The sequence below is a fragment of the Gorilla gorilla genome, chromosome 5, assembly GCF_029281585.2.
Source record: "Gorilla gorilla gorilla isolate KB3781 chromosome 5, NHGRI_mGorGor1-v2.1_pri, whole genome shotgun sequence".
Lineage (NCBI taxonomy): Eukaryota > Metazoa > Chordata > Mammalia > Primates > Hominidae > Gorilla > Gorilla gorilla.
In genome coordinates, this window is record NC_073229.2 from 73105903 (window position 1) to 73216931 (window position 111029).

The window sequence follows — 111029 nt, forward strand, 5'->3', positions numbered from 1 at the left end:
TGATGTTAGGGTATCAATTTTGGATCTTTCCTGCTTTCTCTTGTGGGCATTTAGTGCTATAAATTTCCCTCTACACACTGCTTTGAATGTGTCCCAGAGATTCTGGTATGTTGTGTCTTTGTTCTCGTTGGTTTCAAAGAACATCTTTATTTCTGCCTTCATTTCGTTATGTACCCAGCAGTCATTCAGGAGCGGGTTGTTCAGTTTCCATGTAGTTGAGCAGTTTTGAGTGAGTTTCTTAATCCTGAGTTCTAGTTTGATTGCACTGTGGACTGAGAGACAGTTTGTTATAATATCTGATCTTTTACATTTGCTGAGGAGAGCTTTACTTCCAACTATGTGGTCAGTTTTGGAATAGGTGTGGTGTGGTGCTGAAAAAAATGTATATTCTGTTGATTTGGGGTGGAGAGTTCTGTAGATGTCTATTAGGTCTGCTTGGTGCAGAGCTGAGTTCAATTCCTGGGTATCCTTGTTAACTTTCTGTCTCGTTGATCTGTCTAATGTTGACAGTGGGGTGTTAAAGTCTCCCATTATTATTGTGTGGTAGTCTAAGTCTCTTTGTAGGTCACTCAGGACTTGCTTTATGAATCTGGGTGCTCCTATATTGGGTGCATATATATTTAGGATAGTTAGCACTTCTTGTTGAATTGATCCCTTTACCATTATGTAATGGCCTTCTTTGTCTCTTTTGATCTTTGTTGGTTTAAAGTCTGTTTTATCAGAGACTAGGATTGCAACCCCGCCTTTTTTTGTTTTCCATTTGCTTGGTAGATCTTCCTCCATCCTTTTACTTTGAGCCTATGTGTGTCTCTGCACGTGAGATGGGTTTCCTGAATACAGCACACTGATGGGTCTTGACTCTTTATCCAATTAGCCAGTCTGTGTCTTTTAATTGGAGCATTTAGTCCATTTACATTTAAAGTTAATATTGTTATGTGTGAATTTGATCCTGTCATTACAATGTTAGCTGGTTATTTTGCTCGTTAGTTGATGCAGGGTCTTCCTAGCCTCGATGGTCTTTACAATTTGGCATGATCTTGCAGTGGCTGGTACCGGTTGTTCCTTTCCATGTTTAGTGCTTCCTTCAGGAGCTCTTTTAGGGCAGGCCTAGTGGTGACAAAATTTCTCAGCATTTGCTTGTCTGTAAAGTATTTTATTTCTCCTTCACTTATGAAGCTTAGTTTGGCTGGATATGAAATTCTGGGTTGAAAATTCTTTTCTTTAAGAATGTTGAATATTGACCCCCACTCTCTTCTGGCTAGTAGAGTTTCTGCCGAGAGATCCACTGTTAGTCTGATGGGCTTCCCTTTGTGGGTAACCCGACCTTTCTCTCTGGCTGCCCTTAACATTTTTTCCTTCATTTCAACTTTGGTGAATCTGACAATTATGTGTCTTGGAGTTCCTCTTCTCGAGGAGTATCTTTGTGGCGTTCTCTGTATTTCCTGAATCTGAATGTTGGCCTTCCTTGCTAGATTGGGGAAGTTCTCCTGGATAATATCCTGCAGAGTGTTTTCCAACTTGGTTCCATTCTCCCCGTCACTTTCAGATACACCAATCAGATGTAGATTTGGTCTTTTCACATAGTCCCATATTTCTTGGAGGCTTTGTTCGTTTCTTTTTATTCTTTTTTCTTTAAACTTCCCTTCTCGCTTCATTTCATTCATTTCATCTTCCATTACTGATACCCTTTCTTCCAGTTGATTGCATCGGCTCCTGAGGCTTCTGCATTCTTCACGTAGTTCTCCAGCCTTGGCTTTCAGCTCCATCAGCTCCTTTAAGCACTTCTCTGTATTGGTTATTCTAGTTTTACATTCGTCTAAATTTTTTTCAAAGTTTTCAACTTCTTTGCCTTTGGTTTGAATTTCCTCCTGTAGCTCGGAGTAGTTTGATCATCTGAAGCCTTCTTCTCTCAACTCGTCAAAGTCATTCTCCGTCCAGCTTTGTTTCGTTGCTGGTGAGGAGCTGCATTCCTTTGGAGGAGGAGAGGTGCTCTGCTTTTTAGAGTTTCCAGTTTTTCTGCTCTGTTTTTTCCCCATCTTTGTGGTTTTATCTACTTTTGGTCTTTGATGATGGTGATGTACAGATGGGTTTTTGGTGTGGATGTCCTTCCTGTTTGTTAGTTTTCCTTCTAATAGACAGGACCCTCAGCTGCAGGTCTGTTGGAGTTTGCTAGAGGTCCACTCCAGACCCTGTTTGCCTGGGTACCAGCAGCGGTGACTGCAGAACAGCGGATTTTCGTGAACCGTGAATGCTGCTGTCTGATCGTTCCGTTGGAAGTTTTGTCTCAGAGGAGTATCCCGCCGTGTGAGGTGTCAGTCTGCCCCTACTGGGGGGTGCCTCCCAGTTAGGCTGCCTGGGGGTCAGGGGTCAGGGACCCACTTGAGGAGGCAGTTTGCCCGTTCTCAGATCTCCAACTGCGTTCTGGGAGAACCATTGCTCTCTTCAAAGCTGTCAGACAGGGACATTTAAGTCTGCAGAGGTTACTGCTGTCTTTTTGTTTGTCTGTGCCCTGCCCCCAGAGGTAGAGCCCACAGAGGCAGGCAGGCCTCCTTGAGCTGTGGTGGGCTCCACCCAGTTCGAGCTTCCTGGCTGCTTTGTTTACCTAAGCAAGCCTGGGCAATGGCGGGCACCGCTCCCCCAGCCTTGCTGCCACCTTGCAGTTTGATCTCAGACTGCTGTGCTAGCAATCAGCAAGACTCCATGGGCATAGGACTCTCCAGCATATAAACAGAACCAAAGACAAAAACCACATGATTATCTCAATAGATGCAGAAAGGGCCTTTGACAAGATTCAACAATGCTTCATGCTAAAAACTCTCAATAAATTAGGTATTGATGGGATGTATCTCAAAATAATAAGAGCTATCTATGACAAACCCACAGCCAATAACATACTGAATGGGCAAAAACTGGAAGCATTCCCTTTGAAAACTGGCACAAGACAGGGATGCCCTCTCTCACCACTCCTATTCAACATAGTGTTGGAAGTTCTGGCCAGGGCAATTAGGCAGGAGAAGGAAATAAAGGGTATTCGATTAGGAAAAGAGGAAGTCAAATTGTCTCTTTTTGCAGATGACATGATTGTATATCTAGAAAACCCCATTGTCTCAGCCCAAAATCTCCTTAAGCTGATAAGCAAATTCAGCAAAGTCTCAGGATACAAAATCAATGTACAAAAATCACAATTCTTACACACCAATAACAGACAAATAGAGAGCCAAATCATGAGTGAACTCTCATTCACAATTGCTTCAAAGAGAATAAAATATCTAGGAATCCAACTTACAAGGGACATGAAGGACCTCTTCAAGGGAAACTACAAACCACTGCTCAGTGAAATAAAAGAGAATACAAACAAATGGGAGAACATTCCATGCTCATGGTTAGGAAGAATCAATATCGTGAAAATGGCCATACTGACCAAGGTAATTTATAGATTCTATGCCATCCCCACCAAGCTACCAATGACTTTCTTCACAGAATTGGAAAAAACTACTTTAAAGTTCATATGGCACCAAAAAAGAGCCCACATCACCTAGTCAATCCTAAGCCAAAAGAACAAAGCTGGAGTCATCACACTACCTGACTTCAAACTATACTACAAGGCTACAGTAACCAAAACAGCATGGTTCTGGTACCAAAACAGAGATATAGATCAATGGAACAGAACAGAGCCCTCAGAAATAACGCTGCATATCTACAACTATCTGATCTTTGACAAACCTAACAAAAACAAGCAATGGGGAAAGCATTCCCTATTTAATAAATGGTGCTGGGAAAACTGGCTAGCCATATGTAGAAAGCTGAAACTGAATCCCTTCCTTATACCTTATTCAAAAATTAATTCAAGATGGATTAAAGACTTAAATGTTAGACCTAAAGCCATAAAAACCCTAGAAGAAAACCTAGGCATTACCATTCAGGACATAGGCATGTGCAAGGACTTCATGTCTAAAACACCAAAAGCAATGGCAACAAAAGCCAAAATTGACAAATGGGATCTAATTAAACTAAAGAGCTTCTGCACAGCAAAAGAAACTCTCATCAGAGTGAGCAGACAACCTACAAAGTGGGAGAAAATTTTCGCAACCTACTCATCCGACAAAGGGCTAATATCCAGAATCTACAATGAACTCCAACAAATTTACAAGAAAAAAACAAACAACCCCATCAAAAAGTGGGTGAAGGATATAAACAGACACTTCTCAAAAGAAGACATTTATGCAGCCAAAAAACACATGAAAAAATGCTCACCATCACTGGCCATCAGAGATATGCAAATCAAAACCACAATGAGATACCATCTCACACCACTTAGAATGGCAATCATTAAAAAGTCAGGAAACAACAGGTGCTGGAGAAGACGTGGAGAAATAGGAACACTTTTACTCTGTTGGTGGGACTGTAAACTAGTTCAACCATTGTGGAAGTCAGTGTGGCGATTCCTCAGGGATCTAGAACTAGAAATACCATTTGACCCAGCCATCCCATTACCGGGTATATACCCAAAGGACTATAAATCATGCTGCTATAAAGACACATGCACACGTATGTTTATTGTGGCACTATTCACAATAGCAAAGACTTGGAACCAACCCAAATGTCCATCAATGATAGACTTGATTAAGAAAATGTGGCACATATACACCATGGAGTACTATGCAGCCATAAAAAAGGATGAGTTCATGTCCTTTGTAGGGACATGGATGAAATTGGAAATCATCATTCTCAGTAAACTATCGCAAGAACAAAAAACCAAACACTGCATATGCTCACTCATAGATGGGAATTGAACAATGAGAACACATGGACACAGGAAGGGGAACATCACACTCTGGGGACTGTTGTGGGGCGGAGGTAGGGGGGAGGGATAGCTTTAGGAGATATACCTAATTATAAATGACGAGTTAATGGGTGCAGCACAGCAGCATGACACATGTATACATATGTAACTAACCTGCACAATGTGCACGTGTACCCTAAAACTTAAAGTATAATAATAATAAAATATAAAAATAAAAAGTAGAATAAATAAAAATAAAAATAATTAAAAAAATTAAAAGAAATCTCTGCTCATATCCAGGCCATGATGGTTTCCCCCTGTGTTTTCTTCAGGTAGTTTTATAGCTTCAAGTCTTATGTTATATTAAATCTTTAATCCGTTTTGAGGTGATTCTTGTACAAAGGCTGAAATAAGGGTTCTTTTTGATTCTTCTGTGTGTGTATATCCTGTTTTCCCAGCACTATTTATTGAGAAGTCTGTCATTTCCCCATGGTGTGATCTTGTTACCTTTATGAAAATTTAATTGACCATAGGTGTATGGGTTTATTTCTGGGCTTTCTATCATATTCCGTTGATTGATATGTCTGGTTTTATGCCAGTACCATGCTGCTTTGATTACTGTGGATTTGTAATGTAATTTAATGTCTGAGAGTGTGATGCCTGTAGCATTATTTTTTCTCAAGGTTGTTATCTGTGGCTATTTGTGGTCTTTTGTGGTTTCATATATATTTTACAGTTTTTTATTTCTGTGAAAAATGCATTGGAATTTTCATATGGATTACATTGAATCCGCTTTGGGTAGTATGACCATTTTAACAATATTAATTGTTCTAATCCATGAACATGGGCTAGCTTTTCATTTATTTGTGTCATCTTCAGGTTTTTTCAACAATGTTTTATAGTTTTAGTATATGGACCTTTCACTTCCTTGGTTAAATTTAGTCCTAAGTGTGTGTGTGTGTGTGTGTTTGTGTGTATGTGTGTGTGTATAAACTAACCATAGTCATGTGGGTTTATTTCTGGGCTTTCTATCATATTCCATTGATTACTTCTAAGTGAATGAGTGTGTGTGTGTGTGTGTGTGTGTGTGTGTGTGTGTTTAAGATACTGTTGTAATTTTAAAATTTCTTTCTCAGGTTGTATGTTGTTAGTGTACAGAAATAATATTAATTTTGTAAGTTGATTTTGTATTCTGCAAATTCACTAAATTTGTTAATTTGTTTTAACAATTTTTTGGATGTAGTCTTACAGGGTTTTCTATATATAAGATCTTGTCATCAGCAAACAATTTCATTTCTTCTTTTCCTATTTGGATGCTTTTTTTTCTTACCTAGTTGTTTTGACTAGGACCTCCAGTACTATGTTGAACGTAATTGATGAAAGCAGACATCCTTGTCTTGCTCCTGATCCAAAAGCCTTTAACTTTTCACCACTGAGTATGATGTTCACTGTAGGCTTGTTATATATGGTCTTTGTTGTGATGAGAAACATTCCTTCTATAACTGATTTTCAAAAGTTTATCATGAAAGGATGTTAAATTATTTCAAATGTTTTTTCTTCATCTATTGAGGTGATTATATTGTTTTTATTCTTCATTCTGTTACTATGGTGAATCACATTTTTAATTGTTTTTTACTTGCATAAATTTATTTTGTGATAGGTAGAAAAGCACATCTGCAGACCTAGAAGCAGAGTGAATCTAAAAAATATTATTTATAATTATTATGAGTACACAATAGGTATATATTTTCATGGGGTACATTCAATGTTCTGATACAGGCATATGATGTGTAATAATCACATCAGGATATTTGGAGTATTTATTACCTCAAGCATTTATCATTTCTTTGTGTTAGGGAATTTCAGTTTCATTCTTCTAGTTATTTAAAATATACAATGAATTATTATTGACTGTAGTCACCCTGTTGTGCTATCAAATAGTAGGTCTTATTCATTTTATCTAACTATATTTTTGCACCCATTAACAATCCCCACTTGATTTGAATATGGTAAGCCATTCTTGCATCCCAGGAATAAATTCCATTTGACCATGGTGAATGATCCTTTTAATGTACTGTTGAATATAGTTTTTGGTATTTTGTTGAGGATTTTTGCATCCATGTTCATCAGTGATATTGGCCTGTAATTTTCTTTTCTGGTAGTTTCTTTCTTTTTTTTTTTATTATACTTTAAGTTTTAGGGTGCATGTGCACAACGTGCAGGTTAGTTACATATGTATACATGTGCCATGTTGGTGTGCTGCACCCATTAACTCATCATTTAACATTATGGAAAATCTCCTAATACTATCCCTCCCCGCTCCCCCAATCCCCATAACAGGCCCCGGTGTGTGATGTTCCCCTTCCTGTGCCCATGTGTTCTCATTGTTCAATTCCCACCTATGAGTGAGAACACACGGTGTTTCTCAGTCTGGCTTTGGTCTCAGGCTAATGTTGGCCTTACAAAATGGTTGTGGAAATATTTCCTTCTCTTCAATTTTTTGAAGAAGTTTGAAAATAATTATTACTAGTTCTTCTATAAATGTTGGGTAGAATTCATTTATGAAAATATCTTTTCCTGGGTTTTCCTTGATGGCAGACTTTTCATTACTGATTTAATTTCCTTGCTTATTACTGTTCCGTTTATATTCCTCATGATTTGATCTTGGAAGGTTATGTATCAAAGCCTTTATCTATTTCCTCTCCATCGTCCAATTTGTTTGCATGCAATTGTTCGTAGTGGTCTCATAAGATCCTTTGTATTTTTGTACTATCAATTGTGATATCTTTTTTCATTTCTGATTTAGTTTACTTGAACCACCTGTATTTTCTCGTGGTTAATTTAGCTAAAGATTGTCAATTTTGTTTGTCTTTTTGGAAAACCAACCCTTAGCTTTACTGATCTCTTGTATTGTTTTTCTAATATCTATTTCATTGATTTTTGCTCTGAAATGTTTCCTTTCTTCCACTAACTTTAGGCTTAGATTGTTCTTCTTTTACTAATTCATTGAGGAGTAACATTAGTTGCTTATTTAAGATCTCTCTCTCCTTCTCTCACTCTCTTTTGATGTAGGCATTTAGTGTTACAAACTTTCCTCTTAGAACTGCTTTTCCTGAATCCTGTAAGTTTTAATATGTTGTTTCCATTTTCATTTTTCTCTAAATATTTTTAAAATTAATTTTTGAATTTCCTCTTTGACTCAATAGATTTTCAGGAGCATGTTGTTTAATTTGCATATACTTGTTAATTTTTCTTGGTTTCTCCTGTTTTTGATCTATAGCTTTATATCATTGTGATTGAGAAAGATACTTGATATAATGTTGATCTTCTGACATTTGTTAAGATATTTTTGTGGTCTATCAATTGATTTATCCTAGTGAATGTTACATGTATACTTGAGAAAAATGTATATTTTGTTGCTGTTGGATGAAATGTTCTGTATATGTCTATTAACTCCATTGGTATAAGTATAGTTCAAGTCATATTTTGTTATTAATTTTTTGTCTAGATAATAGTTCTGTTGTTGGAAGTGGGATATTAAAATTATTTACTTTTATTGTGCTGCATTTATGTCTCTTTTCAGAACTCTTAATCTTTGATTTATATATTTAGGTGCTTCAGTGTTGGGTGCATATATATTTACAATTGTTACATTATCTTGATGCACTGATCTTTTTATTATAATATACTGACCTTCTTTATCTCTTTTTACAGTTTTTTTTAACCTAAAGTTTATTTGGTGTGACATAAGTATAGCCACCCCTGCTCTGTTTTATTTGCCTGGAATATCATTTTCCATCACTTCATTTTCAACCTGTAAGTTTCCTTTAAGGTAAGGTGAGTCTTCTGTAGGCCCATGTAGTTGGATCTTGTTTGGTATGTATCATGGTACTGTATGCCTTTTGACTACAGAATCTAATCCATTAACCTTTAAAGTAATTATCGATAGACGAGAGGTTGCTACTTCCATTTTATTGTTTTCAAGTTGTTTTCTAGATCCTACTTTTTTTTCTTATATCTTGCTTTCTTGTGATTTGATTGCTTTTTGTAGGGATATATTTTGAATTTTTCAAAATATTTTGTGTATCTATTATAGGCTCATGCTTTGTGGTTACATAAATCATCTTATACCTATAACAAGCTATGCCAAGTTGATAACAACTTAAGTTTGATCACTTACACAAAGGCTACACTTTTACTCTCCTCCTTCTAAATTTTATGTTTTTGATGTCATTCTTTACATCTTTTTATAATATGCATACTTAACAAACTACTGTAGCTGTAGTTGCTTTTAAGAATTTTGCCTTTTAACCCTTATACTAGAGAAATCCTTGATTTGTTCACCATCATTACAATATTAGAATGTTTTGGAATTGAAAAATGCCATTAATTTTACCAGTGCGTTTTATACTTTCATATGTTTTCATGTTTCTATTTTGAATCCTTTTCCTTCAGCTTGAAGAACTCCCTTTAGCATTTCTTATAACGCAGGTCTAATGGTGAGAAACTTAGCCTTTGTTACTCTGAGAAAGTCTTTAACACCCCTCATTATTTAAAGACAGGTTTGCTAGGTATACTATTCTTGATTGGCAGGTTTTTTTCTTTTAGAATTTTGAATATATTATCCCACTCCCTTGAGCTTTCAAGGTTAATGCTGAGAAATTTGCTGATAGTTTTATCAGGGTTCTCTTATATGTGACAATTCAATTCTCCCTTGCTGCTTTCCATACTCTATCTTTAAGTTTTGACAGTTTTGTTATGATGTGCCTTGGTGTGGGTTTCTTTTCCTTTTTTAAATTTTAGATTCAGAGGGTACATGTGCAGATTTGCTGCAAGGACATATTGTGTGGCGTTGGGCTTCTGTTGATCCCACCACTCAAGTGGTGAACATAGTATCTAGTAGGAAGTTTTTTTGTTTTTTTTTTTTTTTTTTTTTTTTAGCTCTTAGACCCTTCTTTTTCCCTTTTTGGAGCATGCAGTGTCAATTGTTTCTATATTTATGTCTGTGTGTACCCAATGTTTAGTTCCTACTTATGTGAAAGAACATGCAATATTTGGTTTTCTGTTTCTGTGTTAATTTGCATAGGATAATACTTTCCAGTAGCCTATCCATGTTGCTGAAAAAGACATGATTTTGTTCTTTTTTATGGCTTCACAGTATTTCATTATGTATATGTACTTGGTGTGGATTTATCCGGATTCATTTTATTTGGTATTCTTTGGGATTCCTGTATCTGGCTTTCTATTTTCTTCCCCAGTACTGGGAAATTTTCTGCCATTATTTTTTGAATATGTTCTGTGCTTGTCTCTCTCTCCTCCTTCTGAACACCTATGATGTGTATATTGCTCTGATTGAGGGTGTCAGTATGTCTCTTAAGATGTGTTCATTCTTTTTCATTCTTTTTCCTTTTTGCTGCTTAGAGTGGATGATTTCCAGTGACTTGCCTTTGAGTTCATTGATATTTTCTTCTGCTTAATCTCATTTGTGGGTGAACCTTTCTGTCAATTTTTTCAGCTTAGTTTAATATTCCTCAGCTCTAAGATTTGATTGATACTTTCATATACTTTCTCTTTGTTAAAGTTCTCAGTTTGTTTTTGCGTTTCTCTCTGGACCTTAGTGACAGTCTTTACAATCATTATTTTAAATTCTCTATTGGGTAAATTACATCTCTTCCATTCACTTGGGTCAATTTCTGAATATTTATTTTGCTCTTTATTTGGAATATATATTTCTTGTTTCTTTAGTTTCCTTGACTCTGTGTTGTTTATTGCACATTAGATAAGACAGCTGCCTTTCCCAGTCTTATCAAACAGGACCTGTGTAGAAGAAAAATATCACTAGTCCATTTGACAAAAAATTTTAATGTGCCTCTCAAAGCTTTGTTTGTCCAGGCCACTGTTTCTGTTATTGGTGGCTCCCAGGAGATTGGGATATGCCATGTCCTATCAACACTCTGTGAACTATAAGATAGAAGCCAGACATTCAAAATGTAGCCAGAAAAATGCCAAGTATTAGATGTGTGGTCCAGTTCCTTCTATCCTCATGTTGAAATTGGGTGCAGGTGTTATTTCTCCACTCTCTCTGCACGAAGCCAGGGAGAGGTACTATGGAAACTGCCTGTATTTGTGTTCAGGCCACACTTTTTGATTCTGGGAAGATAGCTTTTGGAAGTGGGGCCACTGTTTGTCTACATCTTTGTTATCTGTGATCTAGAGTAAGTTAGGAATGCAAAGCTCCACCACTCCCAAGCTTAGGCTGTTAAGAATTCAGTCCTTTGGGTGGGAGCTGTAGAAGTTGTGACACTTAATTGTGAACAAACTCTTTTCAAGAAGAATAGGTAGGCTATAAAATAATAGAAGAAATAAATAGAGCTATAGAAGTTGTGACACTTGGTGTGTGAACAAACTCCTTTTAGGAAAAATAGGCTGGGGACAAGCCAAGTTCTTCTTAGTCTACCTGAGAGCTACTATTAGTCTGTCTTGTTAGCTCCCTGATGCAAGCTGGAGGTTAAGCTATGTAGTTGTCACTGGATGAGTGTGCAGTAAGCTGCTAGAGAAAAAAAAAAAAAGGAGCTGTGCATTCTATCCCCTGTTCTATACTGCTCCCAAGAGATATAGTTCCTGGAAGAGTTTGCATGCCTGTTTAAAACCACCTCTTTGTTCTGTGATCTAGGGAGACTTGTATACGCCTAGTCTCTTCTGCTCTTAGAGCCAGGAGTTTTGGGATATAGTATTTCTGGTAAACGCTGTAAAAGAGCATTTTATGGGTGAACACACTCCTTCCAGGGAGAATTGGGAGAGCTGGGATTATTGCTGAGTTGAGCTGGAGGAAGTCTCAGGAAGTGTTAAGCTGCTGCTCAGGCTGTTAGAGAGCTACTTTTTGCTTGCCCCTTTAATTCTCAGATGCGTTAGTTAGAAACCAGACTGTCAAGTAGCCACTAGGGGAGTATGCTGTAAACCTCTTCCAGGGAGAAACAGGTAGTGGTATTTTTGAGTCCTGTCTCTGTACTAATTCACAGTGTTAAAGCACCTGAAAAAGTGCTTGCACACACATATAAAACTGCCACTGTTTTCCTGCGGTCTAAATAAACTTGTGTATGTCTAATTCTCTCTAACTCCCAGAGTTGGTGAATTAAGAGCCAAACTGTTGGGCATCTTATAATTGGGGTGCCATATGTAAGGTCCCAATCCTCTCCACAGGGAGAATCTGAGTGTTAGTGATTCCAGTTATATGGTGAAGTACCTGGAAGGGGTCCATGCTCAAGTATGCCTCAGATTTGTCTACCCATTTGAAGTGCATGTTTGGGTTTTTATTTTGCTTTTTGATGTGCTTTTTTTTTGTCTTTTTTTTGAGACAGAGTCTCATTCTGTTGTCCAGGCGAGAGTGCAGTGGCACAATCTTGGCTCACTGCAGCCTCTGCCTCCCTGGTTCAAGTGATTCTCCTGCCTCAGCCTCCCGAGTAGCTGTGACTACAGATGCGTACCACCATTCCCAGCTAATTTTTGTATTTTTGGTAGAGACAGGGTTTCATCACGTTATCCAGGCTGGTCTCAAACTCCTGGACTCAAATAATCCACCAACCTTGGCCTCCCAAAGTGCTGGGATTAAAGGCGTGAGCCACTGCGCCCAGCCATGCATGTTTTCTTTCTTGCCTGGTAGGCAGGAATCTCTCAACTTATTTCTGACTTTCTCTCACAGGGAATTAATTGAGATGTTCATTCTGTGCATTTGTGAGTATTGGGAGTGCCAGGAGCTTCCCATTCTGCCACGTTGCTGACATCAGTCTAAGGAAAACAGTTTAAAGAAAGTTCATCAAAAAGTAACAGTAGGTACATCTGGGTGTCTTAAACATGAATACATTTCCTTCTTTCTTTCTTTCTTTCCTTCTTTCTTTCTTTCTTTCTTTCTTTCTTTTCTTTCTTTCTCTTTCTTCCTTTCCTTCTCTTTCTTTATTTCTTTCCTTCTTTTTCTTTCTTTCTTTTTTTTTTTTTTTTTTTTGGAATTTCGCTCTTGTCGCCCAGGCTGGAGTGCAATGGCACGATCTCGGCTCACTGCGACCTCCACCTCCTGGGTTCAAGTGATTCTCCTGCCTCAGCCTCCCGAGTAGCTGGGGTTACAGGCATGTGCCACCATGCCCCGCTACCTGCTAATTTTTGTATTTTCAGTAGAGACAGGGTTTCACCATGTTGGCCAGGCTGGTCTCAAACTCCTGAGCTCAGGTGATCCACCTGCCTTGGCCTCCCAAAGTGCTGGGATTACAGGCGTGAGCCACTGCACCCAGCTACTTTTATTTCTTATATTTTTCAAATGCTATATATATAAGTACCAAAACTTTACAATGTAAAAACTATTTTGAAAAGGAAAAGATCATTATAACAGTTATAGATCTGTTTTCAGTAGCCTTAGCAACTTATTAACAATCCTTTTATGTTCCTGTCGGACTTCTCCCCCCATGGAATGTCCAAAGCGCCTTTCCAATGCATCATTGAGAGAACTGGCCTTACAAAATTGCCCTATCTGGAATTCAGCAGGACCATACACTACCCCCATTCAGTCGTCTCTCTGAAAGACAATGTTGGCAGTGTCTGGCCACAATTCAAAGGTTACTATCTCCTATTTTTAAAAAAAGGACTAGAACATATAAATTTGAATACAAATGTATAATGTTTTGAGGTGATCTGGTAAGATGTTGGTCTTCCTTCATTAGTAATAACCTCGCTGGATCAGCAGGTACATAACATCTTTTCACGGTGATAATTGGAATGTGCACTAGACTCTAACAGTTACATAAAATGTGAAACAGAGAGTAGCAAACGAGTTAAGATAAGGAATTTAAAGGAGTTAAGAATGCTTTTTAATAGTTGGTCTTAACTATGGTCTTAGAGATGTAATAAATTTCTGAAAATCAGACCCAACTAATAGAGTAACACAACCATCACCAAAACGCAACCACGGAGACTTGCTCAATTTTAGCTGAAAGGGGATAGCACTGTCTCAGCCAAATTGGACTGATATGATTGAGTATATTAATTTACCCAAAAAAGAAAGAAAATGACATATACCTCCTTATCATGAAGAGGGCTACATGGGGTTTATTCTAACCTGATGCCATTAAACATTCAGGTTATATAGAATGAATTATGGAACTAATCCTCTTTAAATATTTTTACCCGCCATTTTTATGTTAGCATACCTACATTAAGATACTGGCTAGCATTTGGCTTTTATTATAAGTAAATAAATTGGCAATATCATTAACATTTCCATTAATATCATTGTTTAAAGAATAAATACTAAATGAGTCCATTCTTTATTTCCTACTAGACTGAGGGCCAGAACTTAATAATAATCCTCTAAGGCAATCTTATTTTTGGAGCTGTTTTAGTTCTCTTGAAGACAGGCAGCCTATCTTCCCAAATGATGACATGAGCCAAAGGAATGGCTGTTTAATTAAAATTTTTAACTTCATCAATGGATTGAATGATTTTGTATATAGAGCATTGAACTGTGAATCTTGTGCCTTGATAAATGGTGACAACCAACACCAAGTAACGCAAAACAAAAGTAAGAATTCATTCCTCCTTCTCAACCCGCCCACCATCTCAAATGGTCGCCAGATCCCGTATATTTTAAATTCTGAAATTTCTTGGACCTACCATTTTCTCTGCATCATTACTACTTTTAGTTCAGCCCTTGTCATTCTCCCCTAAACTACTGACATAGCTTCGTGACAGGCAATTTGCCTTGTTTCCAAACCATCTTCCATAGCATTGCATAAGCAATTTTTCAAAACCCAACCAGGTTACTCCGTTCTGGAACTCACCAAAAGCCTCTCTTTCTTCTGTTAAACTCTAGTCTTCTTGGTAAAGCATAAAAGGCCACCCATAATTAGCACTTATCTTTTCCTCTTCATCCACTGAGTCTCAGTAATGTTAGTCCATCTGAACTCCGCAGAACAAACCTCAGAGTCTTGCCTCCCTCTGGTTTCTCAGCTTCTCCCAATTTTGGCGGCCTTGTCCCTCCATGCCAGGCCACATCTCATCAGGTTGTGAGTGAGGAGCTTGATGGGCAAGTTATGGTGAGGTGATTAAGTATACCTAATTATTATTATTTTTTTTTTGGTGAGGTCCTCCAATAAAAAAAAGCAAGAGTTTTTTTGTTGTTGTTGTTTAATTTCTCCAAAAAATACTGCTTCATGTCTGCTTTTATTACTTGGCATCTTAGAACTCTGTTTACAGGTCTTTTAGCCAAGAAACTCATGACCATATGTATGTGTTCTTTTCAGAATGTCAATTTTAGGTTGGCTAGAGCTGAACAGACTCCTCCAGACAGTAGCATGCTACAAAAGTTTTAAGTAGACAAATATAGTGGTAATGCAAAGGTGATTGGAGGAAGTCGAATGTCACTGAACAAAAGCTTTAAACAACTTTATGTTCCAAAAAGAAATGCCCTTTAATATGAAGTTTTTTCACTGATTTATCATAGAGTTTTATTTAACAATTTTTCTTTTTTCGCTTTTATATGTAGCTTAATTTGCATTCTAGTTTATCCAATTCATGCAACTAGTGTCTGTCCCTCATTTTTGTTTTTGTAGAGTCTTTGATACAAAAGTCTTTTAGTAAATATTACATGTCTTTTGCCAAGGTGTGAGGTCTAGTGCATTTAACTGTCATGAGAATGATACGTTAGCTAAAACAAAATTTATCAAAAAGCAATTACATAAATTTAGGGAATTTTGAATGGGAATTTCAGAGCCTTTGGATGCCTCAGTAGCAGCTATGGATGAGCTGGCAAAGCCCAATAAGTAGAGCTGAGGACTACTCATGAAAATTTCCACCAGAGCAGCTATACTTTCTTCCGTTTCATTTATATATTACAACATTTTACTTGAAGTGTAGAATACATTTTAAAATTAGGCATACATTATAATTAGAAACTATCAAAATTGATAATTCTATTTCTACGATGTTCTGATTCAATAGCAGCTTTCATTTAAATAATCGAGAGTATTATTTTCGTAGACATTAAATTGGGGTTTATGAATTTGAGGTGTCTATAATTTGCTTGGGGTAAAATTGTGTTATCTTTTTACTAAACTCATTGAAATTCAGTACTTCCTGTGCTATCTTTGTCACTAATAGAAGTTACAGATATTTTTATATAACATTTTATTAGTGGAAGTTCTCTCAAATTAGGATCTGTGATAATCACTACACTGAAACAACAATATTTTTAGACTCACTTAGATCTTGATATTTCCTTCTGCAATGAGGAAGCATATGTATTACTTTATCACAAATTTAAAACATATTTTGACAAGTATGTTTTAACATACTTAATTTCCTTTATGATCTTTAAAATTTTTTTTTGCCCTGAAAATATTATCCTGAGAAGGAGTCTATACACAAAGAGGACTGATGGCTCAATGAACAGGCATTCAGTGGTAACACAGCTGGTATTATTTTGTGTTGGATAAACAGCTATATGACCACAGGTGCTTTCTATACCTATGTTATAGACCTAACCAGCTGTACTTGTCTGGCAAAGATTAGCACCATTCACAGGGTCTTATATTCAGGTTCTGTGGATCACTGCACTCTAGAAAGTCATAACTATATCGCCTTCCTTGAACAGAAAATTATGTTATTCTCTTCCTTTGTTTCATAAGTTTATTTTCCTTGTGTTTGCTCTTCTTAAACTCAGCACTTAGATACATTACTAAGCATGTGGTTTTTGCTGCCCCAAGATCCCTTCAGCTGCTTCTTCTAATACCATAATTTTCCTTCGTGATGCACACCTTCTGCACCATCAGATTCTGTGCTTTGAAAAGGGCCAACTACACTGACAACCTGTATCTATGATACTGGACATGGGGTAAGTTCCTTTTGTAAAACTGATTGGCACTTGACACATCTAGAACTGATGTGACTTAATTCTGCAACTTTAATAGTAAAAGAATCACACTTTCTACCCTGCCTTCTAAGAGAGAAGGATGTTTGCCAAGGGCTTCACAGCCACCTTCCCACCAGAAGGAAAGAGCGTTTCTGGGAATAGAACTGGTAGAGAAGAATGCAGGTAAGAGACAGGAGGAAACAAACAACTTAGACCCAGAAAAAAACAGTTTAAAACACACCTGAAATTAATTCTTCCCACGGACTCTTCAACTATGGTAGTAACCAACTCTGTCCTAGTTTAAGTTCTTTTAAGCTGGCTTATATCTAAGCTTGTCTTGGTAGAAGTCATTAGGAAAGTTTAGTGACTCAATCCCTTGAAAAGAAGAAAAGATTGATTAATTTCATGATATTATAATCCTTCTATTATGTAATAATTAAGTCAGTGAATGTAATATAATCAATTTTTTTGTGATATAAGCCCCTCATATACATACCTTATATTACAGCAAGAATTAATACAATTGACACATTTTACAAAGGAGTGAATAACTTCCAATGCTAAGTCACTCATCTAGATCTATAGAGAAAAGCAGTATTATAATTTTTGTTTGTTAGACTCTAGAGTCTGTGTTTTTTCATTATGCCTGCTGAAAACAAAATATAGTATAACTTCTCTACTGGTATAAAATAAACATGAACAATATGCAATCAAAAACTCAACGGTGTAACTGCACAAATACTTCTCTCCCATCCCTATCTCTTCTTAATTTCTTGCCAAAGCAGCATTTTATTTTTTAAGCATTCATTCTAGAAAGGCCTCCAGGTGATTTAGAAATAGAAGTCTCATGACACCCCAAGAAAGATGATGTGCTGTAGGTTTGCATGAGGAAGGGCGTAGCCAAACTAAGACATAAGATAAATAAGTCTCTTCATTGAAACTAGGAAAAAAAAATAGTTGTCGAGTGATGCAAACAAATGTAGATGATTATCTTTCCAGTGGAACATAGAATTTCTGCATCACTGGGAAGAGTATGTTTTTTACACTGTAGCTGTACTTGGAGGGTATTAGATACTGTAGCTGAAGTGGCATAATTTTTAAGCATACTGGGGTTTGTGGCACATGTAATACAACATTCTTCGTTTGGGAAGCAGCTTCCCAGTATGTTTGAGGTATATCAGGCTAATTCTAGTAGAACTTGGATTTTGCATACATTTTCCAGGGCTATTATGTGTTTTTGGCTTTTCTATATCCTCAAATGACATGAAATTGCCTTAATGAGGCTAATTAAACAAGTGGAGACTGAGTATGCTCAAGTGTCTTTGAAAATTTTGGGTCATATTTGGGAGGCTTTTACGTAGTGTTGTATTTTAGTTAAGGAAAATAAACCTTTTTCATGAACGTGCAGATTATGTATCATTTCTCTTAGTATTTGGCTCATGGGCTTTCTTAGAGGCATAATATCCTAATATTCAAGACCAGCACCCTCAGGAGAATAATCGAATTTGAATATAATTAGAACAGTTCACAACTTAGGAAACACTGGGGAGGAAATGATGACATAGGAAGCTGACTTGAATTGGTAATGCCTTTAGGAAGCAAACACAGAGGCTGAAGCCTTATTCTGGACAGTTACTCTTAAGAAAGTTGTCAGAAGAAACGCATCTGCCTTTTTTTCCAGGTGAACTGCCGTGAGTTGTCCAGCATGATAGTGTTTATTTTCTTGGGTAAGTGAATGGTGCTTCTGGTTTATCTGAATTATTCATAATACTAATTCTTTGTAAACTGAATACCATCACACTTAAGCTTAACAGGGGCTTATAATATGAAGTACCAAGTAAATTACAAATTTATGCTTTAACATGGTTTATTCTTCTTGCAAAAATGTACACTCACTTTTACTCACTTATTTCTAACTCTATAGATAATGCAGAATGTGAAAATTGTATTAATCTCTCAGCTTGTTTCTGTTTTATTGTATAGAATGACCCAATGACTTTGAGTTACTTATTAGGATTAATGGAATTCACACATGTGTTAGAACCTTTTAGAAATAAAAATAAAACCTTCCAGTATCTATTTACAAGTTATAAGATGAAAAATTTCAAACTATTATCTATTTTATTTATTTTGCTTTGAAATTAAACAAAAATAAGATTAATTTAAAATATTCAATTTACCTACAGTGTTAATATTTGCTAACTATAAGTAATTTAGTGAAGTAAAACAACTTAACACCATATCAGAATGCTTCATATTTTGATTAATTTTTATGACCTAGAAATCAAGTGTGGACTTACTTTTCTTGTATTGGATCCGATGAATGTATTATAAGATGTTGATGAAAAATAATTTATTTTTATTTAATGTAGAATCCATGAAAATCTATTTGCTAGATGTGTGACTGGAGAATATTTTATATCTTCTTTAGCATTTGGTAGAATCTATAAACTGAATTCAGAAAAGGAATAATTGTAACTGTAGCTAGATTGTAATTTTAAAAATATGGCATTTTATGTTTAAGCTAATATATACTTGATGAATAAAGGCATAATTGTGGGCAAGAAAGCAAAGAAGTTTACTTTAAATTGTATTGAACATAAAAGGAGAGTCATATCAAGTCAAGGAAACAAGTTAAGAAGGAGAGAAATCCCTTATATTTTCAGTTTTTATTTGGTTTAAGTAATATTTTTCCATTGTTCCATAATTTTGCTTTTTGTAATTATTCCTAAAATATGTTCTTATTTTTATAAAGATTGTTAATATTTCTTTAGTTCTTTTTTTGTGGTAAAGAGAAATATAGGAAACTTTAATTTTTATGGATCAGGCAGCAATATAATGAAGCTCACAAAATACATTACAGACTCATTATGACCTCAGTTGAAAAGGCAATGGCCTCTTATTTTCATCTTTTACTTCTAAATTAACTTGACACCAGGTTGCATGAGGGAGGGAAATAACTTCTTAACATTGTTAGAACTAAAATTATACTATTTGATAGGTTGTACCAACATTTCCCATATTATATTTTTTAGAATGCTTGTTTGACATTATCTGAATAGGTCTTATAATGAGGAAAATGTCTGTTGGTAAAAAAATGTGGAAAACAATGAATTTCAAAATCTCAGAACATTTAATAGGATAATAAGCCCCATATATCTTTAAAACAGTGATATAATTTGCAGCATTATCCATCTTATTAATTTAAAAATAGAAGTTATTTTTCATTGAGTATTACAGGAAAATTCTTGAAAAATCCTAGGTTAAATACAAAACCACAAATCATAGTCAGGAATGAATAAGACAGATTTTGGAAAGGTAATATATTCTTGATTCTTGTGGACCAAATCATTGAGGTGGTTTTCTTAGTTGAGTCAATATTTTGTTGAGTAGAAAGTGTTGAAAATCCTATAAAATAATCTATTAAGAAGCTTGTTCAACCAAAAACTGAAAATGTGAAAGGAAGTAAAACATTAAAAACTGAAAATGTGAAAGGGAGTAAAACATATTTGGGGAAGATAACATGTAGTATTTCTAAGTGATTATTACTCTGAAGTACTGATGAAGTTTTGATGATATATCTGGGATATTATCACTTATAAGATTCTTGAGGGGGCTTTTCACAAGATATAATGATTAATAGCAAATAAAATACCATTTTCTTATAAGTTGAGTTTATGACTTCAAATTTCTATTTCTGGGTCTTTGGAAAACTGGATTTGACCAAGTAACTTTGTGCTAGGATCAAAAGAGTCCTCTTTTTCTTTCTTTGGGCTAGCCAACTAAGGAGTACAAGGGCTTGGCTAGATGAGGTTGTCCATGAACACATGAGAAAACAGAAAGCTGATATGTCCATTTCCACTCCAGCCCTCAGCAAGAAAAATGTTACCAAGCTACACCCATGGGCCTAATCTCCAAATGCAGTGACCCAGCAAGTAGTACACATGGTCCAATCAGTTGTCTTGGATTCTTCTTATAAGATGAGATTTGCAAAGAGGTAAGATTTGAAAAAAAAAAAAAGAGAGATTCCAAGGCCTTACTTGAAGCCTATCACTCTACATTGTCGCAGGTGATTCATAATTAACAACAGCATTTAAAAATTCAAATAATTTGGCTCTTATTTAGTTATAGCTTGACTCTCTTGATGACAGTTACTATAACTGTCTCTGTAACACAATTGCAATCCCTGTATTTTTTTCTATTAATTGATTTGGCTAGTGTCACTTCATATGTTTGCAGAATCAATCTGACTAACTTGTGTAACATATTAAATTAACATTGCTATGTTCTTGATTGTTTTTAGAAAACTTGCTGGATTTCTCCTCTAGCAAAAGTAACTTGTAAATATGTGGAAGGTATTATTTTTTAGATGTTATCAGTTATTTATATATCTTATATATAAACATCTAATAACTTGGGTATAAGTCCATATTCATTTATTGAATACCTATACTGCATCATTGTGTTTGGTGACAAAAATACAGTTATAAATTATCCTTAATGTCTGTGGGTAAAGCTGTACAATCCAGTGGTGGAGACAGGCACATGAATATATACACTACAGAACAGTAAAATCTGTAATTGCGGGATCCCTACAGTTCTAGTAAATGGATGGAAGATGTCAAATTCAATTTGAGTGTGGAAAAAGGGGAGTATAGAATTCAAGTAAAGTTTCCAGAAAATAGCTAATGATTGTGTTCAGTTTTAAACAACAAAAAGGGTTATTCCAGAAGAAAAAGAAAGAAAATACTTATCAGGGATCAGACAGTATGTATGCAGAGGTAGAAGACAGCATGGATCATTTGGGAAACGATAATGCTTTAGACCTTCCAGATTGCACATGGTGAGGAATATGAGAGCCCTGATATGAGAAATAGGTTAAAGGATATAAAACAGAAAAATGGCAAGACTAGAATAGTACATCAGGTAGATTAGGGGTTACAAAGAAGCCATCTGAATAAGGTTCTGAATAAGATTCAAACTGGAGGCAGACTGACTAATAAGTTAAACAAATGCTCAAAGTGAAAGTCAATAAATTTAGCAAGAATGAATATGGGAGAGTGAAGTTGAGGATGGAAAATAGTCTACCACAAAACCAAGATGTCTAGTTTGGGTTCTTATGTTAATTGTGGCATTGTGAATGAAGTAGTGGTCCACAGTGGAACAATGATGATGAAGATCCTGTGAAAGTGTTTCTGAAACATTCAAGTAGAGATAACAGTTACGTACCTATCACAGGAACACTGGAAATACTGAGATTAAATTACACATTTGAGAATCATCAGACTAACGATTTTAGTTCAAACCATAAGAGTACATGGAATTTTCTGCAGAGAAAGTATAAAATGAAAATAGAAAAGGTCTGAGAAGAGAACCTAAGCTAAAATTATACTTTACTAGAAGAATAAAATGATCCTGGGAAGAATTTTAGCTATGGTCAGAAAATACAAAGTGGATAAATATCAAGAGAACAGAAGGGAGGGCTGGCAAAGGAAGAGTTTCAAAAACAAAAAAGTCAACAAAATGCTCAATGGTGAGATAAAGTTTAAAACCATTAAGTTAGATTTTAAAGGGGTAATTAGAGACTTTTTTAAGAGCAGTTTTAATGGAATAATAGTAATAAAAATAAATTATAAGTTGAGGAATAAACAGATGATGAGAAGTCAAAATGAGCAAATTTAAAATATTCATTTAAGAATCTATAAAAAGAAATACAGATCTACAGCTAGAGAGGAGGTTAAGGTTATTCCCACCATCAATTATTTCACTACATGTTATTTTCCATAATTCTGCTCTTTATCATTAATAACTTAGATTTGAAGAAAATGGATGCCAAATTTATATTACAACCTTGTTTTTGTTGTTGTTATTCAAGCTATGGGGTTAAGCTTGGAAAATGAATACACTTCCCAAACCAATAATTGCACATATTTAAGAGAGCAATGCTTACGTGATGCAAATGGATGTAAACATGCTTGGAGAGTAATGGAAGATGCCTGCAATGATTCAGGTAAACAAGTTGCTAAGAATACACTCAAATGATTTATTTTTACTAAGATAAAAACAGGATTTGATATTTTGTCATTATCCTAAGAACTAAGTTTTTCTCTATGTATCTTATTTAATCTTGACCCCCAATCTATTCACTTTTAATCATGTATTAGAAAATTTAATTACAAAAGGATTGTCTTAATTACTAAGGAGCTTTAATTACTGAGGGCAGCATTATTCAAGATTTCAGATTATTTTCTTACCTCTCTCACCATGTATAATGCTACAATTTTATGCATTCTTCTCAGAACCATGGCAGTATTTTTTTTCAAATAAAAGGTTATTTTGATTACATATGTCAATGATAAAATGAAAAAATAAGATTTGTTATAATAATTGTTGTGTATTTGTCCATGTACAATGTACGATTTATATTCTTGAAACATATATACGGTATTTCCAATTCTATGTCAAGAATAAGTAAAGCTATAGTTTTGTTTTTAACTTGGCCTACCTTCCAAACATTTGTGGGGAGGTTCAGGAGTTGAGAATGTGAAGATTGGAGAGTGACTGGTATTTTCTTTCTTTTTTTTTTTTTTATTTTGAGACTGAATCTTGGTCTGTCGCCAGGCTGGAGTGTAGCTGCGTGATCTCGGCTCACTGCAACTCCGCCTCCCGGGTTCAAACGATTCCTTCTCCTGCCTCAGCCTCCAGAGTAGCTGGGACTACAGGCGCATGCCGCCATGCCCAGCTAATTTTTGTATTTTTAGTAGAGACGGGATTTCACCACGTTGGCCAGGATGGTCTCAATTTCTTGGCCTCGTGATCTGCCTGCCTCGGCCTCCCAAAGTGCTGGGATTGCAGGCGTGCACCACCGTGCCTGGCCTATATTTCCTTAAAAAGAAAAAATATATATATTTTGAATATTCAAGTAGCTAAATAAGCATTGAATGAGAACATTATAGTAAGACTCCTTTCATTAAAAGTAAATAGAATAGTATAAACTACAAATAGAATAAAGTAAATAGAATAAGTAAATAGAATAAACTGTCTATGTGGTAGAACATAGTCAATTTATACAGTAGAACATTGTTCTACAGAATAATCTATACAGATTACAGTATAATCTATCTACAGTATAATCTAAAAATAATCTATTTATTTTGATGATTAAACTTCTTGCTACATTTTATAAGGCAATTTAAAATATGTTGTTAAAATATTATATTTAGGTGTCACAAATTGTACCTTATTTAATTTCAGTATACAAATAGTCTTTTGCAGTAAATTGCAATAATATTTGCATAATTATTTTATGTATGAAGCTGAAATATGCGTATTCTCAAATGTACAAATGAAATAAACTAAGGTAGTTTTATTCAGAATAATAAATAAAAGAAAATGTTCAGGTCGAGGATTACATATTTTTAAATTAATGTAGAATAATGAAATATTGGTAATTATGAGACTTATTCAATAATATTTATTGAGTGCTATGTGCCAGGACCACATAATTTTTAATGATAAATTTAGAGCCACCTGCACATATCTTTCTATAGTCTGAGAATGACATGAAAATAAAAGATCAGAATATGACAAAATAGCTAATAAAATAGATAAGCTGACAAAATGCTAAGGTTAGAGAGCATTCTGGTCACCTCGTGTAAGAGTAGCCTTATTTTTACTGAAAAGCAAGAAATGATATTCTAAGTAGGAAAAAGCTATTTTGAAATGCAGAAAGTTTTAATATAGAAAGTACATTATGGAAAATATTCAATGAAAATACAGGTTTTTCATAAAATGTCACTTATATGGATATCCTGCAGCAACCCCAGATAATCTTACCATATTAATTAATTATTCAGGTTAATATGTTAAAAGTACTTTGGGGAGAAAGAATCCAAAATTATAATCAGATTAATATCTATAGTGTTATGTATTTGATTGTGAGATCCAGGTGACCCCTGCAAGACGAGGAATTCATCATACTGTAACCTGAGTATCCAGTACTTAGTGGAAAGCAATTTCCAATTTAAAGAGTGTCTTTGCACAGATGACTTCTATTGTACTGTGAACAAACTGCTTGGAAAAAAATGTATCAATAAATCAGGTAATATTTTGTTTTAAGAAATGTTTATAGTCATGAAAAAGAAAGCAACAATTTCAAAATTAACCACATCTATGTAATCTGATTAATGTTTTTTGTAATTTAATTCTTTTCAAAGCTTTATTATTTTAAAAATTTTGTTGGTATATAGTAGATGTATCTATTTGAGGGGTACATGAGGTGTTTTGATACAGTTCTTGATGTACCTTGGTGTTCTGTGAGCCATAGACCTCAGTAAGTGCATGACATACTTCTTTCATTGCTAACCACAATTCTAAGCTTCATTCGAGTCAGTGGAATTATAGATTCACTCATTCAATTCATATATTTGTGGAGTTTATTGTGGCCTTGCACAAAACCTAGATGATAGAAGGCAAATAAGATATTATCTTTGTTGTTAAGGAACTCAGTGTCTCCTGGGAGAAATCAAAATGTAACTAATTGCTAGAGTTATACTTGTCTTTGCATAGGGACATTTAATCAGGCTAATACACTGGAGTAGGGGTGATCAGTTAGCCTGCATGTACCCTTAACTGTACAACAAAGACATTCCAAGAGATGTGCAAGATCAAACAGTTCTAAAGTGAACAGTTTCCAGTCTTCAATGTCCCTATATACTCCGAAAAGTAATCAGCAGAGGAATGCACCTGTTATCACAGAGTGCTCAATTCTTCTTTCACAATCAACCTTCTCTCACTTTACAAGAGGTAGATTTACCTCTCATCTACACGGAATGGTCTCATCGTCCAACCCATTCAACCATCCGTTGTGGGCTCATTGGACAAATTTCTGTTCCATAATTTTGCCATTTCCAGAATATCAACAAATGAAGTTATGCAACATGTAGCCGTTTTAATTCAGTTTATTTTGTTTAACATAATACATTAGAGATTCATTAATTTTTCTCATGTGTAAGTTTATTTTTCTTGAAGAGTAGTATTTCATTGTGTGAGTATATCACAGATTGGTTATCCATTCATTATCGAAAGTAAATTGCATTATTTCCAGGTTTTCAGGGATTAAAAATAAGGCTGCTATAAATATTCACATACAAGATTCAGACAAACATAAGCTTTACTTCACTTATGAAATTGTGGGGTCACATGGTAAGTATATGCTTAATGTTACAAAAAGCTTCTAAACTGTAATTCAGATTTAATGTAATCATCAATGTATAAAAGTTCCTGTTGCTTCATATTCCCAGCAACACATTTTTTACCATTCTAATATATAGTGGTACTATATTGTAGTTTTAATTTGCACTTAATTATAATGTTAAGCATATTTTTATGTGCAGTGTGCCATCTATCTGTCTATCTTATTTGGTAAAGTATTTCTTCAAACTTTTGCCCATTTTTAAATTGGTGTTTGGTTATTGCATTGAGTTTTGAGAGCTGTTTCTGTAAGTTGAATAGATTTTTTTTAATCAGAGTATGTGTTTTGTATTTTTTTAGTCTGTATCATGTAAGAGTGTCTTAAAAAACAGAATTTTAAAAATTTTGGTGAAATTGAGTTTATCATCTTTTCTTTCATAGATCATACTTTTGATGTTGCATCTAATAAATATTTAATTCACATTAACAAAGATTTTCTCATAAGATCTAGAAATGATGTAGTTTTAGGTTATATATTTAGGCCTATGTTGCATTATGAATTAATTTTTGTATCCAGTACAAGATATAAGTCAGATTTTCTTCCCTGCAAATATCTAATTGTTCCACCCACATTTGTGGAAAATAATATAATTTTACTTTTCTCAAAAGTCATTTGGCCATATGTTGGTGGCTCTATTTCTAGACTTTCTATTCTGTTCCACTGAGTTAATTCTGTACTTTTGCAAATATTTTATAGTCTTACTATAGCTTCACAGAAAGTCTTGAAATCAAGTAGTATGATTCCATTAACTGTTATTTAAAAAATAATTTTGGCTATTCTATTTCTTTGTCTTTATTTTATTTTATTTTTGTTGTGGTTGCTGTAGTTGTTTTTGAAACAGGGTCTTATTCTGCCACCCAGGCTGGAGCATAGTGGCCCAATTTTCACTCAGTGCAGCCTCTACCTCCTGGGTTCAAGCGATTCTCATGCCAAAGCCTCCCAAGTAGTTGGGATTACAGGCATGTGCCACCACACCAGCTAAGTTTTGTATTTTTAGTAGAAACGGGTTTTCGCCGTCTTGGCCAGGCTGGTCTCCAGCTCCTGGGCTGAATTGATCTGCCCGCCTCAGCTTCCAAAAGTGCTGGGATTACAGGTGTGAGCCACCAGGCCGGGCCACTTCTTTGTCTTTCCATAAACATTTTAGAATCAGCTTGTCAATGTCTGCAAAGAATCCTGCTGACATTTTGACTGAACTTACCTTGAAATTATAAACCAATTTACTATGTCAAGTGTTCAGATTTATTAACATGATATATTTCTTCATTTATTTATAACTTCATTGATTTAGTTCATCAGTATTTGATAGTTTTCAGTATATAGTTCTTGCACAACTTTTTAGGCTTCTACAAATACACTTCAGGTTTTGGTGCTGTTACAAATGGTAATTTATTTTAGATCTTAACTTTCTATTGATTATAGTGATTATATAGAAATACTATTGATTTTTCTATATGGACTTTATAGCCTATGACTTGCTAAATGCAATTATTCTATTTTTTGTAGAATCTGCAGGAAATTCTACATAAATATTCTTGTCATCCATAATAGAGTTTCATTTTCCCCTTTCCAATCTGTAGTCTTTCATTTATTTTCCCTGCTTTATTACCCCAACTAGAGCTTTCAATATATTAAATAGAATTGTGGAAAGTGGACATCTTACCTTTTCACCTGTCTTAGGAGAAAGGCATTCAGTTTTGTACCATAAAGAGTGTGTGTGTGTGTGTTCTTTGCAGGTTATCTTTATCAAGTGGAGGGAATTCCTTTATATTTTTGGTTTTCTTCGTTTTTAAAATCATAAATGCATAAATAAATGCTGAATTCTGCAAATACTTTTTTTGTCTCTATTACTATTAATTACTTCAAACATGTATCTTTTCTTTTTGTTGGGAGTATTTCAATTTTTCTGGCCATTTTAAAATATATAGTAAATTAGTGTTAACTATAGTCTCCCTACTGTGCTATCAAGTACTAGAACTTATTCCTTCTATGTTAATGTATATTTGTACCCGTTAACCAGCTTCTCTCCATTTCTCCTCCCCCATGTCCTGCCAAGCTTGATCACATTTTTTCCTTTAGTTTTTTATATGGCGAAATTCATTATTTGATTTTTTACTGTTGTTCCAGCCCTTCATTTCAAGGCTAAATTCTGTTCAATCATGGTGTATTATTCTTTTTGTATTTCTGGATTCAACTGCTAATATTTTGTTTAAAAAACTATGTTCGTAAAGTATATTGGCATGTTGATTTGTTTTCTTATAATGTCTTTGGTTTGGTATCTAAGTTATGCTGGCCTGTAAAATCATCTGGGAAGTATTTCCTCCTCTTCAATATTCTGGAAAAGCACAAAAACAATTGGTGTCATTCCTTCCTTACATGATCTATTTCATTAACCAGCAAAGATATCTGGCCCATGCTTCATTAAAAAGGTTTGAAAATATAAATTCAATGTGTTAACTTGTTATAAGACTATTCTTGTTATCTATTTCTTCATGAGTGAGCTTTGGTAGTTTGTGTCTTCCGTTTGCTGAATTTATGTTGGATTTTTATCCTTAAAGTTTTCAGTTTACTGTTTCTTTTTGGTTTCTATCTCCCTACAAAATTGCTCCTAGTATTTCCTAATTGTCCTTCTTAATGTCTGTAGCAGTTGCAGTGATGTCCTTTTTGTGTTTACATATTGATAATTTGTATAATTTGTGTCCTTTCAATTTTACTATTCATTGTTTCTTTATGTGTGTGTCTGATTTGATTTTAATGTGTTCTCCATTTTCTTGCTTCCTAACATAAAACCTTGAACCACTGATTTGAGATTTTATTCTTTCCTCATATAAGCATTTAATACTATGAATTTCCTTCCAAGTACTGATTTAGCTATAGCCACACATTCTGATATGTAGTTTTAATTTATATTTATGTCAAAATATTTTCTCCTTTCCTTTGTGACTTCCTCTTTGTTATGATTTATTTTATTATTATTATTATATTTTGAGGCAGAGTCTCTCTCTGTCACCCAGGCTCGAGTGCAGTGGAGTGATCTCAGCTCACTGCAACCTCCTTTTCCTGGGTTCAAGCTATTCCTGTGCCTCAGCCCCTGAGTAGCTGGGATTACAGGTGCTTGCCACCACACCTGGCTGATTTTTGTATTTTTAGTAGAGACATGGTTTTGCCATGTTGTCCAGGCTGGTCTTGAACTTCTGACCTCAGGTGATCTGCCAGCATCGAACTTCCAAAGTGCTGGGATAACAGGCATGAGCCACCATGCCGAGCTAGAAGGTTATTTAATTTCCTAATATCTGAGATTTCTCAGATATCTTCATTATTGATTTCTAGTTTAATTTCAGTATCATAATATAACATATTTTGTATGATCTCAATTCTTAATTAAAATAATAATTGCCAAATATCACCTGCACAATGTGATACATGCTACACACATGATAAGGATACACACATACACACACACACAGACAAAGTACCAGAAGCCATAGAGTAAAAAATAATGGTGACTCAGAAGACTTCACAATTCTGTGAAGTTGGTAAGTTGGTTTCATTAGGTAGGCAAAACAAAATGGATATTTTAAGCAGAAGAAACAGAATGAAGTGGGGAGCATTTGGGGAGCAACAATTCCCTTGTTAAACTGGATACTGGAATGGAAAAGTATTTAACACTGGAAAGAAATCAGCTATTTATGAAAAGGAGGAAGGCTAAACTTACATATCTTTCTAAAGAGATTAGACTTTAAACCGTTGCTATGAGGAGCTATTACATATTTTAAATAGAGGAATGTATCATCAGTTTCTCAAAAGATATCACAGGCAATAATGTAGAGAGGATGGAATGGGGGGCAAAGAAAGATGCAGGTCAAGAATGTCAGTTAAAAAGCCATCAAAATAATTTAAGAGAGAGGTAATGCATGCCTGAACTAAGGCACTGGTCCTGAGAATTATAATAAAATATATACTTAAGGTATATTTATGAATAATAATCAATAGGAATTGGTGACCAGTTGGATATGAGGAATTTAAAATGTATTAAGCATAATCTCCAGGTGGCTGGCTTGGGACAAGGGGATTGCTATACATTGAGCCAAGAAATGAAAAATTGTACAGGACTGGGGACGAAAGTGATGAGTTGTATTCTGAAAACATTTCATCTGAGGCATGCTTTGGAATATTCGAGTTAGGAATGTTGGTTTTTTTTCTAAATTTGCAATGATAAAAAAATAGTCTAAAAATGTAAAGGAACATGCCTCATCAAGCTGGCATTGGGAAGCAGGGATCTTGAGGAGAGAAACCTAAAACAGAGATACAGAGGTTTATGAGTAGATAAAAAACATAAAGGAGAGTAAGACTGCCTGGGAAAAACACAAAGGGAGGAGAAAGATATTTTCAGAAGAATTTTATGACCTAGTTGAAGAAACCAAAAAGAAGTTTTTTAAATACAGGAAAAGAAACTACAGAGAGTAGAATTTTTGAAGCCAATGAAAGAGAGGACATGAAGAAAATTGTCAAAAATCTGAAAAGTCAAAAAAGATAGGGCCTGATAATGGCATTAATTTGCTACTTAATAGACATTACTAGTTTTAGATTAATTAGGCTGAAATGTTAGCATGCTGAAATGCTTATTAAAATATTTATTGAGTTTTTTCAAGATGGTAAGACATCTGAACTTAATAGCCTTGTCACTTTTAGCATATCAAATTTTGACAAAATATTCTATATCAACAGAACTATACATATTTAGAGCAGTTAAGTTGAAATCAGTTTACATACTAAAACTGTTTTTTCCACAATAGAAATTTATTAAATGCTGTTATGTGGAAATATTGATGAATCAGGCATACAAAAACCTTGCACTCAATGAGAGTTTCATATGGACAAGACCCAAAGGAGAAGGCCTAAATATTCCTGATGGACTTCGTAAAGGACCTGACCTGGTTTTTGTGTTTACAGAAAGCATTCAGCTGATTTATTATAATTCATGATAAAGAATTATAAAGAAAATGATAATTTAAATATGAGAAAGAACATGATAATTTAAATCTTACCATTCCTTCTATGTCAACTGCAGCATCCTCCACAAACCTTCTAATCATCACTTCAACAAAATGGTTTTCTCTCCGTGCTTTGCATTCCCAAAATATTCTCCAGAGTACACAGACATGCACTTTTCTATTCTCAAGAAAATCAGTTTTGTTATTTCTTTTCAAAAATATGCTAAAGCACCCAGCATAATACCTGACACTTAGCAAATGATTAGTGAATATATAATGTAAATATTTTTCATTAATTAAACATTGAGCATCTAAATCATGTATCCATTCATAAAATATTTATGTGTAAACCCTGGAGAATATAAAGAGTATCATCAAATGAAATGAGCAAACAAAAGTGGTTGACAGCAGTTCCAAGATGGCCGAATAGGAACAGCTCCAGTCTACAGCTCCCAGTGTGAGTGATGCAGAAGACGAGTGATTTCCACATTTCCAAATGAGGTACCGGGTTCATCTCACTGGGGCTTGTCAGACAGTGGGGGCAGGACAGTGGGTGCAGCCCACTGAGCATGAGCTGAAGCAGGGCGAGGCATTGCTTCACCCAGGAAGCACAAGGTGTCAGGGAATTCCCTTTTCTAGCCAAGGGAAGTGGTGACGGACAGCACCTGGAAAATCGGGTCACTCTCACCCTAATACTGCGCTTTTCCAGTGGTCTTAGCAAATGGCACACCAGGAGATTATATCCTGTGCATGGCTCGGAGGGTTCCACGCCCATGGAGCCTCGCTCATTCCTAGAGCAGCAGTCTGAGATCAGACTGCAAGGCAGCAGCGAGGCTGGGGGAGGGACACCTGTCATTGCTGAGGCTTGAGTAGGTAGACAAAGCAGCTGGGAAACTCAAACTGGGTGGAGCCCACTGCAGCTCAAGGAGGCCTGCTTGCCTCTGTAGACTCCACCTCTGGGGGCAGGGCATAGCCGAACAAAAGGCAGCAGAAGCCTCTGCGGACTTAAATGTCCCTGTTTGACAGTTTTGAAGAGAATAGTGGTTCTCCTAGCATGGACTTTGAAATCTAAGAATGAACATACTGCCTTGTCAAGTGGGTCCCTGACCCCCAAGTAGCCTAACTGGGAGGCACCCTCCAGTAGGGGCAGACTGACACCTCACACAGCTGGGTATCCCTCTGAGACAAAGATTCCAGAGGAACGATCAGACAACAACATTTGCTGTTCAGCAATATTTGCTGTTCTGCAACCTCCGCTGCTGCTATCCAGTCAAACAGGGTCTGGAGTGGACCTCCAGCAAACTCCAACAGACCTGCAGCTGAGGGTCCTGACTGTTAGAAGGAAAACTAACAAATAGAAAGGACATCCACACCAAAACCCCATCTATATGTCACCATTATCAAAGACCAAAGGTAGATAAAACCACAAAGATGGGGAAAAAACAGAGCAGAAAAGCTGAGAATTCTAAAAATCAGAGCACCTCTCCCCCTCCAAAGGAATGCAACTCCTCACCAGCAATGGAATAAAGCTGGATGGAGAATGACTTTGACGAGTCCAGAGAATAAGGTTTCAGATGATCAAACTTCTCTGAGCTAAAGGAGGAAGTTCGAACCCATCGAAAAGAAGCTAAAAACCTTGAAAAAAGATTCGACAAATGGTTAACTAGAATAAACAGTATAGAGAAGTCCTTAAATGAGCTGATGGAGCTGAAAACCATGGCACAAGAACTACGTAATGAATTCACAAGCTTCAGTAGCCGATTCGATCAACTGGGAGAAAGGGTATTAGTGATTGAAGATTAAACAAATGAAAGGAAGCAAGAAGAGAAGTTTAGAGAAAAAAAGAGTAAAAAGAAACGAACAAAGCCTCCAAGAAATATGGGACTATGTGAAAAGACCAAATCTACATCTGATTGGTGTACCTGAAAGTGATGGGGAGAATGGAACCAAGTTGGAAAACACTCTGCAGGATATTATCCAGGAGAACTTTCCCAATCTAGCAAGGCAGGCCAACATTCAAATTCAGGAAATACAGAGAATGCCACAAAGATATTCCTCAAGAAGAGCAACTCCAAGACACATAATTGTCAGATTCACCAAAGTTGAAATGAAGGAAAAAATGTTAAGGGCAGCCAGAGAGAAAGGTTGGGATACCCACAAAGGGAAGCCCAGCAGACTAACAGCGGATCTCTTGGCAGAAACTCTACAAGCCACAAGAGAGTGGGGGCCAATATTCAACATTCCTAAAGAAAAGAATTTTTAACCCAGAATTTCATGTCCAGCCAAACTAAGCTTCATAAGTGAAGGAGAAATAAAATACTTTACAGACAAGCAAATACTGAGAGATTTTGTCACCACCAGGCCTGCCCTAAAAGAGCTCCTGAAGGAAGCACTAAACATGGAAAGGGACAACCGGTACCAGCCACTGAAAAAACATACCAAATTGTAAAGACCATCCATGGCAGGAAGAAACTGCATCAACTAACGAGCAAAATAACCAGCTAACATCATAATGACAGGATCAAATTCACACATAACAATATTAACCTTAAATGTAAATGGACTAAATGCTCCAATTAAAAGACACAGACTGGCAAATTGGATAAAGAGTCAAGACGCATCAGTGTGCTGTATTCAGGAAACCCATCTCACGTGCAGAGACACACATAGGCTCAAAATAAAAGGATGGAGGAAGATCTACCAAGCAAATGGAAAACAAAAAAGGCAGGGGTTGCAATCCTAGTCTTGGATAAAACAGACTTTAAAATAACAAAGATCAAAAGAGAGAAAGAAGGCCATTACATAATGGTAAAGGGATCAATTCAAGAAGAAGAGATAACTATCCTAAATATATATGCACCCAATACAGGAGCACCCAGATTGATAAAGCAAGTCATTAGAGACCTACAAAGAGACTTAGACTCCCACTCAATAATAATGGGAGACTTTAACACCCCACTGTCAACATTAGACAGATCAACGAGACAGGAAGGTAACAAGGATATCCAGGAATTGAACTCAGCTCTGCACCAAGCAGACCTAATAGACATCTACAGAACTCTCCACCCCAAATCAACAGAATATATATTCTTCTAAGTACCACATCACACTTATTTGAAAATTGACCACATAGTTGGAAGTAAAGCACTCCTTGGCAAATGTAAAAGAACAGAAATTATAACAAACTGTCTCTCAGACCAAGGTGCAATCAAACTAGAACTCAGGATTAAGAAACTCACTCCAAACTGCTCAATTACATGGAAACTGAACAACCTGCTCATGAATGACTGCTGGGTACATAATTAAATGAAGGCAGAAATAAAGATATTCTTTGAAAACAATGAGAACAAAGTCACAACATACCAGAATCTCTGGGACACATTTAAAGCAGTGTGTAGAGGGAAATTTGTAGCACTAAATGCCCACAAGAGAAAGCAGGAAAGATCTAAAATTGACACCCTAACATCACAATTAAAAGAACTAGAAAAGCAAGAGTAAACACATTCAAAAGCTAGCAGAAGGCAAGAAATAACTAAAATCAGAGCAGAACTGAAGGAAATAGAGACACAAAAAACCCTTCAAAAAATCAATGAATCCAGGAGCTGGTTTTTTTGAAAAGATCAACAAAATTGACAGACTCCTAACAAGACTAATAAAGAAGAAAAGAGAGAAGAATCAAATAGAAGCAATAAAAAATGATAAAGGGGATATCACCATTCATCCCACAGAAATACAAGCTACAATCAGAGAATAAACACCTCTACACAAATAAACCAGAAAATCTACGAGAAATGGATAAATTCCTGGATGCATACACTCTACCAAGACTAAACCAGGAAAAAGTTGAATCCCTGAATAGACCAATAACAAGCTCTGAAATTAAGGCAGTAATTAATAGCCTAGCAACCAAAAAAAAAGTCCAGGACCAGACGGATTCACAGTTGAATTCTAGCAGAAATACAAAGAGGAGCTGGTACCATTCCTTCTGAAAGTATTCCAATCAATAGAAAAAGAGGGAATGCTCCCTAACTCATTTTATGAGACCAGCATCATCCTGATAACAAAGCCTGGCAAAGACACAACAAAAAAAGGAGAATTTTAGACCAATATCCCTGATGAACATTGATGCAAAAATCCTCAATAAAATACTGGCAAACCGAATCCAGCAGCACATCAAAAAGCTTATCCACCATGATCAAGTGGGCTTCATCCCTGGGATTCAAGGCTGGTTCAACATATGCAAATCAATAAACATAACCCAGCATATAAACAGAACCAAAGACAAAAACCACATGATCATCTCAATAGATGCAGAAAAGGCCTTTGACAAAATTCAACAGCGCTTCATGCTAAAAACTCTCAATAAATTAGGTATTGATGGTATGTATCTCAAAATAATAAGAGCTATTTATGACAAACCCACAGCCAATATCATACTGAATGGGCAAAAACTGGAAGCATTCCCTTTGAAAACCGGCACAAGACAGGGATGCCCTCTCTCACCACTCCTATTCAACACAGTGTTGGAAGTTCTGGCCAGCGCAATCAGGCAGGAGAAAGAAATAAAGGGTATTCAGTTAGGAAGAGAGGAAGTCAAATTGTCCCTGTTTGCAGATGACATGACTGTATATTTAGAAAATCCCATTGTCTCAGCTCAAAATCTCCTTAAGCTGATAAGCAACTTCAGCAAAGTCTCAGGATACAAAATCAATGTGCAAAAATCACAAGCATTCCTATACACCAATAATAGACAAACAGAGAGCCAAATCATGAGTGAACTCCCATTCACAATTGTTTCAAAGAGAATAAAATACCTAGGAATCCAACTTACAAGGGATGTGAAGGACCTCTTCAAGGAGGACTACAAACCACTGCTGAACAGAATAAAAGAGGACACAAACAAATAGAAGAGCATTCCATGTTCGTGGATAGGAAGAACCAATATCATGAAAATGGCCATACTGCCCAAGGTGATTTATAGATTCAATGCCATCCCCATCAAGCTGCCAATGACTTTCTTCACAGAATTGGAAAAAACTACTTTAGAAAGTTCATATGGAACCAAAAAAGGGCCTGCGTTGCCAAGAAAATCCTAAGCCAAAAGAACAAAGCTGGAGGCATCTCGCTACCTGACTTCAAACTATACTACAAGGCAATAGTAACCAAAACAGCATGGTACTGGTACCAAAACAGAGATATAGACTAATGGAACAGAACAGAGCCCTCAGAAATAATACCACACATCTACAACCATCTGATCTTTGACAAACCTGACAAAAACATGAAATGGGGAAAGGATTCCCTATTTAATAAATGGTGCTGGGAAAACTGGCTAGCCATATGTAGAAAGCTGAAACTGGATCTCTTCCTTACACCTTACACAAAAATTAACTCAAGATGGATTAAAGACTTACATGTTAGACCTAAAACCATAAAAACCCTAGAAGAAAACCTAGGCAATACCATTCAGGACATAGGCATGGGCAAGGACTTCATGTCTAAAACACCAAAAGCAATGGCAACAAAAGCCAAAATTGACAAATGGGATCTAATTAAACTAAAGAGCTTCTGCACAGCAAAAGAAACTACCATCAGAGTGAACAGGCAACCTACAAAATGGGAGAAAATTTTTGCAATCTACTCATCTGACAAAGGGCTACTACCCAGAATCTACAAAGAACTCAAACAAATTTACAAGAAAAAAACAACCCCATCAAAAAGTGAGTGAAGGATATGAACAGACACTTCTCAAAAGAAGACATTTATGCAGCCAACAGACACATGAAAAAATGCTCATCATCACTGGCCATCAGAGAAATGCAAATCAACACCACAATGAGATACCATCTCACACCAGTTAGAATGGCGATCATTAAAAAATCAGGAAACAACAGGTGCTGGAGAGGATGTGGAGAAATAGGAACACTTTTACACTGTTGGTGGGACTGTAAACTAGTTCAGCCATTGTGGAAGACAGTGTGGCGATTCCTCAGGGATCTAGAACTAGAAATACCATTTGACCCAGCCATCCCATTACTGGGTATATACCCAAAGGACTATAAATCATGCTGCTATAAAGACACATGCACACGTATGTTTACTGCAACACTATTCACAATAGCAAAGACTTGGAACCAACCCAAATGTCCATCAATGATAGACTTGATTAAGGAAATGTGGCACATATACACCATGGAATACTATGCAGCCATAAAAAAGAATGAGTTCATGTCCTTTGTAGGGATATGGATGAAGCTGGAAACCATCATTCTCAGCAAACTATCCCAAGGACAAAAAAACCAAACACCACATGTTGTCACTCATAGGTGGGAATTGAACAATGAGAACACTTGGACACAGGGAGGGGAACATCACACACCCGGCCTCTCATGGGGTGGTAGGAGGCGGGAGGGATAGCATTAGGAGATATACCTAATGTAAATGATGAGTTAATGGATGCAGCACACAAACATGGCATGTGTATACATATGTAACAAACCTGCATGTTGTGCACATGTACCCTAGAACTTAAAGTATAAAAGTAAAAGAAAAAAAAAGTTGACCATGTGTTGAGTCAAAGCAAATATCAACAAATTTCAAGACACTGAAATAATTAGAAATATGTAATTTTATCTTGGTGGAAATAACCTAGATATCAGTACAAAAAATAAACCAGAAAATCTTCCCCCCCCCAAAAAAGAAAAAACAAAGTGATGAAGAAAAATATCACCAAAAGAAATTGAACATTAACATTATGTGGTTCTATAACCTGTAATATTGGTGGTAATTATTTTTTTAATTTGTTGGGATGCTAGTTAAGTTGATAGTGTGACTTTTCTGTGAGAAAACAAAACAGTATAAATGAGCAGATAAACCACCCAGTAAAATTTTATAGGGTTGGAGTTTTATAGAGAATCACGGGAAAGTAAAAGAAGAAAGGACGAAAAGACAATAACAAGAAACTGTTCCTTTATCTGAATGGGTGAGTGATATAGGCTGGAAAGAGTCTATGAATCCAGGAGATGATGCTAAGATTGGGAGTGAATAAAAAGACGAAAGTTCTGGAGGTATATGTGCACGTGAAGTAATCAAGAATGTGAAGCTTTGGAAGCGAGTAAGATAATTAATATTTGCAATTGAAAGAGAGGGAACTTCATGTCAATGTCAGGTCTAGAAGTCAATCATTGGTGTGGCATAGTTGGAGTGTAGGTGAAGGTCATAAGAGCTATGGTTAAGGAATTCTGAATTAAGGGTGGAAGATGGTTTTTTCCCAAAAGACATAGAGATAACTTAGCACAATGACAAGATCTGAGGTAGAGGAGAATATTGAGACAGTACCTGAGTCAATGCTGAATATCAGGGCAAGACTTTGAGGTTAATATTTGACAAAAGAGGGAGGCACAACCCGATAGCATAAAATTCAAAGAAGGAGAAATGTTTTATAAGGATGAATAATTAATATTTTGGAAGCTACAAAGCTGGAAAAGTAGATATAAACACATTCTAATGATATCGTGGTATGATCTATATGGGAAATGGGTAGGATTCACTAGCAAGAGCTACAGGGAAGTGAGGCTAGAGAAAATCTAGGCTTCCCAGATATTACACTCTTCTGTTTTTCTTCTTGCTTCCATGGGTGATTCTTCTCAGTCTCTTTTGAGCATCTTCTTTTGCTTTTGATTTAAATGTTGCCACATACTCTCTAAAAAAGAAATCTCTGTTGCATTTAATTCAACTAGTCATTTTATAGAAACATGTTTGTCTACTAGTTTATTGTAAGCATATTTCTTATCAGATTATAAAATATAAATCAAAATATTTACATATACAAGAGTTTAGTTTCTGATATTATCAATGTTAAGAAAAAGAAGATGTATGGAAGTACTTCTGATTCTAATATTAGATATTAGAGCCTATTTTAGGGATTGTTGGATATTTTCTGATGAATTGTATAGGATTTATAACTCACATGTAGGTCTTTTTGGTGAATACTTTTATTTGTTTCCTGAACATATTGACCTTCAACTCCTCTTTCAGTAAAAGCCACTGTTTAAAATATCCTCTGGGAAAAAATGTATGAGTGTGTGTGTGTGTGTGTGTGTAAATGCTAGTTTTATATTTAATGTGTAAATGTTAATTTCATACAAAATTAGCATTTAATGTATAAGTATTAAAATGTAATACCTTCTATGAAGCACTTTATTTTCAGACACTAAAAATAACTTTTGTTGTGTTGGTAACAAGTACTCATATAGTAAGTAAATTAGGCTGTTCTGGCTACCATAACGAAATACTACGGGCTGGGTGGTTTAAAAAGCAAAAATTGTATTTTTCCCCAGTTCTGGATTATGAAAAATCTCAGATAAAGGTCCCCAGAATCTGTTCCTGGCTAGGACTCTTCTTTTACTAGCTTGTAGATAGCTAGACACCTTTTCCCTGTGTTCTCAGGACCTTTCTTCAGTGAGTGCTCCAGGGGAGAGAGATAGCTAGCTCTCTGAAGTCTTCTGACATGGACACTAATCCTATTCGATCAGGGCCCCACTCTTATGACCTCTTTTAACCTAAAGACACCATCACCCCATAACTGCACACGGAGATTACGGCTCCAACTTATGAATTTAGGGGTAGTGAGAAAAACATTCAGTCAATAACAGTGAGTGAAGCTGCTGTTTATTTAGGTCTACACAGTAGCTTCTTGAATATATTTTAGTCAGTGGCACAGCCTTACCAATCATTCCCAATGCAGGGGTACTAATCCATAAAAGAATGTCTAGCCTAGACTTTTGTACCTGTTACAAAAGCTATGTGACTCCCTGGGATCTGTTTGTTGGGATTTTATTAGATATGGAATAGTAGCACAGAAGTTGGAACCTCCAGATCTTCCTCAGAGAGGCGGGATGATGGGTGGGATCAAGAAGAAAGAGTGGTTCTCAAGCTGAGACTTGATCAATTAAAAAAATGAAAAACAATGCATAATGAGAATAGCTTGGACAATATAAGGAGTCTGGAAGGCCATGACACACCTGGGGGTAGAAGTAAGTTTCCTGTGATAGCACCATCTTATATGTGCACTAGACTAGCAGGCAGGAAATATGAACAAACAGCTCAGATTAGGACATACTGAATCATGAAGGGACATTTATGCCATAACAAAACTTAATATCTTAATATCCAATGAAAAAATAATAATTTTCATTTCAAAATGAAAATCTTGTCATCTGATTCCCCTGCCACTTTATGGATACATTAGGGCTCCTTATGGTTTCTTTTGGCTTTGTCTTATATGTCTGTATTTCCTTCTGGGCTGTGGGATGCTCGATGACAGGGACTGCAGATTTGCATCCTCAGTTTGTCACCTGGTACATAGTAGGGAACCAACCGATGTTCCTTTAAATATTTTGGAATTAGATGAACACCGAGTTCATTTTCGTTGATGAGATTTTTCAATACTATAATTATAATTTCTAAGAACTCTTGGAGGATAAGATAATCAGAGGTGAAACTGGTTTTAAAATTGCATTTCATACTAATGAAGACCCTTCTGAGAAGGGTTTTTATGCTGGGCAGGGTGGGAGGTAGTGTTCAGAAAATATTCCTTCTGTTTTGTTTTTTTCCCCAGTCAGCATCCAATGTTTGTTTACTCCGTGCACACAGTCTAATCACTAGCATTTATTTAAGTCTTCAAGTAACTGAATCCTCAGAGCAGGGCTGTTTAGCTCACTTGAATGATATTTCAGAGGCTTGTTTTCTTCATCTATACCACATTCATTTTGAATATCAAGGGCTAAATACACGTTACATAACCTTGTATATACTTTTGCTTGAATATATGTGGACTTTACTCATTTATAAATGTGGCCCACGTTTTCCTAGAAAATTCAGAAAATTGTTCAATAATGAAATAATTTCTTTGTTTTCCTTCTAGATAACGTGAAAGAGGATAAATTCAAATGGAATCTAACTACACGTTCCCATCATGGTAATGTTTTTAAGTTATTATTTTGATCTGCATTGCAAATACCTGATAATATAAAATGCAGTTACCAGGCTTCTTAAAGATAGGTCAATACAAAACAAATCATGTGGTTTAACAGTTCTAATGTAATAAAATGCAACAAAATCATTTCATTTCTTTTACTAATGATGCATCAAAGCAACTACTTTGCCCATCCATTATCAATTTATACATGCGCTAAGAAATACTTAATAATTAAAACCAAATACTTGGGCACAGTGGCTCACAGCTGTAGTCCCAGTACTGTGGGAGGCTGAGGTAGGTGGATCATTTGAGCCCAGGAGTTTGAGACCAACCTGGACAACATGACAAAACCCTGTCTCTACAAAAACAAAACAAAACAAAAACAAAAACAAAAACAAAAACAAAAGTCAAAACTTAGCGGGGCATGTAGGCACGTGTCTGTGATCCCAGCTCATTGGGAGGCTGAGGCAGGAGGATCACTTGAGCCCAGGAGTTGGAGGTTGTGGTGAGCTGGGATCATGCCGCTATACAACAAGACCCTGTCTCAAAAATCAAACAAACAAAAATCCAAATAGTAGATAGTGATTACATTTAATGGGTATTTGTGATCCTATAAGTTATTTGGCACCAACTGTTTTTGTGTATACCTGTGTATCTGTAGGAGTATAAACATTTATATATGCTAGAATAACTATGTGGAGCCTTTATTCAAGATTCCCCTCACAAAAATGTGCAACAGAACAAGAATCATTTTGCCTTGAGCCAATGAGCTAACCATAAGCTATATAGTTCAAGTGCAATTTCTGAAGATTTATCGTTTACATTTGAAAACCTTGGACTGGGAGATTTTTCCTTCCGCTCAGTTTTGGCCCAGCACACTTCCCATCACTCTAGATCACAATGTGTATCCTGTATAGATGAAAGATGATTCCAATAAGTCTACGATTTAGGTCTCAGTAAATTCATACTTACTCTAAAAGATGTAATGTTTGCCAAAAATAGGACATTGGTACATCATTGTATTTTGCTCATAGACTTCTCACAGTGTTTTACAGTTTCTGTATGTACAGCTTTGTGTTTACTTTTCCACGACCTGGGCATATCATTGCTTTCAGGATTCAAAGGGATGTGGTCCTGTTTGGAAGTGGCAGAGGCATGTGTAGGGGATGTGGTCTGTAATGCACAGTTGGCCTCTTACCTTAAAGCTTGCTCAGCAAATGGAAATCCGTGTGATGTGAAACAGTGCCAAGCAGCCATACGGTTCTTCTATCAAAATATACCTTTTAACATTGCCCAGATGTTGGCTTTTTGTGACTGTGCTCAATCTGATATACCTTGTCAGCAGTCCAAAGAAGCTCTTCACAGCAAGACATGTGCAGTGAACATGGTTCCACCCCCTACTTGCCTCAGTGTAATTCGCAGCTGCCAAAATGATGAATTATGCAGGTGGGTAAAAACACTCATACCTTACTTTCTTATTTCGGCACCTTATTTGTTATAGTCCAGTCCCAACACTTGATCTCATTACATTAGCTAGAGTTCCCACCATCATCCAACATAGTGTAAATAAAACCAGACAATTAATATTTTTTTGAATCTGTGGTACATATGCAGTATCATCTTTGAAATTCAAATGCAGAGTAGATTTTTGAAATAAAAAATCAGCATGTCAAAATATGGTAGCCATGAAATAATATTATAAAAATTATGTATTCAAGTTAGACTAATGAATTGGTTAATAGACCTGACTTACATATCAGCTTTTTAATTTTTTTTGTTGTTGTTTGTTTAATTATATAAGGCTGTTACAAATTTATTATTTTGGCAAGGAGACTCTTCAAACTTTGAAATAAATTCTTTCTGTCTTAGGCTGGAGATCAGGAAGAAGAAGGTAGCATAAATACTCACATGAGTGGTGCAAAGTCAGAGATAACCAGGTCCACACTCATTTGTGTCTTTTCACAATGTCAGGCTTTAATACTGTTCAATCACAAAAGCCACAAGCTACATGGAGTTCCCAAGGAGGCAGTTCTCCTTAGTACTTCTCATTCACTTTGTTTTCAGAGCCATGGGTACACAGGCTCAAGCCACTCCACAAATCAGTCAATATTGCAAACCATACATAATAATATACTTAATCAATATATAAGGATTATAGGTTAAACATTCCACAACAAAGTAACATTTAACATTAAGAGAAAAGGGATAGAGAAAAGGGTTAATGAAAAAGTCCAGGAAGAGTGACAAAAACAAAGATTCTTCTGGTCGTATCTGGGCTGTCCATTGATCTTGCAAGGAAGAGTCTGATGTGGGGAGAATTGTTGGCAGCAGATGCTGGGTGCTTATGAGTGACAGCAAGATGGTGTCAGGTAAGATGGCCATTTTGAGCTGCTGAAGTCCTACTCTCTTTATGGCCACAGAGTCCTCTTGAGAGGACTGATAGTGGAAGAGTATGCTTGTTTATGTCCTTATTTGGTTGGATGCAGTATTGTTTATTTAGCAAAATATTTTGTCCCTGTTGGAAAAGTACCGTATGAAATCTAAGATGGAGTCTTTTTTTGGAGTTACTTATGTCAAGGATGCTCTATACAAGTAGGATTTGGACATCCCTAGCACACATGTATGCCATGACCATAGAAATGTATTCATTCTCCTCTTTCTAACCTCACACCTTTAATTATTGGGGGAGTAATGTTAGTCGTTTACTTATTAATTCAAAAAAAATTTATCAAGCACCTACTACTACTCTAGGCAATGGCGAATAAGGAAAACAAATGTCTATGGATCTTACAGTCCAGAGAGAAGACAGATATTAAATTAAAAATGTATGTGTTGTTTTAAGGCAAACAACACTAGGCAAACAGTAGATACTGAGAGAGGAGATACTAAGCAAACTGACCAGCCAGTGCTTAGGAAAACATGTATGTGGCATTTTAGAAAAGCAGTGAGGGTAGAGTGTGCAAAGAGGAGAGAAATAGGGGCGAGATAAGAGAGTTAATTGAGTGGGTGTGAACAGGCCTATATCATATAAGGGCTTGAAGGACACTGCCTAGGGCTTCGGACATGTAGGTGGCTTAGTGTGTGATTTGTCATATTTGTCCCCTTGTTTCAACTGCTGGCAAAAAAAAACCACAAAAAGTAATGATATCAACTTCCTGAAGGTTCTTAGTAAAATTCTCTCTTTTAGCTTTTTAACTATGTCTACTCTTATTTTCAGTCACTCTAACTGGCAAGGTAGTTCCAGATCTTGTAAACATTTGTTAAAAAGAACTGCTTCCCTATAGCGCACATTCTATGAAATAAGTGGTAAAGAGCTAAGCAGAGTCCTAGAGCATTGACATATTTCATCAACTTATCACATAGGATATCAAGGTTCTTAAAATTGTATTCAAGAATTTTTCATGCAAATGTGTGTCAGTTATTTTAAGGCTTATTATTTATTTTTCTTGAGTGAATAATAAAGGCAGTGACAAAATACATTTTATAATGCAATTTAGGTTTTTCAAACTCATTTATCGTCTCAAAAATCCTTATTAGAGAAATACTACATTTCATTGATTCTAAGATGTGATTTCTTTTTACACATTTTAACATCTCTGACATATTTTAAATAAATTTTTAAGGTCAATAACAAAGACATTTGTCATAATTTAAGTTCCAGCAGGTGTTTTTTGTTGTTATTGTTGTTGTACATAAAATAATGGTATCTTCTGAAATCAATGAAATATGAAATCAATGAAATATCAAACACATGTGATTACACTACTTTTCTCACCTCAAATGAACTAAAACTATTACTATTCTGCCTTTCTAACTATCATATTCCTACATCAACAATGAAACCTAATAATATTTTAACCAGCCAGGGCCAGGGGCACCATTGTTTCAATAGCAAAATCACTATAAAAATATCAGATTTATTCACAGGTGGGTACCCAGCTTTGCCTGATTCCAGTGCCAGGGCTTTAGAGGTGCTATCTAATTATCTGGAAGCCATTAGCATTCAACCTTCAAAGCATGGTATTTCTGAGCATCCACATCAAATAAAATATTTTAATAGCAAGTGATGGCTCTGCTGCTATAGTCCTTGAGAATTCCTGTGATAGACTCTGAAGCACACACTCTTACACTAACCTCCCCTTGGTATCAACACCTTCTCAGATGGACTGGCACAGAGTTGATGATTTTCCTCAACAAGGACCCCCAGCTTTAACCACCTTTTCAAAATGTTTGGTGTGGGCTCTGGAGTGGGATAAACACTCAAAAAACATCATCTCCCTTCCTCTCACTTTTGAATATTGTACACTTAATTTTTATATTTTAGTATACATATATGTATTTCTTCTCATGTAATTTCTTTCTTAGATTAGTTCAAGTGTAAGGACTGTGTGTCTTCAATTTCCTTTCACTATGTGCAAATAGTCCCTTAATCAGTACTTTATAGAGGTGATGGAAATGTTATATAATATTAGTAGTCAATGTGAAAAGACAAATCCTATCATTTTCCTGAGCACATTTTGCCTTAGGGAGATTTCCAGCGTTTATATTAAATTATTGTTAATGTAATTCAGATGAAAAACAAATCTCCAAATGGAAAACCACTTCTTCAATGAGAATATTAAGCCCTTTATGATACTTACCTTTTTTGCAGAAGAGCCTGTACATAGGCAAAACAGGGCACTTCAGTTTTAAAATACAATTTCTGTCCCTGTTCCAAATTTTTCAATTCACGATGGGCTTTGAAATTCCTTTATTTTTTAACAGCCAAAGAGAACAATTTAAGGGCCATTTCTCAATTACCTTTCTCTAGTACAGACACTCTCTGGGAGGTGAGATTATGTCTTGCCAATTTCACAAAAGTCTGGGTATTTACAGAAAATTATAATACATTATATTTTTATATATTAACTTAAAAAAGTAATGACAAGATATTTGCTTAGAAAATATTCTAAATACTTTTAAATATGTATGTATTCTTTATTTAGTTGATTTAAAACAGATGACATCATATTATATACTTCTCTATACATTGTTTTTGTTATTTTTCCCTAAATGTGGATTAAAGATCTTTCCATAATTGCATATAAGAAAATTCACACATCAGGGTCTGTTAGGGAGTCGGGGGGGAGGGGAGGGAACTTAGAGGACAGGTCAATAGGTGCAGCAAACAACCATGGCTCATGCATACCTATGTAATAAACCTGCACGTTCTGCACATCTATCTCATTTTTCTTAGAATAAATTAAAAAAAAGAAAATTCTCAGATGTTTGAACGGCTATAGAGTATGCCATTGCATGGATGTAGCTTAATTAATTTGCTTAGTCTTTTTTGGACATTTAGACATATTCCAAGTATCTTATTTTATTTGCAGCTATTGTAAATGGGACTACTTTGAAGATTTGTTTTTCAGATTGTTTGCTGTTAGCGTATAGAAATGCTACTGATTTTTGTATGTTAATTTTATATCTTGCAACTTTACTGAATTTGTTGATCAGTTCTAAGAGTTCCTTGGTGGAGTCTTTGGGTCTTTTCAAATATAAAATTATATAATCTGCAAACAAATTTTTCTACCTTTCTAATTTGGATGCCCCCCTTTTCTTTTCCTTCTCTTGTCTAATTGCTGGGCTAGGACTTCCAGCACTATGTTGAATAATAGTGAGGAAAGTAGGCATCCTTGTCTCATTATAGATCATAGAGGAAAAGCTTTCAGTTTTTCCCCATTCTATATGATACTAGCTATTGGTCTGCTCTGTCATATATGGCATTTATTCTGTTGAGGTATATTCCTTCTATCTCCTGGTTTTGAGGCTTTTATCATGAAGGAATGTAGAGAACTTTAGCAAATGCTTTTTCAGCATCAATTGAAAGGATCATGTTTTATGTCCTTCATTTTGTTGATATGATGTATCAAACTGATTGATTTTCATATATTGAACCATCCTTGTATTACTAGGATAAATCCCACGTGGTCATGATGAAAAATCTTAATGTGTTGTTGCATTTGGTTTGCTAGGATTTTGTTGAGGATTTTTGCATTAATGTTCTTCAGGAAAATTGGCCTGTAGTTTACTTTCCTTGGTATGTCTTGTCTGGTTTTGGTGTTAGAGTGATACTGGCCTCAAAGAATGAGTTTGGAAGTATTCCCTCCTCTATTGTTGGAAATATTTTTAGTAGAATTGGTATTAGTTCCTCTCTAAGTATTTGGTAAAATTCAGCATCATGTCCCAGGTTTTCCCTTGCTGGGAGATTTTCTATTATAGCTTCGATCTCATTACTTGTTATTGGTCTGTTCAGGATTTGGATTTCTTTATAGTTCAATCTTGGTAGGTTGTATGTGTCTACAAATTTATTCACTTATCCATTTTGGATTTTCTGATATATTGGCATATATTTGCTCATAGTAGGCTCCAATGATCCTTTGAATTTCTGTGGCATCATTTGTAATGTTTCCTTTTTAATCTCTGATTTCATTTATTGGGGTCTTCTGTCTCTTTTTATTAGCCTAGCTGATGGTTTGGAGATTTTATCTTTCCTAAAGACCAACTTTTCATTTTGTTAATCTTTTGAATTTTTTTTGTTTCACTTTCATTTATTTCTGCTCTGATGTTTATTTTCTACTATTAATTTTGGGTTCAGTTTGCTCTTGCTTTTCTAGTTCTTTAAGATGTGTTGCTAAGTTGTTTATTTGAAGTTTTTCTACTTTTTTGATGTAGGTGCTTATTTCTATAAACTTTTCTCTTAATACTGCTTTTTCCATATCCCATGGGTTTTGGTATGTTGTTCTTCCATTTTCATTGTTTTAATACACCTCTAAATTTTACTCTTAATTTTTTTATTTGCACACTGGACAATCAGGAGCATATTGTTTAATTTCCATGTATTTGTATAGTTTTCAAAGTTCCTCTTGTCATTGATTTCTAGTTTTATTCCATTGTCATCAGAGAAAATACTTGATATAATTTCAATTTTTTGAAAATCTTAAGACTTGCTTTTTAGCTAACATATGGGTTACCATTGACAACGATCTGCGTGCTGAGGAGAATAATGTGTGTTCTTCAGCTATTGTATGAAATGTCCTGTAAATGTCTATTAGGTACATTTTATCTATAGTGCAGATTAAGACTGATGTTTCTTTGTTGATTTTCTGTCTGAATGATCTGTCCAATGCTGAAAGTGAGATGTCGAAGTCTCTCTCTTTAGGTCTAATACTATTTGCTTTACATGTCTAGGCACTGCAGTGTTGGGTGCATATATATTTACAATTATTATATCTTCTTGCTGAGTTGAATCTGTTATCATTATATAATCACCTTCTTTATCTCTTTTTATAGTTTTTTTCTTGAAATCTATTTTGTCTAATTAAAGTATAGCTATTCCTGCTTCTTTTTTTGGTTCCATTGGCATAGAATATCTTTTTCCATCCCTTTATTTTTCAATCTATGTGTTTCTTTATAGATGATGTATGCTTCTTAGAGGTAATAGATCATTGGCTCTTTTTATTTTTAATCCGTTTAATCCATTCAGCCATACTATGTCTTTTAATTGGAGACTTTAGTTCATTTACATTTCAAATAATTTTGGAATCCAGTGTACCAAAGTAGTATTTTATTTTTAATTAAATATTCTTCAGTTCATCATTTTGGCAAAATTTCATGGTGTTTTTCCTGAGTGAAAATTTATCTACTTATGTATAAGTAGATAAACCATGCAATTTAAACTTAGTAAAACATATTTAAAATGAATAAATAGCATGTAGGTACAGATATAGTCTCTATCTGAATGACAATACTTCCAAAACTTACATTTAGAAGATATCTTATATGTAACCCTTAACAGCATTGAAGGAATATGTTTGTTCTTCTGGCCTAATAATTACATGTTCAGAAAATTTGCAGTATTTCCTTTATTATAAATTTAATATACATGAATTAATCTTCATTATTATATTTAAAAGCTTATCCTTTAAGATGACTTAAATATTTAATTATTAAAACAATGTGACTTTGGTTTTTTAACACGGCAGCATCCATGTGGACAAATAACTTCATGAAAATGTCATGTACTTATCGGGCTTTCATACATGTTTGATGTCAACCTATTCAAGAAGAGTAAAAAGCAATTTTTGGTGACAAACATTAAATTGAAAGAATTTTATTCTTGCATTCATTAATAAAAATATATTCTTATTGTAAAAAAATTCAAAAATGAAATTAGTGTACATTATCCAGACTTTTATTCAATTTTATTACAGCAATAATCAAATACATACAGAAATCTTATACCTCACAACATATTGTAAATTCTAATTAGTCTGTTTAGTCTCTTGAGAAAGTATAAAGCGCCTCCCATCCTGTGGGATAACTGACTTGAAAGGTCAAATACCTTATTTGAAATCACTTGGTGTGACACAGTGGCCAAAGGCTAGCCACAAAACTATATTCAGAATAAAAAATTGCTAATAAATCTCTGAAGCAGTTCATGCCTCAAATCGTCATAGATTGGAATAAAATTAGTAATAAAGGAAAATCCATCCGTGGAATCCTCAACTTAACCGCTGTCTTTCATCACAAAAAAGGGACAATAATTCACAAGATTACTCTACAATTTCTTCCACACTCCCTATGGTGATTTTTCAAATTACAAATTTACTTTTCAGCTATGTACTGGCATCTCAAAGGCATTGTGTTCTATGTCTTTCATTAGGTGAGGGGGGATCACATGTTAATGTGAAATAATACTATTCAAAACTAATTATTTTTCTTCACTCTTTCTCTAGGAGGCACTATAGAACATTTCAGTCAAAATGCTGGCAGCGTGTGACTAGAAAGTGCCATGAAGATGAGAATTGCATTAGCGCCTTAAGCAAACAGGACCTCACTTGTTCAGGAAGTGATGACTGCAAAGCTGCTTACATAGATATCCTTGGGACGGTCCTTCAAGTGCAATGTACCTGTAGGACCATTACACAAAGTGAGGAATCTTTGTGTAAGATTTTCCAGCACATGCTTCATAGAAAATCATGTTTCAGTAAGTTCCCCAAATAAAATTATCTGTCTGTCTTATCTATCTATCTATCTATCTATCTATCTATCTATCTATCTATCATCTATCTATCTATCTATTTTGTTTTTGCCCATACAGTAAAAGAGGTAATCCAGCACAGACATTTTTGTATTTGGTATTGCATTTGAAAATCTGCTTTCTGATTATGTTCTGTGTATTTGCTATTTTACTCACTTACTTGAAAATAGTACATTTTAAAAATTTATATGATAGGTCACTCTTAATTATCATTTATTGATTTCAATATCAAAAGCATAGAAGGTTTATTCTATCAGATAAATGGATATATCAAGTATCAATTGCTACATAACAAACCATAAGTATCTATACTAAGTAACAAAACAATGGCTTAAAACGATAACCATTTATTTGCTCACAATTCTGCACATTGGACTTGGCTCAGCTGGATGGCTCTTCCGATGGTCTTTTGGGGGGTCACTCATGTGCCTATAGTCATCTGGTACCTTTAGGCTCGGCTGAGGCTGTTTGGTCCAAGGTGGTATTAGCAGACACCATTTTCTGGTGTGGTGTGGTTCACTTCAATATGACATCTTCAGCAATATAGCCAAAAACTCTTATGTGGAAGCAGAAGAGTTCCTAATGGCTAAACCCCATTGTGTAGCTGTCTAGTATCTGCTACTGTCACATTTGTAATTATTTCACTGAACAAAGCAAATCACAGTGGCCAACCTCAGAGTCACTGTGGGAGTGGACTACATAAGGATATGAATATTCAAGGTCAGATTAATCAAGGATCATTACTCTAACAACCTACTATGATTGGCTGTCCTATCCTATGTACAATATATTCACTCTTCAATTTAGTTTTTCTCCCCTTGGTCTTTAACATGTCTGCTGATCAACCTATAATGATGAAATGGAAAACATATTTTCCAAAGTTATTGTTTAATTTAGGGACAAGAAAATTGATATTTAGGAATTTAAATAATTTGTTCAGCATCTCAAAGTGAGCTAATGGTCAAGAAGGACTTTCATGAGTCTTAAGGAAAGAACCTAAGGATGTGATCATGTAATAATTCAAAACCTCTCTATTATCCATCTTCAGGGTTAGACCATGCAACCTTCGACATCCCCAAACTTCCCCAGGCCCCTACCCCTAGATCCCTAGCTGTAACTACCATATCTGCAGGTACTGTTTCTAGAAGGAAGTAATGGATATTTACTGTTTCATAGCAAACCAAATCTTTATATTTATTGAAAATGTTTGACAGACATAGATCTATATCTACATCTATATCTATATCTGTATCTATATCTATATACAGATGCATATTTACACATTTATATTTCTATTTTTCTTTACAGATACTTAGGAGATGCACATTAGCCAATGTGATAAAAATTGTGATTTGTTGTATATTATGTAATAGGCATACAGCTCAGAGTTTATGGTTTTGATTTCGACAGTGTTTTCTGTGGAATATCCACAATTTCTATAACTAACACTACAGATATATTTCAACTGAAATCACGATACAGAGAAGAATTGAAGTGTTGTATAAGTCATATTCTCTAATTTTCCTCTCTTATTAACATTAGTTCTGTTGAAACTGAAAATACTTATAATGAATGGCTCATTTGATTACAGCAGGAAAATACCAAATAACCAATTTGGTATTAACCAAATTAAACTTATAGTAATATATACAGTTATATAATAATGGTTATTTACAGGTTCTTTCTAATATTACAAGGTATGAAGAAAAATGTTGATTCTACAGGTTAATAATGATTCAATTTATTTGGCAAAAATTCTCTAAAAATACAGGTCTAAACATCCTAATTCTAGTTCTAAACCTGTTTTTCTCAAATATAATAACAATTGTGTTCAATTTTCATAGTGTTTGCTTACTATAACCTTTTCAGAGCAAAAAATTTGCAGAGACACTAAAGATAGACGTTTAAAAATCTGTAAACATGAAAGTACTATATGAATGCTTTAAAGAATGAAAATTCAAAATGATTTCACTTTTCTTTACTCACCTAGGAAGAGGAAGTTTTTGCTCCAAATATTACCTACTAAGACTAGGAATTTCAAATGACAGGATTATAGAATTAAAGGAACCTCAAAGGCCTTTGGTCTCACAGTTCTTGGTAGAATTGTCCCTTGGTATCCATGGGGAATTGGTTCCAGGACTCAAATGGACACCAAAATTTGTTCATGTTCAAGTCCCTGATATAAAATGGTGTAGTATTTGCATATAACCTATGTATATCCTCCCATATACTTTAAATAATATATAGAATACTTATAATATCTAATACATGATTTACATATAAATGTCATGTAAATCGTAGTTATAATATATCTTTTATATTCATATTATATTTTATCATTGTGCTGTTTTTTTAAAATTATTTTTTTCTCTCAAATATTTTGATCCAAAGTTGGTTGAGTCGAGGGGTGCAGAACTCACAGGTATGGAGTGATGACTATACTTGAATTAATAGGAAAAATTCCAAACAAAACCAGAAACCAAATCCTTAGGCCTTGCTAATTCTAACAAACCTTTATCCATTGCCTCAAATATATGAAAGTAGCACAAGGACATTTGCTGAAGGAAGTATGTCTCTCATCATTGCCCCGACTTCTCACATCAGCCTAGCACTCTCATGAATTTTCAAAAGATTGGTCATTACAGTATGTTTCTAAAACCCTTTAGCTTCTGCTTTCTTTACTTGAAAGGGTCAGAACTGAGTGGAACTGAGAGGACTGTGAAGGGAGGCTTTTCAGTTTGTCACATTTGCTTAATTAAATGCATTGTTTCTCAAACTCATTTGAGCTTAGGCCACAGTAAGTAATATATGTTTATATTAGCACTGTACTCTCATTTTTATGCAATATACTCTGTTTGTTAACTATTTTTATTGCTTTATTCTATTGTTCCCCAATGCTGACCACTACCCACTAAATTATTTTAAGACTTACTAACATGTTGTTCACTGAAGTTTCAAAAACACTTTCTTGGAACAAAAATTTTTCTGGAAATAAATTTATGAGATTAAATAGCTTGCCCAGGGTTCTACATTGGGTGTGGTATAGTCATGACCCTGGCTGGTTGACTTGGAGCCCACTGTGTTCTCCTGTTTGTGAAATGATAGTGAAAAAAAAACAGCAACAACAAAACAAAACAAAACAAAAAACTTTTATCTGTTCCATATGCTCCAAAGTCCTATTAGTCTGAACTTCATGGTTCTGTTCTGAGAACTAAGCTTGGAAAATGCACTGAAGAGCCCTTATCTGGTCCTGTGTGCAGGACTAGACTCAGGCAGAAGAGCATCCTGAACAAACCATGTATTCTGTCACCAACCTCCACTTACCTACTAACCTATGGATTCACAACAAACTTACTTGTCTGTGATAATCTGTAGCACAGAACAAATTTGTGGCCCGTAGAGCTAATAGGGAAATGAGAGCCATGGAAGAGAGAGAAGTTGGTTAAGAGACAGAGGACCATCAACACGGGAAGGATTAAAGGATCCATTATTGTTTTCAGTCCATTATACCGAAGGAGTGGGAGGGTATACCTTAAGCTGACAGAAATATTCTTTTTGCATTTCCCAGAGCTTTTTTTTATTTAAATACCAGTTATATAGTCAACTAAAAGAGATATGAAATACCACCATTCTGACCCAAAATATTCAGATCCTCCATGTGGATAATTAAAAGAAAAAGGAGAAAGAAAAGGAGGAAGAGGAAAAGGAAGGGGGAGGAAGGGAGAGGGAAGAGAAAACAGGAAGGAAGAGAAGGAGAAGAAGGAGGAGAGAAAGGAGAGGAGGAGGAGAAGGGGGGAGGAGGGGAGGAAGAAGGGGAAACAGGAAGGAGGAAAAGAACAAGGAGAAGAAGTAGGAGACAAAAGAGGGAAGGTAGAGGAGGAGGAGAGAAAGAGGATTAAGAAAAAGCAGAAAACCTCTGTTTAGTAAATTCTACAAGAGATGGAAAACATAGCAATACAAAAAAAAAGCATGTGATACATGCTTAAACAAATTTAAAGAATACAGAAATAATCCCATTCTCAAGAGAGAGCCAATGTTCATAAGGTTGGTGTATATTCTTTTGAACTTTTTCTTTACTTGTAATACATACATACTTTGAATACCTTGTATATACCCAAACATGTCTCCTTTACTCTGATACACACACACACACACACACACACACATTTTTTAAGGCAATCAAACTATACTTATTGCTTTACAGCTTCCTTTTTAAACTTAAAAAATATATGGTAGACCCATTTCCAAGTATTTACATACATGGTAGCTTAATTCTTTTTTTTTTAATTATTATACTTTAAGTTTTAGGGTACATGTGCACATTGTGCAGGTTAGTTACATATGTATACATGTGCCATGCTGGTGCGCTGAACCCTCTAACTCGTCATCTAGCATTAGGTATATCTCCCGATGCTATCCCTCCCCCCTCCCCCCACCCCACATCAGTCCCCAGAGTGTGATATTCCCCTTCCTGTGTCCATGTGATCTCATCGTTCAATTCCCACCTATGAGTGAGAATATGCGGTGTTTGGTTTTTTGTTCTTGTGATAGTTTACTGAGAATGATGATTTCCAATTTCATATATGTCCCTACAAAGGACATGAACTCATCATTTTTTATGGCTGCATAGTATTCCATGGTGTATATGTGCCACATTTTCTTAATCCAGTCTATCATTGTTGGACATTTGGGTTGGTTCCAAGTCTTTGCTATTGTGAATAATGTCGCAATAAACATAGGTGTGCATGTGTCTTTATAGCAGCATGATTTATAGTCCTTTGGGTATATACCCGGTAATGGGATGGCTGGGTCAAATGGTATTTCCAGTTCTAGATCCCTGAGGGATCGCCACACTGACTTCCACAATGGTTGAACTAGTTTACAATCCCACCAACAGTGTAAAAGTGTTCCTATTTCTCCACATCCTCTCCAGCACCTGCTGTTTCCTGACTGTTTAATGATTGCCATTCTAACTGGTGTGAGATGGTATCTCATTGTGGTTTTGATTTGCATTTCTCTGATGGCCAGTGATGATGAGCATTTTTTCCTGTGTTTTTTGTCTGCATAAATGTCTTCTTTTGAGAAGTGTCTGTTCATATCCTTCGCCCACTTTTTGATGGGGTTGTTTGTTTTTTCTTGTAAATTTGTTGGAGTTCATTGTAGATTCTGGATATTAGCCCTTTGTCGGATGAGTAGGTTGCGAAAATTTTCTCCCATTTTGTAGGTTGCCTGTTCACTCTGATGGTAGTTTCTTTTGCTGTGCAGAAGCTCTTTAGTTTAATTAGATCCCATTTGTCAATTTTGGCTTTTGTTGCCATTGCTTTTGGTGTTTTAGACATGAAGTCCTTGCCCATGCCTATGTCCTGAATGGTAATGCCTAGGTTTTCTTCTAGGGTTTTTATGGTTTTAGGTTTAACATTTAAGTCTTTAATCCATCTTGAATTGATTTTTGTATAAGGTGTAAGGAAGGGATCCAGTTTCAGCTTTCTACATATGGCTAGCCAGTTTTCCCAGCACCATTTATTAAATATGGAATCCTTTCCCCATTGTTTGTTTTTCTCAGGTTTGTCAAAGATCAGATAGTTGTAGATATGCAGCGTTATTTCTGAGGGCTCTGTTCTGTTCCATTGATCTATATCTCTGTTTTGGTACCAGAACCATGCTGTTTTGGTTACTGTAGCCTTGTAGTATAGTTTGAAGTCAGGTAGTGTGATGCCTCCAGCTTTGTTCTTTTGGCTGAGGATTGACTTGGCGATGCGGGCTCTTTTTTGGTTCCATATGAACTTTAAAGTAGTTTTTTCCAATTCTGTGAAGAAAGTCATTGGTAGCTTGATGGGGATGGCATTGAATCTGTAAATTACCTTGGACAGTATGGCCATTTTCACGATATTGATTCTTCCTACCCATGAGCATGGAATGTTCTTCCACTTGTTTGTATCCTTTTTTATTTCCTTGAGGAGTGGTTTGTAGTTCTCCTTGAAGAGGTCCTTCACATCCCTTGTAAGTTGGATTCCTAGGTATTTTATACTCTTTGAAGCAATTGTGAATGGGAGTTCACTCATGATTTGGCTCTCTGTTTGTCTGTTGTTGGTATATAAGAATGCTTGTGATTTTTGTACGTTGATTTTGTATCCTGAGACTTTGCTGAAGTTGCTTATCAGCTTAAGAAGACTTTGGGCTGAGACAATGGGGTTTTCTAAGATATACAATCATGTCGTCTGCAAACAGGGAAAATTTGACTTCCTCTTTTCCTAATCTAATACCCTTTATTTCCTTCTCCTGCCTAATTGCCCTGGCCAGAACTTCCAACACTATGTTGAATAGGAGTGGTGAGAGAGGGCATCCCTGTCTTGTGCCAGTTTTCAAAGGGAATGCTTCCAGTTTTTGCCCATTCAGTATGATATTGGCTGTGGGTTTGTCATAGATAGCTCTTATTATTTTGAAATATGTCCCATCAATACCTAATTTATTGAGAGTTTTTAGCATGAAGGGTTGTTGAATTTTGTCAAAGGCTTTTTCTGCATCTATTGAGATAATCATGTGGTTTTTGCCTTTGGCTCTGTTTATATGCTGGATTACATTTATTGATTTGCATATGTTGAACCAGCCTTGCATCCCAGGGATGAAGCCCACTTGATCATGGTGGATAAGCTTTTTGATGTGCTGCTGGATTCGGTTTGCCAGTATTTTATTGAGGATTTTTGCATCAATGTTCATAAAGGATATTGGTCTAAAATTCTCTTTTTTTGTTGTGTCCCTGCCTGGCTTTGGTATCAGAATGATGCTAGCCTCATAAAATGAGTTAGGGAGGATTCCCTCTTTTTCTATTGATTGGAATAGTTTCAGAAAGAATGGTACCAGTTCCTCCTTGTACCTCTGGTAGAATTCGGCTGTGAATCCATCTGGTCCTTGACTCTTTTTGGTTGGTAAGCTATTGATTATTGCCACAATTTCAGCTCCTGTTATTGGTCTATTCAGAGATTCAACTTCTTCCTGGTTTAGTCTTGGGAGAATGTATCTGTCGAGGAATTTATCCATTTCTTCTAGATTTTCTAGTTTATTTGTGTAGAGGTGTTTGTAGTATTCTCTGATGGTAGTTTGTATTTCTATGGGATCGGTAGTGACATCCCCTTTATCATTTTTTATTGCATCTATTTGATTCTGCTCTTTTTTTTTCTTTATTAGTCTTGCTAGTGGTCTATCAATTTTGTTGATCCTTTCAAAAAACCGGCTCCTGGATTCATTAATTTTTTGAAGGGTTTTTTGTGTCTCTATTTCCTTCAGTTCTGCTCTGATTTTAGTTATTTCTTGCCTTCTGCTAGCTTTTGAATGTGTTTGCTCTTGCTTTCCTTGTTCTTTTAATTGCGATGTTAGGGTGTCAATTTTGGATCTTCCTGCTTTCTCTTGTGGGCATTTAGTGCTATAAATTTCCCTCTACACACTGCTTTGAATGCGTCCCAGAGATTCTGGTATGTTGTGTCTTTGTTCTCGTTGGTTTCAAAGAACATCTTTATTTCTGCCTTCATTTCGTTATGTACCCAGTAGTCATTCAGGAGCAGGTTGTTCAGTTTCCATGTAGTTGAGTGGTTTTGAGTGAGATTCTTAATCCTGAGTTCTAGTTTGATTGCACTGTGGTCTGAGAGACAGTTTGTTATAATTTCTGTTCTTTTACATTTGCTGAGGAGAGCTTTACTTCCCAGTGTGTGGTCAATTTTGGAATAGGTGTGTTGTGGTCCTGAAAAAAATGTATATTCTGTTGATTTGAGGTGGAGAGTTCTGTAGATGTCTATTAGGTCTGCTTGGTGCAGAGCTGAGTTCAATTCCTGGGTATCCTTGTTGACTTTCTGTCTCATTGATCTGTCTAATGTTGACAGTGGGGTGTTAAAGTCTCCCATTATTAATGTGTGGTAGTCTAAGTCTCTTTGTAGGTCACTCAGGACTTGCTTTATGAATCTTGTTGCTCCTGTATTGGGTGCATATATATTTAGGATAGTTAGCTCTTCTTGTTGAATTGATCCCTTTACCATTATGTAATGGCCTTGTCTCTTTTGATCTTTGTTGGTTTAAAGTCTGTTTTATCAGAGCCAAGGATTGCAACCCCTGCCTTTTTTTGTTTTCCATTGGCTTGGTAGATCTTCCTCCATCCTTTTATTTCGAGCCTATGTGTGTCTCTGCATGTGAGATGGGATTCCCGAATACAGCACACTGATGGGTCTTGACTCTTTATCCAGTTTGCCAGTCTGTGTCTCTTAATTGGAGCATTTAGTCCATTTACATTTAAAGTTAATATTGTTATGTGTGAATTTGATCCTGTCATTATGATGTTAGCTGGTTATTTTGCTCGTTAGTTGATGCAGTTTCTTCCTACTCTCGATGGTCTTTACATTTTGGCATGATTTTGCAGTGGCTGGTACCGGTTGTTCCTTTCCATGTTTAGTGCTTCCTTCAGAAACTCTTGTAAGGCAGGCCTGGTGGTGACAAAATCTCTCAGCATTTGCTTGTCTGTAAAGTATTTTATTTCTCCTTCACTTATGAAGCTTAGTTTGGCTGGATATGAAATTCTGGGTTGAAAATTCTTTTCTTTAGGAATGTTGAATATTGGCCCCCACTCTCTTGTGGCTTGTAGAGTTTCTGCCAAGAGATCCGCTGTTAGTCTGATGGGCTTCCCTTTGAGGGTAACCCGACCTTTCTCTCTGGCTGCCCTTAACATTTTTTCCTTCATTTCAACTTTGGTGAATCTGACAATTATGTGTCTTGGAGTTCCTCTTCTCGAGGAGTATCTTTGTGGCGTTCTCTGTATTTCCTGAATCTGAACGTTGGCCTGCCTTGCTAGATTGGGGAAGTTCTCCTGGATAATAACCTGCAGAGTGTTTTCCAACTTGGTTCCATTCTCCCCATCACTTTCAGGTACACCAATCAGATGTAGATTTGGTCTTTTCACATAGTCCCATATTTCTTGGAGGCTTTGCTCATTTCTTTTTATTCTTTTTCCTCTAAACTTCCCTTCTCGCTTCATTTCATTCATTTCGTCTTGCATCGCTGATACCCTTTCTTCCAGTTGATCGCATCGGCTCCTGAGGCTTCTGCATTCTTCACGTAGTTCTCGAGCCTTGGTTTTCAGCTCCATCAGCTCCTTTAAGCACTTCTCTGTATTGGTTATTCTAGTTATACATTCGTCTAAATTTTTTTCAAAGTTTTCAACTTCTTTGCCTTTGGTTTGAATGTCCTCCCGTAGCTTGGTGTAATTTGATTGTCTGAAGCCTTCTTCTCTCAGCTCGTCAAAGTCATTCTCCGTCCAGCTTTGTTCCGTTGCTGGTGAGGAACTGCGTTCCTTTGGAGGAGGAGAGGCGCTCTGCTTTTTAGAGTTTCCAGTTTTTCTGTTCTGTTTTTTCCCCATCTTTGTGGTTTTATCTACTTTTGGTCTTTGATGATGGTGATGTACAGATGGGTTTTTGGTGTGGATGTCCTTTCTGTTTGTTAGTTTTCCTTCTAACAGAGAGGACCCTCAGCTGCAGGTCTGTTGGAGTACCCTGCCGTGTGAGGTGTCAGTCTGCCCCTGCTGGGGGGTGCCTCCCAGTTAGGCTGCTCGGGGATCAGGGGTCAGGGACCCACCTGAGGAGGCAGTCTGCCCGTTCTCAGATCTGCAGCTGCGTGCTGGGGGAACCACTGCTCTCTTCAAAGCTATCAGACAGGGACATTTAAGTCTGCAGAGGTTACTGCTGTCTTTTTGTTTGTCTGTGCCCTGCCCCCGGAGGTGGAGCCTACAGAGGCAGGCAGGCCTTCTTGAGCTGTGGTGGGCTCCACCCAGTTGGAGCTTCCTGGCTGCTTTGTTTACCTAAGCAATCCTGGGCAATGGTGGGCGCCCCTCCCCCAGCCTCGCTGCCGCCTTGCAGTTTGATCTCAGACTGCTGTGCTAGCAATCAGGGAGACTCCGTGGGCGTAGGACCCTCCAAGCCTGGTGCCGGATATAATCTCGTGGTGCGCTGTTTTTTAAGCCAGTCGGAAAAGCGCAGTATTCGGGTGGGAGTGACCCGATTTTCCAGGTGCCGTCCGTCACCCCTTTCTTTGACTCAGAAAGGGAACTCCCTAACCCCTTGCGCTTTCCAAGTGAGGCAATGCCTCTCCCTGATTCGGGCTCGCGCAAGGTGCGCGCACCCACTGACCTGCGCCCACTGTCTGGCACTCCCTAGTGAGATGAACCCGGTACCTCAGATGGAAATGCAGAAATCACCCGTCTTCTGCGTCGCTCAGGCTCGGAGCTGTAGACTGGAGCTGTTGCTATTCGGCCATCTTGTCTCCTCCCCGCTTAATTCTTTTTAAAGGTCATATCATATCTTATAGTAGAGCTATATCATAATTGTTAACTAATCTCCTGCTAATGTGGATATTTTGTTTGAATGCAATTATTTTTACAGACATTGCTGCAATAAATGTTATTGCACGTATGTACTGGCATTTGAATAGAATAAGTTTCAAATAGTGGAATTACTAGACCATAAGATTTGTGCATTTTTAAATTTGGTAGAAACTGAAAAAAAACAGTTTGTTCCTATTACATTTTAATGAGAAAGTTTCGATATTTTTAATTTGTATTTTTATTATAAATAATATGGAACATCTTTTCAGTGACTTGTTGGAGATATTCTATTTCTTCTTACCTACTCCTGTACTGTGCTTAAAATATCCTGCTTCTTTAGTCTCAGTAAATGACACTTTTGTTGCCCGTGTCAGCTGTTTGTGTGGATATGTGAAGACTCATTGATCTGCATACCTCCTTAATGATCCTGATGACAAAGTGATGACCTGGCGGGTCATAGCCTTGGGCTTGAAACTGGACCCTACTATGTGTTATCTGAGTGATGTAAAGAGCAAAGTTTTAAAATCATTTTTTGAATATTCAACCATTCTTCCTCAACTGGATAATTTCCATTGCTTTTTGAAAGGATAATTTTCACTACATGATTAATAGTCAGAAAACAAAATTTATAATATAAATATAATTATGAAAAATAATTATATTTATCATTCAGTTAAAGAAAAATAACATTGTCATGATTTTTGAAGTTCTTTTAAGTGTCTCTCAACATCTCATTCTTTTCTTTCCCAATACAGAAATTAGTGTTAATTCCTTGCTTCCCTTTCTAATTTTGCCACATTAAAAAAAATCCAATCAATATATTGTTTAGTTTTTCATGTTTTGAGCATTATATAAATGGAATCACATTTTTTTGCCCCTTTAGTATCCTGAAATGAAGCCATGTTGTGATGTAGAACTAGTGACTTATTTTTTACTGCCATGTAATATTCTATTGCAAATACATCTATTTATTCTATAGCTGGCATATGTTAGGATTTTTCCATTTTAAAAAATTGTAAATAGTGTAGCTTGAGCATCTTAGTACATTTTTCTTGATACACACATGCAAGATAATTCTCTAGGGAGCAGTTCTCAATCTTTGCTAAACATGAGAATCATTGAGAGATTAAAAATTCTCATGTCCAATAAACCAATAAAATCACATTATATAATGGCAGGACATGACAGTAGGACCAGCTTCATGGACATGTGGCCAGTGTAGTTACATAGGCCCTGTGCTCAGAAGAATCCCAGATCTGGGGTTTAATGCTCTGCAATCATTGTTGAAATTCTTAATAATTTTCTTTTGCTTTTGTTTTTGAAATTCAATGAAATGATAAAACACACAAGAGGTGGCTTGGAGCCTCAGCACATGTGTGTTTCTGTGTCTTGCCATTTCGCATCTTCCTAGGGGCAAGCAAGTTCTCAGCTGCCCGCTCCCCATCCTCTGATGCTGGGCCCTGCCCAACACCCCTTCACTTCGCCACCCTGCAACTGCTGCCAGACATTTGTCTATTTTCTAAAAAGTGATATTGAGCCTTCCAGTCCACAGATATATATATTTTTCTTTTCTGTCTTATAATAAATTTTTGTTACTTTCACAATGAAAAGTAATTTCTAAATAAATTTTTTCATAACTTTTGCTATCTTTAATTATTTCTAGGTATGGCCCAAATATTACAATTGCTATTGAAAGTCATATTTTCTCAGGATTACACTGTCAGACTCTTCATGGTTGAACTATAGAAATTCATTTGATTTCTACACATAAATTCATGTGTAGCAAAGCTGTTAAACACTCATAGATTTTGAAAATTTACGGAATTATTTTGTTCTTCCTTTTAGATAACCATATACTCTTCAATAATCACAGTTTTGTTTCTTTTGTTCGATGCTCATGCTTTTTTTTAATCCTCCCCACCACTTCCTATAACATCTAGGACCTACAGAAAAAAAGTGAAATATAAATGGTGATAGTGAGCACCCTTGCCTTGTTCCTGATCTTGAAGAGAATTATCTCATCATTTACCATTAAGTCTGACATTTGTCACAAGTTTTTTGTAGATATTGCAGATTGGAATAAAGAAGTTATCTTCTATTCATGGAATGCAAATCACTTTTAAACAACAAATGAATGCTGAATTTTATTAAATGCTACTATACATTTGAGGATCTCATCTGAAATTTGTTCAGTACTTTTTAGTTATTGTCTTGTGGTAGAGTGATTTGTCATGGTTCTAATGTTGTTAGAGTACCAAAAATAGAACTAAAGTATTCATTTAAACACATTCAAGAATCTCTATTTGTACAAAAAGGAAAAAAAACAGACACAAATAAACCCAACTTATTCATTAGCACCCTGTCTTTTCCCCTTTCACAGACAAATTTTCCAGAAGAGTTGCCTGGGTTTATTGTTTCAATTTCTTTTTCTCTAACAGGTTGATCCACCCATTCCAGTCTGGCTTCTGGGTATAGATCCACTCACAAAAGCAGCTTTCCCATAGGTTATCAACGACGTCCATTTCAGAGGGCCTGGAGGTCCTTGTCTTATTTGGATTTTAAGCTACCTTCAAGAACAATTGATATACTTTTCTTTCTTGATATACTCCCCTCTCACCTTAGCTCCTATTCCTCTGATCACCCTGAATGCTCCTCTTATTTCTACTTTGTAGGCTTATCCAATTGGCTAATTAATATTTGTGTTTCAAGACTCAGCTGTAGATTCTCTACTAAAGTAATGCAATAATCTTCCCCAAGGAGATCCCATCCATGGCCATAGCATCATCACTTCTTATAGTGACTTACAATCTTCAAGGAAGACCTCTTTTCTAAGATTCCAACCCAATTGCCTGTCCTTCTACTTGATATATTCTTTAGGATTTTGAGATTGTGATATAACAAATAAGCTCCAGAAGCTCAGTGGCTTTACAGAATGGAAGTTTATTTCTTGGGAGCATTAAGTCCAATCAGCATTAACATTGGTCATTTAGAGGACTGGCCTCTTTCCTACATGCAGCTCTACCTCAGCATAGGACTTCTAAGTCTTCTCTACTCAGCAGAGGATAGGAAAATAAAAAATGTGGTATGCCTCACAGTCATAAAGGAGCATTTTATGGTTCAATGGTGGCAACAGTGCGTATCACACACACTTATGGTCCACTGGCCCCAACTCAGTCACACGGCCACACCTATCTCCAGGGAGACAGGGAACTATAGTCTAGCTTTGTGCCAGGAGGAAAGGCAATTGTAATTGTTAATCAACAAGTAAGTCTCTGCAACAATTTACCCTTCCTCTTAGCAAATTTCCGTTGCGTTTTTCTCTTCACACAGAGAATATGCTTATTCCTTCTCCACTGGAGACATCTTAATGTTTTTCAAATTTTTATTCAGCATCAGCCACGAACTCAAAGCTCTGAATGTTAAAAGATGTGCAAGCTAAATGTTGTGGCACCTTGTAATAGACAGGAAACCCACTGCCATCTTCCCGACACAGACACCAAACACTAACACACCCAAACCCCTACTATAAACCTACATATAGTATCAGGGACAGCAAAACCTCAAAAAAAAAAAAACAAAAAAACTTCTATTTAAAATCAGGAAAAATGGGAGAACAATAACACACAGTGAGATCCTATACTATAGGCATTGTGCAGCCTCTCTGGCAGTGTGGATTTCAGTAAGGAGAACCTGAATCAGATATCTGTGAAGAACCACCTTCTGTGGCTCCTATTTTATCCTCTGAAAGGTTCTTCCTTGACCGTATTTTTCCACGGCCATATCTGAAATAGGTTTGGCGGAGTACACCCTCCTCGGGGAACATGGAATGTTCATAGCCAAATCCTGTTCATAGAGTTTGAAGGACTGAAAGTTGTTTTAAAGTTTAACAGTCACAGACTTTTGCAAGCAGACTGGTGGCTCCTTTGGCAATATAATCTCTTAAAAATGTGTTAGATTTCTCATGTACTTGCTTTTTATCAGTTACATGTGCCAGTATTCACAATAAAAAATTTTTCTTGACTTAGTTCCCAAATTTGCCTTATTTCTTTCCTTCCTCACCTCTGTGCCTCTCTCTCTCTCTCTCATTTAATAATTTAAGCTAATCTAAACAATAGACTGTGTAGTAAGGTAATACTCTTAATCTGAGATTTGCTCCATCATTGAATCAATTTATTTAACTTAGAAATACTAGGCCTTTTATGACTGGAGATATTTTCCTTTTTTTTCTTCAACTTTTTTTTTTTTTAAGTTCTGGGATACATGTGCAGGATATACAGGTTTGTTACATAGGTAAATGCTTGCCATGGTGGTTTGCTGCACAGATCATCCCATCATCTAGGTATTAAGCCCAGCATCCATTAGCTATTCTTCCTGATGCTCTCCCTCCTCCCACCAGCCGCCTGACAGGCTGCAGCATTTGTTGTTCCCACTGTGTGTCCATGTGTTCTCATCATTCTGCTCCCACTTAAAAGTGAGCACATGCAGTGTTCGGTTTTCTGCTCCTGTGTTAGTTTGCTGAGGATAATGGCTTCCAATTTCATCCATTTTCCTGAAAAGGACATGATCTCATTCCTTTTTATGGCTGCATAGTATCCCATGGTATATATGTACCACATTTGCTTTATCCAGTCTATCATTGATGGTTATTTAGGCTGATCCCATGTCTTCACTATTGTGAATAGTGCTGCAGTGAACATACCCATGCACGTATCTTTATAATACAATAATTTGTATTCCTTTGAGTATATACCCAGTAGTGGGATTGCTGGGTCAAATGGTATTTCTGCTTCTAGATCCTTGAGGAATTGCCACACTGTCTTCACAATGGTTGTATGTTAGTTTTGATTTGCATTTCTCTAATGATCAGTGATGTTGAGCTTTTTTTCATATGTTCGTTGGCCACATGAATGTCTTCTTTTGAGAAGTGTCACTCCTTTCCTTTGCCCACTTTTTAATAGTGTTGTTTGTTTTTTTTCTTTTCAATTTAAGTTCCTTGCAGATTCTGGATATTAGATCTTTGCCAAATGGAAAGATTGCAAAAGTTTTCTTCTGCTGTGTAGGTTGTCTGTTCACTCTGATGATAGTTTATTTTGCTGTGCAAAAGGTCTTTAGTTTAGATCTCATTTGTCAATTTTTGCTTTTGTTGCAATTGCTTGTGGTGTTTTCATCATGAAAATTTTGCCTGTGCCTATATCCTGAATGGTATTGCCTAGATTTTCTTCTAGGATTTTCATAGTTTTGGGTTTTACATTTGTCTTTAAGCCATCTTGAGTTAATTTTTGTATATGGTGTAAGGAAGGGATCCAGTTTCAATTTTCTGCATATACTAACCAGCACTCCCAGCATCATTTATTAAATAGGGATTCCTTTCCCCACTGCTTGTTTTTGCTAGGTTTGTCAAAGATCAGATGGTTGTAGCTGTGTGGTCTTATTTTTGAGCTCTCTATTCTCTTCTCTGTATCTATGTGTATGTTCTTATACCAGTATCATACTGTTTTGGTTACTGTAGCCTCACAGTATAGTTTGAAGTTGGGTAGCATGATGCCTCCAGATTTGTTCCTTTTGCTTAGGACTGTCTTGGCTATTTTGCTCTTTTTTTGCTCCATATGAATTTTTAAATAGCTTTTTTCTAATTCTGTGAAGAATGTCAATGGTAGTTTAATGGGAATAGCATTGAACATATAAATTACTTTGGGCAGAATGACCATTTTCATGATATTGATTTTTCCTATCCATGAGCATGGAATGTTTCTTCATTTGTTTGCATCCTCTCTGATTTCTCTGAGCAGTGGTTTGTAGTTCTCCTTGATGATGTCCTTCACTTCCTTTGTTAGCTGTATTCCTAGGTATTTTGTTCCTTTTGTAGCAGTTGTAAATGCGAGTTTGTTCATAATTTGGCTCTCTGCTTGTCTGTTGTTTGTGTATAAGAATGCTAGTGATTTTTGAACATTGATTTTGTATCCTGAGACTTTGCTGAAGTTGCTTATTAGCTTAAGAAGCCTTTGGGCTCAGTCAGTGGTGTTCCCTAGATACAGGGTCGAATCGTCTGCCAACACAGATAGTTTGACTTCCTATTTGAATACACTTTATTTCCTTCTCTTGCCCAATTGCTCTGGCCAAAACTTCCAATACTATGTTGAATAGGAGTGCTAAGAAAGGGCAACCTTGTCTTGTGTCACTTTGCACATTAATTTTATATCCTGAGACTTTGCTGAAGTTGCTTATCAGCTTAAGATGCTTTTGGGCTAAAACAATGGGGTTTTCTAGATATAGGATCATGTCTTCTACAAAGATAATTTGACTTCCTCTTTTCCTATCTGAATACCCTTTATTTCGTTCCCTTGCCTGATTTCCCTGGCCAGAAATTCCAATAGTATGTTGAATAGGAGTGGTGAGAAAGGGCATCCTTATCTTGTGCTGGTGTTCAAGGGGAATGCTTCCAGCTTTTGCACATTCAGTATGATATTGGTTGTGGATTTGTCATAGATGGCTCTTATTATTTTGAGGTATGTTCCTTCAATAACTAGTTTATTGAGAGTTTTTAACATGAAGCGATGTTGCATTTTATCAAAGGCCTTTTCTGCAACTATTGAGATAATCATGTGGTTTTTGTCTTTAGTTCTGTTTATGTAAAGAATCATATTTATTGACTGGGCTGTATTGAACCAAACTTGCACCCCAGACATGAAGCCAACTTGATTGTGGTGGACAAGGTTTTTTTTGTGCTGCTGGATTCGGTTCACCAGTATTTAATTGAAGATTTTTGCATCGATGTTCATCAAGAATATTGGCCTGAAGTTTTCTTATTTTTGTTGCATCTCTTCCAAGTTTTGGTATCAGGATGATTCCGTGCTCATAAAGTAAGTTAGGGAGGAGTGTCTCCTTTTCAATTTTTTGGAATAGTTTCAGTATAAATGGTACCAGCTCTTCTTTGTACCTCTGGTAGGATTCAGGTGTTAATACCATCTTGCTTGGTAGGCTATTTATTACTGCCTCAATTTCAGAACTCATTATTGGTCTATTTAGAGATTCAGTTTCTTCCTGGTTCAGTCTTGGGAGGGTGAAGGTGTCCAGGAATTTGTCTATTTCTTCTAGATTTTCTAGTTTATGTGCATAGAGGTGTTTATAGTATTCTGTAATGTTTGTTTGTATTTCTTTGGGGTCAGTGGTGATATCCCCCTTATTTCTGATTGTGTCTATTTGATTCTTCTTTCTTTTTCTTTACTAGTCTAGCTAGCTATCTATTTTATTTTAAAAAAATGGCTACTGGATTTATTGATTTTTTGAAGGTTTTTCATGTCTCTATCTTCTTCAATTTATCTTGGATCTTGGTTATTTCTTGTCTTCTGCTAGCTTTGGGGTTTATTTGCTCTTGGATATTTTTCAATCTTATCTTTTACTATTTGGGACCTACAAGTAGTCGGCTTTTTCAATGTTAGGGGATCCTTATTTTAATGCCTCTAATCTTTGCTTGACAACCAATTTCTACTGAGCTCATGTCTCTTTTGTAAAACCCTGCTCAAGAAGCCAAGAGTGAGCCATTCATACTATCACTCCAGTTCTTTCAAACCACCTCATGTAGTGCTACTGGCTGGGTGGATATCTGATGTCCTTTGCAAATTGTACCAAATAATTTGCCAACTCACAATTTAAAAAGGGTCTCCATCTTTCCAGCCCCCAATAGGCAGTTTCTAACCACCTGACTGCTAAGACAGTTCTCCATATTTTAAACTGTGGCAGCTGCCCTACTTCAAGGTGTCAATTTTTATATAGGCTAGGCATCACTAAGCCGTCACCGATAACACATCAAATACCAGTAGGCTGAAACAATAGTTAATTTCTGACTCACATGAAATATAATTCCAGAGGGAAGAGGTGGGTTGGGTTGAGTGAGTTAGAGGAATTTAGGTGTTATACAGCTATTTAGTGATTCCAAATGTTTCTACTGTATGGCCACACCCTCTTCTAAGTTTACAAATGCTTCTTCATTCATCCTGCAGATTCAGAAAAAGACATTACACTGGAGATTTTTAGGGGCCAGTCATAAGTGCATTACACATGTACTTCTGTTTCTACTTATCTGTGGGGAGGCTGGGAAATATAGTTTAGCTCGATACCTTGGAGGAAGAAAAGTGAATTTGGTGAGTGGCTTGCCAGTCTTTGCCACAGTATTTCCAACAAAGCATGTAATCTGTCTCCCTAAAACTAGTCCTATTTAATTATCATTTGTACCACTCTATTATAGATAGATACTGAAAGGTCCGAAATTATTTTTGAATATGGCCAGTACATATAACAGAGAATAAAGCATAAAGCAATGACTTTTGTGCAGTAGTTTATCTGGGAGCACATGTAAAGGAGATGGGGTGTCAAGAGTCAGTAAAAAGATGCAATACTGAGTTGTTTTCTAATTCAGGTAACTGAAGTTTTCTTCTTTGGGGACCTTCTAAGATGCTTTGTGAAATACATCACTGAACTTTATTCATAGGAGAAGAAAGGGGAAATCGTTTGACCTTTGGATCCTGTCCCTCCCTGATTTGGGGTGACCCCACTAGCCTTGATTCCCTCAAACTTGCATACAGTGTATGCATGAGTGCTGAGTGGGTCCCCACATTTCGTGCTTCAGTGGCAGAAAAGCACTGGGAAAAGAAAAATGAAGAGCATGGTACAATGTCCAAGATGAAGCACTCTTAGGTTGCAGCTGCATAAAAAAAGATCAGGCATTCTATGAAGCATTTTGATGGTGGGGAAGGAAGGCAAATTCATATCCAAAGTAAGTATAAATTCTAGTTGGAAAGCATCACTACCTCTTTCAAGTAGAAAGTTTATGGTATTATGAATCTGCCATCAAGCTGCTAAAATAAGATCTTGGTATAGGTATCAGTTGTTGCTGGAAGCTTTGCCATTCAGCATTGGTAGAACACTAACTGATCAGCCTTATGGAGAGGAAATCCATTCTGTCAGGCCCATGCGTAGCTGCCATCCTTGCCACCATAGCTACATTCTTCAAGTTCACTGCAAAAGTATGGTCATGGAGGGTCTTCTCTGTGGTAGATACTCTCTGCTGGCAAAAATCTGAGACATAAAAATTTGCCCACGTCTTGCCACTACCATGGGTCCTTCCACAAGTCTTTTTCCCTCATTCCCTTTTCTACAGTCTTCCAAGTCTGCTGGTTTTTTTAATCGCTTTGACCAAGCAATTTACCACTGACCATGAGTCTTACTTCTAGCCACTTGTCTTTCCATGCAAAGTGAACAGTCAAGAGTACTGCTCGTGTTCTGCCTCTGGGAAGGATTTCCTTTTACCACTGGCTTCTAGAGCCACCTCTGTGAGTGTTTGTAGTCATCTGTGCATGGACAGTAAACACTGATATACTGGGTTTGTCTTTCTGGGAATCATTTACTTAACAGATCTGATAATATCCAATAGGTGCTAAATTTCAAATGGCAAGGAGTATTCTACTGCAGATGGAATGGCTTTGCTTCAGAGCCCAAGGTGTCTGTGTTGTAACTCTCCTATTAAGTTCTTGCCACAGACTCCATATACCAACCTGAGAGCTTGAGTGAGATTAAGTGTATAAAGTGACTATTAAATAGCAAATATTGTGTATATGTTACACACTGTGCCTTTATTTTTATATTTTTAACTTTTATTTTAGGTTTGGGGGTACATGTGAAGGTTTGTTACTTAGGTAAACATGTGTCATGGGGATTTGCTGTACATATTATTTCATCACCCAGGTATTAAGCCCAGTACCCAAGAGTTATCTTTTCTGCTCCTTTCCCTCCTCCTCCCTCCCCCATCAAGGAGACCCCAGTGTCTGTTGTTTCCTTCTTTAACACTCTGCCTTTAAAACCATTATGTTGATTAGGATTAAGAATTGAACCATTAGGCTTCTTTTATTTGATGCCTTACAAAGACTATAGTGAATACTGCTACACATTTTTCGGAGTTTATTTTTTATGTTTTGCTTTTTCCCCAAATTTATATATTTTTTAAATTGCTATAAAAATTATATGTATTTACCATATGCAAGATGATGTTTTGAAACACACACACACACACACACACACACACACTGTGGAATGGTTAAATCTAGCTAATTTACACATACATAACCTCACATAGTTATCATTTTTGTGGTGAGAACACTTTGCATTCTCTCTCTCAGCATTTTTCAAGAATGTAATATATCATCATTAACTATAGTCACCATGTTGTACAATACATCTCCTAAATTTTTTCTTCCTATCTAACTGTAGTTATGCATCCTTTGACCGATATCTCCCCAACAACCCTTGCTTTTAATAATCATCCCTCTATTCTCTGTATCTATGAGATCAACATTTTTAGATTCTGCATACAAGTGAGATCATGTGGTATTTGTCTCTCTGTGCCTGGCATTTTTCATTCAGCACAATGTTATACAGTTTCATCCATGTTGTTGCAAATAAAAAAATTCCTTTTTTTCCATGGTTGAATAGTATTGCATTGTGTATGTATATCACATTTTCTTAGGTTGATTCCATATCTTGGCTGTTGTGAACAGTGTTGCAATAAACATGGAATGCAGATATATCTTCAGCACACTAATTTCACTTCCTTTGGATGTATGCCCAGCAGTGGGATTGCTAGGTCATTTGGTAGTTCTATTTTTAATTTTTAGAGGAAACTTCATAGTGTTTTCCATAATGGCTGCCCTAATTTATTTCCACCAACAGTGTGCTAGGGGTTTCTATATTAAGGTTTTACTAAAGCCAGCTAGTTCCCCAACTCTATTAGTAACAATCTTTCCACTATTAATGAAGAAACATGGTCACAAAGACAAGCCCAAACTATTGAGGAGTATTATTGGACATTAAATTTTTGGTTCTCAAATCTGGATAATCCTCAGAAATATATATAGAGTGTGCTGAAAATATAGGTATTTAGCCCTAACCCCAGTAATTCTAATTCAGTAGGCCTGGGATAGAGTTCAGCAACATGTATTTAAAAAGTTATCCAGGTGGTTTTGATTTTCAAGCAAGTCTGGGAACCACTTCTCTAATCCACATTTGGGAAAACCCAGTCACCAGCCATAGGTCCCAGATCCTCTTTTCACTTACACCTCTCGGGGAATAAGAAAAGTCTGTGCTCAGAAAGGAAAGACCAATAAGACTAATACCATGCAGCTCCCAAGGTGGCCTGCTTCACTCCAGTGCCCAAAACAATTGTTGGTACACATTAGCCACTCAATAAGTAGTGAATGAATGAATGAGTAAATGAATGAAAGTCAACCATAGTTCTATGGCAGCACTGTTCTTGAATTCAATAGTTTTTCCTTGCTTTATTGGAAGTATCCTAATACTGCTTCTCTATTTAGAGCCTCAATTCTTTATGTTTCCACTCAAGCTGGAATTTTTAATTCAAATATTTGAGCAAAAGAATCAGGAATTAACAAGACCAGGCTGCTACTGCTCACTTTAATAAAAACATTTCAAGCTCCTTGTATTTTCCAACACTTTTCCTTTTTATAGATCTGCTCTCAAAAAGTTTGAGTAGTAGGAAATAATTTTACAGTTGATCCTTGAGTGGTGTCATCATTGCAAATAAGGAATTGATCCTAACACATTTTTGCTCTTAAATGTGTGCATTCCTTTAATGACTGATATGGTTAGCCCTATCTGTGAATGGCAGAAGATTGTTCCCAACTGATTTCCAGAACCAGCTGGCTTTTGTGAAATATTAACATAAAAACTCCTCAGAATGTATATAGTCTTTTTCAAGAAGCTTTAGAAAAGAGCCTTTCCATACCTGTTTCTACCATTTCATTTCTTTTTATAGTCATACTTCTCACCCATCTGTCTATTGATCCCTCATGTTAGATGTCAAGATGCTAGTAAGATTGGTTTATTCATCTTACTTGTCTGCATTCAATGGATAGACGATTTATTTGGCTGCATTTCATCCTGCCTTGCAACATTTCATCTGTCTACTCCCAGTGAAGGTCTGGATTTAAAAATAACATTCCATTAGCGAGCATTTTTATAGAAAGTACTTTAAATACACTCATTTATATATGGAGGTGCAGGACACATAGTCTTACATTTTTTTCCTTAAGTACCTAAAATTTGAAACTTAATTTTATGAAAATAATGCAAAGACTGTGTAAAATGTATTAATAAAGGCTCGAACTCACTTTTGTAATTACATGTTATAATTTTTACTATTATCTGATCACTGACTGTCTGAAGAAAGATTACAGACTATAAATAAAACACTGAGCTAAGTGAATGGTGAAAGACATTTCCCCTACAAAAACTCCTCTCTCTCTTTCCCTGTCTTATGCACACAGATATACATACATGTATACAGAAATGCACATACATCACCTTCTAGTATAGCCAATTCATATAAATTAGTATTTCAGGAGCTTTATGTTAAGTTTTGGCTTTAAATAAATCACTTCATCTAGCCAAAACCACTGACTTTTTCTTGGTTTCTACACAAAACTCTGATTCAAGTCTAGTTTCCTTCAAATTCAGTCCAGGTGCTAAAAAAGCTTCTTGGTTTTCCAAGGAACATTCAACAGAATTTCTCTACTCTGTATTCATATTTTTATCATAGCCTCTAAACAGTCCAGTATTTGGTGTTTTCTGGATTAAAATGGTTCCATGGTGAATTTGTAGTCCATCGGATTCATAGACATTCACTTATAAATGTTTGTTTTTCCTCTTAGAAATAAGTGATTATTCCTTAAGGATCTTGTTTTTTATTATTTGCATTGTTTTGAATTCTGTAGAGAACAGGCATATGTGTTTTAAGTTAGCAATAAAGAGAATAATAACAAATAAACTGTTTCTTTAAAATTAAATACCATCCAATTTAAAAATGTTGATTTATAATAAACTCTACAACTTTTAGGTTTTATGCTATTTAATATATACACTTAGAATTCTAGATATTTCTTTGGATTGGGTCCTCAGGGAAAAATCAGTGTATTTAACCATTATTAGCTTTCAAATTTAAAATATGAATAGTGCCCCTTCTTCCACTCTCCTTCCTCAGCCTGACTCTTACATTTTTGATTAAAGACAATAATCAGCAACAATGACTCTAGAAGTCAAATTCTGTGCTTGGAAATGTAAATAGACCTTATTACACAGCACAGCCATAGAGAGGCAATATAGCACTGATATGTCTGGGTTCAAATAATTTTTCCATCGTTTACAAGATAAATAACCATAAACAAGTTACTTCTCTCGCTTTCCTTCAATTTCCAGTCTGTGAAATGAAAATCACAATAAACATTTCTAACTAAGAATGTTGGTACAAAAATTATATCAGTAAAGAAATATCTGAAACATAGTAAAACTCAGTAAATACTATTTTTTATCATAGATTTTGAGGGGTTTGAAAAATCAGGCAAATCAATACTTTTTGAATAATTATGATGTTAAACATGTAATATGGGTAGAAAATTTCTGGAAGATCTAAGGTATATTTTCTTAGAATAAGTGACTTCTTAAGTATGGTGTTATCTTTGAATAATTTTAGGGTAGATAATCAACTGGGGCTATTAGTTGCAAACTTCATTGTTCATAAGAATCACATGGATTCCAGTTAAAATCCAGATTCTGATTCATTAGGTCTGGGGTAGGGCCTGAGATATGCATTTCTACAAGCAACTAGGTGAGGCTGATGCTGTTTTTCTAAGGATCACATTTTAAATAGCAATTACCTCAACAATTTCTTGAGGACATTTTAAGAAGACATGAATTTACTATCTAATCTCATATACAATTATGCGCTGCATAATGATGTTTCTGTCAAAGTCAGACTGCATAATGATGGTGGTCCCATAAAATTATAACATGGTATTTTTACTGTGTTATACCTTGTTATACTGTGTTTTACCTTCTCTATGTTTAGGTACACAAATACCATTGTGTTACAAGTTGACTACAGTATTCAGTATTCAGTAACATGCTGTACAGGTTTGTAGCCTAGGAGCAACAGGCTAGACCATATAGCCTAGATCTGTAGTAGGCTATACCACCTAGGTTTGTGTACATTCTATGATATTTGCATAACAAAATCTCCTAATGATGCATTTCTCAGTATGTATTCTGGTCCTGATCATTAAGCTACACATGATTGTACATACCTTCCTGCCGTCTACTGGGAAATAGACTAACCTGATTGACATGATGCACTTTCTAATCCAATGGGCTTGAAAACTGGGGCATTTACATTTAGGACAAGTTCCCAGGTGATGCTGAAATTGCTTGTCCAGGTACCACACTCCATGAAACACTGGCTTAGAGTACTCATTGATTCTTTTCGGAAAATCAGGTGGAATCTGGCAAAGTTCACTTACTTAAATCATAAACATAGCATACACTGCTGTTAACTCCATAAGGAGAACTTCAACACTAGTTCCTTTGAGATACCATCCCGATGTTTTCGAATTTGCTTACCAAGTCAATGGAACAAAAGATCTCACTCATAAGTGAGAGTTGAACAATGAGAACACATGGACACAGGGAGGGGAACATCACACACTGGGGCCTGTTGGGGGGTTGGGAGCTAGTGGAGGGATAGCATTAGGATAAATACCTAATGTAGATGATGGATTGATGGGTGCAGCAAACCACCATGGCATGCGTATATCTATGTAACAAACCTGCATGTTCTGCATGTGTATCCCAGAACTTAAAGTATATAAAAAAAACTCAAGAACTTCCATTTATCCCCACACAATAAAACATCCCCAGACTCAAGAGGAAGAGAAGCACTATTTTTTCTATTAATTAAAAATAAACTATTACTATATTCCAGAGGCATTAGTATCAAGATTATCATGTTATAAACATGAAAAAGTAGACTTGGATAACTGGAAGAATTCCCATTGGCCCCACAATTTTACTGTTTACACTGATAACAACTGATGGGACAGATAAAAGTCAAGAGTCAGAAAACATCTGAACACTGAATGTCATCACTTGATTTTCAGCATCAAGCACACTGTGTTTAGAAAGTAGTGAAGAATTTTTGCTTCGCACGGGGTGAAATTAGACTTGGAAGTAAAGAGCAACCAACAGATGTGAGTCAGGGAGAGATCAGCTGGATAAGGTTAGTTGTTTAACATCTAAGTCAAACCTGAACATATTTGAGTAAGTCATATTTTCCACAGTAACTTTTGCAACTTTAGAGGTTCTTTGGTCATGGCAGTTGGAATTTGCATCAGAACTTCACAAATAGGAAAATCTCAGTCCCTTAAGTTCATTCTAGATTTTCCTAAATTTCTCCAAAAAGCAGCAAAAAAAAAAAAAAAAAAGTCAGACTCAGCTACGGAGTTAGCCTATGAGGAATGCTCCAACCTTGCTGATGGTATACTTGGGACTATCCTGGAAAGCATCAGTCTTTAGAATAGAGGTGGAGCCTATAGATGAGATCCATCTGTGCAATTAGCTTTACATTTGCTGTCACTTCTGATGGAAAGCACTAAGACAATCAGGTGTTTCCCTTTGAGCACACTACTACCTTCCTCAAAGAAACTACAGAAATAGTGAATGACTAATGACCAGAAGCATATCAAGAAAACATTACATTAATATTAATAGTATAAGAATCTGGACAAAGTCTTGAAAATAATTATCCCATTTGACCAGCTGTAAAGAATCTTCTCATGGATCTGCTTGCCACTTTATCTCAACATTGTAAAATGATGACATGGAGAAAACTGAAGCTATAAAAGATGTATCTTAAAAATGGAGATTTAATAAACATCTAAAGATATTGCTTGCCCTGTTGAAGCTACATTCTGACTACTAATGCTAGCTGACTTGTCTTTCGTTTGCTCGAGCTGCTGAGACCTAATTGACTGCTATGTGTCAGACATTGTTCTATTCATTTTATGTGGCTTAATTAATTTAATTTTTACAAGCAATATGTGAAGTAGGTGCTCTTTCTTTTACCCAAAAGAAAACAGAGGCGCCTAGAAATTAGTAACTTGTCCAAGTCACAAAAAAAGACAATAGAGCCAGAATTTAAAAATAGCTGTTTTTGGCACCAGAAGCTGTGATTTTATTCACCATAATATACTGCTCTCGTCTAATGATATAAATCTTATAATTGTCAATTGATTATAAATGTTACCTTTCACAGGGAACACGGGAAAATAAGAGACTATTTAAAAAGTTTGTTTGATGAGAGGCAATTTGTTGCAATATAAAGAAGAAGAGCCTATGAGGCCAGTTCTATCCCTACCTCCACCAGGTTGTGTAGAGGAAATTAGTTATCTTCTCCCTAGAGCTCAGGTTTCTCACATATTAAATTCTAGTAAAGATTTCAAAGAAATAGATGATCTCTGATATTAGATGTGTTCTGATAGTCTTGGATTAGGTAACTGAGGCTAAGTTCAGGGCCATTTAAGCAAACTCCAGACTGACTCTGTATGTGGCCCCCTCTGGAGTGACTATTTATTTAATATTAAAAAGACAAGTAGCCCACCAATAACTTTCCTTTCCTAATACTATACTAAAATTTTAAGAAAGCCTGTATTATTTCTTTCTTTGCCCTTGAAAAAAGTACTTATTCTTTCAGAGAGCTAAATTGAGATTTGGGATAAAAGAGTTTTCTGTAGTTCCAGATTACCTTTTATTGCTTTGTTTTAAAAATTCTAAATAGCTAATAATGTGTCCATATTCAATAAACAATCATAATAAGGCACGTTTCTTTGCTTCTAGTACTTACATGTTTGAATCTATAAAACTGCATATTTTTTAGCAAGGAACAATAATTTTCACCTAAGGGACATTCAAAAATATGATGTGGAACTTTTGTCATCTACAAATCCAGTATGTTGCTCATTATTTGCCACTTTGACCAGGCACTATTGTAAATGTGTGTGAGTTTAAGTGAATGCGTGTCTGTTGGCTCTGTTTTTGTAAGTATATGTGTATAGGGAATCTTTATCTGTTTTAATTTGGGCAACTTAAAATTAGATTACTGAGAGAGACCCAGCTTCCCCTCATCTCTCTCAAGATTTGACTAAGAGAGGCATCATATCTGGCTGCAACTTCTACCTTTGTTGGCTAAGATTTCAACCAGATACTCTAAGGAATTATCTGGAAGATTTTATCTTACGACCTTTCAAAATTCAAAATTCCCTCAAGAGAAGAGACATGGAGGAGTAGTTCCTAAAGATGCAGCCCATTCCAATGGAGACAAATGTTGGCTTTAGTTTCACCACTAGGTTTACTTGCATTCAAAAATTCCCAATAAAATCCAGCTGGTTTAAATTTTGTCTGCAGACCTGAAACACTGCATATTTGGCTAAGGCTTCCTATTTTGCAGTAAATGCATCACAGGGCTATAATCTGGAAATACTGAAGTGTACAAACCCTCAACAGAAACAACAGGAGAACGGCTGTCTTCTACCTTCATTTTCTCCTAACTCTACTCTAAAGGTATAGGTGTTGTTAAGGGAGGGGAAAAAAATCTTCCATTGAACATGAAATGTTGTATGAATCATCATTTGACTACCTTTGTTGTTTGCTCAAAGCCAAAACATAAAGATTAAAGAGTTGCCATTGATGAGTGAGACAATTCACATTTTGGCATTACTAGAGAAGAAAGGAGCATTTAAGATCATGGAGGGAAATAAAACAACAAAACAATACTGTTGCAATTTGAACAATAACAGCCTTCAGTACATGAAATCATAGTATTATCTTTTCCATTTTCCACCCTTATATTTTCATTGGCTTCATACAATCCTCTTGTTGCCTATAATTGGGGATAGGGTTAGTGCCAAAGCTGCATAAAACAAGCAGCCTTTCCTTTATACTTTCTTTGCATCGTGATTGTGTATGTGAAGTCATAAAAATCATTTATTATGAGCATGTGTATTCTTGGCTTACAGAGCCAAGTATCTTGTGACAACAATATAATAGCATCAGATGTATTGCCATAAAACACCATATGTGGGCACTTAATAGTTACTGCCCTGGCACCTACATGCTGGGATATCATCTTAAAGAGGGACTCTTTAGAAAAAAAGAGTGTTTGGTACTTAGACAAATAAAGCTCTTTGGATGAGATAGGTGAGTAATGAGTAGACATTTGTGAAGAATCCATCGATGATGGCAACAGTTTGTCTTCCATTAGTATCCGATTTTCTCAACCCATGTGCTAGAGTTCTTTTCATGGGTTCAAGAAAATCCTTTACAACATTGCAAACATCAATAAATATCTCTCAGGCTAAAAGTTGCAAGAATGTTTTAATGTCAGATTTACAGCTAATAAGCTATAAAATGAGAACAATGTAATTTTCATTCTGTGCAACCATTACTCTTTGGACAGAATTTATTTAGGGTATGTTGTATAAATCATTAGTAAACAAATTAGTTCTCAAACCAGATAAAAGAATGTAGAATGGATGAAAGCCACTGCATGACACATGTGAGCCCTTGGTGGCATTTCGAGCCTCTGTGACAGACACTGCTCCCCATTGTCTCTGTCCTTTCTTCTAGCAATGATTTCCCTTGGTTGCTGCTGAAGCTAGAGACTAAGCTTTCTCAAGCATCAATGCACTTCAAGTTTGCCATAACTCTGGGACGGATGTTCTACTTCTGCATTAGCACCTGAGTCAGGTGGCCAGACATTAACTGTAGACACATGCTAGTGTCTTTCAAAAAAACTCAGTTGCAAAGGAGGCCAGAGTCCACTAGTTCCTGAGTGCATGTCTGCTTTAGTTAGGAGTGAAGGCAATCTGAAACAAGAAAAGCCACATAACTCTGTTTGCAGAGTTTTCTCAGAGGGCGACTCATCTTAGTGATACACTGCTGTGCGTCACTGGGGTCTGTGTAGGAAGATGCTACTCTTGATGTTTTGAGTTTCCAGGCCAGACATGATTCAATCCCTGAATCTCTATTCACTAGCTCTTTCTAGTATAACAGACAGTCTAAAACTTACAATGGTATTTTGTTGAAAGAACATATGGTAGCTATTACATTGAAAATGTACACTAAGCATATGTCTACAACCCTAATAGCTACTTCCAACACTTCTACACAACTGCTTCGACTCAGTCAATTTCTTTCACTGTTCTTTGGCCCAAACTGCCATTCCAGCACCCCTACCCTAAAATGGAAATATTATTCCTTTTAATTGCTTTTGTTATTTTAATACTGCCAGGTAGCTGAAAGGGAACTTTTGAGGTGGTAACATCTCTTACTGATCCAAATATGTTTTTCTTCAGTTGGTAAAACTGGCTTAGCGGTTACCGTCATTATGTCTGTTTCTTCTCTACCAGCTTATTTTTAAAGGAGTTTTCATAAGAAACATAACTCCCCAACCTCTCCCTCTTCCTGTTCTTCCCCCAGCTCCCCTCACTAATTAAGTATTTCATTTCCACTAGCCCACTATAATGTTGTTTATGATCTGATTTCTCTTTCTCTTTTTCATTTCCAAAATCATGAGTTTTCCCCTTTCTACCAATGGTCTACATCCTGACTGTATAGATACATATTTTACATGTTTTTGTTTTATTATTTTTAAAATTTTATGTTAAGTTCAGGGGTACATGCACAGATTTGTTACACAGGTAGACTTATGTCAGGGGGGTTTGTTATACAGATTATTTCATCACCCAGGTATTAAGCCTAGTACCCATTAGTTATTTTTCCTGATCCTCTCTCTCCTTTCACCCTCCACTCTCCAAAAGGCCCCAGCTAGCATGTGTTGTTCCCTCTATGTGTCTGACCATATATTGAAAGGGTATAGAAAAGTATTTGAAATTATGAATGCCTAGTACTTATCTCTACTTTTCCCTTGCCCTATTAAATCAAAACGTACAGCAATAGAACCCAGAAATCTCTCATTGCTCCATAGGTAATACTAATGTGTAACCACTAGCAAAACATAATTTCTTAATTTAAAAAAAATAGCTCCTGTTGTATGTTTACCCTCTGCAAGTTACCTTACATGCCTTGCCTCATTTAATCCTCACAAAAAAACAGTAAATATTATTATCCTAAAATTTTCTAGGATAGAAAACTGGAGCACGAATGAGTCAGAAAAAAGAAGGAAAAACAAAAGTACAAATTTTAGAGCAGGGTCTTCAATCCATGATTGGAAGTCAAAGGCTGACCCCTTTCTACTATGCTACACTACTCCTCACTCCACTCTATTATCTATGTTTACTAGTATTTTTATTTCTAATTCTCATTATGTATTTGTGTGTATATGTAAAGTGACAAATCAGCTGGAAAATCCACATTTACAAAAGGTGCCAATACCTCATATGGTAATGCAGTACTGTAAGATGTTTATGAATAAAAGGAATGTGGCCCTGACTGACGTGGAATAATTTAAATCCCAGTAGAGATAATGATGTTGCATCCCATACTTACTTTTGAGAATATGGTGGACTTTAAAATAACACTGGTGCATAATAAATAAGGAGTGACTGCAATTAATGCATACCTCACTGCCTAATGTTTCCCAAAAGAGAAGGGAAAGCCTTCCTATTTCCAACGTGGGAATGTTCTTCAATGCTCTCCTGACCTTTCTCCAGTTTCCTCCTTTCTCACCTTTCTTTAAACTCCCTTCACTTTTTCTTCTCTTTTCACCTGCAAGTCTATTGACAGGTATGTGAGAGGAGAGAAAAGAAAAAGCTAGTATTTATTAAGCACCTGCAATCTGTCAAAAATTTTCATTAGTGGTATATTATCACCCCCCTGAATTAGCTTTTGCTATGTTATACACTAACATGCAATTGTCAAATTTCAGTGGCATACAAAAACAAAGATTGATTTCTAGGTCATGCCACATGTAGGCAGCTGGGTTCTGCTTCCCATTTCTAGACTCAGGCTGAAGGCACAGTTGCCATTGGGAACATGCCATTTTTATTGAAAAGATAAAAACAAGCAACAAGATCACTCTTAAATATCTGCATGAATATAATATATGTCCTTTCTTTCTTACATTTTTGACAAATGCAAGTCAAGGTGAGCCCAATATCAGTGGAGTAGTAAATATTGACCTCCCATAGAAAGTAGTGCTCTAGGCCAGGCGTGGTGGCTCACACCTGTAATCCCAGCACTTTGGGAGGCCAAGGCAGGTGGATCACGAGGTCAGCAGTTTGAGACCAGCCTGACCAACATGGTGAAACCCCGTCTCTACTAAAAATACAAAAATCATCCAGGCATGGTGGCGAGCGCCTGTAATCCCAGCTACTCAGGAGGCTGAGGCAGGAGAATCACTTGAACCCGGGAGGCGGAGGTTGCAATGAGCCAAGATCGCGCCATTGCACTCCAGCCTCGGCGACAGAGCGAGACTCCATCTCACACACATACACACACACACACACACACACACACACACAAAAGTAGTGGTCTAACTCACAGGGCATTGGATGGTGCATGCATATATTTTTACAGCAAAAGAGAAGTGAATCTTTATAAAAAAACACAATCTATCGCAATACCCTTTTTATATAGGGGAAACATGAGGCTCAGAGGTTAAATTAACTGTCCAAGAGTAGTGCGTCTAGTGGATGACTCATTTAAGATTGTAGTCAAGCTTTTTCTAATTCCACAGCCACTGTTCTTGGATTTGCATAGCCAGGTTGAACAGAGGGGAGACAGACTTAGTTCTCTCTTCTATTATTTTTTCATCTTTGATTCCAAATATTTTCTAAAGCATCATGTCACCTTAAGGATCTAGGAATAATCTTTGATTTAATCCTCTTCATTTTTTTCATATTAAATAAAACTACATTGTCTAATGCTTAATAATGATACAATTTTTTGAGCACTTAACTTGTGCCAAACACTATTTCAAACTCTCTTCACATACTGTTTTATTTAATTTTGAACCATAAGTTTTGTGGTAGGCATCATATCACTTTAAAGACAAAGGGCTACACATAGTGGCTCATCCATGTAATCCTAGGGCTTTGGGAGGCCAAGGTAAGAGGATTGCTTGAGGCCAGGAGTTTGAGGCCAGCCTGGGCAATAATAGTAAGGCCTTGTCTCTAGAAAAAATAAAAATTAGTAGGACATGGTGACATGCCCCTGTAGTCCTAGATACTCAGGAGGCTGAGACAGGAGGATTGCTTGAGCCCAGGAGTTCAAAGTTGCAGTGAAGTATGATTGTGTAACCTGAGCAACAAAGCAAGAACTTATCTCAATAAAAAAGGATAAAAACATTGAGGAAAAAATCTCAATAACTTGCCTAAAATGACTGACTGGGAGTGATCTGATGTTAACACTTGTGCTTCTATGCTCTGCACCATTCTGCTTTCTAATGAAAATCTCTGTTTTAAATATATCCTACACTTCTCTCTTCTCGACTCCAGCTTCTATTGCCTATTTTTAGTTTTTATCTTGTTAAGCCTAAATTTCTGCTGTTGCTTTCTAGTTAGATTTCACTCATGAAACCAACCTATATACCAAGACTAGACTAATTCTTAAACTCTGCCTTGATCACTTTTGTGTGCAGAAGACATTCATTGCTCTCCCTTCTTCCTACTTTCATCCTTCCCTCATATAAACTCCTTCATCTGATTTCCAAGGACACCCAGAGTGCAAATTATTCTTATTTCCCACTAGTCCTCAAAGTGTACCATTTACCTGGTTGTCCCTTATTGATTCAACCTTGCTTTATTTACATTTTTCCCCTTACTGGAAACTAGATCAAGAACTTTACGGGAGCAAGGTCATGCATCATTTTATGAATATCTCTCCATATTGACTGTCATTATGCTAGCTTTGAAGTAGGAAGTAATTACTTACATAGGTAACCTTTACTTGGGTCCAAATATGATGCTTTTCATCACATTGTTCTGTGGACATTTACAGGTAACTAGGAATAAATGATCCATGAATTCATTTCTGGTTCTGCTGTAATGGGTCTCCTGAATAGACAGCAGATTCTGAATTCTCCATATCTCGTGGGGACATGTTGGGAAATTGAAGAATGCCAGATTAACTGGCAGCAAAAGTGGGATTGGTGTTGCATCACATCGCCCTCTCTAAGCAACAATAGGAGTAGCACTTGAAAGTTCAGGCATCTTTCAAACCTCAGGGTGAAAAGTTTGCTTGAACACATGGACAAATAGAGGGGAACAACACACATGGGGGCCTGCTAGAGGGTGGAGGGTGGGAGGAGGGAGAGGATTAAAAAAATAACTCATAGATACTAGGTTTAATACCTGGGCGATAATATAATCTGTACAACAAACTTCCATGACACAAGTTCACCTATGTAACAAACCTACACATGTACCCTTGAACTTAAAAATTAAAAAAAATAGAATAACATAATATAAAATAAATAACTGAAAAAGAAAAAAGAAAAGGAAAATTTGCTTGGCTCCCAGAAAAACAGATGAAGAGAAATTGTGGTACCTAGCGTTTGTAAATATGTGTGTCTAGTAGAGGTAAGGATTATAAATTAGTACTTACATTTATCAACACACAATATTTTCAGTGTGGTGTTCTCCTGCCTTCCATTGACTAAGCAAAAATAAAGATCCTCAATGAACATCTTATGCCTGCACAAATTTTATAAATCCTTGCCATTTAATCACATATATCCATGTTTTCCAATTTGTTTTCTTGGATTCTAAAATATATCCCCTGGAGAAAGTAAATTTAGGTAATGTATGCCACTATATTATGTCAAAAAAAACTGAAAATTACTTGCAACTAAAATGCATATATTACATCTAACCCAAAATTTTCTAAAGTCATTTACTTATGGGATCTTTTGATTGCCTAACCCATAAAAGTATTCTGCAGAACCAGTGTTTTATGGAACATAATTCTAAAAACTCTGCCTCTTCTAAAAAAAAACATTGAATTTACTGTGTCCCCTTGAAAATAGAGAATGACAGAGGGTTCTACTTGAGGAAAATGGCCTGAGAAAATCTTTCCCAGAAGGTGGTCTTTAGGCAGACACCTGAAGAAAGAGAAGGAGTCTGTTCTAGGAAGAGGCAATAGCAAGGGTTAAGTGCTCCAGCAGTAAAGAAAATGTTTAATGTGTTTGGCAAACTAAAAGGAAGTAAGAGAAAGAGGAAGGAAGGAAAAGAGGCAAGGAGGGAGGAAAGAAGCCTCTTGGTGGCTGGAATGAAATGGGCAAAGACGAGATTTCATATACCAAAGAGAATGTTAGGGTTTAGATCATGTGGGACTTTCTAGACATGATAGAGGCTTTAGGATTTCATTTAAGTTCAGTGAGAGGCTATTTAAAGATTTGAAGTAGGGGAAATAAATGATTTCATTTGGATGTTTAATAGATAACCCTGATTGCTTTCATTGTAGTCAGGCAGAAGTGAAAACAGGAAAAAAGTTGAGATTATTGGGGATATTTATTGAAGCACCTATGCTGGAATATGATGATCACTTTAGCTAGTTCAGTGGAGTTTGCAATGAGGAAGAATAAAGATACCTATTTATGTAAAATCAACAAGACAAACTGGCTAATGGGATATACGATTGAAAGAAAGGAAAAAATCTAGGATAATTTCCAGATTACCTGAATGATATAGATGGGCCATTTCATTTACTGAGATGAGAAACACAGTGAGAGAAGTAAGTATAGTAAGAGGAAACCTACATTTAGTTTAGAACTTGTTAAATTTGAGATGGTTATAAGATATGCAAACAAAAATATCAAGAAGGTAGCTTGAAATGAATCTGTAGTTTACTTAAAATCATTGGAAAACTGAGATCACTCAGTAAGATTATTAGGTTTTTTTCTTACTAAAGGGGAGGGGCAGGACTGAATCTTATTAAAGGGAAGGGCCAGGACTGAACTCCGGCCTTTAGAAGTTGAAGACAGCAGAAGAAGCCGGTGGAGAAGAATATTTGAAATGACCAAATAGGCCTTAGCTGATCTTGAAATAATAATTTCAGTGGAATAGTGAAGCAAAAACCTGTTTGGAAATGTTGTAAAGTGAAATGGGTTGAGGATCAGAGACAATTATCAAGACAACTATTCAAGACATTTGGCTATTGAAGGATAGTCAGAAAAGGTGGAAGGTAGTTGTCATATTGACAGTTTAATGCAGTAGTGTGGGATCTTTTCAAGATGGCTTGAAAATGTACTAATGAGAAAGGAGGGAGAACTAGAGGTAACAAAATGCTTCCTGAGCCGTCAGCTTTTAAATGGTCTTTGGGTAATGACTGCAAAGACATCAAATCTGGTGTATTTTCACACCACGTTCAACAATACTGAAAAATTACACGTGGATCACTTTTTTAAAAATCTCCACTGTCTATTAATAGTAAATGCTTACTAAATACTTTTTGAAGAAAGATAGGAATGAGAGAAGGAGAAGGAGGAAAGAAAGAAAAATGAGAAAAGGAACCAAAAAGAAATCCCATATTTTATCCTTGTTTTCCCTTCTACTCTCACTACAATTGTGCATTCTTTCTGATGGAGGTTCCCCATTTCATAACTCAGTAATGTATAAAACTTTCTGGAGTGTCTCATCATTCGAAATGACTATGAACACTCTCCAAAAGAGTGTTCTCTTTCCTTTATTTTTTCCTAACTCTCCCCTGTTGTTTTCAATCAGCCTATGGGGGAATATATATATATAAGCCAGCTAGGTAAAATTTTACACATTTTCCAAAGGGTAGCCATAAATGAATTATTCAATGTCAAATGAAGACATCAAAACCTTTCTGGACAATCAGTGGTACTGTCATTTATATATTTTCTCATTGAAAGTATTCCATACACTGAAACCTCCACATATGAAATATAAAGTCTTGAAATTTATAAATTATAATACAAACTATTTTCATTATCTTTCATTTGTCTTATTTATTACAAACTCGCCTAGTGCTTGCGTAATATAATTCAAGGTAAAAATTACTGTTCAATTTTGTGAACTTATTTTTTTCCCATGAAACTCGTTCTAGATACAGGCATTTTTCCCCCCAAGCTGACTCTTCTAAATTATACTTTAATTAAAATGAAATGAAGGTTTTTAAATTTGCAGTTTGTGATATGTTAAATCTCTGTTTCAAATTATATCTCAAGTATTCTGACATTTACTTCTAAATCATTGCCTTGTCTCTGATCAACCATAACTTTTACAATGCATTTACTGTTTCATGTGAATTATATAAGCAGAGTTTCAGTCCCCATGAACTCTCAAGTACTGTTGCACAAGGATTTTGGAAAAAAAAAAAAGAAAAAAGAAACAGTAATGCTCACCTCTCCATAGCTCATTTGGGGAGAATACTATCTAAATTTGTTCCTAATGCAAGATTGAAATTAATCTTGATTTCCCATCAAATGTACAAAGATTTTACAATATAGTTCATAATCGTGTTTAATTTCCCCAGGGTAAAAGTTAAGATAAACAAGTCACTGATGGTGTTTATCTATAAATAGAGCAGATGGTGTGGGACTGAGGTTAGTTATCAACTTTGCTGACTTTAATTTCGTGGTTATAAAACGCTGTAAACCTCACTGTTTATAAAAGGCAGGGAAGGAACTCCAGTGGGCTTCGGTAGCCAAGAAACCCTCAGTAACATTAATCTCTCTAACTGATATTCGGTATCCTCCTAGGGTGCAATATTGTGGAGTGATTGCTAGACGAATTTAAATTTTCACTGGGATAATTAGCTAACGTTTCTGTCATTGATCTATTATAACGTTGTTAATGAGTTCCATGTGAGAGAAATTTAGTAAATGAGATGATTCTTTCTAAACTCTGCTAGGTGAGTGTTTAACAATTAAGGCAGTTACATATCTAAGAAAAGCCTTTTTTCTTTCAAAATAATACTTTTTTCTTTTGCAAAGATGAACTGTAACACCCAACTAGACTAAATGTACTTAGGGATAGAATTTCATAAGGAAAAACCATAGCATCATTTAAATAATTAATCATCTAATGTATATTGTATATACTTAGGCCATGAATCTAGCTACACCTTTTTTTTAAAAAAGGCCATAGAACTTAAAAAGAAGTAAAACTATTGATTCTTCATATTCTGAATTGATTTAAATACACAATTTTATTGTGATCATTTATTTTGCTAAACGTCTGTATGATCAATGTGATTAAAATTAATTTTTTTCAAGGACCCTTTATTAAAAAAACAGTATTATTTAAAATTTCTCATTTTTCCCCCTTCAACTTTATAGTGAATACAAAAGTAATTTTACAATTACAAAAGTAAAAAATAATTCACAAGTTCTACCTCTATTACTTTTACATTCTTAAGTGGTTTATTTTGCATTCTAACAAGGGGGAGGCTTTTTTTTTTTTTTTTTCTGGAGTCAGAGTCTTGCGTTTTCACCCAGGCTGGAGTGTAGTGGCTTGATCACAGCTACTTCGATCTGGAATGCCTGGGCTCAAGTGATCCTCACACCTCAGCCTCCAGAGAAGTTAGGACTACAGGTATGCACCACCATGCCCAGCTAATCTTTAAACTTTTTAGAGATGGGGTCTTGCTATGTTGGCCAGGCTGGCTTCAAACTCCTGGGCTCAAGTGATCTTCCCAACTTAGCCTTCCGAAGTGCTGGTTTTACAGGCATCAGCCACATTGGAGGTTTCTTAAATAGATGGTAATCCAATATGCAAGTTGGAGACTAAAACTATTTTAAAAAATGCCTTAACTGTATTTGAGTTCAGACCCCCTGAGAATGAGTTTTCTAATGACAAAATCCTCAGTTTTCTAGTCTTGTATTGGGCTGCTGCTTTCTGACCCACTCTGGGAGGTTTACTACTGGTCTGAAACTCCAATCTATCTCTCTACCGATTATTGTTAACACAGTGCTCAAATCTTGGCTCCCAATAAGCTGTCTTCTGAATAGCAGCAGCCCTGGTTGGAGAGATAACTGAATGGAACATTTGGTAATAAAGTCATGTACCTCGTAAGGACATTCTGGTCAATGACAGACAGACAGACTATACATCAGTGGTCCCATAGGATTATAATACCATATTTTTTATAGTATCTTTTCTATGTTTATATTTTTAAATATGCAAATATTTACCATTGCATTAAAGTTGCCTATTTAGTACAATAGCACACACTGTGCATGTTTGTAACCTAAAAGCAAAGGCTATATTATATAGCCTAGGCATGTGGTAGGCTATACCACCCAGATTGGTGTAAGTACACTCTATGATGTTCACACAAGCACAAAATCGACTAAGCATGCATTTTTCAGTGCATATCCCCATCATTAAGCAATGCATGACTGTAGATTTTCTTATCTCCCTTCCTGCTCAGAGTCTGTTGTCACTAGTTTTCATTGGATGTAATATCCCACTGTTTGATACATTCATTTTTGTAAACAACTGTCTACTCATAGTTAGTGTCAGGTCTCAAAAATGCATGAAGCATCTATAACAGAAGACAGCAACCTCTCTAAAATGGGAGCTTTATCTCATTTTTCTTACTGCCTCAAAACCAGCTTTAACCTTCATTACATAAATTGGTTACTAAACTATTGGTATGTTTGACATTCACATTTGTGTCCAATTAAGTCAAAACTCGGAGTGATTTCACTTTAAAGTTATTGATAAAAATCACCTAAAAGAGATCTATCAGTTAATTTTAACAAATGCAACTTTCTGTTGTTAAAGTAGAAAAGCCAGAGAAAAGATTGTCCTCACAGGGAAAGATTTGTTTTTATGACCTGGTCACTCTAAAGCGTGATTTCTAAAGTTGTGAGCTATTGGAAACTGGTGGGAATGTATTTCTCAGAAACATGGCCAAGAAGACTAGCGCCTCAGAATGGCCAGGAATAGCTCTGAAGGGAGGCAAAAATAGGTAACAGGAGAAACTGAAGGTTTAGCTAACAGAGAGAAAAAGAGAACAAGGGAAAAAAGCAAAACTAGGTATTCCAGTATCTGAGTGCAGAGGTACATTAAAATAATCACTTTTGTAAAGAAAGGATCTTTTTCAATATCCCAAAGATGGCCTAAAGTAACCATCTTTTATTTTTCTTGTCTGTATATAAGATACAATGATTTATGTTATAAAATATAATCATTGTACTAATCTTGGTTTGCAAAAAATAAAAGCTTATACAGGGAAATTATCTGATTAAAAGGGGAAAAACAGGCTGTTAAAATTTAAGAAAATTGTTCCTAGTTTTATTCAAATCTATCAGATTAAAATAATGTAATAGAAATAAATTGCTGCCTTAAAAGATAAAGCAAATTGTAATCCATAAAATTAAAATAATGTATGATATGTAATTAATCTCATTTTTATGATTTTCTTTCAGATTATCCAACCCTGTCTAATGTCAAAGGCATGGCACTGTATACAAGAAAACATGCAAACAAAATCACTTTAACTGGATTTCATTCCCCCTTCAATGGTCAGTTAAAAATCAATCCTCTATAATATTTATATTATTTATTTCCTCTAAAAATCCAGTGACTATTTTTTCTTAATCTTTTTCTTTTTCTAGGAAAAGTAATCTATGCTGCCATGTGCATGACAGTCACCTGTGGAATCCTTCTGTTGGTTATGGTCAAGCTTAGGTAACTGAATACAAATTAGAAGGAAAAGTCTGAAAGGGAGTCACTTAGCTGTGTTAAAGCATGTTGCACAATGGCTGAGCTTACAAAGAGCCTGAGAATGAAAGCTTCTCTGTTAAGACATACTAAATCAAGTTTTATGTGGCATAGGTCCATGGAAACGTTACTTTCAGTCTTCCTACATAAGGAAAATGTGATCATAGGAGATTTTTTATGTTGCATTTTATAAGCATATATGCATTGTATGTTCCTTCCAATTAAACTCTTATCCATCTTTCCCCTTGGCTTCCCTACCAAATCCAAATTGAACTTTGCTGCATTTGTTATTCAAATCATTTGCATGATTGATAGGCTCACATAACTGACCTATCGTTTACTGCATACAGTTTGTATTTACCTGAAGATGTATTCTTCACTCTAATTTCTTATATGCTAATACATTTTATTCATTTTTAATAGGCAATTATTGAAAAAGACATTTCATAAAGCCTCACAGAGTGCCCCTAGAAAGACATTACCATTGCCTGACATTAATTTCTTCTCCAAATCTTGGCTGCTTTTATTGCTGGAATGTAGTAATGCTCCAGCAGGCATGTGAGACATTGAGATGAGATATACATCAACCTCTAGATTTCTAAACGTCTAGTGTTTAAAATTTTTCCACTTATTTAGCATTTACAACTATACATAAAATAGTGTAGACTTGCCTTTAATTAAAAAAAAACTCATATTTAAACATCAATCGTGTTCATTTGCTTATTCTTTATACATATGGGTATATGTCTGTAAAATTTGAGTAGCATAAATGTTAATGAAGAAATATACATAAGTATGTATACAGCCATATATACATGTAAGTACATACACAAACTATATCAGTAAGATTGGGCCTTCAGAGGAACAGAAGTATTCACTGGAGATTTATCTTATGACATCCGACACCTAGAAAGATTAATTCAGTCAACTATACAATATATATAAACATATCTTGCTCCTCCAGAGATCTCAGACTTAAAAAGGCCTTGACAATTAGGCAAATAAAAGACTGGCATGAGAAGGTGTATGGTGATACCAAGGGGTCAGGTACATACGGACATCCTAATTTATTTATTTTTAAATGCAATGCCAGCTAAACAAAATGTATCCACTGTTTGGACCCAACCCCTCTAAGCATTTAATTTGTTGTTAACTAAAATCAGTACCAAAACACACTGCTTTTCTCCAAGGCCTTAAAAGTTACATTTGTATGAGAAGACATTCCATGGGTTCTAAGATATGGGTTGAAAGCCAAATAATTAGAGTCCATTGTTAAGAGGGAAAAATAGCATTTGGAATTTATTAAAGTTTACTTTATTTGGTTTTAAGTACTTGAGAACACTGTTTAGTTATTGTTCCTGCCTAGATATTCCATGACAAACATTGTTACAAAAAAATATGGACAGTTTTCTGGCCCAACAAAAACATCTTACTTTAATGGTTCTCAATCTTTACTTCTTAACTACATACAGAATGTATAAAATTTACACCTGTTCCATGATCCCACTGGTTTTTAGATATTACTGTTTTGCTACAGATACAAGATATAGACTACTCATAATTCCCTATGTATTTGCTGTAACTTCATCTTTTTTCTCACCTGCATAGAAGGCATATCCCTTTTTTGGATGGCAGTGGGGGTGTTATTATTATGGACAAATGTTTTGAATTTATTCTAATGTGTATTTCAAAGCAAATTATTCATACTATTAAATATATTTGTATTTAGTTACAAATTATTTTCATATAATTTAAAATTTATCATAATGTGTAATCGGAAAACTCCAGGCCCAGGATAAAAGAGACAAAATTTAAAGCCATTATAAAAAGAACAAACTGAAACAAAAGCATCATTGGCAACAAAACCTGTGTTGCCCCACACCTCGAGATAAATAATGCTCCCTAAAGAAAGAAGAATGGTTGCTATTTCAGACATTGTTCACTCACCTGATGGTCAAGCCCAACCCATGTGAATACCTGTCTTCTGTAAGGAATAAGATAGTTGCATTTGCTTCATGTTATGCTATATTCAAATAGCCCAGAGCCTTCAAAGAAGTTTGCAGAGAAACAACTAAAAATTTAAATATTTGCAAAAAGAACGGACTTTTTAAAACATGATTACTTGGACATCATAGTTAAAGGTGTGATGCTCCCTAGAAAGACAATATGATATTTTACTATTGGGACTTTACCTTCTGGAACTTGATTATTTTTTTCCTCCAGGTGCAGACTCCAGCAAAAATGCAAACACACACAAGCACATTTGTGAAATCCTTAAAATGGCATGTTGTTAACTTTTACTTTTATTTTATACAGAACTTCCAGAATATCAAGTAAAGCAAGAGATCCTTCACCGATCCAAATACCTGGAGAACTCTGATTCATTAGGAGTCATGGACCCATAACAATCACTCTTTTCTCTGCTTTTCTTCTTTCCTCTTTTCTTCTCTCCTCTCCTCTCTTCTCCTCTCCTCCCCTCCCCTCTCTGTTTCTTTTTCTTTTTCTTTTTCTTTTCTTTTTTGTGGCGGAGTTTTGCTCTTGTTGCCCAGGCTGCAGTACAATGGCTCAATCTCGGTTCACTGCAACCTCTGCCTCCAAGGTTCAAGTGATTTTCCTGCCTCAGCCTCCCGAGTAGCTGGGATTACAGGTACCCGCCACCACGCCCAGCTAATTTTTTTGTATTTTTAGTAGAGATGGGGTTTTGCCAAATTGGCCAGGGTGGTCTCAAACTCCTGACCTCAGGTGATCCACCCTCCTCGGCCTCCCAAAGTGCTGGGATTACAGGCGTGAGCAACCACGTCGAGCCAACAATCACTTTCTTTAAAGCAAATCCTACAGCTGGTCAACACACTATTCCATCTGTCATCGAGAAAGAAAATGTTAAAATAGACTTAAAAATATTGCTTTGTTACGTATAATAATATGGCATGATGATGTTATTTTTTTCTTAATACTCAAGAAAAAATATATGGTGGTATCTTTTACAACACTGGAACAGAAATAAAGTTTCCCTTGAAGGCAAAAGTGTTATCCCAAGTCACATTTTGCATAATTTGCTTTATGATGAATATAAACGCATATCATATTAATTATTTGCATCATAATATGACATAGTTAGCAGGTTTTATGATCAATTACATAAGTTCCCATTAACTTGCCAAAAAAAGTTAATATATATATCCAGCGTCTGTGTTATTTGTATATTTTCGACCATTTTGAAATCAGTCATTAATGTATTAGCATTGACTTTAAGTTCCTATATATATTTGATTAAATGAAAGCCTTAAAAAATTGGAAGTGACATGTTTGAATTTTGTAATTTGAATACTATTGAATTTTACTTTTTGACCTTGATATCTTCATTTTATTCCCATAAAATGTAAAACAACTACATTGGCTGAAAGAAAGTCAATGTGCGCTTCAATAATCATAGATTTTTGTGAATTAACTCTTTCTAGGCTAATTATGAGGAACTTCTGCAATAATAAAGTAACACCATAATTGTTACTTTTTACAATATTCCTATACTGTGACTTTTGGCCTGGTTTGACATCAGAGTATAATTGTGATTAGAAAATTGTAGAAAATATGTTTATTAGTTAGAATTTTAATACATATTTGCTTTTCAACTGCCTGCAATTACACTAGTACCTATTACTCAGAATAATCATGAGGTTGTATTATCTATAGTGGCACAGAGGCACAAATATTCAATAACCTGAGGATATCATACTAACCGTGGCATATTTACAATTAAAATTCAAATATTTTCTGCTCATTTGGTCTCATTTCTATTGCTATTCACTACACTTCAGATTAAACTGTCTATGTTAAATTAAATTTGGAGTTAACATTTGGCTATGTTTACTCAAAGTAATTGAGAAGCCATCGTTTATCTTTTAAAATAGAGAAGAATAAATTGATGAGTCACAGATGTTTCTCAAGGAGTTCTATATATTCCAGTGGCTAATGCAGAGTATTAACGTGAAGAGAATGCAGGGATTTCCTTCTCCAAATCACTGCCATGTAATTTAGGCTTGGTAATGTCTGGGAAAATGCAAACTGTTCTCTGGAAAACTGAGAAAAGAAGTCAAGTTCCTTCTAGAAACATGCTTGTGTTGAGCAGAGAAGGGGAGAACAGAGTGTAAAATGGATGGCTTCCCTAGGAAACAGAATCTTGTCTCTTAGGACAGCAGGAATAAGTAGGCAAAACCACAGAAGGGGGAATCAGCATGAAGCATTTAGGGAACACTAAATAGTCACCTATCTCTAGAGCAGAGAGTCCAAATTGAGAAAGTGTAGGACACACAGCTAGTAAACATCAGGACTAAGACACTGAGATACCAGGCTAAGGAGACACTATAAAAGTGGAGTATGGGCCTCCTAGGACATGGTCCCCATATTCGTTGTCTTCTTTTACTCTTCAGTCCTCTGGGAAGCCTTTCCTAACATTTTCTTCCCTGTAGGTCAAAGATTCTTGTTCAGTGCTTCCCAGCACCTGGTACTCCCCCATCTTAGACTACTACACTTCACTGCCGCGGCTTCGTTTATTATTTTTGCTTAGTAAATTGTAAGCACCCTGATTGAGTCTGTTGGCTCATCTTTGTTTTCTATTCCTTAGCACATAGAGTATGCTCAATAAATAAGTGTTCAGTGACAGAATTGCTTCATTTGGAATCCTACAAAGTGCTGCAAAATAATTTTAAGCAGATTTTTGAATAAAAAAGTTATGCTAGCAGACATAGAAATGGACTATAAAGGACTAAAACTGATGCTGAAGAGACTGCTTTAAAGTGTACTAAATTAGTTAGCTAATAAATATTGGAAGCCTGCACTAATTTGTTCATTCAATACTTATTTATCAAGCATATACTATGTTTCAGCCACTGTACTAGGAACTGCAGATACAATCCTGAGCACAGTCTTCCAGTAAATTTGAAAAACAAAGTAAACAAGGTAATTTTTGAAAGTGATAGATGCCATAAAGAAGTGAACAGGCTGCAGTGACGGTAGAGTGATGTGAAGAGAAAAATTAGCAGTGATGTGAGAGAATGGAAGGCACTTCACAAATCTCACAATTTAGAATCAATGGAAACTTGGGGTCAGATATTTGTATGAGTTGAGATTGTAAGGATCATGGTAAGAATGAGTGTTGAGTGTATTTTGATTTGTGCCATTAGGTAAACCATGTTGCCAATTAGAAAACTGGCTCATACAAGTGGAACTTGGAATGGGAAAGGGGAATATGCTAGTTATTTTAGGGTCCGTTCCAATTTTCCTCCACCTTCTCATACACCCCTAGGAGGCTGACATATATGCAACATAGTCCCCTTTGTCCTCTGGCTTCCATTTGGTTGTCGATAGTGAGAAATGGTAGAAAATGGGGGAGAAATTCTCCTGGACTCCTTGCTGAGATGTCCCCACAGGCTGGCTGTTTCCTTCAAGTGTTTCTATCAGTGTGGCCTTTTCTACACACATCTTTCCTGGATGGCAATAAACCTTTCCAGGCCTTCTCCCTGCAGGCTTAGTGGTGTTAACAGCTCAGTCAATGCCATTCCTGAGTTACTGGACTATGCCTTGAGGTTTTTCAACTGCCTACACCTGTATAAAGAGTACCTAAATCAAGCATTCTAATTGGAGTATCCCATCTGCTTCCTGTTGGTTCCCTGACTGACACTGGTAAATATTTCAAGTTTAGATCAATTGACTTCCTAACACCAGTGACATATCCATGTGGAGTCACCTAATAGTCAACAGGAAAATATGATTTTGGCACTGGTAAGTGGGATCAAGCTAGAACAATTAAATTTCAAGATGTCCGGTATCTTCCTTACGTCTCTCTCACCCCAGATGAGAAAGCAAATTTACCCTTGTGATTTCTAGGGGGAAAATGCTGTAGGATAGGATAGCCAGATCACCAGGTGGCACAGATCACAGACCTCCCCGCAGAATAATTTGACCACTGATTAAATTCGCTCCAGAGTAGTCTCTTTCCTAATAAGTTTTTGTACCCCTAGCTGCTTCTGCATATTTACCCACAGCCTCTTTTCCTTCACAGAATCCTTTCCATAAAACCCACAGGTGTTCCTGGGATCCGGGAGTCAGCCGAGCAGTACCAGCTGGAACTCTGCAAGGTGAGTCAGAAAGGTCTCTCTGGAAAGAGCTTTAGGGCAGTAGGAAAACAGGGACTTTGTGGTTACTCCAAAGCTGAGGCTTGCGTCTGTTCCTACTTTTGAATTCCCTGTGAGAGTCCTGAGAAACAGATCTTGGGGTTATTAAAACATGCATCCTTTTTCATTGCCATGTACAGTGAAATGAATACAAATGACTTGAGTGAATAGAATATTTCCTTTTTATTTTTTAGAATAAAAATATTCTAAATTTTTCAAATTGTGAGCTCAACAAATGCAGGAATCAAATCTGAGTGACTAATGGTCAAACGATGGCACCACTGCTTTAAAGGCAGTGCCGGGTTGGCACGTACCCTGTATGAGCCAACAGTGCAATTTTTACATATCCCTGTCTGCTTGCTCTGTTCTTTCACAATTTGTTCCCCCTCAGAACTCTGAGATGAATACCATCTGGGCTGCAATGATTTACTGCACTGGAGTTTCTCAAGTTGTTCCCAAAGTGCCTCTTTGAGGCTTCAATGTCTATTCAGACCACACTGATTGCACCCCAAAACTTAGGGTAGTAGAATTGGTGTTTCCAAAACCTTAGACAAGTCAATTGCAATAAATGTATCTTTAATAAGGGTTTCCATAATACAGTTGTTTATAATCTTGGTTCTACTAAGAAGGAAACGTGCCTTTAAAACACAGTGGTTTAAATTTATATTTTGGCAATATTGTCAGATTCAAATATAGATAATAGAGTCATAAAACTTCATAAAACTATAGAGGTTCTCCATCTAGTGCATATAATTACGTTAATGTGTCTATGAATTATAATATGTAACTATCTTGGGTATAATGGATTACTTAATATTTGCATATAATTTTAAAATCTATACCAGTGGCACTAGAGCCATAATTAGGTATATTTTCTAAATATTTTATGTCTGGGTAAAAACAATTATAAATATAAAACAGCCATCTTTCAAGTAAAATGTTCATTTGTAAACCCACTTTGCTTTGGATATATGTATGTAGTACATAGTAAGCAGAGTTTGTGATTCACAGTTTAATGCTTTTTAACATAAAACTTACATGTTTTATTTTCTATGGATATACATGCTTAAAAGAACTTAAGGAGAATATATTCTCATGGTTACCCAAAAGCTGTCTATTACTTTCCATCAAATAATATTGGAAGACAGAAAAATTCTATATATTTATTTAGGGTGGCAAACAGTCAAACAAAATTACATTAAAATATTTTTGAGATTTCACTTGATTTTTCTAATGTAAGTTACATTGCTGGTTTTGCAGAAGTTACATGACTGGTTTTGCAGAAGTCTATTTTTATAAGGTCAGTATAATTAAATGCTTAGTGAATGCTTAATTCCATGTGTTACATTCTTTTTTTTTTGAGACGGAGTCTTGCTCTGTTGCCCAGGCTGGAGTGCAGTGGTGCAATCTTGGCTCACTGCAACCTCCACCTCCCGGGTTCAAGCGATTCTCCTGCCTCAGCCTCCTGAGTAGCTGGGATTACTTACAGGTGCCCGCCACCATGCCTGGCTAATTTTTGTATTTTTAGTAGAGATGGGGTTTCACCATATTGGCCAGGCTGGTCTCGAACTCCTGACTTCATGATCCACCCACCTCGGCCTCCCAAAGTCCTGGGATTACAAGCTTAAGCCACCACGCCCGGCCACATTCTTTTAATACTTGGAAACAAATGTAATTTTTACTCTTCTGCCTGAAAATTCTAATTTAGTGAGTATTGAAGATAATATGCCTCTTAAGAGTAGCAGAAGGTATTAAAAAGGAAATGTAAACATAAGAAAAGGAGTAGTCATAAATTCAAAGGTGGAACACATATCTACAAACATCACATACTCATTACAATATAATTATTTTAATCAGTGGGATTACAGAAAATAGTAAAAGCAACTAAACTATATAAGATTATTCTACATGCTTTACATACATTATGTGGTTTAAGTCTGACACAAACTCTGTGCCAATTGTCTATTTACAGAATTAAAATAAAAAATAAAAAACCCGATAAAGAAGTTAAGCAATTTCCCAAGCTTCAGAGCAGAAAATTGGTAACTGAGGACAGATATATCAGATTTCAGAATCTTCCATCTTAATTTCTAAGCTTTATCACCAGCCATCTCCAGCTGTAATTATGTAATTCTTATACTTTAAAAAAGGACCAGGAAAGATCTATTTTAAATATTCTTCTCTAAAGTATTATCATTATTAACTTGCATGTCTGAATTACATGTATGAGGTGGAATACTTTTACCTGAAATTAAAAATCCTAATAAAAAATACATAATTCCTATAACATAAATTCCAGATGAAAGCATCTATAGGATTGGTGAACTTAATGGCTCAATGAAATCTTCAAAGACTCGAATTTTTCTTTTCTGCCATGCTTACAGTTGCTGAGTGGATTGTACAGTTCAGGACTTATTTGAAGACATAGAAACAAGGGAATTCAAATTACTATAATTGACTTAGTCTAGTCAGAATTGACCCTGAATTACCTAGGAGAAGGGTGGACTCCCAAACAAAATCCATTAGCAAGGATGAACAGGAGAGGGCTTTTGGGTAGGTAGCAAATAGTTTATGCTACAAAAGTCTAGATTAACTTCACCAATTAAATACAAAGTAAAATGGCTTCAAACAAGTAAATCAGATTAGTTGGGTTTAAGTTCTACTTTTCATTTTGTTATTTGGAACTAAGTAGTCCACACCTAAGACAGTGTTTCGCTATGTTGACATCTATGGAAGTGCTCAAGTTCTACCAATTTAGGATTTTCTATTTACTAATGAACAAAATTTGTCTATTATGAAAAAAATGTTGACTGTTTTGTATTAGCAAAATAAATATCACCTTTTAATGAAAACTTTTCCAGAGACTTGGGGATCATTCATTCATTGAGAAGGAAAGAGATTAAAGGCTATGCAGCTGACAGTTGAGTTGCAGAATACAGTGAGTAGTGGAGGAATCAACACTGCTTGGGTTTCTCCTTGATATGGTTTGGCTGTGTCCCCACCCAAATCTCGTCTTGAATTGTAGCTCCTATAATCCTCATGTGTCATGGGAGGCACCTAGTGGGAGGTAATTAAATCATGGGGGTGGGTTTTTTCCATGATAGTGAATAAGTCTCACAAGATTTGATGGTTTTATAAAGAGGAGTTCCCCTGCACACACTCTATTACCTGCTGCCATGAAAGACATGCCTTTGCTCCTCCTTCACCTTCAACCATGATTGTGATGCCTCCCCAGCCACGTGGAATTGTGAGTCCATTAAACCTCTTTTTCTTTATAAATTACCCAGTCTCAGGTATCCTCATAGCAGCAAGAAAATGGACTAATACACTCCTCTTTTCTGAGAATTCCATTCCACATAAAAGTACTGTTTAGACTACTTATCTATTGGCTAGACACCTTTGCCTTAGTAGCTCAGAAAGGGTAAAGGAATAAATGTTTCCCAGGTAGTAAAAAAGATATGCCAAATCAGTGTACCATTAAGAACAGGAGGGGAGTGTTTAGAAGCCAAAGGTGAGATACAATATATAAAAGGAAACAATGTGAAATAACTTCTAAAATGTGGAAACTTAAAATAATTGTTTGTTAGGCAGTCTTCGCAGATACCCTATTCTCTTGGATGAGTCAAAATTAGTCTCTGCAAATAAAAAGTGATAGGAATAAAATATTAGAATTTAAAGATATGTAGTAGGAAAGGAAAACAAAATGTGTTACTGCCCCTAACATCTCAATAATAGAGAAAGAACATGGAGATAAGTTTTGAGGATTTTGACAGAATGAAATGATAGATTGGAATATAAATATTTATCTAGCATTTTCATGATTGCATTGAAACTTGATGGAACTGGGGATGGGGTATAGGGTAGTAGTGAATAGAAGTGGGACTCCTTATTGGCAGCAATATTGAAATACAGGTGTATTGTTTATTATATGATGAAGTGTTTTTCATATGAAGTAATATATTCTATTGTATTTGTTCATATTTTAACCATGCAGCTAGGTAATAAAGGAAACAAAGTGTTGTTCTATATAATTATTCATTTACTTTATCATCTTAGAAATACTGCAAATTTCTTTCATCATAGTATTAATCTTTTTCTGTTTTTCTTCTTCCTTTTCTCTCATCTTGTTTTCCTTTTTTCATAACAGGAGGGGAACAAGCTCAGGAAAGTTAGCAACAGGCAATAAATAGAATGCTCTGAAAATAGCTAACAAGTTTAGCTCAACTTTTTTATTTTTATTTTTTGATATGGAGTCTCGCTCTGTCCCCCAGTCTGGAGTACAGTGGCTCGATCTCAGCTCACTGCAGCCTCTGCCTCCTGGGTTCTAGCAATTCTCCTGCCTCAGCCTCCTGAGTAGTTGGGATTACAGGTACCTGCCACCCTGTAGGGCTAATTTTTGTATTTTTAGTAGAGATGAGGCTTCACCATGTTGGTCAGGCTGGTCTTGAACTTCTGACCTCAGGTGATCCACCCGTCTAAGCTTCCCAAAGTGCTGGGATTACAGGCGTGAGCCACCATGCCCAGCTTAGCTCAACTCTTCTAGTCATTTAATACCCAATTATCTTTCACAAATACATTTTGATGGAAATAAAGCTAGTGACGCTTATTGATGTAACAGATACAGGAAATAGGGAAAACCTAGAATTCAGTGTGGTTACACAAGATTTTTTTTTCTTTTTTTTTTCTTTTTTTTTTTTTTTTTTGAGATGGAGTGTTGCTCTGTCGCTCAGGCTGGAGTGCAGTGGTGCGATCTCGGCTCACTGCAAGCTCCATCTCCCGGGTTCATGCCATTCTCCTGCCTCAGCCTCCCAAGTAGCTGGGAATACAGGTGCCCGCCACCATGCCCAGCTAATTTTTTTTTGTATTTTTGTAGAGATGGGGTTTCACTGTGTCAGCCAGTATGGTCTCTATCTCCTGACCTCGTGATCTGCCCGCCTTGGCCTCCCAAAGTGCTGGGATTACAGGTGTGAGCCACCAAGCCAGGCATTTTTTTTTTTTTTTTTTTTTTTTTTTTTGCCTGGAGTAGAGTGTGATTAGCTGAAAAGGAAAATATGTGTTTGATCTTTTTGTTTTTGTTTGTATCCAGCTGTATTTTAAGGTAGACGTAATTGTTCAAATATTTTTAATTGGCAGTTTTTATATGAAAGTAGAGACCCATAATAAAGTCTACCTCAAATTAGTGTATGAATGTTATTTAAAATCACGACAATAGAAGAAACCACATAACAAAAAAATGTGAGAAAAGATGGAAAATGACCAAAAAATGACTTGGATGATTACAACACTTAGCGGTCTGGAAGAAGAAGGTGAGAAAGTGAGAAAGCAAGGCTACTATAAATGGGTGGCTAATGAGAAATGAAGGCTAGCAGAAATAAGCCAAAAGTGTAGAGATTTTCAAGATGGAGAGCATGTTCAACAATGTCGGATATTGCCAAGAGACTGAATAAAATAAGGGCTAGAATTTAATTTTGGCTTTGGTAGAAGGAAAGTCACTGAGATCTTAAACAGATCTTATAGATGTGGTGGAGACAGAGGCCCAGTTGCAGTAGATTGAAGAGAGATTGAGGAATGAGGAAATGAAGGCAATGAATACTTACAACACTTCTGAGAAGTTTTGCACTCAAGAGGAGCATTACAATGGGTGTTTATGTGGAGTTTCTGTAAAGTATGAGGTCATCAACAGAATTGAGAGGAAGATGTTAGAGATGTGAGAAGAGAGAGAATGTGAAATGGTTATCTTGGGGAATAGATAAATTTAGTAGGGAGTATAGGAGAAGCAATATTGCTAAGCCTGCCTGCATTCAAATCCTCACTGACTCACTTGTTTTATAATTTGAGTCAACTTACCTAAATTCTCTGAACCTCAGTCTTCTCAACTAACAGCGATATGTCCTGTTAATTTCCCTAACAAAGAAATTAATTGCACTTACCTTACAGGGTTTGAAAGGAATAACTTTGTTAATATGTGTAAAGCCATTAGTAAGAGGTATATGTGAATTTTCTACTAGGTAATGATTACAATTTCTCAAATCACCTGACTTTTTGAGATTCTTGGTCAAAAACACAAAATATGTCAGTATAGTTGAGCGATTTTTCTCCATTAGATACAGAGAGCTAGATTTTACCACAGCTGGAGTTTTCTGAAGTAAGTTCGATGGAGAGAAGAAGCTGCAGCAGCGGAAGTTACCTATGAACGCGTGGTTTAATGTTGAGCCCTTCTGGTGGTTGATGGGAATACAGCAAACGGGTCATGGGCAGTTAAAGATAGTTGGGGCCACAAGGCATAGTGATCTCACTGGAAATCAAGAGTTGTTGAAAGAAAAATGCTGGATTTGGTACAGGTAGTTATTAGGCATGAGCCGGACAGGAGAGGGCTCTACCGCCACCCACTAAAAATCTCCGCCTCTCTAAAATGATAATTTGGCAGCACCAGAGAGAGGCCATTTCCTGATGGTCCACACCTGTTAACATCAGAATGTTAATTGAACGTAGGCCCTAAGGAGAAGCACACTCCCTGGGCATGCGCATCAAGAGATAAAAATGGTGCAGTATATTCTTTCAGGAGCACACTCCATTGGAAGAGGGAAGAAAGCTTCAGATGGGCCTGCATATAACTTCCTAAACACAAGCGCCTGCTCAGTGCCAAAGGATAAGGAAAGCACTGGGCATGCAGAAAGCCCACCCTATGGAAAGAATCATGGGAAAGGGGTGAGCCTGTAAGTCTCAAGATCAAGGTTAAAGGCCCTTTTTTGCTGTCTTCTTTTGCTCTCTTTTCTTTCTTCCAACTTCAGGTGCCTGATTGGGTCTCTTTCAAGAGAATTTTCCTTTCTTTCCTGTTCTAAAACCTTTCTAAATTTCCACTCATGCTCTGAAACTTGCATTGGTCTCTTTTTCTGCTGTATGCCCCTCAGTTGAATTCTTTCTTCTGAGGAGACAAGGACTGAAGTTGCTGTGGAATTGGTGTGGATTCACCGCCGATAACTCGTGGTAACTCGAATCTCTTCCACTGCTAACAGTTTGAGAAAGCTGGAAAAAATGGGGGATGGGGGTAAAATCAATTTCAGAAGTTATAGTCACTAGAAGTGTTAGAATGGTCGCCTGAGTTGGAGGGGGCATCAAGAGAAAATATTACATGTAAATGAAGTGGACAAGAGCTAAGAGGTCACGGTATGTGTGGAAATATTAAGGCCACCAAGGATAATAAAAGTAGTGACATAAGCCAGGCACAGAAAGACAAATTCTGCACAATCCTACATGTGGAGTGTGAAAAAAAAAAAAAAATCAAACTTAGATTAAAATGGTGGTTACTAGAGACAGGAAGTTGAAAGGAATAAAGAGATGTCAATCTTCAGATAAAAAATTGATGATGCTTTAAGACCATGACACATCAATTAAATCAGAACTTCTAGGAAGAGGCATGGGTATCAATGACTCTAAAAGTTTCTCAGGTGATTATAATGGGCAGACAGAGTTGAAAGCCACTAAATCAATGCTACTCAAAGCTTGGCCTCCAGATCAGCAGTGTCAGTATCATGTGGAAGATGTTAAAAATGCAAATTCTCACCCCACCAGACCAATTAAATTAGAAACTCTAGAAGTGGAACCCAGAAAGCTGTCTTTAACAAGCCCCCTGGGTGATTTTGATGAGGACTAATGTTTAAGAACCATAGCGCTGGGCCAACTGCAGTATGGCTGGTGCCTGGACACTCCACCCCATAGTCCCATTAATTTTTGGCAGTTTCCTCCCACAGCTCATGTTTGTCAGGACCTTGAGGTGGGTTTTATATTCTTCTTGATTCCCTTTTCTGCTTCCAAAATGTGTCTCCTTATTGCTGCTTCAAAATACCCCAAATCATTGAGGAGAATGTCATTAAACTTGGTTAGCTATTATTTTTCCTTATTATCTACTTCATTTACTGTATTAGTCTGTTCTCATTCTGCTAATAAAGACATACCTGAGACTGGGTAATTTATAAAGGAAAGAGGTTTAATTGACTCACAGTTCCACAGTTCAATCATGGTGGAAGGGAAATGAGGAGCAGTCACATCTTACATGGTGGCAGGCAAGAGAGATTGTGTAGAGGTACTCCCCTTTATAAAACCATCAGATCTCATGAGACTTATTCACTATCATGAGAACAGCATGAGAAAGACCCACTCCCATGATTCGGTTGCCTCTCACTGGGTCCCTCCTACAGCATGTGAGAATTATGGGGGCTACAATTCAAGATGAGATTTAGGTGGGGACACAGCCAAACCATATCACTTACTATGCTTCCTATAATCCCCTCTCATTCATGAGTCCAGTGTTTGACTCAGTCCACCCCCCTAATTCTTGCTTTTCCTCTGTAAAAATTGTATATATTTATGATGTATAATGTCCTGATATGCATACATGGTATGGAAAGGCTAAATCAAGCTATTTTACATATGCCTTACCCTCACGTGATTTTTTTTGTGGCAAGAACACTTAGACTACTCTCAACTATTTTCAGTATTCAACATATTGTTATTAACTGTAGTCACCATATTTAAAATAAACCTCTTGAACATATTTCCCTTGTATAACTGAAATTTAATGAGAGCAAGGAGAAAGTAGCATGAAGAGGTTAAAGATGTAAGGGAGTTGGCCGATAACCAGGAGTGAATTCCTGAAGCCCAGTGGAAGGATCTGAAAGGGCAAAGAGGAATGGAAGACAGGATCCTACTGGGAAACAAAGAGTGAAGAAATAAGCACAAGACAGTGGTTGGTCTGGAAATCTGGACCTTCCCATAGCATTTGAGGCTCTCTTGGATTTGTCCTAGAAATCACCATGAATAAAGGATCTTGGAATAAATGATGTAATGTAAGCTGGAATTTTGTGGCCGTCTGAAGAACTCAGAGTGGCCAGTCTTGCCCCTTGCTGGAGAGATCATTAGACATGAATTCTTCTTTCCTCATGGGGAGGAGAAAGGAAGTTTTCAAGGGAGAAGGAGAAACAAGCAGTGTCCGAAGCCCCTGCAAACTGTGACCTTGTAGGTGTTGCACAATTACATGGTTTGAAGTAATATTCTTAGTAAGTACTAAAAGAAAATCTGCAAGTGATAACTCATATTCAAACATAAATACAAAATCCTTTTTCAAAGACAATAGAAATGGATGAACAATTATCTGATTCCCTGATGCCCTATGGTTGGCTATAATGGATTTGTTCAGTTGAAAATAAGCAACTGAAGGACAGCTAGGTATAAATAGGCTCAGTTTACTAAGCATTTCTAAAGCCTGCTACTACAGGAAGAAAACCAATTGCTTCGGGTCTGCTGATTGGTACTTGTTTCAACATGAAGAAAAGTTTTAGTTAAAATAGGAACTTAGGTCATGTTGTCATCATTTCTTATTTAGAGTAATATAATAGCTCCCTAATTTTTGTGCCCATTTGCACACTTGGCCCTCCAATCTGACTTTTTTTTTTTTTTTTTGAGACATAGTTTCGTTCTTGTTGCCCAGACTGGAGTGCAATGGCACGACCTCAGTTCACTGCAACCTCTGCCTCCTGGGTTCAAGCAATTCCCTTGCCTCACCCTCTCAAGTAGCTGGGATTACAGGTGCACACCACCACTTCCGGCTAATTTGTAATTTAGTAGAGATGGGGTTTCACCATGTTGTCCAGACTGGTCTCAAACCCCTGATCTCAGGCTATCTGCCCGCCTTGGCCTCCCAAACTGCTGGGATTACAGGCATGAGCCACTGCACCCGGCCGACAATTTGATTTTTCACCTGCCCCCGTATTACTTAAAATGTTTCAGTGGCTAGTCAGTGCTTTCAGGTTGCTGAGTAAATTACTTACCATAGCTCTAAAGCTACAATTAGCATAACTTAGTGATTGAAAGCACAGTCCCCAAAGTAAGACTTCCTGGGGTTGAAGTTAATTATTTCATAATGATTAGCTGGGTGATTTGGGGCCAGTTAGTTAAACTGTGCCTTTGTTGCTTATGTATAATGAAGAAATAATATAGTACCTCTTTCATAAAGTTGTGAAGATTAAATTACTTGGCACTTACAAAATGCATAGAATAGTGTTGGTGTGGAGCAAGAACTCCATAAATGCTCGCTATTATTGATGATCTTTCAAGCAGTTTCTATGTGATTATCCCTGTCTCCCCCCAGACTCATCTCCCATGAAGCTACCACTCACTCACTGGGTTCCAGCCATAAAGTACTTGTTTTCATCCCTTACAATGAATAGGATTATTTTACCAATAAACCCTCATATTAGCTTTACTATCCATTTGGAATCCTTAGTTCTCTCTTCCACAAGTTAATCCCCATGCATCACTCAGAATTTAGATGGTCACTTCCTTGGAGGAATTGTCACTGGCCTCTGTGACTAGTTTAGTAGCCCCTCTTCTAGCACCATGTGCCTCTCATTTAAAACAATTATTACATGTGTGATCACATATTTGTGTGGTCATCTGATTAAGCTCTATCCCCCTCTACACCCTCAAGCTACATGAGGCCAGAGACCTATTCTGCTTTGCTCACCAGTATATCAGCAATACCTGGTGCAATTCCTGTTAGAGAAATGCATGGGTTTTGAACAAAAAAGAAACAACATTTAGAAATTGTTATAAATTTGCAACTGCTAAATTGGGTGAACATGGGTTAGATTCATAAGTATATAACAGTAAGTTTCATTCAGAATTAACTTTGCTTTTCAGTCACATCCAAAATGGATTCGATTCTATGTTTGGGTCTTTGAATCATTCAGCAGGAAAGAATAAGAAACAGAGCTATTAAAACTAATTTACATATTTGTGTATAAACATTCATAAAATTGCTAACTGGAATCGTTAGGGACCAAGCATTAAAGTATAGGAATACCACCATTAATCTGGGTTATTTGATGTGATGCCCATTTGGACAGGCAGCACTTGGAGAAGTTGGCTTTTGCTACTGGTTTCAACTTTAGTTTTCCATCTTCCTTGAGTGACTTGGAGGTGAAAGTATACAAAGAATAAAAAAAATTTAAGTAAATATTTTAGGAAGAGAAGCATAATTTTATAAATGGATGTTTCTCTCTGTAAGATCATCATTTTATAATGCCAAATTCCCATCTTCTGCTTTGCAATATGTTACTTGGGGATTTTTTATGTTGTTGACTCTATACTTACTATAGTGGCACCTCTAATATCTGAATAACTTGCCTAACAAGGAACATCTGAGATAGTTAGTTCTATGTAATCAAAGAAACATACAAAATAAGGATCAAAACATTATGCTATTACTTTACAGTATATTACATGATGTACCCAAAGATAGTAAATATTTATCTGTATATTTATTCATAATCTGATCTGAGAAGACTCTGTTGCTCCTGATAAGAAACATATCTTAAAGTTACCAAGAAAGGGCCAGGCGCGGTGGCTCATGCCTATAATCCCAGCATTTTGGGAGGCCGATGCGGGTGGATCACAAGGTCAGGAGATCAAGACCATCCTGGCTAACAAGGTGAAACCCCATCTCTATTAAAAATGCAAAAAAAAAAATTAGCCAGGTGTGGTGGCGGGCACCTGTAGTCCCAGCTGCTCAGGAGGCTAAGGCAGGAGAATAGCATGAACCCAGGAGGCAGAGTTTGCTGTGAGCTGAGATCACGCCACTGCACTCCAGCCTGGGCAACAGGGAGAAACTCTGTCTCAAAAAAAGGAAAAAAAAAATTACCAAGAAAGGTAACCAGCATGCTTATGCATATTAACTAAATCCCTGTAGAATAATTAATCAACTGTTTTAACTTTGAATTCTCAGTTGGAGAACTCTCATCTCTTTTACTTTTCTCCCTCCTCAAGAGGGTATCTTTGTGAATGGAGAGAATGCTGAGGTGTGCATGCTGCCTTCTGGATCTTTGGTGCTCTCTGCTATGGGATGACTGTCTTGTCTGGTCTCTCCTCATACTGCAGCAAAGCCAGCTGAGGAGGGGCTAGTTCATCTTGATAATTTGGATACCAGGGTTTCTTCTCATGGCTTCCAGTTTTATGGCTTCTATATACAATGGCTCCTTGTTCTGACTCTTCTGGCTCTCTAGAGAGGATCTCAACTCTCCTGCATTCCTCTGGAGAGTAAAATACCTACTTTCTCTGCACACTGATATATTTGGTTGAAGCTAACTTGAAACCCCTCCCTCAGCTGTGGCTTCTTTCCTGCTGCAGTCTCAGTGCCATGTTGATTTGGCAATATAATCAATATCAATGCACAGCTTTGCTGAGAGGCAAGAAGTAAGGCCCTCTTACATTGGAATCTCCCCAAAACTTATATAGGTGTGAGTATCTTTCTTCATTTCTACCCTGACCCCAAGCCCATGGTGGCATCAACAGTGGGTGGGAGGGGATGGTGATGGGGGAGGTGGAAGTAATCTTGGGAAGGGTTTGGGACAGGACTGCCCTCGATTTCTCCAATGTTGAAAGTTCCTATCTACTGTGGTCTTTTCCTGCAACATATCCTCCACAGTTTTTGCACTATAATTTTAGTATGGTTTTACAACTCAAGTCTGCCAGAGTAGGGTCATGATACGTACAAGGAAGTTTTAAAAATATAGAAAACACTGCTCACTTGCTCTCGACAAAGCCTGGCTCTCAATGCTGTTGTTTTTTTTAATGTTGTTGAAAAGACTAGCTTTTAAGCTCAAACTGAACATTGACTTCTTCATTCTAAGACAATTCCCAACCTATCCTAGGGGTAATGAATACTGTTGCTTCACTGGAGCTGTAGAACACCATAACTCAGGAAAATTTTTAAATACCGATGGTTTAAGATTATCCATTATTTCCTATAACTTATACACAATGTCTCAATTAAAAGCTAGTTCAAGTAAAAGAAATGAGATGAGAAGAAGTGAGAAGACAGAAAGGAAAAAAGAACAGGGTGCAACAGGGTATTAAAAATTGTACCTCTTGGCTGGATGCGGTGGCTCACACCTGTAATCCCAGCACTTTGGGAGGCTGAGGCGGGTGGATCAAGGGGTCAGGAGATCGAGACCATCATGCCCAATATGGTGAAACCCCATCTCTACTAAAAATACAAAAATTAGCTGGGTGTGGTGGTGCCTGCCTGTAATCCCAGCTACTCGAGAGGCTGAGGCATGAGAATCACTTGAACCCAGCAGGCGGAGGTTGCAGTGAGCCAAGATCGCACCACTGCACTCCAGCCTGGCGACAGTGAGACTCCGTTTCAAAAAAAAAAAAAAAAATTGTACCTCTTTTCCTCTTTTCATCTCCTATATTATCTTAACTCTGTTGCAGGTAGAAGACAAGAGAGACAAGAGAGTTATTATTATGGTAGAAAGAACCTCAAATATAAAACCACCTGTAAGACAACACTTCTGTAGACTTTGTAGGCTAGTTGCCTCATTATCATCTTGCAAGTCATTGTTATTATTGCCACAGATCAATCAGAGAAGACGACCCCAAATCAGACATTTCCCCACATTTGATTCTATTGGCTGGTCAAATATGATCCCTTTTATTAAGAGCCATAAGAAGCTAAGATTTCTGAACTAGAAGTAGTTGGATTCCCGTTAGTAAATGATTTCTTTGTATATCACAGACATTGAATCCAGTATCTAGATATGTTCTTTTTTATTACATAGCTGCTAGAAACCTTAGAGTTCCATTTGCACCTAATCTTTAGAAAGTATTCTTGATTGTACAGATTTTTATATTTTTATTTTTCAGTATCTGTATTTGCCTTCATTGTCACCATTACTTATAATAATACTGCTACTAGTGGTAGGTGTACAGAGTAGGATAGGTTGGGTTATTCTACAGTAATAAGCAACAGTGGAGTATCAGTGGATTACCATAACAAAAATTTATTTCTTGCTCACACTACAAGCCCATTACAGGTCAGCTCATACTGCTCTATTGCCTTCACTGGGAGGCCAAGGCTGACAAAACAACTTTTCTCTGGGATACTACTAGAAGGAAATTAAAGATTAGAGCAAAGCACATGTTTCATTTTAAAAGTTCTATCTAGGAATAACACGTCTTCCCTGCTCACACTTTGCTGCCTAAATCAGCAAGGCAAGGAACTGTACTCTTCCCCAAGAGAAGCCAAGGGACACCAGGGGATAACAATACAGTCAAACAAAATAGGCTGCATTTACTTAAGTAATTATTCAATGCATCATATTTAATACTCATCAGACTTCTGTTTGGTATGTACTAGGTTTTTCTTCATTTTATACATGAACAATAATGAGATTAGAGAAACCAAGACATTTGTTCAAAGTTATACAGTTGGTAAGAAACAGAGTTGAGATTGGAATTGGATTTTTCTGTTCTAAACCCAGTCTTTACTCTTGTATATGGTACCTCTCCTGAGATAAAGAAGGGGGATGCATTTTTAAGTACAGGAAACCAATAAGAAGCTGAATGATCCACCTTACCACTCCAGTGTTAAGAAAATCCAGTTTGATGGCAGTGAGTTTTCCCCTAACCCTGCTTGAGGAATCAATTGCCAATGAGTCAAAGTAGCTGCTAATGAGCTAATAATCTCTCAGTGGCAGCTAATTAATCTGCAACCTGGGGGCACCTATCAGTTGGTATTCAGAAGACCAATAAAATAAGGGGTCAACTGAGATGGCTCAAAGAGGTCAAAACCAGATTTTTGAAACAGAAAAATTATGTACATTAAATTATATATACAAGAAAGTACCAAAGGGAGAATTAAGATCAAACATATTGATTGCCTTTGTCTTTTTAAAGACGTCATCCTTTTACACATGAAAACAGAACTGTAGTCATTAGATTAAGTCACTGGCATCCTAATTAGGCAATCAAAGACTTAACCCATTTTAGAATTGTTGAATAGGCAGCTTAATAGTTTGATAAGTGCCTCTTCTTTCCCATACACTGTGGCCCTTGGTTTCCCACTGTTATTCTTCAGAGTGATTTCTTATGGCACCACAGACAGTGGATAATTAAACAAATTTTGGGACACT

General features: G+C 36.3%; 1 protein-coding gene across 1 annotated transcript; it reads left to right on the forward strand.

Moving 5' to 3' along the window:
* The first annotated feature begins 18295 nt into the window (after nucleotides 1–18295).
* Nucleotides 18296–92907, forward strand: GFRAL (GDNF family receptor alpha like). Its single transcript, XM_004044227.2, has 9 exons — nucleotides 18296–18403; nucleotides 22552–22686; nucleotides 24619–24777; nucleotides 40846–40899; nucleotides 42015–42345; nucleotides 49677–49927; nucleotides 89593–89688; nucleotides 89782–89854; nucleotides 92204–92907. Exons 1-9 carry the CDS (start codon nucleotides 18382–18384, stop codon nucleotides 92265–92267), a joined length of 1185 nt encoding a protein of 394 aa, XP_004044275.1. The 5' UTR covers nucleotides 18296–18381; the 3' UTR covers nucleotides 92268–92907.
* The last annotated feature ends 18122 nt before the right edge of the window (nucleotides 92908–111029 follow it).

What these genes read in the sequence shown, in the direction of transcription:
- GFRAL (XM_004044227.2), top strand. Translation starts at nt 18,382, where the DNA reads ATGATAGTGTTTATTTTCTTGG. An exon ending in GATAGTGTTTATTTTCTTGG is followed by an intron (nt 18,404 to 22,551) that starts GTAAGTGAATGG and finishes TTGTTATTCAAG; the next exon opens with CTATGGGGTTAAGCTTGGAA. An exon ending in AACTACACGTTCCCATCATG is followed by an intron (nt 40,900 to 42,014) that starts GTAATGTTTTTA and finishes CATTGCTTTCAG; the next exon opens with GATTCAAAGGGATGTGGTCC.